The following is a 132,079-nucleotide window of genomic DNA, read 5'->3' on the forward strand; positions in this document are numbered from 1 at the left end:
AGGGGGCTCTGAGCTAAAACTCCTTTGGTTACCTGGCTTCCATAAGCCCCTACTCTGACTGGTGGACCACAGAGAAGTTTTGGATTTTTTGGAATTAACATCCGCTCAGAGGCAGTGCCCAGTAATTCCAAAAGTGACTGATCATTTTCTTTCCCCCCAGAGCAGTCATCCTGGTAAAAGCCCATGGATCACTTTGGGGAAGGCTGGGAGAAAGATTAACAATGTAAATTGTTGCAGTGCAGCATGGCCTTTCCTCAAGGGGACCCAGCCTTCCTGCATTCAAGGAGTTCTGGGTCTGTAAAAGTCTGAGAATTGACTGAAAGACATGGTTCTCTTTTGTGATTGAAGTTGGACTTTTATTCACTTGACCTAGAGCTGTAGTGCGAAAACCAGGAACGAGGCCGCAGGCCTCCAGGAACGTTTTGTGAAGTTAGAACAGGCTGAGACTAAGGATCCATAGTTTCAGGAAGCAGGTTTTATTTGCTATGGCCATAGGGCTCAGCCGAGTAGCCTCTGAAAGTCTGAGCCCTGAACAAAAGGAAACCTTAGCTTTTATAGACTCTTTGACATGTTAAAGACAAGGTAAACAATTGGCTGCTTTAAGTTGAGAATGGCCCAGAGCTGAACCATTGAGGGGCCCCCACCCCAGGAATGTCTTCTCTTGCCTACGTGCATCTTCACCAGTTCCTGAAAGCTAGAGGAGGGGGTTTCTATCCCAGGAAATGTGCCTTATCTCACTTGCCTGCAAGGAGAGGGGGTTTGGGGATTTTCCACAGACAGCACAGCTGAACCAGAAAGCGGGGAAGGCCTGCTTGCTACGGAACGTGCCTGCTTATACAAATCAAGGAAGGATTTAGTAGACTGCCCATCTATTTTATTTTATTTATGTATTTATTTTTATTTTTTATTAATTAAAAAAAATTACAAGAAACAAACATTCCCAACACATACACTCAGCAATTCACAATATCATCACATAGTTGCATATTCATCATCATAATCATTTCCCAGAACATTAGCATCAATTCAGAAAAAGAAATTAAAAGACAACAGAAAAATATAACAAACAGAAAAAAAATTTTTACAGGCCATACCCCTTACTGATCCCTTTCATTGATCACTAGCATTTCAAACTAAATCTATTTTAACATTTGTTCCCCCTATTATTTATTTTTATTCCATATGTTCCTCTCATGTGTCGACAAGGTAGATAAAAGGAGCATCAGACAGAAGGTTTTCACAATCACACAGTCACATTGTGAAAGCTATATCATTATACAATCATCATCAAGAAACGTGGCTACTGGAACACAGCTCTACAGTTTCAGGCTGTTCTCTCCAGCCTCTCCATTACATCTTGGATAACAAGGTGATATCTACCTAATGCATAAGAATAACCTCTCAACTCTGTTTGGAATCTCTCAGCCATTGATACTTTGTCTCATTTCATTCTTCCTCCTTTTGGCTGAGAAGGTTTTCTCAATCCCTTGATGCTAGGTCTCAGCTCATTCTAGAGTTTTTCTCAATCCCTTGATGCTGAATCTCAGCTCATTCTGGGATTTCTGTCCCACACTGCCAGGAAGAATCACACTCCTGGTAGTCATGTCCCACGTAGACATGGGGTGGGTGGTAAGTCTGCTTGCTATGTTGGCTGGAGAGAGAGGCCACATCTGAGCAACAAAAGAGGTTCTCTTGGGGGTGACTCTTAGGCTTAATTTTAAGTAGGCTTGACCTATCCCCTGTGGGGTTAAATTTCATATGAACAACCCCCAAGACTGAGGGCTCAGCCTATAGCTTTGGTTGTCCACACTGCTTGTGAGAATATCAAGAATTCAACTTGGGGAAGTTGAGTTTTCCCCTGTTCTCACCATTCCCCAAAGGGGACTTTGCAAATACTTTTCCACTCACTGATCAAATCACTCTGGGATTCATCAGGGCATCACCTGGACAAACCAACAAAATCTCATGTCCTATACAAAGTTCCATGTACTTAAGGTGTTCAATCAACTATATACATAAGTTATATTAGGAGATGCACTAGTCAAAGTACAGATTTCTACCAAATAAACATTTTTTTGCTTTAGTCTCACACATTAGTTGAACTTTTAAACTATTAACTACGATCTATTTTCAGCACACTGCAGTAATGACATTCTTTTGTTCTTCCTCATGCAAAACCATTTTTTAAATTTGTACATTTAGTCACCATCATTATACACTCTAGGCATTCCTATATTACACCACCTGAATCTTTATTGTCTATCTTTCTTTGTGGTTTCATTTATGCCCCAGCCCTCCTCCCTCTATCATTCTCATATGCAGCTTCATTCAGTGTTTTAACATAATTGTATTACAGTTAGGTAGTATTGTGCTGTCCATTTCTGAGTTTTTATATTCAGTCCTGTTGCACAATCTGTATCCCTTCAGCTCCAATGACCCAATATCTTACCCTATTTCTATCTCCTGATGGTCTCTGTTACCAAGGAAATATTCCAAGTTTATTCACTAATGTCAGTTCATATCAGTGAGACCACACAGTATTTGTCCTTTTGCTTCTGGCTAATCACATTCAGCATAATGTCCTTAAGATCCATTCATGTTGTTAGACACTTCATAACCTTATTCTGTCTTACAGCTGCATAATATTCCATCTTATGTAAATGTCACAGTTTGTTTAGCCAACTGTCTGTTGATGGACATTTTGGCTGTTTCCATCTCTTGGTAATTGTTAATAATGCTGCTATAAACATTGGTGTGTAAATGTCCATTTGTGTCCTTGGCCTCGTGTCCTTTGAGTAGAGACAGCATATAGATGGGTCCTTTTTTTAAATCCATTTTGCTAGACTATGTCTTTTGATTGGAGAGTTTAATCCATTAATATTCAGTGTTATTACTGCATGGGTAGTACTTTCTTCTACTATTTTGCCTTCTGGATTTTATATGTCATATCTAATTTTCCTTCTTTTTACCTTTACTCATAGTCTTCCTTTCTACACTCTTCTCCACACCTCTCTCTTCTGTCTTCGTATCTGTCTGTTGTGTTCCCTTTAGTATTTCTTGCAGAGCTGGTCTCTTGGTTACAAATTCTCTCAGTGATTTTTTTGTCTGAAAATGTTTTAATTTCTCCCTCACTCTTGAAGGACAATTTTGCTGGATATAGAATTCTCGGTTGGCAGTTTTTCTCTTTTAATAATTTAAATATATTATCCCACTGTCTTCTCGCCTCCATGGTTTCTGCTGAGAGATCTGTGCATAGTCTTATTGGGCTTCCCTTGTATGTGATGGATTGCTTTGCTCTTGCTGCTTTCAAGATCCTCTCTTTCCCTTTGACCTCTGACATTCTGATTATTAAATGTCTTGGAGTATGTCTATTTGGATCTGTTCTCTTTGGGGTACGCTGCACTTCTTGGATCTGTAATTTTAAGTCTTTCAGAAGAGTTGGGAAATTTTCAGTGATAATTTCCTCCATTAGTTTTTCTCCTCCTTTTCCCTTCTCTTCTCCTTCTGGGACACCCACAACACATATATTCGTGTGCTTCATATTGTCTTTCAATTCCCTGAGTCCCTGCTCATATTTTTCCATTTTTTTCCTATAGTTTCTGTTTCTTGTCAGATTTCAGATGTTCTGTCCTCCAGTTTTGAAATCCTATGTTCTGTCTCTTGAAATCTACCATTGTAGGTTTCCATTGTTTTTTTCATCTCTTCTACTGTGTCTTTCATTCCCATAAGTTCTGTGATTTGTTTTTTCAGACTTTCAGTTTCTTCTTTTTATTCTTTCCTTGCCACTTTATATCCTCCCTGAATTCACTGATTTGGTTTTTGATGAGGTTTTCCATGTCTGTTAGTACATTCTGAATTAATTGTTTCAGCTCCTGTGTGTCATTTGAATTGTTGGTTTGTTCCTTTGACTGGGCCATATCTTCAATTTTCCTAGTGTGATTTGTTTTTTTTGCTGGCCTCTAGGCATTTAATTACCTTAATTGGTTTATTCTGGAGATTGCTTTCACTTCTTTTATCTAGGGTTTTCTTGTTGGATGAATTTGTTGTCTATCTGTTCTTTGACATTCCGTTCAGCTTTATTTGGACCTTTAGCTTAAGTTTTGTTCAACAGAGGAGAATTTTTCAGTTCTTGTTTTCTTGTTTCTTGCCTTGCTTGTGTGGTGCCTTTCCTCCCCACACACTTAGGAGGGTCTACTTAGATATTATAGACCCCAGCCAGATTTTCCCAGACCAAACTGGCCTCCTATCAGGAAGAAAGAGTCACCTGCATCAGTTTTCCCTGAGGGTGAGACCCAGCAGGTTGAAAGACTTTCCTGTGAAGTCTCTGGACTCTGTTTTTCTTATCCTGCCCAGTATGTGGCGCTTGTCTGACTGCAGGTCCCACCAGCATAAGATGATGCGGTGCCTTAAACTTTGGCAGACTCTCCCTGCTGGGGGCGTGGTGGAGACAAAGGAGAGGTTGTAGGCTGGTTTTAATAGCTTCAAATTACCAAGCCTTGGTGTGTGAATTCCTTGATGGAGGGATTCCACCTGGGTGGGGCTTCACCCCTCCCCTGGGGAAGGCACAGTCTCCAGATAAGCCCCCAAAAGAGCTCACTTCTGCCTATGCCTGGGGAAGTTGCAGCCTGAAAAATCCTGCTGCTGTATCCAGAGGCAGACAAGCTTTTGTAGATACACATCCACAAAAACCTCTGTTTCCTTCTTTTTTTCCCCCCCTTTTCTGTCAGTCCTGCCCCCTTGGTGCAGGGGCAAAAATGAGCAACCTCTGCTTTGATCAGGTTCACCTAAGCTGGGGGCCTATTTTTAGTAGTCAGAATTTGTTAATTAATTCCACAATTGGCATTTGATTGTGCCCAGTCCCTGCTGCTGGTAAAGTCCTATCCTTTCCCCTGTGGGAAGCGGCCTGTTGGGGAGGGGCACTGGTCTCTGCAGCTTTTGGAACTCACGGTTCTGGGGGGTGCTCACAGCCGGTCCAGCTGATCCAGACTGGGGTACGCTGTATGTCTGGTCACTATCGTGGCTCCGGGAGCTTTTCTGTACTGTTTCTGTTTGTTTAGTAGTTGTTCTGGAGGACAAACTAAAATCTGCCCATCTATTTTAATTCTAGATACTCCATGATCTACTAGCCAATTCCATAGGTCTCTGCATTTCGGACTACTTTGATTACTGCTGGGAGACTGTGGTCCATTATGGTAGCCATGCCCACCTTGTCTTTGGCAATGAAGTGCTGCCACTGGGCTTCTGTCATCACAAGAACCAATCATCCCCATTGTGTTTAAGGATCCAACTTTGGTGACAGCAGTTCCCACAATAATATCTCACCTACAGGGAAGAGTGACCACAGAGCTCCTCTGGGATTCAGAGGCTCCATTCACAAATTATCTCTTCATAGTCCTGGTGAATGGAGTGTTCTCTGGACAGTCCTGGGATGGGAGAACAGTTCTTACATAATAAATTCACTCTAGCATTGCAATCTCTCCAATCTCTGTATACTTTCTTCTATGTTATAGCAAGAAAGTTCTGGTATTTCAACTTCATTTAGTATAGGCCACCTTTTGGTCCATGTTTCAGCCAACCATCCCCCCAAATTATATGAGCTCTTCCTAATCCCTCAGTCTACAACATTGAATGCAGAATGCCTGCTGAGTGACTCCAGACCAATAAATTCGGCCTGAGCCAACTATGTTCCTTCCACCATTATCCCACACCTTAATATCCATTCCCACACTAATTCTTCTGATATCTGTCTTTATAAATGAGAAAATCATGCCATTCTCTTGGAATGTGGCACAGATACTCATTGTTTGCATCTTGTACCTCACCTTTGGGCCTCTTGGGACTTCAGTCTAGTTATAGCTCTGGAAGCAGAGGTGGGGGTTGTGGGTGGGTCCTGAGAGGAATTAGCAGTGCCTTACAAAGCAGCTCTTTCAGAGGAGACAATGATGGGTTTATCAGGCAATGAAGGGTTTATCTCTTCAGGCAGGGTTTGAGGGTCTGTTTCCTCAGGGGAGGTCATTACCTGTTTATTCTACTAAGAGAACTCAGCAGAATTTAGTGGTTCAATGGCCCCACTGTCTTCATGATCAGCACACAGGTCCCTACTCCAATTTAAGAGCCCTCTTCTTTCCCAATCAATTCACTCACTTTAATAGCTGATACTCTGTGAGGATGGGAATTCAATTTGCATTGCAATTCAGCTACTTTCATGATGAGACTCTGTATTTAGTTTCCAGAAACCTTGACTCTGGCTACAAGTTGTAAGAGTTTCTTTCAGGGAACACACAGAAAATATCAGGTCATTCATGCAGTGCTTGGGCTGAGAATTTGAAGCACTGAACACATCCTTTTTTAACAGCTTTATCTGGCATTCCTGGGGAAATGCAGCCACCTCATTGTACTTTTTAGCTTGGCAGCAATATTCTAAGTTATCAAATAAAATGTTACTCAGATCCTTACTTCTTATAAGTATATGATTAGGAGTATCCAAAGGTGATGTTTTGTGCATCGCCCTTGCCACATCATGTTATTGTCCATCAGTGCCCTCTTAATACTGGAAGTAGAGGCATTTGTGCCTTTAAATATAATCATAATAAGGAACTAATTTCCCAAATCCCAAAACCACTTCAAAAAACCCATCTTTAAGATTCTGTTCCTCTAAAACCACTCTTGGTACCAAAATCTGTTTCAGTCATGGTTCTCCTGAGAAATGGAATGAATTGGATACATGTATATATACATATATACAAATATATATAACCATATATATAAAGAGATTTCTTTTAAGGCATTGGCTCATGTGATTGTGGGGCCTGGCACATCTAAGGGCCCCTCTGAGGGCTGAAAATTCCTATTAGACTGATGTTGCAGCCTTAAGTCAAAAGTTTCTTCTTTAAACACAGTTCTTTGCTTGAAAGGCCTCCAACTGATTGAGTGAGGCCCCACCCTCCCCATGTTATTGTGGACATTCTCTCTTATTTAATGTCGTCTAAATATTGATGCTATTCTCACCTATAAAACACCGCTGCAGCAACTCCTAGATTAGTGTTTGACCCTACAATTCGACAGCATAATATAGCCAAATTAATGCACAAAATTAAGTCTCCATCTAAGGTGCCATCTCATATCTCTCATTGTGGTTCCTGGAGTGTATCTTGAGAAGGATTTTAAGGCTATGTCTGCATGAAGATGAAAATAGGTCCATGGTTGATTTGTGATATCTGTCGGGGATGTGAGAGTAGAGGGTGACACACTGGCTTTCATTTTGCCATTTTTAGTCCAGTCCAGCTCTCATTTTATAGAGGAGATGTAGAGGCTGGGAGAGGTGATAGCAACTGACCAAGGTTAGCACAGCTGGGTGCAAAATGAGAATTAGAATTCTGTCTCCTGCCTCATGAGTAAGTATACTTTCTACTTTTCTATGTAGCATAGGAATTGGCAAGAAATGATAGCCAATGTTCACAGTGTTTAATGGACAAAAATACCTCATACCAGCCAAGTACCAATGCTGACATCCACATTCCTGTTGACCTTCACTGTTACCACTTATTTATTAAGCAAATAAAGCCTTTGAGCCTGTTTATTAGTCTTCAGGAGGCTTATCTCACTCATGTCTTGGATTTTAGCCCACATTTCTTGAGCACCTTCTATATGTCTGGTACTTCACATGTAACAGTTTTTTTAATCCTCCCAACAACCCTAGAAGGAACCAAGTGTGCATGAAAAAGACAACTAATTTTAAGTGGCTTACCCAAGACCACATACTTAACTCATGAGTGCTTGGTGCCAGGATCTGAACCCAGACCCCAGACACTCCTTCCCCAAGATTGCTGTATTCCTGTAGATTTTTAAGCAGCCTTGTTCGACGTTTTTATTTGTAGAATAGTATTGAGTGTCAAAAATCAAGAGTGGCAAAATATCTTCCCCTAAAGTCCCATTATTGAACAGAAGTTGGATTTTAGATCACAACGAACAGTGACTCCTTCAGTTACATCCACTTCTTTCTAAGGCAAACCTTAGCTCATGGATAGTTCTCAACACCTTCGATCCTGATGTAGAAACACTGTCCACCAAAACTGTGCCAAAGCCCTCTCTACAAAATTGTACCCTTCCTGGGGGTGAGCAGGCAACCACTAGCCCTCATGACAGGTCCCTCTATGGAGATTAGAAAAATGTGTCTCCCCAGTTCATGCATAACTTGATGAGGAATAGCATTCAAGCACCACTCTCAACTTTCTGTTAGGATAATTTTCAAATGTATAACAAAACTGAAAAGAGTTTTATAGTGGAACACTTTAATCCTACCACTTTTATTTTACCATTTATATTTCTTGAAACGTTGTTTGTTTGTTTTTTTTTGGTATACTTTGCAGAGTGGTGGCATCTTTGTGCAAAGAAAAGACAAGACACTTTTTTGCCTAGATGGATGTTGTCCTATACCAGGGTGTACCACTTGGCGAGGGTCACATGGGCTGAATTTCAAGCCATACACTCCCATTGTCAGGCACCCATGTGCAGTGGACAAACTGCATAACTGTCCAACTGACCCTGAGGCATTCTTCCAAAGAAGCAGCAGGGCAATAGAGCATCTACAAAACCCTTGCTTCTTTTCACAAAGTTTGCAATTCAAAACTACTCACTGAATGCACATGGAGCTGGCACATAACACAATGCATAGCACAATGGCATGTGGTGGCACTCAATTTAAGATGGTTAAATGAACGAATGTTTCACCCAACATAAGATGGTTGAATGAATGAATGATTGATTGTTTGACTGAATCTATTTCTTTGTAAGTACAGTTTATATCAACAATGACTAACAATCAGAAAAGCATCCAGACACCAAGCACAGGGAGTGCCCACCAGAAGATATATATTCTTCCTGGAAGCAGTTTTGATGGCACAATTGTTGAAACGACTCAAAATGATCATTACACAAATCCTTTGTTGGCAATTCGTATTGCTTCTCCTGGGTTTCTGCTCACACTCAGTGCTCCACTAGGTACTATCCTGCCCTTTGAGAGGAACTTTGCCAGCATGGAACCACATGGGGGTAAAGTTGCATATTCATAAGGGTTTCATCAGGATCAAAGTCTAAGGCCAAGCGAATCATTGAAGGCCCAGCTCACAAGATGAACAAAACGATGTTTATCAGGGCAGTGACTCTGGTGGTTGCTGATACTCTTTAGGCTGGGCTTAAACAGAGTTAATATTGACAGGTCCAAGGTGATGTGGGCTTGTGCAATCATGCACTTGTCCACATCCTCCCCAACTGACAAGCTTGTGTGTTCACCCCTGCTCTTCAGCTGCCCTCCAATTAATTCCCAAGAAGGAGGGAGGTGGGCAGGGATTCTGGGCAACAGCAGGCAGTGATGTCACCCCAAGCCAAGAACATCAAATACCACTCTGCCTCATCAGCATTTCTTCAGCAGATGCTGCTGAGCCTCAGGAGCACAGAGGTATCTGAAGACATGTGAATCACACTCTCTGAGCCCAAAGGTGTGTCCATTCCGGAGGGGTAACAGATATGAAAGAAGAAAGGCAAATTTTTTGATCTCCTTAGAGCTGATCTTGGCCCTTACAATGCAACCTTACCTCTGCCAGAATGAGCTGCCTGCAGACAAATGTGCGCCTTGCCCCTATTCCATTTGAGAGACTCTTTACCCATGGTTGAATTTTGCAAGGTGTATTCCATGCTGCATTAGAGATTCTTCATGAAGAAAATAGGCTCCATGGGCAAATATATTTGGGAAATATTATTCACTTGCATGGTAATATTTTAAGGAGCCGAGAAGTGCTGCAATAAGTATTTCTCCAGGATTTTCCAAACCCATTTTTGCTCTCTATCACCAACATTACAGGGGATTTCTAGGGGAATGGTATCCTTCAGGACAAACCCCAACCTCTTTGCTTAGGTTAGAACTGCCTCCCTGAACTCTCAGTTGCCCACCAACTCTTCCTTATCTCCCAGGAGCCCCTCCTATTTATTTCTTAAATTAATATTTGGAAAGTAATATTTCTAAAAATTGAAAACAGTAAAGAAGGAAATAAAACCACCTCAAGATTCCACCACAGAGAAAACCTATACTTTTTATTTTAAAATAATATGTGTGTTGATGTGATCCTGTGAAAATGTAAGTCAATTTGCACCTCTGCTTGAACCTCTGTGGGACCCACATTATTAAAAGGAAAACCTAAAGTCCTTACAGCTGTGCAGTGTATGAGCCCCATCCAAGCCAGCATTCCACTGCCTCTTGGCTTTCGTCTTCCACTCCTCTCTCACTCATATATTCTAGCTTCAGACACACTGGCTTCTCTCCTTCCCTTGAACATGTCAGGTATATCCCTGCCCCAGGGACTTTGCATTGGCTCTTCTCTGTGCCTTGCCAGAGTTCACATGACTCGCTCCCTCATTTGCCTTGGATCTCCACCTTCTCAATGAGATTGTTCCTGGCCACATCCTATACCCCCAGCACTCCCTATCCCCTATCCACTACCCCTGTGTTTTTTTTTCCCTCCCCCGCAGGACTCATCATCTTCTTTGATCCCATGCTTTGCTTTGACTTGCCCTGTTTGTTGCCTGCATTATCCTCCCTCCTCCCACTGAGCTCCTGGTGGGTAGAAATTTCTGTCTGTTTTATTCACTACTGCATAGCAAGGGTCCAGTACATGGTTGGCTTTCAGTAAAATAGTTAAATATATGTTCTGTGTGTGCCCACAGAAGAGATCATACTATGCCCACTGTTTTGTATTTTGGTTTTTACTATATATTTTTACCAATGGAAATCTTTCCCCATTAGCCTACTCATATCTTAGGCGTATGTTTTTTAAAGGCTGCTGGATGTTTCACTGGAGGAATGTACCTCCATTTTATGTAATCAATTTCCTAGTGATGGATATTTAGGATTTTTGCACTTCAAACAATACAATTAAGAAAAAAATTGTTTTACATCTATTATTTGTCTGTGAATATTTCCATGGGGTAAATTGACAACAGTGAAATTGTTGAGTCAAAAGGTAGGTGTTTTTTTTTTAACTTAATAGATGTTATCAAATTGTCCTCCAAAGCATTTGCATACATTTATGCTCCCTCATAGAGTGTGTGAGAATGTTTCTTTACTCACATACTTGTCAGCATTGAATATTATCAATCTTGCTTATTTTTGGCAATATGAAATGAGGAAAATGGCATCTCTGGTTATTTGATCTGTGTTTCTTAAACTATAAATGAGGAGGGTTGTTGTGAATTCTGTTTTAAGTCAGCAAGCACGAGCCCACTGAGTAGATACCAAGAGCAAAGCTTACTTGCCCGGGTTGAAAAAATTTGTCGACAAGTTGTTACTGAAATTAAATGGCAGCAGACATGCCCAAGGAATATGACAGGGATTTGATCCCTTTATAAATCTTGTGATCGATGAATGTGTGGAGACGGCAATGAGTGGGGTATGGAAAAATATTAGAATGGTGTTATGTGAGGAAATAATGTGATAATGTTAGAAGTCTTGAAACAAGTATAGACAAAGCCCGTGTTCAGCAGAGAAATCAATTGCTTTCTAAAGGGCCTGATTTTTTTTCCATTAGAGATTTCTTAAAAAAATATTTTTGTGGGGAAATATCTACACACATACAGTCCAGCCATATTATACAATCAATGGCTCACAAAATCATCATAGTTGTATATTCTTCACAATGATCATTTTTAGAACAGTTGCATCACTCCAGAAAAAGAAAAAAAAAGAACTCATATATCCCATACCCCTTTCTCCTTCCTCTCTGTTTTAGTTTGCTAGCTGCTGGAATGCAACACAACAGAGATGGATTGGCTTTTAATAGAAGGGGATTTATTTCATTAGTTCTTCAGAGGAAAGGTAGCTAACTTTCAACTGAAGTTCTTTCTTATGCAGGAAGGCACAGGGCGATCTCTGCTGACCTTTTCTCCAGGCCTCTGGGTTCCAAAAACTTTCTCTTGGGTGATTTCTTTCTGCATCTCCAAAGGCCTGGGCTGAGCTGCGAGGGCTGAGATGAGATATGCTGAGCTTCTTGGGCTATGCTACATTGCACTCTCTCATTTAAGCACCAGCCAATTAGATTTTTTTAAAACCTTTTTTTATTAATTAAAAAAAATTAACAAACATAACATTAAGATATCATTCCATTCTAGATATACAATCAGTAATTCTTAATATTATAACGTAGTTGCATATTCATCATTTCTTAGAACATTTGCATCAATTTAGAAAAAGAAATAAAAAAGACAACAGAAAAAGAAATAAAATGATAATAGAGAGAAAAAAGTTTATACATACCATACCCCTTACCCCTCGCTTTCATTTACCACTAGCATTTCAAACTAAATTTATTTTAACATTTGTTCCCCCCATTATTTATTTTTATTCCATATGTTCTACTCTTCTGTTGATATAGTAGCTAAAAGGAGCATCAGACACAAGGTTTTCACATTCACAGAGTCTCACTGTGAAAGCTATATCATTGTTCAATCATCATCAAGAAACATGGCTACTGGAACACAGCTCTACATTTTCAGGCTGTTCCCTCCAGCCTCTCCACTACATCTTGAACAACAAGGTGATATCTTCTTAATGCATAAAAATAACCTCCAGGATATCCTCTTGACTCTGTTTGGAATCTCTCAGCCATTGACACTTTGTCTCATTTCACTCTTCCCCCTTTGGTCGAGAAGGTTCTCTCAATCCCTTGCTGTTAATTCTCAGCTCAGTCTAGGGTTTTTCTCAGTCGTTGATGCTGAGTCTCAGCTGATTCCAGGATTTCTGTCCCATGTTGCCAGGAAGGTACACACCCCTGGGAGTCATGTCCCACGCAGAGAGGGGGAGGGTGGTGAGACTGCTCATCATGTTGGCTGGAGAGAGAGGCCACATTTGAGCAACAAAAGAGGCTCTCTTGGGGGTGACTCTTAGGCTTAAACTTTAAGTAGACTTGACCTATCATTTGTGGGGTTAAGTTTCATATGAACAAACCCCAAGACTGGGGGCTCAGCCTATAGCTTTGGTTGTCCACACTGCTTGTGAGAATATCAAGAATTCAACTTGGGGAAGTTGAATTTCTCCCCACTCTCACCATTCCCTGAAGGGGGCTTGCAAATACTTTTCCAGTCCCTGATCAAATCACTCTGGGATTCATCGGGGCATCACTCTGGACAAACCAACAAAATCTCATGTCCTACCTGAGATTCCAAGTACTTATGACATTCAATCAAACTACCTACATGAGTTATATTAGGAAATGCTCTAGTCAAAATATAAATTTTGTAACAAATAAACATTTTTTTGCTTTAGTCTCACACATAAGGTGACATTTTAAAGTATTAATTATCATCTATTTTCAGCACCCAGCAATAATGACATTTCTTTGTTCTTCCTTATGCAAAAACATTTTTAAAATTGGTACATTGTACATTTCACTATTATTATACACTGTAGGTATTCCTAGATTATACCGTCTTGATCTTTAACATCTATCTTTCTTTCTGGTTTCATTTATGTCCCCAGCCCTCCTCCCTCTATCATTCTCACATGCAGCTTCATTCAGTGTTTTAACATAATTACATTACAGTTAGGTAGTATTGTGCTGTCCATTTCTGAGTCTTTGTATCTAGTCCTGTTGCACAGTCTGTATCCCTTCAGCTCCAATTACCCAATATCTTACCCTATTTCTATCTCCTGATGGTCTCTGTTACCAACGACATATTCCAAGTTTATTCACTAATGTCAGTTCATATCAGTGAGACCATACAGTATTTGTCCTTTAGTTTTTGGCTAGTCTCACTCAGCATAATGTTCTCAAGGTCCATCCATGTTGTTACATACTTTATAACTTTATTCTGTCTTAAAGCTGCATAATATTCCATCATATGTATATACCAGTTTGTTTAGCCACTCATCTGTTGATGGACATTTTGGTTGTTTCCATCTCTTTGCAATTGTAAATAATGCTGCTATAAACATTGGTGTGCAAATGTCCGTTTGTGTCTTTGCCCTTAAGTCCTCCGAGCAGATACCTAGCAATGGTATTGCTGGGTCATATGGCAATTCTATATTCAGCTTTTTGAGGAACCGCCAAACTGTCTTCCACAGTGGTTGCACCATTTGACATTCCCACCAACAGTGAATAAGTGTGCCTCTTTCTCCACATCCTCTCCAGCACTTGTCATTTTCTGTTTTGTTGATAATGGCCATTCTGGTGGGTGTGAGATGATATCTCATTGTGGTTTTGATTTGCATTTCTCTGATGGCCAGGGACGTTGAGCATTTCTTCATGTGCCTTTTGGCCATTTGTATTTCCTCTTCTGAGAAGTGTCTGTTCAAGTCTTTTTCCCATTTTGTAATTGGATTGGCTGTCTTTTTGTTGTGGAGTTGAACAATCTCTTTACAAATTCTGGATACTAGACCCTTATCTGATATGTCGTTTCCAGATATTGTCTTCCATTGTGTAGACTGTCTTTTTACTTTCTTGATGAAGTTCTTTGATGCCCAAAAGTGTTTAATTTTGAGGAGCTCCCATTTCTTTCTTTCTTTCTTTAGTGCTCTTGCTTTAGGTGTAAGGTCCATAAACCCACCTCCAGTTATAAGATTTATAAGATATCTCCCTACATTTTCCTCTGTTTTATGGTCTTAGACCTAATGTTTAGATCTTTGATCCATTTTGAGTTAACTTTTGTATAGGATAGCACCAGCCAATTAAACAAACATCATTCATTGCAGCAGGCATGCCTCCTAGCCGACTGCAGATGTAATGAGCAACAGATGAGGTTCATGTACCATTAGCTCATGTCCACAACAACAGAACTAGGTAACTTCACCTGGCCAAGTTGACAACCTAACTACCACACTCTCATTTACCCACAGTATTTCAATTTACCCAACTTTTACCCTTTGTCACCCCCTATTATTTATTTATTTTTATCATTATTATTATCATTTTACTCATCTGTCCATATCCTGGATAAAAGGAGCATCAGACACAAGGTTTTCACAATCATACAGTCACATTGTAAAAGCTCTATAGTTATACATTCATATTCAATAAGCAAGGCTACTGGAACACAGTTCAACAGTTTCAGGTACTTCCCTCTAGCCCTTGCAATGCACCATAAATTAAAAAGGGCTGTCTATATAATGCTGAAGAATAACTTCCAGGATAACTTCTTGACTTTAAAATCTCTCAATCACTGATACTTTATTTTGTCTCATTTCTCTCTTGCCCCTTTTGGTCATGAAGTTTGTCTCATTTCCATGATGCCATGTCCCAGGTCATCCCCAGAAGTCAGGTACCACATTACCAGGGAGATTTACACCCCTGGAGTCAGTCCCATGTAGGGGGCAGGGCAGTGAGTTCACCTGCAGAGTTGGCTTAGAGAGACCACATCTGAGCAACAAAAGAGGTTCTCTGGGAGTGACACTTAGGTTTAATTATTAGTAGGCCTAGCTTCTCCTTTGCAGGAATAAGTTTCATAGGGATGAGCTCCAAGATTGAAGGGCTCAGCCTATTGCATTTGTTGTCCCCACCACTTGTGAGAGTATCAGGAATTCCCCAGATGAGGACATTTAATATTTCCTCCTTTCTCCCCATTCCCCCAAGGGGGCTTTGTAAATACTTTTTTATTCTTTGCCCAAATTACTCTGGGTTATATCGGGGCATCACACTAAACTGTTCAAACCAACAAGATCTCATGCCCTATTCGAGATTCCATATAATTATGGTGCTCAACTAAACTGACCATACAAGTTAAATTAGATAATGTGCTCCCCAAAACATAAATTTTGCACCAAATAAACATCTCTCCGAAGAACCTATTTTAATGTGATTTAATAACTGGGTTGTGTACAGCCTTCATATTAAAATTTTTTGTTAAACTTTTTTAATTGTCAAAAATACTTTCTCAAGTGTTCTAAATATAGGAATAGAATATTGACTTTTATTCTAACTGTGTCTACCATAAACTTTTCCTGATGCTTGTAAGTTGAGACTGATTTCAAAGGTTTCTCTGCATTCAAATAGAATAATCTTATTAAATGTGAAAATCTTGGTTTGAGGATGAGAACCTTGGCATGTCTCTATTAGCCATTTGTATTTTTGTTTTTGTAATGTACCTGTTTAAATCCTATGCCCATTGTTTGAATGGATTGATTTTTGTGTCCTTATAAATTTGAATGAGGTACTTAGTGTTAAGGCAATTATCTCTTTGTACGTCTGTTATAAAACGCATCAGTTTGTCTTTTGACTTTGCTTATGCACTTTTTCTAACACACAATTTATATTTTATGAAAACAAACCTATCAGTTTTAGCTTTATGGCTTCTGGGTTTTCTGCCTTTTTTATTTCTTCCTTCAAAGTCAAGAAATAATTCTTGATTTCCATGCTTTCTTGATTTTCCATGCTTTCTTCTCAAACATTTTACATTGTTGTTGTTGTTACTGTTGTTTTTAATGTTTTAATCTTTGATCTACCCCAAAGTCCCTACCACCATTTATTTACCTGGGCCGGGAGGCTCCCACACTGACTGGTAACTGTGTCCCCCACAGGGGGCCGCCTGGCTGAACTGCCTGGCTCGTGTCCTCTTTACCTGCCTTCCCCAAAGCCTCAATTCAGGTGTCCCTACCCCCGCCCCAAGGAAGTCCCTGTCCTGCAGTTGCTGGTGACCTGTTTGTCTCCTCATTGGGAAGGACTGCTGTTTCAGGACGAGCTGCGTGGCTGGGGTGGGGGGAGGGGCCCGGGGGAGAGACCAGTCACCAGACGGAGGGAGGGCCAAGAACCCAGACCAGAGGCGGGAGGAGGGGACTGAGAGTTCGCCGGGTTATCAGGAGGAGTTAATGAATATACCTCAAACCTTTCAGCTCAGGAATGTTGACCCAGAGATCAAGGCCAAGGGGACCCATGTGGGAGGAGGGGCGGGCACAGAAAACAGAAATGGTGGAGGGACAAGGGCTGTCCTCTGGAATCCCAGGTCAAGGGCCTCCACTGGAGAAATTGAAAGGGCATCTGCTCTCTCTGGCAGGAGGGTTAGGCAGGGGATGAGACAATGGACACAGGCTATGGTTTAAAATAGACCGAGAAAGAGGAACGCTGAAGGCAGAGGAGGTAGAGAACAAGGAGCGGGACCTGGTCTTGAGGCTGACTCCTTCCTGCCCACTGTGGGCGGAGAGAGGCCTAGGCACAGAGCCTTGAGGTCACAGAGCCCTACTCCTGTCCTGGAGAGAGTGGACGAGAGAAGGAAATGACTCCAGACAGTACCCGTTGCCCGCACTTACCTTGGACAGCCTCAACGGTGAGAAGCTGCTTCCTCTCCTGGCCTCATACCATCCTCAAGTTACTGTGCAGAGACAACAGCTACAGCTCGGCTTCCTGGTTCACACTCAGCTCTGGCAAACACTAGCTGACACCCCCTGTGCCTCAGTTTCCCTCTCAATAGAGTGGAGATGATGAACAAGCACAGTGCCCCCATATGAGGTGTTAGTTCACAGGGAGAATTTGGGAGGTCAACTTAGCTGAACTCACTTATCCTCAGAGAGAGACTGGCTGGGGTGGCGGTGGGCGGGGGTGCTACATAGGCTGCCCAGGGATTTGAGAGAGGGAACCCCACACTTACCCTGCTTTGCCTTATTATGGGCTAGTTGAAAGGGGTTAGGAAAGCTCAGTTCTTTATGACACAAGGAAGTCATATTGAGCAGCTGCAGGTCTCAGCCAGGGTATTTCCCTCCTCGGGGCTGACAGCACCTCAGGCCTGGCTTCTTCCCTGACCTGACTCATCCCGGGGACTGGCAGGCTGTGAGGCATCAGGAAGGGCTGGCTGGTGAGATCTCCATGGCCTCCCAGAGCAAGGGTCTGTAGCTCCTTGATCCCACCTCACAGAGGTCTTGAGAGCAGCAAATGCTTTATGCAGGTCACATTCCTAGACCTGTGCCTGGAACATGGTGACACTCAGTAGAGTCCTGTGTCATGAGGCTGGCCACTGCCAAGGCCCCAGCCCTGGGACACCTCACATCTGGGCTGGTATCCGTGCGCTATCAGCTCAAAGCCCATTTGTGTATACGACATTGGGCAAATCGATGGGACTCTGAGCACCTGCTTCCTTGTTTGTAAGGTGGCATAAAAGAGCAGGGCTGATAAGCTCATGGCCTCACCCTGCAGCACAGGGATTAAATGGGATAATGGATGGGAAGCATCCCCAGGGTGCTAAAGATTTGAGAAACATTGTCCCTTACATTCACAAGCTGCTTTGTCATCTTTGAAAGAGGTTTTCAATATCTCATTTGAAACTCATACCAACTTTAAGGTGACTTCATTATCCACAGTGAGGACACTGAGACTCAGAGTGGCCAGGTGACTTCTCTAATATCACAGAGCTGGTAAGTGACAGAGGCTGAACTTGCAACTTGACCCTGAAATCTGTTAACAATCTTGGAGTTTGATAATTTTTGCATCGTTAACGGAATTTGTGGAGGTTGGAGGAATGTAGAATGAGGAAACTCAAACAATAGAGACATGTTTGGGAAGCAGTTAAATCTTTATCTATTAGATTGAATCATGGGAAATTGTTTTATTTCCACCAGTTTTAATTTTAAAAATGGCTATTTTATATGATAGTTTCATATGATAATCTTATAGGTAGACACTTATCCCCAAGCCTAACTTAATGGGTAATTACTGATTTTTGTCAATGGAACAAGAACTTCCAGAGAACAAGCACATTTCTGTGAACATTCAGGTAGAGTAGACTCCACCAGTTGGGAGGCCCCACATGGGTTCTTGGCTGTTGTATCTTTTAAGCTGCTCCTAAAGGCCTGCAGCTTTGGCCCAGAAACTGTGGTTACCCTGGAAAGACCATCAGTGGGCCCAGGAGATAAGCAGTCCAGGTTGTCTTGTGGCCCTGTGGGAGCTTAGCCACAGAGAGGGCAGAGTGGAGGTGGTGGAAGTCAGCTGGGCTGCTGCCCTCCTCTCTCTTTGACCCAGAAAGATGATAATGGGCTTCCAGAGCTATCCAGATGCCTTAGCCAACCACCAGGGTGGAGAAGGTATGTATGTATGGTGGTGTCTGGGGGCAGCTAGACCTTGGTGAGTTTGAGGATATGACAAAGTCCAAGATCCTGGACTCTTTGCCTGGGAAGAAGTTACCTGCTACTGGAGGAGATGAGTTTGAGGGTTCCTGGGACAACTTAGGAATGACAAGGTCAGAGCAACGTGTGCCTGCCCAGCCCCATGGGGAAAGGGCTAGAGGAAACCTCTGAGGTGCCATTCACAGGAAAGATCTTGTGAGTTTAGGGGCCAAGCATAGCTCAGATGACAAAGTGGATGAGATTGGGGCCATGGCCTTCTTTTTATTGCAGTGGGTGACACAAATGTTCAATGCCAGAATTGCAGGCAGTAGGTCTCCCATTTGAGAATTGTTAACAAAGAACTGCTACATTGTAATGAGCCAGTATGGCATGGTAGAGAGACTATGATTTTCTATATGTGTTCAGATACCATTTTTCCCACTAAATAGCTGGGGAAATTGGCCCTTAGGACCAAGGGAGGTCCTTAGTTTCGTGGGTTGTCTGTAAACTGGGGATGAGATGAGGTCATGAAAGGAAGCTCCCTGTACATCACAGGGGCCTTCCCAATGTAAATCCGGGCTTTCTGTGGGCTCCGTGCTCTGTGCCTGGGGCTCTTCCAAATCACAAAGGGCAGAAAGAAGTCAGCCTTCGGGCTGGGTCTACTCTTGTTTTCATTAAACCCTGCCCATCCAGAGTCTGGCTTCCATTGCCTGATTATTTTGCTGGAGAGAGAAGATGCCCTTTTAGTTTTCCAATGAAAGTTCCATGCTCAGAATTACAACAGTCAGGCCCCTGTTCCTCTCTGCCATCTGCTCCTTGGGCTCAGACTCTCCTCCCACAGAAACACTTTAACCTTGATCTCTTGGTTACAGTGGCTGATCTAAAGGTTCAGTGTGTACTCATTAACTCTTCAGCTAACCCTGATCTTAACCTCTTCCTTATCTGGATTTGTGATTCTGTTTTCCATCTGTTGGTCCCTCGCTGGCCTTATGAGTTCCAGACCCCCACCACCACCTCCCCTAAGACACTGTTTTCACGTGTCCCTACCAGCTATTTAGGGTTGGCATCTAAATATTTTACTCTTGGGGAGCAATAAGTTATATGTTTCAAATAATGGAGCCTGAGAAGAATTTTCTATAAAAGCATATAAACAGAATCATGTCTCTGGGGATATAATTGGGAGAACCTGGGCTAATGGAGTGGCATTGCTGTGGAGTCAGAAGGACTTGGGTTCAAGTCCTGGCTCTACCACATATCAGTGGCATGATGGTGGGCCAGGTTAGGGCTGGGTACTTCCTGCTAGGTCTGTCTTGCTCCCAGGCAGTGTTGTTAGTGAAGGACTCCAAGCCCGGTTGTCACCCTGGGGACCTGCTCTGCTGTGTTTGCTTTTCTAGTTGTTTGACATTTAGTGTCCTCTCCTCTTGCCACATCCTGCAGGGGATTTGGCCTTGGTATATCTACCTTTGGCTTCCTTTGCCCACAGGGTCAGAGAGTATGAGCAGCCAAAGGATCTTCTTGTCCTGACAAGACTTGCCCAAAGCACATGCCCTCTGAGAAAGCCCCCAGGCAAAATCAGTGTGTCCTTGGGAAAGCATATCTCACCCTGGGTATGCCCGAGGGCATGAATCCCCAGTGCCCAATGCAGGCCCAGGCTCACAGTGTGTGTGGTGGGGAGTTGGTGCAAGATGACATTAGTCTAAGGAGAGAGAGGTGAGGACCGCACAGGCCAGAGGGCTCAGCTCCCCTTCCCCACGCGGAAAGGCCAGGCCCAGGGAGGGGCCACCCAGGAAACTAAGGCTGGGGGCACCCTTTGTGGCCAGACCCCATGTTTCCTGGTTCTCTTGGATATAACCTCTGGTACAGGGAGCTCCAGAGTGGACTGAGGTAGGCCAGTAGGATTAAAGCTTAACTTCTTTTTTTAACCTTTTTAACCATATTAATCTTTTAAACCACTTTTTAATCTGTTTATATTTATTGGTGAATATTTTAATTAGTTTGGTTTGAATTTTTATTTATTTCATGACTATTATTATATTACATGCCATTATGCATTTATATTTTGCTTTATAGTAAACATAAAACAGTCCAGCACAGCATAGTTGTTTTGATTAATATGCAAAGATATACTTGTTTGAAGATTCCCCTTGGGGTCAATCCAACTACATTGATCTAAATAGAGAGGAACACGAGCCATTGCAAAATACATCCCCAATGTTCCAAGGTCTGGGCCTTTCCTTTTGCTGGGCCTTCTCCAAGCAGGTTCTTCCCATGTCCGTCTGTTGTCACTTCACCCTTCAACTCCAAATTCAACTGCTGTCCTTAGGAAGTCACCTCAATGTTTTTGGTTCTCCCAAAGTGCCATGTTGGAATTTTTTCCCCCTTGCTCCTAGTGCAGGTTATTTAGAATGGTCAGTCTTCTAAAAAGGAGGGATATCCCTGAGATCAGGACATTTCTAACTTGGTGACAGTCCCTTTCATGGATCCTAGCCATTGCTGACTGGACCCAGAACAGACCTTTGTGTGGGGGCACCAGGACATCCAGGTGGCTCAAGGGGTTTAAGGTCTACCTCCCACAGCTCTCTGGCCCAGAGTTTGAGGCAGCTCTTGAGTTAGTCCTTGGGTTGGAAATCACTTTGGGTTTCTATTTTTTAGCAACTTATAGCATTGTTTCTTAAGTCTGCCCTCTCCAGGTGCTGCAGTTGCTCGGGTCAGGCAGGCTGAAGGGGACTGTTCCCCATAGTCCATCAGCAGCACCCAGCTTGAGAGCTCCACTGGGCACTGTGGTGGTGATTTCCTCATCCAACACCAGCAGAGTTGGGAGCGCAGATAAACGTGGAATAGAGAAGCCCCTATTCCCTTGCTGAGATACTTCCTCCGAACCTCTGCTCATCATTGGTCAAAAAGGGAAGGATGAAATCCATGCAGACTACAGAATAGGCTTTTTTGAGTATGTTCTGAGGCTATGGGAGGCTCCAGAATTTCTATAGCATGGTGGCTTAAAGGAACCAAGCTGGTGAGTCCTGGCCTAGAGTTTTGTCTGGAGCTGCCTAGTCTGAGGAAGCACTTTTACTTGGAACTTATGTTTATTTGAGGGTGGCTTGGGTATAATAAGTGAAAACTGTTGAGAGGAGATTAAGGCTGTCCAAGTCCTTCTTAGGCACACCTTACTCAGCTGTCTCTTGTGATTTGGTGGTTCTACAAGCATCAAGGTCAGTATACCTGTGATATTACAGAAGGACCTTTCCTGGATCAAGGTGTGAAATGCAGAAGCTTGGGAAGACCCTCCCTGCTGCTGTTCCAGGAGAACATCAGGCTCATGGCAACTCAATGGTGGTGGTGGGGTTGGTGACTTTTGAACCCAACTCTCTCCCTGTTCAGGAAGGGGAGACTCAGTGTTACTCAGCAGAGCGGGCTGAACCCGGTTCCCTTGTGCTGAAGTAGTCCCTCTTCCTTTAAAGTCTTCAACTGGTTGGATTCTCTCATTGAAGAAGACTCTCCCACTCATTTATCACAGATGTAATCAGTCACAGATGCAATCAACTGACTGATGAGTTAAGTCCATGTCCTGTCTTTACAGTAATGGTTAGGCCAGTCAAGTTGACACATGAACCTAACCATCACAGCGAGTGTTTGATAATGTTTTTGGAAGTTTCCATGGGAAGCAGTTCAGGCTGGTTGTGTAGCCTTATCCCTAAGGAAAATGTAATTCACCAGAGGAAGAATTGTGTCTTCACAAGCTCTTTGACCAAATCCACAATTTTTCCTTGAGTTCCCTTTTTCACGTACATGTGGATCTGTTTTGTGGTCACTTCAGCATCCTTGAAGTTGAGGAGAATGATTCTGTGTGGTATAATTCCTTGGCATCCTCTGAAAACTTACCCACTACCTTTAGACTTTGTTGAGGAACAGCCCATTGCCCGTGGTCAGCTGAGCTGGTTGTCTGGTTGATTGAGGGTGTGATGCAGATGCTAGAAGCCTTTGTAGATTTCAGCCTCCAACCTCTGTGTGAGATTGAGTTTCAGGCTCTCAAGGATTTGTGTGTCTCTGGCCCCAGGGAAACCAAGCCCCTAGGAAGGAAATAACCAATGCAGTGAGAATGCTCAGTGGGGGAAGAAGGTGGTGGTGGTGGCTGATGATAGGCCAGCGCATGGTGCAGGCTGAAAGCAAAGTCAGCCAGATTCAGGGTTATCTTTTGTCTGAATGTGTGGCCTTGCTCATGCTTGGGTGTGTCTGTCTCTTGGGGTCCCTGGGGTCCCTCAGCCAGGGAGATGGAAACTAGGGCAGCACAGGACTGCCAGCTGGAGGAGGACCTAAGAGATGCAGATAGCATCTTCCTGCAAGAGGCAGAGGGGGCAACAAACCCGAATTCAGCCACATGGGATCTCCCACTGGTTGCCCACGGTACCAGGGACTGGAACCAGAGATTATTAAACATGGCCTTGTTAAGCAATTTGCTACATATCTTCACTAAAAGGAAAAGAAAAATATCAGAAAGTTATATAGTGCTTTCTACATGTACTATGTACCCTGTTCTTTACCCTTTACAAACATTAAGTCATTTAAAACTTCAAGCATCCTGCCGGGTAGGTACTGTTATCATTCCCAATTTTTAGATGAGGGAAGTAAAGCCCAGAGTGGTTAAGTTCCTTGTGCCAGGTCACAGAGTGTGTAAAGCAGCAGACCCAAATCAAAGCCCGGGCTGTCTGGGTCCAGTGTCGGTGCTCTCGACTCCCCAGCTTACATCTGCCCATGCCCCAGATGGGTAGGGATGAGCACCTCCATTCATCAGGAAAGTCGATGAGGCTCACAAGTAATGTCAGGGACTTTCCCACCTATATTGGGGGCAGGCCAGATCAGGGAGGGATGACTTTGTATCACTGCAGCCCCTGGAGGTTCCCCCCAATCCCATCATGGATGGGGCAGCTGCTCCCCAGAGGGGAAGGTTCTGCCTCAGGACACTCAACCAGAGTCTGGTGGAGCTGTGAGGACAACCCAGATTGTCTGGCTTACTGCCATTCTCTACCCAATTCCACAGACTTCAGCAATTTCCACCTTCTTAGGACAGTTATAGCCTACGCTTTGGGGAACACTTAAAGTCTGATGTTGATTATTCATTGAGTCCTATATTGCAGGCTGGACATGCAAGCTGAAAAAGGACAAAGCCTCATTTGTGAGCCACTTGCAGAATTTTGCTTTAGTCTCTAGATTTGTCTTATTATGCCCCTATGTGCAGAATGTGAAAAGTGAGGCTCAGAATGGATAGGTAACTTGTTCCAGGTCACACACCTAGTCAGTCAGAGCTGGGAGTGAACAGGTCTCTGCTTTTCAGGGCTGTGCCTTGCCTTCAGCTAAGGTGTCTATGTATGTAACTGGTCTCCTCATGAAGAATAGAACTCACTGAATGTGGGTTCAAGTCTTCTTCTAAGCACCCACCAACCGAACTCAGAGCTGAGGGCTACTCAAACTTGGCAATGTATGCATTTTGGCCCAGGTTTTCCCATGCTGTGGGTGGCTATCTTGTGCATTGTAAGATGTTTAGCAGCATCCCTAACTTCTACATGCTGGATTCTAGTGGCAAAGCCCTCTTCCAGATTTTTAATGGCAAAATATTTGCAGACATTGTCTAATGCATCTGGGGTCTAAATCTCCCTGGGGTGGCAAAGCTTTGTATCCACCCCCCCCCCCCAAATTATGTTCTTAAAGTTAATCCATCCCTGGGGTACAACTCATTATAAGTAGGGCCTTTTGATGAGGCTACTTCAGTTAGGATATGGCCCATGTCAGTCAGGGTGGGTCTTAATCCCATTACTGTAATCTTTTAAAAGCAGAATGAAATTCAGACACATAGAATGAAAAGGACACAGGAACGCGATAATGAAAGCCAATGGAACACGGTAGAGAAAGGAGGCCAGCAGATGCTGCCATTTGCCTTTCTATGTGACAGAGGAGCCAAGGATCGCAAAAGCTGGTCTTTGTAGAGAAAGCATCACCTTGATGACACTATAATTAGTACTTTTTCCTGACCTCAAACACTGAGCCAATAAATTCCCATTGTTATCCTGACCTACTTCATGGTATTTGCTTGAGCAGCCCAGGAAACTAAAAAGCACACCCTGTGGGGCACCTGCAGCAGGTGCTCCGAGTAGGCTGACTGACAAGGGGGCCTCTTCTAACTGATGAGAGAGAAGTTTTAATCCATTCAAAGAGGTTTGGGTTAACCAAGATCTCGCTGACTTTCCTGCATTGGAGCCAAAGTTTATTTGTCCAAGTCAGATAAGGATGTCCACTCTTCCCTTGGGAGATTCTGGGTGGGGTCCCAGGATTCTTCAGCGGCATTGGAGCACATAACATCCTCTTTCTATCACCATGTGATCAAACCAAATATCCTGCAGTTCTTCTACTCTCTAGAGCTTAGTGACAGCTTCCTTGGAGCAGCCATGGACCTGAAGCCATTACACACCCATGTGGACTCACACCCCACAGACACCTGTCCTGATACAGGGGGCCCTGTATTAGTCAGACCCCAAGGGCATGTTCAGGCAGAGGTACCTGCCATCAGCTCACCTGTCTATTCAGGCACCTACTTTGTCCCGGGCCTGTGCTTAGCACTGATGGTGGTCAGAGATGAGGGTCTCCCCAGGAGAGTGCCTAGATGGGGGCTAGACATAAGTATACAGTGATATTGAGAAAGCTTTGCTTTTAGCTTCAGACACAATTGAATTTTAACTCTGGGTTTGCCATGACCTTCTGTTTAGTGTCTCTGAGCCTTCTTTTGCCTAAACTACAAAATGGGACTGTTGGAGAATTTAGTGAACTATGCCAACCCTAAAAGCCAGTGGGGTTACATGAAATCAGTGTTGTGGGGTAGACTGTGGTGGGGCCTACAGGGTCAGCGTGGGGCCAACAGAAGGAGATGGAGCTACAAACCCAGATAAGAAAGAGGTTAAGATCAAGGTTAACTGAAGAGTTAATGAATACACATTGGATCTTTCAGATCAGTTGTTGTAACCAAGGGATCAAGGCCAAGAGGGCCCATGTGGGAGGAGGGTCTGGACCCAAACAGCAATTGGGGGATATGGGAGCAGGGGCCTGGCTCTAGCAATTCTGGGTGAGGAGATTTCACTGGAGAAACTAAAAGGGCATTTTCTCCTTCTAGGAGGGTAGTTAGTGAATGGGACACAGGCTATGACTCAGGCAGGTGTTTATTGGTAAGAATTGGTCCTGAGAGTGACCTCTGTGGGTGGAGAGAGACCCAGGCACAGAGCACTAAAGCCACAGAACCTACTCCTGTACCAGAGAGGGTGGGAGAGAGAAGGAAATAATAGACAGCACTCACTTGCCAGCATGTTCCATGGACAGCCCCCTACGATGTGCTGGGAACTTCCTCTCTTGGCCTCAGTCCACCTCCAGTTTACTGTATAGAGCTATGGCTGTGGCTCAGCTTCTGGGATTAACACCTTGCTCTGCCAAGTACTAGCTTACACTCTCTGTGGATCAGTTCCCTTCAATACAGTGGAGATGTTGAACCAGGCACAGTGCCTCTCAGCACCCATACATGGCGTTAATCATGGGGAGATTTAGGGAGGTCGACTTACTCAGCAGATCTTACTTAACCGCAGAATGGCTGGCTGGGGGTGGGGTAGAGGCAACACAGGCTGCCCAGGAATTCAGGGGAAGAGACCCCACACTCACCTCACTTTACTTTTTCACAGACTAGTCTAGAAAGGTATTTAGGAAGGCTCAGTTCCTTATGAAGAATGTGAAGTTGACAGCTGCAGATCTCTGCCAGGAAGCTTCCCTCTTCATGGTTGACAGCACCTCAAGCCTGGCTTCTTTCTTGACCTGGCTCATCCTGTGAATTGGCAGGCTGTGAGGCCATCAGGAAGGGTGAGCTGGTGAGATCCCCATGGTCTTCCCAGAACAAGGGTCTGTTACCTCCTTGGTCCTACCTCACAGAGGTCTTGAGAGAAGCAAATGATTTATACAGATCAGATTTCTATACTGGTGCCTGACACATGGTGACACTCAGTAGAGCCAGCTACCTGTGTCACGGGGCTGGTCACTGCCAAGGTTCCAGCCCTGGGACACCTCATATCTGGGCTGGTATCTATGCCCTATGGGCTTAAAGCCCACTTGTCTACACAAGTTTGGGCAAGCCAGTGGGACTCTCTGAGCATCTGTTTTTTCATTTGTAGAGTGGCATAAAAGAGCAGAGCTGATAAACTCATGGCCTCACACTGCAGAACGGGAATTAGATGGAATAATGGATGGGAAGCATCCCCAGGGTGCCTGGCTTGTAGCAAGATGCTAAAATATGAGAAACATCATCCCTTCCATTCACACACTATTTTGCTATCTTTATACAACTGTTACCAATATCTCATTTGAACTCACATCAACTCCAAGGTGGTTTCATTATCCAACATGAGGGTGTGAGGCTAGAGAGGCCAGGTGACTTCTCCAATGATACACACTGCTAAGTTTCATTGGATTTCAAACCCTATCTTTGAACCTTGAAGACAGACAACATTCCATGTACTTGATGATGGTCCATTAATGAAATCTGTTGAGGTCTGTGGTGTCTGATTTGGGAAAACTTAAGAGGACATGACATTTGCTAGGAAAATAGTTAAACATTTATCTATTAGATTGAATCTTGTGAAATTGCTGCTATTTAACCATATTGTCTTTAAACAGAGATTTTCATATACCTCAAACAATACCTGTAGGTAGACCTTCATCCCCAAGCCGGGCTTAATGGTGGTTATAGCTTTGTGTGGCATGGAGGAAAATGAGTTCTATAGGAGAAACTCATTTATTTGAGATTCAAGGGTAACAGACTCCACCAGGTGGGAGGCCCAGTAAGACTTCCTGGCTGTTGTATTCTTGAGCAGTCCTGGGAGCATGGGCAGGGCTCAATGGGCCCTCCCTTAAAAGGGCTGCTCCTGGAGGCCTGACACCTTGGCCCAGGAGCTGTGGTATCCTGCAAAGACCATGGGAAAGAGTAGGACAGAAGCAGGCCAGGTTGCAATGCAGCCATGTGGAAGTTTAGCTGCATGGAGAGCAGGTAGGAGATGGTAGGAGTCAGCTGGGTTCCCATCTTCCCCTCCCATTGATCCAGAAGGGTGGTAATGGCTTTCTACAACCAGCTGGGCTGCTTCATCAACTACCAGGGTGGACAGAGGTGGGGAATAAGTATGGTGGTGGGCATGGGGGATGCCATGGCCTTGGGTGACTTTCATGACATGACAAGGAACCTTCTCTTTACCTGGGGATTAGATACCTACAGCTGGAAGAGATGGGTTTTGAGGGCTCCTGGTCAGTAATGTGAATGACAAGTCCAGAGGTCATGTGTCCCTCTCTCACCTCATGGAAAGAGGGCTTCAGGAACCCCTAAGGAGCCATTTTCAGGAAAGAGCATATGGGCTCAGGGCCTAAGTATAATTCTTGTGTCAAAGTGGATGATATTGGGTCACAGCCTTGTCCTTAATGCAGTTGGAGTTGCAGAAGTTCAATGCCACTTGTGGGCTCTTGGCCCTGGGAACAACAACAGGTTGGGCAGCCTCATGGTGAGCTCTGTGGGACCTAGCACAGCTGAGGGACTGTCACAATGGGAGCAGGGAGGTGTGGGCAGGGAAGCTCACCAAGATGTTGTATACACCTGGTGCAGGCTAGAGGCTGGGAGTTGGTGTTTGAATTGTGCTGTTCCTCCTCAAGTATTTCCAAATATAAATGGAAAGATGGAAGCATTTGAATAAGCAGGATGAGGAGTATGAAAGTAAAGTGTGGGTTCCAGCCAACATTTTAAAAAAATTCCTATTACCTGTTTCAGTGTCTGGTACTTGACAAGTTGTTATTAAATGTGCATTAATGACTATATGAAAGAACACATTGACCTTGAATCCACCATATCTTAGGATGTAAAGGGAAACTTGAGGGAACAGGAGAAGAAGATGACCAAGTCCACACTCGAGATTAAACATTTTTTATTGTTCATGGAGGGAGGAGGAAAGGCCTGGGAGAGGGGTTCAGAAGTTGGAAAGGCACTTATTTTTTGGTGGGATCCACCACCTTTCCTATGAAGAGAGGAGCCTTGGTGATTTCATCATAGATAATGAAGAGGAAAGGGTGGCTAAACTCTACAGTGGGGGGTACAGACATGGGGATGGCTTCTATAATGGTGGCTGCAGCAGCTTCTGTCCCTGTCTCATCAATAGTCAGCACAGCCTTGTGCATGGCCTGGAAGGAAGAAAGATCAGAGGTGAGTTCTGAGTTTGGGGAGGTCGAGTCAGGCTGTGCCATTCCCACCAGCCCCTTCCTGGTGGCATGTCAGACATGGTGAGTATTATCCTGGGGGATTGGAAGGTATTCAATGTTTTTTGTCCATTTGGTTTTGTCCACAGGGCACCTGGAGGACCTGCTCTTGCAGCATCCCGAAATATATAAACGACTATAACAACATACAAACAGAAACTCATACTGGTGTCTTCATCTGAGAACTTTTAGGAAGAACTCTTAAATTGACAACTGAGACATTAGGGAGGGGGGAAAGAATTTGAATTTCTGTCATAGATATATGGACTCAAATTTCATCTTTCTCACTTATGGGTTTGCTTCTTGTACCCCAGATTTTCTCAACTGGAAAAGTACAACTATGCACTACGGTGGCTGATAGAAAGCCCCTAACACAGTCAGGAGCTCTATAAATGTGCATGTGCGTGTGAGAGTGTGAGTGTGTTGAGGGTGTGGTGTGAGATGTTTGTGTGCATGCATGTTATGTTTGTGTTGTACCCTATGCATGTGTGTGCACTTGAAAACGTGCACCTTTGTGTGTGTGTGTGTTTTTTGTTGTGAACATTTGTGTTGTACTTGTAAGTATGTTTGTCAGTGTGTGCGTGCACATGTGTGCCTGAAGGAGGGCAAAGTTACAAATCGTTAGACTAGAAAGCATTGAGTTCAACTCAGCTGGTCTCAGTGTACTTAGCTGACCCCATCCTGGACTCACTGCTTTGCCCTTCACGGGTGCTTGTCTCCGCCCTGCCCCTCAACCCCACCTCACCCTCTCTCCATCAGGACTACTTTCCCCCTCTCTGTGTCCTCCTGTCCCTTCCACCTTCCCATCAGGCCTTACACCAACATTCCCATTTGGCCTTTCCCAGATTGTCTCTGTCTCTTTGATAGCATCTCTCAACCTCCCTGGGACACAGCTCAACATCAGTATGTGGAGCCTCTGCATCCTGTCTGTACCACTATTCGATTTCAAGCTCTGAGGACTAAGGACTTTGATAGGCACTTACACAAGCCTACTACAAAGCAGGCACCAGCACACAGTCAATAAATCCCTATGATATGGACTGCAGTAATTTTTTATGACATTTTATTTGCCCAATAAGTGAGATCTTCAATGAAGCACTCATTAACTCAGTCTCGCTGGTTTGCCCAACAGCTCCAAATGTCACTGGAACTGGAAAATTCTCTGAGATCATGAGAGTAAGCTACTCTTTGTAAATTCAGGTAAAATGAATCCAAAGAAGGAAAGGCCTGATCAAAGTGAGACAGGTGGTCAGTGATTGGTCTCAGAGAAGATCAAAGAAATCCCCAAAGCCCATAGAGGTCACCTCTTGGTTTAGGCTTTGACCAAATTCCAGTCATCAAGAATTTAATTGTATTGCTCAGGAGGACATAATCGGGATCTCCATTTGTGCTACCTTAGCTCTTTCAAAGCCCTCTCCATCTAATTTGAAAACTCATGAACTTTATGACCCACAGACCACAGGAGGCCAAAGCAACCCCTTTGGTCAGTCTCACCTTAGAGAGCGCCAGGGGTGTATCCGTGATGCCTGAGAGGTCAGCCCCATTGCTGAAGACTTTGGTGATGCCCAGTTTGCCCAAGACGGGTTTCAGATCATAGGTTCCAGAAATGGACAATTTGGGAAAACGTACAATGGCAGAACTGTCATGAGAAAAAGAAAATGATGGCCTTTTAGAGGATATCTAAGACTGTGCTCAGTTCTAATTTCCCATGTTTTAAGAATATTTGCTTTTCTGGTTCTTTCAGAAAAGAACCAGAACCAGATGGCTTACAAGCCAGATGACTCAGCTCCCCTTTCCCACAGGAAAAGTCTGGGCCCAGAGAGGGCCCACCCAAGGAACCAATGCTGGGGACACCCTGACGCGGCCAGACCCCATGCTTCCTGGTTTTCTTGAATACAACCCCTGGTGCAGGGAGCTCTGGAGTGGGCTGAGGTGGTCTAGAAGGATTAAAGCCTGACTTCATATTTTAATCTTGCATTTTTCTACTTATTTTATAGTGTACGTACTAAAATAGTTGAGCAAGATGTGGCCTTATTTATGACTAGACAGAATTGCACTTATCTGGGGTGCAGGATCAAGGATATTTTACACCTAGGGGCCCAGTCAAACCACACTGAACTAGAAAAAGAGGAACATGTAACATTCCTTAAACACATTTTGAACATTCCAATTTATGAGCCTTGCTTGGTGGGGACTTCTCCAAGCAGGCTCTTCCAGTGTCCACCCACTGATATTTTATCCTTTAAGTCCAAGTTCAACTGCTACTGATGCTTAGATGCCACATCTATTCTTCATTCTCCCATAGCACTGTACTGGTTACCCCACCGTTCCCCACAGAACAGGGTGCAGGATATAGAAAAGGGTCAGTGCTTTAATAAGGATGGACATCCCAGAGGACAGGTCCTTTGCCCCACCCCTTCAATCTGTGACAGTCCCTTTCACAAACCTTAGCCAGTGTTGATCGAGTTGTGTGTGGAGGTACCAGGACCTCCATGGTAACTCTGTCCCAAGAAATATGGGGTCCACCCTCCCCAATCATCTAGCCGCCCCTGATGTGGGTCAGAGGCCCAGCCAGCTCTGGGCCACCTCTGGGTAGGGTAGTCACCTTGTGAACCTCTTTTCCAGTGACTTGGAGAGATGCTCCTTGGTGAGTGTGGCCTCCAGGTGCTCCATCTTCCCTGGGTCAGGCAGGATGAAGAAGGCCGTGGCATTGCCCTTGTAGTCCATCAGCAGCAACCAGCTGGAGAGCTCATCACAGTGGTGCAGGTCAAACATGCCCAGGCGGGACATCATGGGCACAGTGACTGTGGTCTCCTCATTCACTCGGAATTCCCCATTCTTGGTTTGCTTAGATTCGAAGGGCTTTTCCCATTTCCCTAGAAATGAGTCAGGTGGATGTCAGCAAGTGGAGGGAGCAAGGTCAGGTAAGTGTGGCTGCTTAAGAGCCCCGACTCCCTCTGATGAGTCCCTTCTTTCTGAACTTCATCTTCATGATAAAATGGAGAAAACTGAAATCCGTGCAGGCTACTGAATAGGGATTTTGTAAGGACAATCTGAAGCAAGAAGAGGTTCCAGAACTTCTATAACTCAGAGGATTAGAGGCACCCAGCTCAGGGCAGAGCTTTTGGCTTTAACTAGGAACTGCTGGGCAGAATAAACATATTTACTTGGAAGCCACATTTATTTGAAGGTGACTTGGGGAATAAATAAAGTTTGAGTACAATCGAAAACTTCCCATGAATGACTTGGCACCTCCTTTCTGAGGTCCTACTCTATAAATTGGTGGCTCAGAAAGCATCAAGGCCAATCATCTGTTCCTACTCAAAAGGCTTTACAATGGACCAAGGCATGAGATGCAGAAGCCTGAGCCGTGACAGGAGAACATTAGGGCCAGGACAAGTCATAGTGGGAGGTTCTTTGGTGACCATTGAAATTATTCCCTCCAAGGATAGGATAGAAGGGAGGGACTCAGACCAGAGAGGGAATGAGATCTGCCCAGACTTACACAGCAGAACAGACCCTCATTGTGCTGACCCAGGCTCAGCATCCTTCATTGAAGTCTCTGCCTTGGAAGCTGAGAAACCCAATGGGAAGGATTCAGCCCCTGCCTTGAACTCCACTTCCCCACCCAGCTGATTTCCATGCTATGATTTATATAGGGTTTCAAGTTAAATCTTGAGATTTAAACTCTCAGAGGTGGGAAGGCAACTCTGATTAGGCATTTATCTACCACCTGCTATGTGCTGAGTGCACTCCTCTGTGCTTATACTTGTCAGGAAACCTGACAGCAAGGGCATTTCATATCCTCATTGCTGACAGAAGCTGGAACCGCAGAGAGTAAAAGTGACTTGCTCAGGTCACACCACTAATGCATGGTAGAGACAGGACTTGAACTCAGGTCTTTCTGACTCCACTCTGCTTGTTCAGGTTCTCCCAAGTATGTGCCCTAAGACACAATTCCCTTCAAACGTTCTGCTAAACATCCTTCTCAGCCTCTATATTTTCTCAAACCTTCTCCTTCTTATCCTGCAGTAGAGATTTGCAATGTAACATTAAAACATAAAGACTCTGAAAAGTCCCAGAGAGGAAGACATGATTTGACTCTGTTTAACCCAAATTCCCTAAACTTATTTGAATAAGGGAAGATTTTTATCTGATGTGTTTGCAAATGCTATCAAAACATCCAGAGATGCTTGGCTACAAACCATACTGCATGGCCAAGAAGTTTGGAAACTGAGTGCTTGCTAATATTTTTTGATATTTCCATGGGACCAGTTCAGGCTGGTTGTGTAACCTTACCTCTAAAGTAAATGTAATTCACCAAAGCCAAAACTGTGTGTCCGTCAAGCTCATTGATCAAATCCACGATCTTTCCTTCGGTTCTCTTCTCCACGTATGTGTTGATCTCTTTCTGGACCACTTCTGTATCTTTGAAGTTGACGGAGAAGGCTTCTGAGTGGTAGAGCTTCTTGACATCATCCAAAAACTTATCCATGACCTTCAAACTCTCATTGAGGAACAGCCCATTGCCCGTGGTCAGCTGGAGCTGGTTGTCTGGCTGGTTGAGGATGTGAAGTAGACGCTGGAAGCCTTCATAGATCTCAGCCTCTGACCTCTGTGTGAGGTTGAACTGCAGGCCCTCGAGGAGCTGGGTGTGGGTATCACCCTTGGCCCCCAGGGAGATCATGGTTAAGGCAATGGCAATGCTCATAGGGGAGAAGAAGATGTTGGAGGTGTTGGACTCATGAGCCACGCTGCGGAACAAGCTGAAAGTGAAGTCAGCCAGGTTTGGGGCGATCTTGTGGCAGGCTAGGAGGTCTTGCTCATGCTTGGATGTGTCTGTCTCCTGAGCAGCATCTCCTTGGGGCCCCTCAGCCAGAGAGCTGGGGGCCAGGCAGCACAGGCTTGCCAGCAGGAGGAGGACCCAAGAGATGCAGGGTGACATCTTCCTGCAAGAGGCAGAGGGGGCAACAATTCAGCCATGTGGGGTCCCCCACTGGCTGCCGAGGGTACCAGGGACTAGAAACAGAGATTATTAAACATATCTTGTTAGCAATTTGCTACATATCTTCACTGAAAGGAAAAGAAAAATATCAGAAAGGTACATAGCACTTTCCACATGCCTAGCCCAGTTCTATGTCTTTTACAATTAGTAAGTCATTTAAACCTTCCAAGCAATCTGTGGGGTAGGTATTGCTATCATTCCCAATTTTCACATGAGGAAAGTGAGGCCCAGAGTGGTTAAGTTCCTTGTGCCAGGTCACAGAGTGAGTAAAGCAGAATACCTGAATCAAAGCCCAGCGTCCTGCTCTTGACACCCCAGCTTATACCTGCCCGTGCCCCAGAGGGGTGGGGGTCAGCACCTCCACTCATCAGGAGAGTCCATCAGGCTCACAGGTGACATCATGGACTTTCCCACATATGCATGGGGCAGGCCAGATCCAGGGAGGGATGACTTTGTGTCACTGCAGCCCCTAGAAGTTCCCCCAATCCCATTATGGATGGGGTAGCTGCTCCCCAGAGGGGAACACTCAGCCAGAGTCTGGTGGAGCCGTGAGGACAACCCAGGCCATCTAGTTCACCATCACACTCTTACCATTATCACAGATTTCAGCAATTTCCACCTTCTTAGGATAGTTACAGCCTATACTTTGGGGAACACTTAAGTCTGATGTTGATTATTCACTGAGCCCTGTAATATTGCAGGCTGGGCATGCAAACTGACAAAGGAGAAGGCCTCATGCTCGAGCCACTCGCAGAATTTCACTTCAGTCTCTAGATGTGTCTTATTATCTCCTGTGAGCAGGACATGTAAAGAGAGGCTCAGAGAGGTTAGGCAACTTGTTCCAGGCCATATAGCTAGTCAGTAGAGCTGGACTGGACAGGCCTCTGTTCTTCAGGGCTGTGCTCTGTCTGTTGCTAAGGTGCCACATGTGTAAGGGACCTGCTCACATGGTCATGGACAGTAAAACTCACTGAATGTGGTTTCATAGCTTCTCCTAAGGACTGGGTCAAGGGAGCCTAGAATATTCAATGTTGGCTCTGTCCCCTTTTGGGGCCTGGCTTTCCTTTGCTCTGGGTGTCTGTCCTGTGCATTGTGAGATGCTTAGTGGCATCCCTGAGCAGTATTCACTGCATGCTTGGAACAACCCTCTACCTTGTGTTGTGAAACCCAAAATGCCTCCATATGTTCACAGCGTCTGCTTCACATCCTCAACTGCATTTGTTCCCTGGGGTCAAAGCTGACCCCTATGGGTCACCTGCTCAGAGCAGGCTGGCTGGCTTGAGGACCTCTCCTTAATTGGCAGAAGAGAAGGATTTAGCTTGACCGAGACCCAACTGAATTTTCTCATTGTGTCTTGTCTCAGTTTGAGAGGGCTGTCCATTCCCTCCTGGGATATGGGACCTGGTGGGGGTCCCCAGGGTCCTGCAGTGGCCGTCAGAAGCACACAGCTCCCTCCTGCCATCACTGTGTGATCAAACGTCCTGTAGTGCTTCCACCCCCTGGAGTTTAGTGACACCTCCTCAGAGCAGCTGGGGACCTAAACCCACTAAATCCCCCTGTGGACTCATTGCCCACAGAAGCCTTTCCTGAGAGAGGGAGCAGCCCCACCATGAGTCTGGGGCCCCAAGAATGAACAGGCCATTCTCCTTTCTGTTGGAGCCCTGAACTGTCCTAGCCCTGAGCCTCCCACTTATGTGCATGGCAGATGCTGTGTCTCCTGGATATCAGGTGTGTATGTGTGTGTGTGTGTGTGTGTGTGTGTGTGTGTGTGGTGGGGTGGGGTAGGGAATGAGTGTGCAAGGATGCCGAAAAAGCATTGCCTTTATTTTCAGACACATCCAGGTCCTAATCCTGGGTCTGTTGCTTACCTCCTCTCATTTTATCTCTCTGAGCCTCATTGTGCCTCATCTGTGAAATGGGATTTTGGGGAGAATTAGGTGAAATAAGTCAAGATGCCAACCCTTAGCTGGAGGGGTCTGAGAGAACAACTCTTTTGTCAACAAGAGTAGTATCAGTTGCTAACTCAAGCCTTCAGGGCCAGGCAGGGGAGGCAAATGTGTTTGAGGTCTGGGGGTGAAATACAGGGAGCTGAAGGCCTCTGGCTGATCCAGTGAGGGCAGCTGTGCCTCGGGATGCTGAAAGTAACGGTGTCTGTGGTCACAGAGCCTGCCCTGCTCCATTGAGCTTCCTGTCCAGATTTGCGCAGGCCTTGGGCTACCCATTTGTAGCCTCATAAGTTCAACCCACTCTCACCACTGATAGAGAAACTGAGGTCAAAGAAGAGGAGACCCTGCCAATGGACACCTAGCTATTGTGCACATAACTAAAATCATCATAAAATGCAAAGAGAAATTTATTCTCGAATTTGGGATATGATCTCGAATTTTCCTGATGGGAAAAGTTGGGAAAAAGAAAAGTCCACACTTGGACGTTTAGAAGTTTCTTCCCTCCAAAACAACAGAATGAATCACTAAACTTATTTCCCTTTACCACCTTTTTTCTGACTTTTGTGCTTCTAATAATCCAAATAGAGCAAACATGTTTATGTTTTCCTTAAAACTAGCCAGTTGTTTCAGCTCCAAGGCCAGTGCTAAAATTAGTTCTGTTTATTTCCATCTCCCTCAGGTGTCTCCCTTACTTCCTGACTGGATTTGGGAGTCCTTAGGAGGTCTGGAAATTCCCCATCCTTGCAGGGCTCAGGGACTGGATGGGACTTGGGCACAGGCAAGGTGGGGACACTAGGTGTGCTGAGTGGTCTGAGGTCAGAGGCCGGGGATCCCTGTGTTTCCACTACTGTACACTTGGCCCTGGGCTGGCATTGCCTTGTCCCTGGGGCCCTGTTTTCCTTCACTGGAGCTAGAGGGCCTGGATGGGCCAAAATGAGGTCTCCTGATTACATTAGATTTTTATTGAAGGTAGATCCGGGGTTTGATTGAGCACAACTGAGACTGAGAATTTTCATGGGAGGGGCATGGGTGAGGTACGCTCCCACTCCAGGAGCTTCTGGCCTTTCAGGGGCACACTGGTGTGGGGCAACTATAGCCAGTGGTGCAGGCAGTGAGTATCTACCTCTAATCTTCCCGGGTGTTACATCCTACACACTAATTTCCTTCTTTCATAGTGAAGGACTGAGGCCCAGAGATGGGCAGGGCCTGGCCAGGCTCACACAGCAAGTTAGGGACAAATCCTGAACCACCCTTTGTTTTCTCACCACTCTGGCCGCCATTTGAGGCAGCTGCGTCTTCAGGTCTTTGACCCACAGAAAATCAGAATTGGGCCCTGGAGGATCTGACATTGGCCTCTAGCATCCCCTTTTTGGTTCATTTGCTTCTGAATCTGTTCCTTACAACCCAAGGAGCCCAAGGCCTCGATTCGATTCTCTCGTTTTTATCAAGGCCAGCCCCCTCTGGGAGGGAGGACACCCCAAAGCCCAGGCTGGGGAAACCTAACTGGAGAAGAGGAACTGGGTGGTGATGTCATCAGAAGTATGTGAGCACAGAGTCCACACTTTAAACCAAACAGTGAGAATCTAATGGTGCTATTGCCAATATCCAGGGCAGGTGTGAGCAGGACTGGGCAGGCAGGAGAGAATGGCGTGTGCTGTCCTTCTGCCTGATCTCACACCATTTCTATCCAGGGGCGTTAAAGGAGTGAGGCGGTGTTACCTCTGAATTTGGTAAACAAACAGTATATTCAACTCTTCATGTTAATTTAAGGTTTATTAGCTCCGAGCCCTATGCTAAACAAACAGAAGCAGCATTGCACTTACTAAACATCCGGTGTTTTATGGGCACTGTCCCATTTAATCTTCCCTCAGAGCTTACCCCATGAAGGGTGAATTATTATTAGCCTATTTTATAGTTGGAGAAATGGAGACACCAGGAGGTTACTAAAAACCACGGAGCTAGGAGCTTAGAAACTGGATATAAGATTAGGCATTCCTGCTCCATTCCTTGCATTCTCTTCGTTCAAAGCTGAAGTGAGGAGTCTTCAAACAGAAAAAAACCTCAGAGATGGCCTGGCTAAATATAAAGGGCCAGCATGGCTTAGCAGCCAAGGGGAGAGGCTTTGAGGCCAGATTGCCTGAGTTCTAATGGCCATTGGCTGTGTGACTTGGACAAGTCACTTACCCTCTCTGAACCTTCCTGGTGATGATCAGCATGGCCTTCCCTCCCAGAGCCAAAACGTGCAGATTGAATATACACAAAGTCTTGAGAAGTGTTTGGTGCATGGTAAGCTCTCAGGAAGCCCAAGTTATGGTTACTGATGCTGTCATGGACCTTTCCAGGTTGCCAAATGGGCCTCCAGCTCCTCTGGCTTTAGTTATCCCTGGAGCCCTCACCTCCAAAAACTGATAATAGAAAAATCAAATCCTTCCAACATTCCAGAGAGTAAGGTGGGATGAGAGGGAAGGAGGGAGGGCAAAGGTTATCTCTATTTTGTATAAGAGGACAGAGATGTTAGCTGCAAAGAAGACTACTGAGCATCCGACAGAGGGCCTTGAGGCCAGCCCAGCATTTGGGGTTTCTGGCCAGAGCCTGAGAAATACCTCTAGAGTAGACCCTGGTAGGCAGAGCTGGGGTCTGGGGCTAGGACCCCTGGCAACATCTCAGCCTTTTCACGTATGGGTGAATTGAAGCTCACAAAAACCGTCCAAGATGGCTACTATGGTTATACCCATTTTACAGATGAGGAAATTGGGGGCACAGAGGGTAACAGCTTGCCCCAAATCATACACCCTCCAGGATTCAAACTCAGGCAGCCTGGCCCCAGCCCCCAGCTCCCTGTCCCCACCGCATGTGGGGGCCCATCCAGGCTGAGGGCCTGCACAGTTCCACTCCGTCTGAACAGGCTGGAGGCCGATGCGGTCCCTACGTGACCCTGGGCTGGTCACTGCCCCTCCCTGGGCCTTACCTTCCTCACCTGTAGAAGGGGAAAAGGGCACGCACCCAAGCATGGAGGGCCTGTGAAGCTTGTAGGACACAGACCACAGGAAAGCCGTGAAGATACAGGTCCAGTGCAAACAGGACCCACCACCCTCACTGTTGCTGCTGCTGTGTCCTGGGGTCTTCTGGGGTCCGGGGACTGTGGAGCCAGATGCCAACCCCCACCTCCCCCCACCCCCAGAATGGAGGGTCTTCTACTTCTTGCCTATGGAATATATAGGCTGTGACTATATACTCAATCAGGAACCCCTGGGCAGGCTCAGAAAGCGGGGACCCTGGGGCTGCTGTGGCTATGACAACAGGAAATAGGGGTTCAGGCTCCATCTTGCCTGAGTCTCCTGGGGCCACCCCCCATCGGCCCCAGACCAGCTGCCTGCCTGGCCACACAGAGCAGGAGGGTCTTGGGAGGCTCTCCCCAGCAAAAGAATACTCACGATTCACGGTCCCAGAGCCGGGCTGGTGACCAAAGCTGAGGAGACAGATCCCCTGCGCTCGTCCGTATTTAAGCAGTGGATGCAGATGGGACGATGGGGGAGGCTGCTAGTGAACATTAACCAAGGTCACCCAGTTATCGGAGGAGCAAACAGGGACTAAGTCCATGATGGGCAGCAGGCCGCCCACCCAGGCTGCCCTTCCGCTCTCGGCATGGCCCTCTGCCCCGAATGCCAAAGGGAGCCGGCTTTTCTGGCTCATAAACCGCCGCGTCTTGCATCTAAGGCTGGGGGTGAGTGTGTGTCGGGGGTGAGTCAGACCTCCGGGCCCAGCCCCACGTGGCCAGCTCTATGCGCCTGCTCAGGAGCCCTCCAGGGCTGCCTCACCCTCCCAAGAGCGAGAGCCCCCATTTGCTGAGTCATTTTGAAGGCTCTGCCTGGGGAGGCTAATGTGGGTTATTATCAGAGGGGGAAACTGAGGCCCAGAAAGGAGAGGCCCCTGATCTAAAATCACCAAACCAGCCTCCGGTGTAAAATCCCTCTTGACTTTGCCAAGGGGATGGTGGGAAATGATGAGGCCGACATGGTCACTTTAGGCTCGTGTGGGTCTCCAAGGGTCCAGGTGGGGACCAGAGTATGAACTTGTAAAGAGAGTCTGGCTTTGGCTGAGGCCATTCTAGGTCAAATCTTGCCTGTATCTGCCACTAAAGAGCTGTGTGGCCTCAGGCAGACGGCTTCACTTCTCTGAACCAGGAGGTGTTTCTCTCTGCCTCATAGTTGTTGGAAGTTTCCCCTCCTAGCATCCTTGTCAGTGCTGCACAAGGTAATTTGTTTAAAATACCTGACCCGCAGTAGGTCCTTTCTCTTGTTTCCTCTGTTCAGCGCTGCTTCCGGGCTGCTGTCACAGAAGGAGGCTCAGCTCCCAGCCGGCGGGTGCAACACATCCACTGCTTGCCCTGTCCTCAGGAAAGTGGTCCAGGCCACAGGTGCAGGCCGTCGCCTTGGGGACTCTGATGGTGGTTGGGGGTGGTGTGCTAGGGCAGAGGTCAGTAGGCTCCAGCCCTGCCCAGCTCCTCTTGATTGTGATCCCTTTAAAATCCTAAGTAAATTCACATACCCCCTGTGCCACCTCCATCCCAATCCGTGGCTCCCTCTGGCTCAGAGACAAAATCAAAGTCCCTACAGTGGCCCACAAACCCCCTGCTGGGTCCTCTTTTCATGGACTCCAGTGATTATTCTGCTCCAGTTTCACTGACCTTTTCTCCCTGGAATCTAGTGGGCCTACTCCAGTCTCAGGGAGGCTAGCTGTTCCTGCTGCCAGAAACACTGTTCCCTCACTCCATTCAGGCCTCTCCCCAAGCTCCCCCCAACCAGAGAGGCTTTCCGTGGCCTTGCCCTAAATGAACCAGCATCAACCCTCCCACCCCCTTTGTCCCTTCTTTCTTCTGCTGCCTCTCTGATGACCACACTGTATGCCTCACGTAGGACCTTCTGTTTGCTTTGCCCACTCATACCCCAGGGTCTGGTGCCTGCTTGGCACCTGGGCTATACTCAGAAGGTATTTGCTGAGTGTGTGAGTAAATGAGTTTAGCCCCTTCTCTCATGGACCCAGTCCCAGTTTTGCTTCTACTTTGGGGCTCTGCCAGATGAGTGACCTGCTGGTTCCTTTACACCCAGGTTCAGAACAGGGACTCGGGGGCTAGGTGTGTCTCGCTAGTGGTGAAATCTTCAGGAAAATTCTTTAACCTTCCTGTGCCTCAGTTTCTCTGTCTGTAAAGTGGGTTCCTATCCCATTTTGGTGTTGTGAGGACTAAATGCAGCAACCCAAGATTAGTCCAGAGTTGGGTGTGCACAGCTCAGCCTGCCATCCCTCCTCTGCATTAGTGGGTCTCCCTGAGGTCCTGGCCACAGCCCTTGCTGACCATGATTAGGGAAGGCCTTGGGGTGGGTGAGGAAAGGGTATGTTCTAGGAGCTTCCTCTAGGCAGTTGGTCCCTGGGGCAAGGCATTCTTTCATTTACTCACAGGAAGCCTGTGGGCTGAGTTTGTATACTGCCTTTCTAATAGGAGTGGGAAACAGAGGCTCAGAAAGGCGAGGTTCCCCTCTCTGCCCCACTCCCCCTTTAGGCCCACAGCTCCATCCTCTGCCTTTAAGGCCCCTGCTTTTTCTCCTGAGCTGACAAGTGGGCATTTTCTCCAGGACTCTACATCTGCTCACAGTCTAGACAGCTGGGCCTGTCCTCCATGCTCCTGGGCAAGTTCCTTTCCCTCCCTGGGCCTCAGTTCCCTATCTGTACAAAAGCCCCACAGCCCAGCTGCCCCTCTTATCTCTCACCCAGGGTGAGCAATGCTCTCTGGAAGGAAGCCCACCTTCCCGCATTCCCCAACTCTGTCTCCTTGGCCAGTGGCCTGGGCACCTGCCCCTCTACCTTGAGTTCTGGGTGCTGCAGGGCTGCCGTGGCCGCCACGCCTGCTGGGCAGGCCAACTCCTCCACTTCCTCCTCCTCCAACAATGCTCCTGGGCTCCTGGGCTGCTGCGGGGAGGCTGTGGGCACCCTGAGTGCTGTGCAATCTCTGCCTCCCCAGGAGGACTGAGGCTCCTGGCAGTGGCAACAGATCTGGAGGGGTGGGGGCACTGGGGCAGGAAGTGGCCTTACACAAAGCCGCTAGCTTGTCAGGCAGATGCCATGCCATGCCTTTCCAGCCCAGGTAGCTCTGTGTGTCACCAGCTGTCCTGCCCTGTCCCAGGGCTGTGTGGCCCAGAACTAGTCATCAGTTCCCCTGGCCTCTGTGAGAGGGATGGCACCCAGCTCATGATTAATGGAGATGGCAGGCGTGACCCTACTTGCCTAGGCTTGGGCATATGGAATCTCTGCTGGTGCCCAGGGCCAGCTGCAGAAGGAAGAGGATGAGCCATCTCTGAAATGCCCAAAGGGGGCCCTTGGAGGCTGGGAGAAGGTATGTCCCAGATCCTGGCTGGATGCAGGAGGGATCCAGCAGATCTCTCTGCTGGGCAGACCTCTCAGGCCAGTCCTGGGGTGCAGGTCCTCCCTGAGACTTTTGGGTCAAGGACTCCATGTCCCACCCTTCCTTATCTGTCTATCTTTAAACTCCCACACTTTCCTCTTGGCATCTTCCTATCACCTTTGATGCTGCAGAGAACTACTCTGGGCATACTCCTGAGAGAAGGGGTGGGGTGTCTGGGAAAATGAGCAAGGACAGAATGCCTAGGGGGCACCCAGTGGCCATTCTTGAGGGCACTGTGCCCACGAACCACAGACCATGGTGGGGAAAATTGTATCCACTTGGTTACTTCTGGAATTGTCTATTAGCCTCTGGGCTGTTCCCTGGAGTGAATGCATATCTTGGCTGGTTGTAAATAAGGGGCATCTGGGGAGATCTTACCTCTCCATAGGGCCCAAGAATGGGAGTCCGGCATGTGGGATGGGGAGAGGCATGAGAGCTGAGGCTGGGGTCTGCAACAAGTTGTGGGTGAGGTGTGGGGTATGCTGGAGAAGGGCCCTGGGCCAAGTTGATCAAAGACCAGAGGTCCCCTGGCTGGATTTCAGGGCTGCTGAACCCCTTGGTAAGAGAGTGTAGGAACCAGCCTGTGCTGCCCTCCTCCCCCCTACACACACACCAGACATCCCCACTCTCAGACTTTCCCCTCCCTGCTCCAGCACTGCTCCCTTCTCTTGGGGGGCATTATAAATCAGTGATTAAATCACGGGCTCAGAGGCTAAGCTATCTGGTCCAAACCTTAACTCTACTCTTTTTGTGTGATTGTAGACAAGCCACTTAACGTCTCTATGCCTCAGTTTCTTTATCTGTAAAATAGGGATAAGAATAGTGCCTTCCACCAAGATTGTGAAGAGTAAATGAGACAATGCATCAAGTGCTTAGGGCAGCCTCAGGCACATGCCAGACTGCAAGGCAATGCCCACCCACCTCCATCATCTTTGGGGAGCTGGGCTGGAAAACCTTTTAGATAGGTCCTGGGTTCTAGGCTTGGTGAGTAGCACTATTCTCAGATTCAGGTCTCTGCTTATCTGAAAATGCCTCCAATCCCCTCTCCTGAGGGCCTGCCCTCATTTTGCTTCTTGGAGGTACAAGGTCAGAAGCATCTTTCAGAGCACCTGTGAGATGCCAAAGCAATCAGAGGCAGGCAGACTTGGATCCAGGGGAAGGCTTCACTTTACATCTCTAAACCTCGGTCTCCTCATCTATAAAGTGGGATGATAATCCCTTTCTCACATGACCGTTGTGAGGTTTAAATGAGGGTGTTTAATGCAGGGCCTGCTTGTTAACACAAACAGCACTTGTGTTTGTCTTCTCATAAATTGTTTTAATTAACAGGATTAACCTGATGTTTCAAGATTTTATCTTCTGGAGGTGAATTGAGTTTGCACAATTATTTCACTTACTCTGGGCATACTTGTGAATCCACCAATTTGCCACGCCCTGCTGGAGCCTTCTTCCCTGTGTGTGCAACCTCTGGCTCTGCTTCCTGCATGTGATTCTTGCTCTCTCCAGCTCTGTGTGGATTGTTCACAGTGCCTTGTTTTCATTCCTTGTCCTAATCAGATAGAGAAGGAAATAAAGCATATCTATGCATTGGTGAGTGACAACACAGCTGATAGAAGGACTAAAACATGCATTTATAGTTCTGCCACCTGCTTATTAAAATTAATAAAACTAACGTGTGTCATAACAAAGCTTTTCTACACTTCTTTCAAACTTTTCTTTGAGTGTCACTATGAACTTGCAGCCTGTCCTATTGAACTATAATTATTTCCTATTCGATGTTCAAATGGCCGCATATTGTCCAATAGGCACTCCTGTCAGTGCTCTCTCTTTTCTCCTTGCAGCAATCCCTGCAGATGTTCTGGAAAGCACCCACTTGCTTGGCAGCAATGACACCAAGTTCTAGGCACGTCCTCATTTTTCCTGCCTCATGACGTGGGTGCCCCTGTCTGAGGCTCCCTGCTGGAATGGGAGAGAAAAGCGAGCAGGGCAGGCCAGCGGGCTGGGACTGTGGGTGCACCCATGCCCGGGGCCAAGGGAGATGCAGCAGGACTTTGGGACTTGCTTATCAGAAATGCAACTTTGTGTGGGTGGCTCAGATAACAGAGAACCATGGGGCCCTTTAGAACTTGCCTAACATAGACCTTGGGTTGAAATGGGTCGATTCACCTTGTTCACGTTGTCCATATTGACTTTAAGCATCTGTGTTTGCTAGGTCTTCCGGAGTCTCTCGCTGCTTTCATTTTATGACACAGATTCCCAAACTGACTTCTATCCCAGCTGATGCTTCTCAAGCACGTGCTCAGTACGAGGCTCTGTTCCAAATGCTGTGTGATTATCAACTCACACAATCCCATGCCATGAGTTCCATAATTGTCATTCGATGAGGAAACTGAGGCACAGAGAGTCACCACGGTGTTGACGATGCAGCCAGTCTGCCTCCTTCTCTTCCTCCCTGCCCTCCTTCCTCCATCTATAGTCAGCTTACGAGGCTGTCTTCTTTAGTTTTCCTTTCTATTAATGTATCTGTTCATTTATTCATTCACTCACTAAATATCACCTCTGGGGCGCCAGGCTCAAAGTTTGCAAAGGAGAAGTGACACTCTGATGGGGGCTAAGGATCCTGGAGGCCCTTGCAGATGGCCAGTTGAGGGAGGACGAGGCAGACGGATGGAGAGGAGAGGCAGGTTCAAGAGCTAAAGGGAATAGGTGGCAGACTGGACTAACTGATGCTGGGGTTGAGTGCCAGGAAGGAGCTGGGCTCCCTGGATTGTCTGGAACCCAGTTCTCTGGACTCCAATTAGTTCCATTTCTTCTAACTCCCTCTACCTCCCTCATAGGGTCTCCACCACCTCTCATGCCAGCAAAGAGCAAACACGTTTAGGGTGGGTCCACAGTGCCCTGCAGATGGTGAAATGTCCTTGCTCAATGGAACAATCTCAGCATCTCTCCTACTGGCTTCTCAGCTCAGGGACTCAGCTGCCCTTCTCCCTCTTAACAGCAGTTCCTCATCCTCCTGTATACTTGTCAGGAAGCCTGAAGACACACCAGTGGAGGGGGCTCCTTCTCCAGCCTCCCTCCTGCTTCTGAACCTGGATGATCCCACCTTTCCCAGGTCTGAGGGCCATACCCTGCATTGCTGGAGACTGGCCATCACTCAACATCCCTGTGGAGGGGGCGTCCAAACCCCTGGCCTCTTGCTTCCTGTCCATCTCATTTCCAGAGGCCTCCTTCACTCCTCTCCACTCCCATATGCTCCAGTCCCTCTCTTGCTGCTCCTTCCCTGTCTGCCCTTGCCTCTAATGGATATGCCAGTGGTAGACAGAGGAAAACGGTCTGGTGACCTGCTCTAACCTGGTGTTATCATCCCTTCAGCTTCTCTCCTGTCAATACAGAATAGTGGCCCCCCAAAGATGTCCACATGCTCATCTCTAGCACCTGTGAACATGTGACCTCTCATGGCAAAGGGACTTTGCAGATATTATTACATTTAAGATCATGAGATGGAAAGATTATCCTGGATTATCCAGGTGGTCCAATGTGATCCCAAGTGTCCTTATAAGAGGAAGGTGGGAGGGTCAGAGTGAGGGGAGGAGATGTGATGGTGGGAGCAGAGGGTGGAGTGATGCCACCAGACCCAAGGCAAGCGGCTGCTTCTAGAAGTTGGAAAAGTCAAGGAAATAGAGTCTTCCCAGATTCTCCAGAAAGCACATAGCTCTGCTGGCCTATTTTGGATTTCTGACCTCCAGAACTGTAAATAAATAATTTTCCATTGTTTTAAACCCCTAAATTTGTGGTAGTTCATTACAGTAGCAATGAGGAATGAATACAATCTTCAACTCCCTGCCTTGTTTCTTTCTGGTGCACACCCAGCAAAGCCCAAACTCTCAGTCAGTGTAGCTGCTCTCTGTGCCTACCATCCCCAGTGCTGGGGCTTTCTGATGAGAAAACCAGCTTGAGCCCTGTACTGGTTCCCTATTGGTGTCTGTGTGAAGGTCAAGCTCCTTAGCATGGCATTCAAGGTTTCCCATGGTCCATGGGCCAAATCCCTCCTACCATTTGTCTTCATATGGCCAGCAAGCTAAGACTCCATTTTACATTTTTAAATGGTTGGAAAAAAAAAAAAGAAGCGAAATATTTTGTGATATATGAACACAATATGCAATTTAATTACATTGTCAAAAATAGTTTTATTGGTGCCCAGCTATGCTTCTTGACTTACATACTGCCTATGGCTGCTTTGGGGCTACAAGGACAGAGTTGAATAGTTGTGACAGACCATGTGTTGTGCAGAGCCTATACTAATTACCATCTGGCTCTTTACAGAAAAACTTCGCTGACCACTGCCTGAGTCCATGGCCACACCCCACCACCTCCACTTCTCTGTGGCACCATGGCACAGGCTGGATTCTGTTACAGGAGAGAAAAACCTTTCTCTTCCTTTCCCACACAGCTGGCTCCAGTCTGTCCTTCCATGTCTATCCAGGACGAACTAATTGATAAGCCTTCTTGAGCCCTGATCCCCCAACTTGGGTGGGCTGGGCTTCCACACACTTTGCACGCAACCCCTTTAGAACCTTTACATAATCGCTAACAATTATTGAGCATGTAGTATGTGCCAGACACCATTCCGGGCCTTCTACCCAGAGAAACTCTTCTCATCCCCACATGAGCCTATGAGGTTGGCACTTTTGTTATCTCCATTTTCACAGATGAAGAAACTGAAGCTCAAAGAAGATAAGCAAGTGGTCCTACTTCCCAGAGTTGGAGCATGGGACCAGGCTGGGCAACCACAGGGCAGGGCACATAACCATGAAGCTCAGCTCCAGCACTAGTTGGCCGGTTGCTTGGGGGCAGGTCCCCTGCACTTTCCATTTTGCACTTAGCACAGAACAGGTGCTCAAATGATGCTTGAGGACCTGAGTTAGAATGAAGGAAGAAGAGTAGAAATGGAGCTTTATCGGATGGCTATCGGATCTTGCCAGGATGAAAGTGTTAAAACCTTTAGAATGCTGAAGTTTATAAGGGTCATGCAAATCCTGATAAATAGATATGTATTGTGTATCACTCAGTTGTTTTGTCCATTTAGGGTGAAGTGATAGTTTGAGAGATGTTCCATTTGCTAGAAAGCTCGAGGGGAGAGAGGGGCACAGATTGTTTGAGACCTCGTAGCCTCGACCTAGAGTTGGTTTTCCTGATCCCCAACCCTGGGATCCCACTACCACCTAGAGCTGCTCCCTCATTCTGTCTCCTCTGTCTGCCCCCACAAGAAAAAAGGAATATTCAACGGAGAACAGTAGAGTGAGTGGTATGGCTGCTAGATGATGAAATCCCAGCAAGGGAAGGGGATTGCATCAGGCCCCTATGTGTCCCCTCCTTCTCTGCTTCCTGTGGCTCAACCAGGGGATTGCAGGGACCTCTCAGCTAGGCCTCTCTGCCCAGGAGCTGACACTGACGTCTCCCTCCCTGGCTTGCCCCCAACAACTCACATCCTAATTTCAGCCAAAGCATCCCATTTTCCAATTGGTGATCTGTTAGCCAGTGTATGTACAAAACTCTAATCTTCCCAACAGTCTTCAAGGAAGGTTGATTATATCTATCTTGTAGGTGAGAAAATAAATAAGCTGACTCTATAAAACCTCTCTCACGTCCTCTGGCTTCTCCAATCTCCATCATCACCGCCTTCATTTCTGGGAGGATATTTCTCCCCCCACTGTTACTTTTTACTTATTTATTCTTACTGCGGTGCTGTTTACATGCAACAGAATCATAAATCTTAAACATGAGCTCAATCTAGTTTCACATGGAGTACATCGTGTGATGCCATCTAGACCAAGACTGACGGTGTGTCTATCAAATCTGGAAGTTTCCTCAGGCCCTTTCCTAGCCATTCCCCACCAAAGGTCATTTCTATTCTGACTTCTGTCTCCATAGGTTAATTTTGCTCTTCTAGAAGAACCTCATGGTACTAGAATTATATACCATATACTTTTTGAGTTTGGCTTCTTTCCTTGCCATAATGTTTTTGAGATTCATCCACATTGTTGTATATTTCAGCAATTCATTCATATTTATTGCTGAGCACTCTTCCATTGTATGGATTCACTGCAAATTAATCCATCTAGTCATCTCTTGGTGGATATCTGGGTTGTTTTCAATTTTGATTGTTAATAAAGCTTCTAGGAGCCTTCATGTATAATTCTTTGTATGAATGCATTTTTGTTTCTCTTACGTGAAATGGCTAGCTGTAGGGTTGTTGTATGCTAAACCTTACAAGAAATTGCTCTCACTCTTTTCACTATTAGCCCTTCCCCTGCTGTCTATGAAGGTTTTAGGGAACAGAGTGGAGAAACAGTGGGACAGACTGAGTTCAAATCCCAGCTCTGCCACTTATTGCCAAGAACCTGGAGCCTGCTACATCTACTTTTTCTGTGGCAAGGGGATGATAACCCTTACATCATGGGATTCAAATCAGGGTTAAGTGAAAAAATGATCATGAAATGCCTTGCTCAATAAACATTATTTCTCTTTTCCTTCACTTAGAAGTGAAGTGGCTGTTTATTTTTAATGGCTGGCAAATGAAATTAATTCACTGAAATGGCTGGGGACAAAAAATAAGATTAGCCCTGGAATGTAGTGAGAGATCAATGGTTTCCATTGTGCTGAAATAGGTTCTCTGTATCCTGTATTCAACTTTCCACATTGCAGAACATTAGGAAAGCAGGGTAAACACCAGTTAAATCAATACAGCTTTCTGTGGTAAAGGTCTGTGCAGAGCAAACAGTGAGGACATGCGTTTTCTGGGGCTTCCTTTGCTTTTTCCCTTCACTTCTGTTCTCCACTGGGGCTAATTGGAAGCAGTGTGAAAGACCCTGGTAGGTGATTCAGGCTCAGTTTGAAAGTAATGTGGCTAGGATCAAGGAGTAGAAGATAGTTCTTGGGACATGCCCTCTTTTCCTTGGCTGGAGCACTCAGGCTCAACAGGGAGGATGGCACCATTCAGGGGTTAGAGGCAAATGCTTTACAGACACAGATGTGTTACTATTCTCATATAAGACTTTTGAGGTTCACCTTCCTTGTATGAAGAGCTCTGGGAAAATGATGGTCCCAATACCACCTGGAGATGGTATGGCCTATTGGATATATCATGGGACTTAGGGACAGTCTGAGCTGAACTTAGTTCACTGGGAACAATTACTTAACCCACACAGTTTTAATTTTCTTATCTGTAAATGCAGATTACAGTCCCAAGGTCTTGGGCTGGTTGTTAGGACAACATAAATAAATTACGTAAAGGACCAACACATAGTGGAAGCTCAATATATATTGGTTTCCTTTCTCTTTCTCTTTGCCTCTTACCTCTTGGTCTTTTGTGTTGGTTTGAACATTCAGGGGTAAGAGAACAAAGCATTTCACAATATAGGCAAGAATCTATAAGCAGAAACTACAGTGCATGCATAAGAAGGCTCTGGAAGGAAGTCAACTAGTGATTATCCTGGAATGCAGAATTTCCAGCTGGAGCAATTTTACTTCCTTCTTTATATACTTGGTGTTGTTTATGTTTCAAAGAAGAATGGTTTGCTTTTATAAGAAAGCACACCTTTAGTTTATTATAACACAACAACCAAACAGAAGTATGCTGTACTTTATAAACATGTGAGTGTTTCTTTCAGTCTTTTGAAAAAGTGAGTTCACCCCTACTTCTCTTTTATGTCTCTGGCTTGTTTCGAAATGTCCTAACCTTAAGCAAGCAGCCTGATGGGATGGAAAAGGCTTCCACATTGAAGTCCGACAGGGCAGGGCTCAAATACTAGCTCAGTTATTTACTAGCTGTGGGGCCTTAGCAGTACTATTTAATCTTTCTGTGAGTTGAGCAATAAATAGGAGTATATTTAGAAGAGCTGAATGAGATGATGAGGTGAGATCCAAGCCTGTAAATGCTCTTTCATGAAGGTAGATTCCTCCTCCTTGAGTCATAATCCCGACCATATGCTAACTCGAAGTCTCTATGAGTACTGCCTCCAGCAACCCTTACAACTATCTCATGGGGTTGGCACTGCATACTCTGTACTTGAGCTATCAAAACTCCGAATTTAAGTGATTTGTCCGGTTTTGTCCTGGAAAACCTGCAGTGTTCCTTTCTTTCCATCACAGTCTGTTTTCATGACATTCATGGCCATGTCTTTGACTCTGGTGCCTGGAGAGGCTATGAGGTCTGTGTTTGCCATCCAGTTGTCTTCTTCATGTTTCGCCATGTGTATATCTTCCCATGGTAGATTGGAGACCTCCCTGGGGATGGGAACCCCCATGGCATGGGTTTCATATATTGTCCTATTAGTCATTAAGATGGAAAGACCCTGAGAAATTCAATATGTGGATATCTAAAACACCTCTTCCAGATGCAAAAGTGACATCCACAAAGACCCCTGTTCAGACCCTAGGTCTGAATATTTAATTGTGTTCATCATCAGGTTACCTGGGGCAGAATGAAGCTGCTCCTCTGGACCAAAGGTGGCCTGACTCACTTGGGTGACAAAGGCTTTGGATCAGCCTAGTGGGGTCCAAAGACTTGATCATGCCCCTTACTAGTACATAATGTATTCCAATATATACACCTTCACTTATTACAAAACTGCATACATGTGTTATTGTATTGAGGCATTAAAAAGACATTTTAAAAGGAGGAGATAAAACTATGAATACAGATTTGTAATTTTTTTGTGTTCTCCAATGGATCCACTTCAGTAACCTAGTCTGGAGAACCCTGGATTAGGCAGAGAAAGCCACCTGGTACTGCAGAAGTCTTAAGCTGGGGCATCCAAGAGTAGGTGAACATCATCAGAAACTCATATGGGTATTAGAGAAACAAGGCAAATTGTTTGATGAGCTCCATTTACCAAGCAAACAAACAAATAAAATGCATAGATACAAAAAAATGCTTAAAGCCAGAGTGTGAGGTTGGTCAAATCAATGGGAAAATAGAATTGAAAGACCGAATTATTTTCCAGAACTGTGGGTTGCTCAGGGTCCCTCTCAGCCTGACTGTAAGGCTCTCTGGTGATGGTGCACTGGACATCGCCCAGAGTTCAGACACTGAGCTCAGAGCCTGACCTGCAAGAACAGCTCTGATATTTGCCCTTATCCGGTTCTCCGCCCTGAGCAGCCCCCGGCTATCCTCACGGCTGGTCCCACAGTGCATTGAGGTTCCCTCCCCTAAAAGGACTTTCCTTTTCACCCTGTCTAAACTAGTGGCCCCAGGAGACCATAACACATGTCCCTTGACCTGTTCTGTTTTTCTTCATAACATATTACTACTTGACATTGCATTTTATATCTATTTGCTAGTTGGTTCATGCCTGTCTCCCCCATGGAACTATGCATCTACGGTATGAACTTTATTTATTTTGACCATTATTTTGTATCCCAAGGTTCTGGACCAGGAACTGGTACATAGTAGGGCTTAAAAACTATTAATTGCGTGAATATGTGAGTGGCATAAAACTCTAAAAGTCCAATGAAAACAGGCATAATTTGTTTTTAGCACCATAGTCTCCATCTAAAGCTGAATTGAATAATTTGGACACAATCTGCATGAATTTTAAAGACAGTTACAAAAACTTAGATACTCATTCCCACTAGAGTGTATTCACCACGAAAGAAAGGATTAGGCCTGATTTCTTCAACCCTGAATCCCCAAGTCAAGATAACTAAAACTAGCTTTTGCAACAGTGTCTACATTTTAGAGGCTAGCACAATCACATCGGGGGAACTTTTTCCATCTCATGGCTTCACCTTCTGGAATATGTGCTTCCAAGATGCAGGGGAAGAGAGAGCTGGAGGAGCTACACTGGCCCTTACCTGCCTTGACCTGAAAGCCACACACTTCTCTCTGCTCACCAGTCACTGGCCACATGTCACATGATACTCATTTAGTTTCAAGCAAAGCTGGGGAAAAAAAACAGAGCATGTGGACATTTGTGAGGGCTAGTTATCTCTGCCAGCCAGCCCCCGGTTCAGTGCCTGACCTCTATATAGCAGACATTTCATTACTATTTGGTGAATGACTTTATATTCTCTAGACTCTATGCATAAACTCTTCTGAAATTGTTACGTGTTATTTATCAAATAGGTGATTCTTGTAGGATTTGTAATTCTACTGAACTCAGGACAGTTACACAACAGGTCTCCAGGTGCTATCCTCTGAATCCCTGTAAGTCTGAACATAGGAATACATCAACAAAAATGCTCTTCATATTTTCCCCCTGAAAACCTAAGTTCAATGTATCAAAACATCTTATGACAGTAGGAAGTAACTGCATGTCTGTGAGCCATTGTGGGTCTAACAGGATGGGTGTCTCAGAGCCCTGGGACCGCAAAATCTTTAGCCTTCATCCCACAACCTAAAACTTTCCAGATTTTGCTCCAACCTCTTTCTTCTTTCTCTGCCATTTGGGATTATAAAGGGCCCTAGCGGGAAGCCAATGTATGATCTCGGTCTAATCACACCATGTAATAAATCATATTAGTAAATCTTAGCATATCTTTCCTGATGAATTTTGCTAAGGAGGCCAGGAATACCATCTTGATTTCATGGCTCATGTGCACATTCAAAATCTTTCTTTCCCTTTCATTTCATTGGTTGATTCCACCCTGAAATGGACTGTAAGATCTGTTTCACATACTGTGTATGTGTACACACACACACACGTGTGCATGCACACATGCACAAATGTACACAAGGTTAGCACCTGGCACCCTAAGTGCCTATGAAATCATGTCTACTCTGCTTTGTAACTAGGGGAATGAACCAGCATCTCGGGAGGGGTTTTAGGGAGGTGGTGATGGAAGGAAAAGAACAATGATGGTGACATACTGTTCTCCTCAACTCCCTATATCTGGTTTTGATGCCAACCAGTTTAGCAAGTGGCAAAAGCCAAAGCCAGAATTCTCCTGCTTCCTAGTCCCAGTCAACAATTGCCTTTATATCCTCCGGGCCTGCGGTAATTATAAGAATGCACATATCAAGTGCTCGAACTGAGCAATGTTTACCCGACTGGCCATTTTGAACGAACCCCTTGCTCAATCTGACTCTAACAAAGAAACTACCAGTGGTCACATTTAAGGCCTGGGTCTCTTTTTCTAGGGGAGTGTTCCAGAAGCCAGATAGTACCACACAGATGGCTGACTAGAAACAGATGGTTGACTAGAAACCACCAGAAGAGGGAGACGTACGCTCCAATACCTGGTTCTCTTTATCTCCTGGGCTTATGGGAGGCAACACCTCCCAGCCTACTTGCAGGTGGGTGAGCCTGTTCTTACCAAAGAAACACAAGCAAAAACGATGCATATCACTTCTGACTGATGCAGTAAAATGCCTCTGAGTGATTCTTTAGTCTGACTTTTTTCCTCGCTATGATCAATGTGGAGGTCTTGGGCTGAACAATGAAGCCATAAGTGCTGGCAGCTTGGCTTACTGTATTGTGGATGGACATGGCCTACAGAGCTCCTCTGACTATCAGTGGTAGACCTGCATGAGAGAGAAATTTTGTCCGTAAGCCGCGAAGATTTCAAGAGGTGTTACTGAAGCATTTCCAGATATATCCTAATGAGAGAAGAATGATACTTTGTTTAGGCCCCCTAATGTTGCAGCTTATTTCTTCTTGTGACTCTAGAATTTCTGTTATAAAAATTATCATTTTAGTTAAATTAAGAAATCTCTTCTTCATTGGAAGTGACTAGAGTTGTTACTTTGGTTTTCAGCAAACCTATAAAAGAGATAATTATTCCATATGCCTGACATAAGACTAGGCCCTAAGTCTTAGGAGTCCGTTCATGGACACATGAATTCAACATTTCCATTTCTAGACAAAACTTCTCAAACGATTGTACTTTCAGATAGGAGATTCTGCTTTCCTGCATGCTGCCTTCCTTGGTAATTCAGTTTTTTCTTAAACTCTCAGGCACATCATACTTCAGGTTATGCGGCCCCATGAAAATTGTGTAGAATATATTTTTAACAATTCCCCAAGTTATGCTGATTCCAATGCATCAGGATCATAAATGAATGTTTGGGAACAACTAATCTTGCAATGTGACCAGCCAAAATCAAGTGAGGGCTAGTTCACATTTCAGATTAGTGACCCCTGATTCATACACCAGTGTTTACCTTACATCTTCTTCACTGACAACTATTCCATCCTTCTGTCTCCCCTATGTCTGTGAATGATGCCTCTGATATCTAAGAGCTCACACCCCTGCACATCTTAAGTTGATTCTTAAGTAACTCTGTCAGATGCATAGCTGATACTTCCCCATTAGTTTCCTCAATTACTTAACAAGTATCAAGTTAGGTGCTGAGACATTAACTTGTAAATTGGCTGCCCAACAGTCTGAAGGGTCAAGCTGCCTGGTATAGTCTGGGCTGGGATGGCAGTGGCCAGGTAGTCAGATCTTAGATGTGCATAGAAAATATATCATGACTAGAACTTGGTTACATTAACTGATAGTAACAAAGACAGATTTGTAATCATAAATCAGCAGAATCTGTCTTAAACACAACTGAGAGATTTGAGGAGTATTGCAATTCTTAGATGCCACCAGATGGAGACCCTGCTCAAAGGTGACATTGATTAGGTACATCTGGAAGTAAACATGAATAATAGCACTTGACTCCAAGGCCTTCCCTGAGAAATGGCTGTAACTGCAAGGTCCCAAGTTGCTGGGTGACCGTCTCTCCTTTCTTTCCTGGCAGTATTCCAGATTATTGACACATTATCCTTGGAAACTATTCATCCCCCAAGAGGCATTAATGGCTCTCTTCTCTGAGGTAATCCATAGCGGACATCTTTTTGGCATCATCTCATCCCAGAATCTAACGGCAACCACTCTGTGCTCCCTCATATAGAGATGACCATGCCAGTCTTTGAAGTCTCAGGATAATCTCATTCTACATTGTTATGTGTAATTTGAGTTCAGGGACAAGATGGGATACAAAACCACTGTATATTACCAACATTAGCTCCCACCTCTCAAGGTAACTTGGGTTTCTGTTATCTGAGATTTCACTCAGAGGTCCCAGAGTGCTCGCCATGGGATTAGATTAGCTCCTGAATTAGCTGAGCAGGTTCACTTTCCCCTTGGGAACCTCCAGTTTATGAAGGAACAATTGTCATGAGAGGCCAGAGATTGAATTATGTAAGACTTTTCAGCCATATCTTTTGTGCTCCAACTTGCGGCTCTGTCCTGGGCTTCCACACTGCCCCCACACCCCACCCCACCCCCGTCACACCTCAGAGAGAACAGAAAGCCTCTTTTTCTCACATGACAAATTATGTTGTCAGTGCATAGGGGGAAAGGGTAACTTCTGGAACCTGTCATTCACTGTGTGTATCCTAGTGCACATGACGCAGGGTCTGGTGGAAATAACCTATGTTTGTTGACAGAGAGGAAAGATCAAGTAGCAGAGAAAACACTAGTGGTACAGGAGTGAGAGCAGAGAATTTCTGGAGCATCATCCTTAATTGGATGAAGGAGGTGGTTCTCCTATACAAATAGAGGGGTTGACCTTGACTGGGAGAGTGGATCCTCCTGGTACAGAAGAGGAGGTTAGAGTATAGAAGCAGATTTGTGGGAATATAGAAGAATGTTAAGCTGGAAGTTGGTGAGCTGGAAGTTGTAGCAGTTCTTTTCAGATTGCTTCAGTTTTCTCAGTGCTGCAAGAAATAAAGTCATCAGCTTAAAATAAGAGTGGGGGAGGTATTGGGAATCAGAGGAGAAAGCATCTAGGAGAAAAAGAGAGAAAGGATAAGGGAAATATGGTTCTAAAAAAATTAGGGTCCCCTTGTGACTATAGTGCCTATAAAATGAAAGTATGATTAACACTATGTTTTTTTTTCTCCCATCTCTCTGCATTGGTATAAACATGAAGTAGGTGGAGAATAGGATTTAGTCAGGGTATAATTGTGCCAGCATGACAAAAGTAGAGGGGAACACGGTTTTTGAGGAATTATGATAATTATTCACATAGTTGGTGATAATGACAAGATGAAGGGTATGCCATGGACTGAGTGTCTTTGGTGGAGTGGAGGCCAAAACATTGGAGGAGAGAGGGGAGTCCAGTGACTGTAAAGCTCTATTTACATGGATATTGAAATTTCCAAAAATTAAGAAACAAAAAGTGTTAAGGAGAGTGACAATGAACTCGTAACTAAAACATCCATAAGAAAGGTAAACAAATAAGATATTCATAGTTATGTTATGAAGGAAACTAATAAGGAGTCGAGAGAAAACATAAAGGTGTATGCTTGAATCCATTTTAGGCGGCCAGGGAAATCATCTATGAAAAAGTGACGTTGATATCTACAGGATAGAAAGTGAGGATGACAACATGCTGGGCAAAGGAAATGATGGCGAGTGCAAAGTCCCTGAGGCAGGAGTGAGCTTGTTCGAGGATCTTCAGGAAGATTAGCGTGGCTGGAAAATAATAGCAAGTGGGAAAACAGTGGGAGATGTTTGCTAGAAAAAGAAGAAAAGAGCAGAATAAATTGTGCATTACAAATCCCAACATGGATTTCTTTAATTCACTGAAAAAAATCTACAAAGCTTTGAACCTCCTTTTTTTGGTAGGTGCTGCGAAGTACCTTAACTTGTCTCTCGTTTTACAGGAGATATCTGGACATGGCCCACATCACTGTACCCCCTTTCAGTGGCGCGGCTGGCCCCTGAATGTTATGGGGTTTTTCTCCTGCCCTCTAGTGTGCAAATATGTTACTAAGGATTCAAAGTGTGTGCTCATTTCTGCCCCTTAGATGCAATCAGCATAATGCCACCCATGTGTGGACCAGTGTGACGCTTTGTGGGGCTCCAAGGAGAATAAGATCATTGCGGAGAGCAGGACTGTGGGGGCTGTGAAGGAATGCTGCGAACATTTGGAGAATGTTTTGCTACAGATTCAATAATTGAAAATGCTACAGTCAATGAGTTCGGTTAAATGCTACAAACATAACATGGAGTTAACCAGACAACTGCACCCAATTCTTCAACAGTTATATATAAATTGTACTTCATGTGTAATACAAGTGCATCTGTACTGTAGATAACAAAGAGGGTTTCTAAGTCCTACACAATTTTTAAAATATCCGTACAAACTTGAGACACCTGTACGCCCCTCAGATCCAAAACGTCCAGAAAAAAACAACTCATCATCTTTCTTCCAGCCTCAGCCTCTTACTGTGTTTGAAATCCCAATGAAGGGCTCTTCCATCACTCCTTTGGCACAAGTCAGAAACCTGATGTCATACTAGGCTCCTAGCTCTCCTCACTGATAGGCTATCAAGCGTTCTTGATACATTCTAAATGCAAATATCTCCCCAGTCCTCCTCCTCCTTCCTCTTCTTGTTATTTCAGTGTCCCGTCAAGTCTCATTTGAATAGTTATAAAGGCCTTGGAACAGGGATAAAGGCAGAAAGTCTTCTTAGATAGACTTGAGTTCCAATGTGAGCTCAAAATACAAATGAACTTGGTGATTGTGCCTCTATATGCCTCTATTTTCCCATGGGGGAAAAATGAGAATTATAGTAATCCTTTAATCTTAGGGTCATTTTGAAGATTAACTAGGAGACCATGTAGATAAAATACTTAGCAGAGTGTGTGGCGATACATCTAACTATTGTTATTATGATAGTCTCCTTGGTCTATTTAGTTTCCCTCTTCAACCCATTGCCCATGCTGTGGCCAGAGTACTCTTTGAATGGTGCTCATTTATCAGCACCATCTTTAAATCTTCAATGACTTATCTTCAACAAATGAATAAAAATCAAAATTATCAGCATAAGCGACTTTGGTAACAGGACTTCTCAGTCTTACCTTTCTACCATAATAGCAACAAAAAAATCTATAAAAGCTAGAAAAAAACAATGAAAACAATAAGCAATTAACAGCAACCACTGCAGGGCCACCTAAGATATGGGAAGCATGAGGGGAGTTCATAGCCACCTCAGATTTCTCCTGACAATATTTTCCAAATTGTAGTACAGGAAGATAATGATGGTTCCTCTGGATAGAAAATGCACAAGTTTGGATTAAAGATTGCCAATATGGATGGGATTTGGATATCAAGATCCCAAGAAGTCAACAAAAAAAGAGCCCCATGAATCTCTTTAAAATTTTCCTCAACTACTAAGCTGTGCATGAATAATGTGGAAATTCTGGGAGATCTGGGGTAGATGTCAGAGGTTGCACAGTGCTGGGAGATGGGGGTTAGAATTCTGTCCAAGCCAGATTGGAGTAACTTTGGTCTCTTCAGGTGAGATCCAGGAAGATACACTCTAGGAGTAAGGATACACCATAGGAGAAAGACTTTGCCCCAAGATTGAGGACAAAACTGAAACAGGCCTGCCTAAAAACAAGCTTCAAGAGCTTCAAGATGATCTGTTCAGTAATTTAAATGCCTATTAGGACACTCTTAGTCCTAAGATTTTCTTTAGAGAAATAGAGCTTGATAAAAACCCTCTAAAAATTAATATCCACAATGTCCAGCATTCACTAAAAATTGCTACACGTGCAAAGAATTGGAAGAAAATGAACAATAATTCAGAAATAAAGCTGCCAATAAGGCAAGCCAAAAATTATTAAAGTGGTTTGATTAACGGAAAATAAACTCAAAATAACTCTGATTAAAATGTTAAAGGAAAAAGAGCAAAAGGTGAGCAAAATGAATGAACAGATGGATAGGTTCTATCTATAATTTGAATATATATAAAATTTGAATATAATTTGAACCATTAAAAATAAAATAAGGTGGGCCGCGGTGGCTCAGCGGGCAAAGTGCTTGCCTGCTATGCCGGAGGACCTCGGTTCGATTCCCGGCCCCAGCCCATGTAACAAAAACGGAGAAACAGAATACAATAAAACAAGAAAATGTTTAAAAGATGTTTCCCTTTCTTCCTTCCTTCCTTCCTTCTATCCTTCCTTCCTTCTCTCTGTCTTTCCTTTAAAAAAAAAAAATAAAATAAAATAAAATAAAATAAAATAAGCCTTATACAACTGAAAATTATAATATATGGAACATTCTGATTCTAGGATGCTGATATAAGCTCTTAATAAAGCCGAACTCCAATAGATAACTGTCTCCAGAATAATGGAAATAATAATTCCTCTTGCAGATGATTCTCCTGAGCACTTCCAGTTGAGAGAAGAAGGAACATAAAATGAAAAGCAGAATGAATAAGAAGTCCCTGCTACAGAATCGGGAGTTCACAGGAAACAACAGATGAAAAAAACATGCCCTTTAAGACACCAGTGAGTCAGTAAGCGTGCTTCCGGCTCTCAATACCCACAGCTCTGGGCATAGTTGTCCCCGACATGCTTATTGTGAGCTGATAGCCACCATCCGTCTTGAGGCAGAGCAAAATATGAGAGGGAATCAGTGAAGGGCTCGCAGTCTCTTATCTCTGCCTGCACTGTTGGAGGTCCTAACTTCCCAAGGACTGAGCACCTTGACAGAAATATAATTAGGTACCCTGGGGGAAGGATTAGCTAGGTTGTGCAAAGGAGCACAGACAGGCACCCAGGGTTTGGAAAAGAAGGTGGATCTCCTAGGCTGAGTCAAGGGGGTGGTAGGGAGACTGAGAGGCTTCCAGACCTCCTTGGAGGGGGAACAAAAAGGAACTTTTAATAAGGAGTTATCTTGTACAGAGGGTCACATATCTCTACAAATGTATATGAATTATGGCTTCTGTGCTGGTTTGAAACTGTTACGTACCCCAGAAAAACCATCTTCTTTTAATCCAATCTTGTGGATGCAGATCTGTTTTGGGTGGGACCTTTTGATTAGGCTGTTTCCATGGAGATGTGACTGGCCCATTCAAGGTGGGTCTTAATCACCATACTGGAGTCCTTTAAAAATGCTGACAGAGCAGAAAGATGAAGCCAAGTAAAAGACACCTGATGTCCCCACAGATGCTGAGAGAGCCATTTTGAAATTTACCCAGGAAGGTAGGGGCCAGCAGACAGCACCATGTGGCTTCCCATGTGAAAGAGAAACCCCGGACATGATCAACCTTTCTTGAGTGAAGGTAGCCTCATGTTGCTGCCTTAATTTGGACATTTTCTTGACCTTAGGACTGTAATGTAATAAATCCCCTTTGTAAAAGCCAATCTATTCCTGGCATATTGCATTCCAGTAGCATTAGCAAACTGAAACAGCCTCTGTGTTGGAGGATTGGAGGTTTGCTTTTTTTTTTGGGGGGGGGGGGAGATTGGAAGTTTTGATTCAAGGAAAGTAAAAACCCAATTTTAGGACTTCCATGTAAGGCTGCCTTTCATGAGAGCAATTGCTAAAGTTATACCCCTCTCCCCTCAGCTTTGCTTGTGGATCCATGCTTAAAGAATCTTATTTTCATATCTGGCCCTGAGTGGAATAAATCATTTTGAGAAAATAATCATTGTATGCAGATGGCCTGTGCAGTACATCTCTGGGAAAGCTAAGAGAAAAATTTATAATATTAGACTCAATAAAAATGTTCAAATGTTCAGTGAGATGGTCAGTTAAGAAATTAGTGTACCAATGTCAGTAGTTGTATATATAGTATAAAAGACAGCCAGCAATTTTAGAAAAGATCTTATTTACAAGAACAACATAAAATATAAAACACCCAAGAATGATATTAAGAAATGTGCAGGAGCTATAGGAGAAAAAAAAAGGAAAAAATACTTGGTTAGGGCCACGTAAAGATGGGAGTAAGAGAAGAGATTCTTCTTGTTCTATGTGAACACTATAATTTACTGATGTATATTTTCACTAAATTGATCCATGCATTCAGTGTAATCTCTATTGACATTAAAATAGGACTTTTCTTGGACTTTGCTTTAGTTTCTTTGCCGCTGAAATAAACATCAAACAATGAGTGGGCTTAACAACAGGAATTTATTGCCCCATGGTTTCAGAGACTAGAAGACTTGCTTTCTCCTGAGTTTTGTCTCTTCTGGCGATCTCCCATGTTCTTTGGCCTTTCCGTCATACGGCAATGCACATGGCAGTGTTCTCCCCTAGTTTTTCCAGGTTCATTTGACTTTCAGCTTCTGGAAGTCTGCAAGTTCTGGCTGCTTCCTGAGACTTGTCTCCATGTCCAATTCCCACTGCTTACAAGGACTTCAGCCATATTGGATCAAGGCCCACCTCATCAGTCTGGGCACACCTCAACCAATAGCATCTTCAGAAATCTTATCTACAAGTAGCTTCACTCCCACAGGACCAGGGGTTAGGAGCTGAATATACATTTTGTTGGGGACATGATTTGATTCCCAACACATTTTGACAAAAGAATACTGAAATGCATCTGGAAGAAAATTTTCATGGCATTCAGAACCACTACTTCCAGGGCCTGTGTCTTCACTACCCTCAGCATGTTAATCTGTTACAGCTTGAGACAGACCAGATTCCTCCATTTGATTATTTCTTCATTCTCTAATGAGTTTCCACCAGTTTCTTTTTCTCGATCTTTTCTTTCTGAGACCATTTCTCTTGATGTCATAAAAGACCCTTGTTCTTGTTTATTCTCTTTGTACAGTGCTGCTGGGAACAGCTACTTTCTTTGTCTTTATCCTGAGATGCAGATGATGCATCTGTTTCTTCTACTGTAACTGAAGACGTTTCACTGGAAGTTGTTTGACTGGCTTTCTTTCTGACTTCACCTTCTTTGTCAAATATGAGTCTTTTTACCCATGCCCCTCAGCTTCCACAGCATCTTCATCTGGATGTTTGATTTTGTGCAGGGCTCACTGCAGAAATTTCTGATCCAAATGTTAGGGGGTCACTGTGATTTCTGTCTCCATTCTGCTGTAAGCTTGACTTTTTGCTGTCTGTATTCTCAAGTAAACCATTTGTTGTCATTAGGACTGACAAAGAAAAATTTAGTGATAAGATTTCCCAAATCCTAATTAAGATCCAGTTGGTTTTGCAAAATAATTCAATCTTGTCATCCAGACGTATAAGCCTGTATACTCAGATCTTACCGATTAATTCACATGACTACCGGTGAAGCTCATGCCAAAATCTGGATAGGCAAAGCTAATTGTAAAGATCCCTTCAATGAGTTTTCAAAGTGAAGAACTACTGACAACTGAAGCATTTGGGCTAGTTAAGTAACTTCATAAGGTCATGCCTGAAAATTTTCCCCAAATTATTGATGGGAGAAAAATCCAGCAATGTACTCATGCTCAGTGAGCCCATATGAGACTATTATAACAGACTTGGAAAAAAACATGAAATTATTCTCAGGTCTTGAGTATATTAACCATGAAATCTGTACCCTATTTAATTCTGCTTTTGTTAACAGTCTTTCAAAAGAACTAAGCCCCACGCTAAATGTAAACAATTAAAATGAGCTGGCATGGAATTGAATGATTTAGTAAACTCTATAGATCAATTAGGTTACACCTTTAAAAAGGCTGGGGGATAAAAAAGAAAAGAGATCAATCTGAGCAATGATAGCACAAATACAATTAGCACACACCATGAGTTTCTGATTACAGCAGCTAAATAATCCCCCCGTAAACCATTTTAGGCACCAGGGTTTAAGACACAGGTACTTGTAATACTGCGCGCAATTTGGATATTGGAAGACAGAAAATTACTCTAAAATAGCCTAATGCTCTTTGTTTTCCAAGAAAGCAAAGTGACTGCTAGAGCTGCTCCAGGGATACAGTGGCGGTTTTTCTAGTTGTTCGCATCATCTATTTAGGCAAAATAGATCTGGTCATTGAAAATGAGCATTTGTTATTTAGGCAAAATAGATCTGGTCACTGGAAATGAGCATTTGCAGCCTCTAATACATACTAGGGCCAGGTCTCTGTGTTTGCAAGGCACTCATCCATTTTTGTGGTCCCCTCTATCCCGATTCACTTTCTCAGAAGGGATTTCCTTGAATTATTCCAAGCACAGGTACCTTTCCTATGAAAGGGGGAAATTCATTTAGAACTCTCAGAACCACATTCACTAGACCAGGATAAGGGATAATATCTCCTACATATTCTTGTCCTTTCAGTAAAAGAAATAACATTTGAACTCCACCCTCTTGTAGAAATGATTCCATCCATTTATTGTCCACATCCTTTACTGATATGGGCTGCGCTTTTCTGCCCCACTTACCCCTGACCCTAGGGCCTCCTCCTAGACCTTGACAGAATCCAAAACATTCTAAATCCTACCCCACCCCCAAAACCAAATGTCAATTAAGAGGATTTTTTGGCCTTGCAGGATATTGTAGGTTGTAAACAACCTTCACATGGCTTGTTTAAAGCTAAACACATTGAACCCCTTATGTGGGTTGAAATTATTCAAAATTCCTTCAAGGAAATAATGCACAGCTTGCTGATGCTCCAGCTCTGAGCCACCCTAATTACAAATTGTGCTTTTTCCTCCTTAACCATGAACAAGAGGGGAACACCTTAGGGTTTCTTGCACAAAAGCAGAGACCTACATGGGCCTCTAGGATATTGTCGCCAGCAATGGGGTACCCGAGCCAAGAGACTCCTCCTTTGTGTGAGGTCCATTGCTGCATTGGCAAAAGTTTAGAATCAATTGCAGAATTAATTACGGGATCTCCCTTAAGGATTTATGTCCCTCATTCTGTTGAAGCCCTCTCTACCAAACAGATTGACTTCTTATAAAATTCTCTTACTTTCCCCTCCCAATGTCTTTTCTGTTCAAAATCACAACTTTAATCCTGCTGCTCTACTTCCTACTATTTCTGAGGAAACTCCACAGAACTAGTAGGAGTTTCCTGCTAGTTTCATGTAGGAGAACTGCATGGCTTTAACTGACCAAGTGCTAACACACTGAATAAATTTACAAGAAACCCCAATTGATAATTCAGATGATAATTCAGTTGATAAATCAGTTCCTGTCTTAAAAATAACTCAGGAGTTCCGGGTCAAGATGGCGGCTTAACAATGTGCACATTTTAGTTCGTCCTCCAGAACAACTACTAAATAACCAGAAACAGTACAGAACAGCTCCTGGGGCCACGTCAGTGACCAGACACACAGCGTAACTCAGTCTGGACCAGCTGGACTGGCTGCGGGCACCCCTCAGAACTGTGAGTTCGAAAAGCTGCAGCGGCCAGTGCTCCTCCCCCACAGGCCGCTTCCCAGAGGGGAAAGGAAAGGACTTTACCAGCAGCAGGGACTGGGCACAATCAAACGCCAATTGTGGAACTAATTAACAAATTCTGACTACTAAAAATAGGCCCCCAGCTTAGGTGAACCTGATCAAAGCAGAGGTTGCTCATTTTTGCCCCAGTGTCAAGGGGGCAGGACTGACAGAAAAAGGGGGGGAAAAAAAGAAGGAAACAGAGGTTTTTGTGGCTGCGTATCTACAAAGGCTTGACTGCCTCTGGATACAGTGGCAGGACTTTTCAGGCTGTAGCTGCCCCAGGCATAGGCAGAAGTGAGCTCTTTTGGGGGCTTATCTGGAGCCTGTGCCTTCCCCAGGGGAGGGGTGAAGCCCCACCCAGGTGGAATCCCTCCATCAAGGAATTCAGACACCAGGGCTTGGTAATTTGAAGCCATTAAAACCAGCCTACAACCTCTCCTCTGTCTCCACCACGCCCCCAGCAGGGAGAGTCTGCCAAAGTTTAAGGTACCGCATCATCTTAAGCTGGTGGGACCTGCATTCAGACAAGCGCCACATACTGGGCAGGATAAGAAAAACAGAGTCCAGAGACTTCACAGGAAAATCTTTCAACTTGCTGGGTCTCACCCTCAGGGAAAACTGACACAGGTGATTTTTTCCTCCTGATAGGAGGCCAGTTTGGTCTGGGAAAATCTGGCTGGGGTCTATAATATCTAAGTAGACCCTCCTAAGTGTGTGGGGGGAAAGGCACCACACAAGCAGGGCAAGAAACAAGAAAACAAGAACTGAAAAATTCTCCTCTGTTAAACAAAACTTAAGCTAAAGGTCCAGATAAAGCTGAACGGAATGTCAAAGAACAGATAGACAACAAATTCATCCAGCAAGAAAACCCTAGATAAAAGAAGTGAAAGCAATCTCCAGAATAAACTAATTAAGGTAATTAAATGCCTAGACGCCAGCAAAAATAACAAATCACACTAGGAAAATTGAAGATATGGCCCAGTCAAAGGAACAAACCAACAATTCAAATGACATACAGGAGCTGAAACAATTAATTCAGAATGTACTCACAGACATGGAAAAACCTCATCAAAACCCAAATCAATGAATTGAGGGAGGATATAAAGAAGGCAAGGAAAGAACAAAAAGAAGAAACTGAAAGTCTGAAAAAACAAATCACAGAACTTATGGGAATGAAAGACACAGTAGAAGAGATGAAAAAAACAATGGAAACCTACAGTGGTAGATTTCGAGAGACAGAACATAGGATTTCTGAACTGGAGGACAGAACATCTGAAATCCAACAAGAAACAGAAACTATAGGGAAAAAAAATGGAAAAATATGAGCAGGGACTCAGGGAATTGAAAGACAATATGAAGTGCACGAATATACGTGTTGTGGGTGTCCCAGAAGGAGAAGAGAAGGGAAAAGAAGGAGAAAAATTAACGGAGGAAATTAACTGAAAATTTCCCAACTCTTATGAAAGACTTAAAATTATGGATCCAAGAAGTGCAGCATACCCCAAAGAGAACAGATCCAAATAGACATACTCCAAGACATTTAATAATCAGAATGTCAGAGGTCAAAGAAAAAGAGAGGATCTTGAAAGCAGCAAGAGAAAAGCAATCCATCACATACAAGGGAAGCCTAATAAGACTATGTGCAGATCTCTCAGCAGAAACCATGGAGGCAAGAAGACAGTGGGATAATATATTTAAATTATTAAAAGAGAAAAACTGGGTGGGCCACGGTGGTTCAGCAGGTAAGAATGCTTGCCTGTCATGCCCGAGGACCCGGGTTCGATTCCCGGTGCCTGCCCATGTAAAAGAAAAAAAGAGAAAAACTGCCAACCAAGAACTCTATATCCAGCAAAATTGTCCTTCAAAAATGAGGGAAAAATTAAAACATTTTCAGACAAAAAATCACTGAGAGAATTTGTGACCAAGAGACCAGCTCTGCAAGAAATACTAAAGGGAACACAACAGACAGATACGAAGACAGAAGAGAGAGGTATGGAGAAGAGTGTAGAAAGGAAGACTATGAGTAAAGGTAAAAAGAAGGAAAATTAGATATGACATATAAAATCCAGAAGGCAAAATAGTAAAAGAAAGTACTACCCATGCAGTAATAACACTGAATGTTAATGGATTAAACTCTCCAATCAAAAGACATAGTTTGGCAGAATGGATTAAAAAACAGGACCCATCTATATGCTGTCTCTACTCAAAGGACACGAGGCCAAGGACACAAATGGACATTTACACACCAATGTTTATAGCAGCATTATTAACAATTACCAAGAGATGGAAACAGCCAAAATGTCCATCAACAGAGAGTTGGCTAAACACTCTGTGACATTTATATAAGATGGAATATTATGCAGCTGTAAGACAGAATAAAGTTATGAAGTGTCTAACAACATAAATGGACCTTAAGGACATTATTCTGAGTGTGATTAGCCAGAAACAAAAAGGCAAATACTGTATGGTCTCACTGATATGAACTGGCATTAGTGAATAAACTTGGAATATTTCCTTGGTAACAGAGACCATCAGGAGATAGAAATAGGGTAAGATATTGGGTCATTGGAGCTGAAGAGATCCAGATTGTGCAACAGGACTGAATATAAAAACTCAGAAATGGACAGCACAATATTACCTAACTCTAATACAAATTATGTTAAAACACTAAATGAAGCTGCATATGAGAATGATAGAGGGAGGAGGGCTGGGGCACAAATGAAATCACAAAGAAAAATAGATGATAAAGATTGAGATGGTATAATCTAGGAATGCCTAGAGTGTGTAATGATGGTGACTAAATGTACAAATTTAAAAAATGTTTTTGCATGAGGAAGAACAAAAGAATGTCATTACTGCAGTGTGCTGAAAATAGATGGTACTTAATAGTTTAAAAGTTCAACTAATGTGTGAGACTAAAGCAAAAAATGTTTATTTGGTACAAGTCTATACTTTGACTAGAGCATCTCTTAATATAACTTATGTGGATAGTTGATTGAACACCTTAAGTACATGGAACTTTGTATAGGACATGAGATTTTGTTGGTTTGTCCAGGTGACGCCCTGATGAATCCCAGAGTGATTTGATCAGTGAGTGGAAAAGTATTTGCAAAGTCCCCTTCGGGGAATCGTGAGAACGGGGGAAAACTCAACTTCCCCAAGTTGAATTCTTGATATTCTCACAAGCAGTGTGGACAACCAAAGCTATAGGCTGAGCCCCCAGTCTTGAGGTTTGTTCATATGAAACTTAACCCCACAGGGGATAGGTCAAGCCTACTTAAAATTAAGCCTAAGAGTCACCCCCAAGAGAACCTCTTTTGTTGCTCAGATGTGGCCTCTCTCTCCAGTCAACACAGCAAGCAGACTCACCACCCTTCCGCTGTCTACGTGGGACATGACTACCAGGGGTGTGGATCTTCCTGGCAGCATGGGACAGAAATCCCAGAATGAGCTGAGATTCAGCATCAAGGGATTGAGAAAAACTCTAGAATGAGCTGAGACCTAGGATCAAGGGATTGAGAAAACCTTCTGGACCAAAAGGGGGAAGAGTGAAATGAGACAAAGTGTCAATGACTGAGAGATTCCAAACAGAGTTGAGAGGTTATCCTGGAGGTTATTCTTATGCATTAGGTAGATATCACCTTGTTATCTAAGATGTAGTGGAGAAGCTGGAGGGAATTGTCTGAAAATGTAGAGCTGTGTTCCAGTAGCCATGTTTCTTGATGATGATTGTATAATGATATAGCTTTCACAATGTGACTGTGTGATTGTGAAAACCTTCTGTCTGATGCTCCTTTTATCTATCTTGTCAACAGATGAGAAGAACATATGGAATAAAAATAAATAATAGGGGGAACAAATGTTAAAATAGATTTAGTTTGAAATGCTAGTGATCAATGAAAGGGATTAGTAAGGGGTATGACTTGTATTATTTTTTTTTCTGTTTGTTATATTTTTCTGTTGTCTTTTTATTTCTTTTCCTGAATTGATGCTAATGTTCTGGGAAATGATCATGATGATGAATATGCAACTATGTGATGATATTGTGAATTGCTGAGTGTATGTGTTGGGAATGTTTGTGTTTCTTGAAATTTTTTTTTTTTAATTAATAAAAAAAATTTTAAAAATACAAAAAAAATAACTCAGGAATCCATCCTGTTGGATATGCTGTTACCTCTAACCATGAGATAATAGAATCAGTGCAGCAAGCTAAGCTTTTTTGCAGCAAGAATCAGTGCAGCAAGCTGAGTTTTTTGCAGCAAGAATCAGTGCAGCAAGCTGAGCTTTTTTTGCCTTCACAAGAACCTGCATACTTGCAGAAGGAAAAGCAGCAAATATATACACTGGAGTTGTTCATGATTTGGAGAAGTTCTGAAAAAAAAGAGGTTTTTTTAACTTCCAATAGGGAAATTTTTTTTTTAGGTGCATGGTCCAGGAATCAAAGCTTTTTTCTTTGTTTGTTTGTTTTAGGTGCATGGTCTGGAATTGAACCCAGGTCTCTGCCATGGAAGGTGAGCATTCTACCACTGAACTACTCGTGCACCCTAATAGGGAAAAAATTTTTTAAAAACAATTTATGTTACAGAACTGCTGGATGCTATAGTGTTACCAAAGGCTTTTAGCTATAATTCAAATTTCTGGGCATACTTGGACAAAAACAGAGGAAAGCACTAGCAACCAATCACATGGTAAATACAGCTGCTAAAAGTGTAGCTATAAATTCTAATTCTATTCCTGTTTCTAAAATGACTTTTGAACCAAATAACTTTATTAGAAGCATAAAAAATTGCTCCTTCATGCTCAACAAAATATTCATCCTCCGCAGATAAAAAATTGGGAAAATGTCAGCTGCTTTTATAAGCTTGGAATTAAATCATGGTTTAGCCCTATGGTAAAGCAAGTCTTCCTTAATTGCCACGAGGAAACAGTTTTAGAAATTACTCAAGATATGTCTTACTGGGATACTGGCAAAATGGTAAGTTGAAGAGTGCAATATTTATGGAAACTATTCCCTAAAATAGCTATGAAAATTTATCAGAATTGTTTAATTTGTCCTCAGCATAACCCAGAAAAACCTTTCCATAATTCTCACTAGACATAATACCCACTAGACATTTAAAAATTGACAATTGGATTTTATTCAATTACCCCCACTCTAAGTTGTAAATATGTTTTAATAATGATTTACATGTACTACCATTTAGCTGAAGACTTTCCTTGTAGACAAATCGCTGCAGCTACCATTGCAGAAAGTATTAGAAAAAATAGTTCCAGAAATTGGGGAATTCCTGTGCAGTTTCACAGTGATGGAGGAACCCCCTTTACAAGGTACATTCTGAAAACAACATGCAAAAATAGCCAATTTTGCAATATTTTCATTGTGCCTATCACCCTTAATACTCAAACTTAATAGAAAGAATGAATGGGATAATTAAAACTCAATTAACTAAATTTATGAATTCTCTCAATCTGCCATGGCCAAAAGCCTTACCTATAGTCTTATTAAATCTAAGATCCAGTCCTTGGGAAAATGTTAAGTTATCCCCATTTGAAATTATAACAGGGGGACCTTTAAAAATAAACCCTAAAATATATAAGCCCTACCCATAAAAGGAAATATGCTAATGTATTGCCAAGAATAAATCAAAACTTTAAAAAAATAGATAAATGAAACCTTGATAGAACAATCCTTTTTGTCCCTGGGAGATGACATTCAAAACCACAAAGTCTGGCAACTTTGTATATTGGAAATGATACCACCATAAAAAATGCACTCCAGTCTCACTGGAAAGGACCTTATCATGTACTTTTAACTAACCCATGTGTGTGTTAGTTAAATTAGAAAATTTTAGGCTAAATTAGAAAATATTACTTCTTAGATTCATATTTCTCATTTAAAGAAATCTCTCAGCCTTACCTGGAAATCCATTCCCACTGGGGAGTTTAAGTTCAAAGTTACTGAAAATCAGAAGTAGATGGCATCTGATGTAGACAGCTGTGATGGTTTGAAGCTGTGTGTGTCCCAGAAAAGAATGTGCTCTTTTAATCCATTTCTGCGGTGTAGACCTATTGTCGGTGGGACCTTTTGATTAGGTTATTTCAGTTGAAGAGTGCCCCAGAATGGGTCTTAAGCCTCTTATTGGAGTCCTTTTTTGTGGAGAAGACACACAGAAAAGTAGAGAAGGTAAGAGACCCAGGAGCAAAGAGAATCCCAGAGAAGCTAAGGGAACCAGAGAAGCTGAGATACAAGGATACACACAGAAGCTCAGAGAGGAAAACCACTGAAGCCAGAAGCTAGGAGCAGTGGAACGCAAGAGAGAAGAGAGATGGACCAGCAGATGTGTCATATGCTTTCCCATGTGACAAAGTTGTCCCAGATGCCACTAGCCTCTCTTCAGAGTCCAGGTATCATCTTGATAGTGCCTTGATTTGGACATTTGCATGACCTAAGCACTATAAGCTTTTAAGTTAATAGATCCTGATTGTAAAAGTCAACCCATTTCTGGTATATTGCATTTTGTCAGTGCTAGCAAACCAAAACAACAGCTAACCCGAGACTTGGGACCAAGACAGTATAACTGATACTTAGTTGTGATCTTAAGTAACCTAGAAGTAGACAGCATGTGATGTAGACAGCTAACCCACAAAACAAGACCAGACCTGATTTTCATCAGGTGGAATGAATTCAATAATGCCTCTTTCATCTTCATTAGTATCTTATTAGCTCTTTTATTCACATTTTTTCCTCCCTCACCCTTCCTTTGAATTCCATCTCTGACCCTCCTGTAATGAAGTCTATCCTTTTCTAAGCTCCTCCTTCTCACTCTTACCCTCTGGGCTAGTTTGAATCTGTTATATACCCCAGAAAAGCCTATGTCATCCTGTGGGTGCAGACCTATTGTGGGTGGGACCTTTTGCTTAGATTGTTTCCATGGAGATGTGACCCAGCTCATTCAAGGTGGGATTAATCCCCTTGCTGTAGTCCTTTATGAGAGAATAGAAGGCAGAGACATTTTGTGAGAAAACTAAACACTTTGGAGAATCTAAGAGAGAAACACCTAGAGACATTTTGGAGAGAAAGACCAGCAGATGTCGCCATGTACCTTCCTTTATGACAGAGGAACCATGGATGCAAGCAGCCTTTCCTGAAAGAAGGTATCTTCCTCTTGATGTCTTAATTTCAACATTTTCATGACTTTAGAACTATAAGGCTGTAACCTAATAAATCCCCTTTGTAAAAGTCAGCCCATATCTGGTATATTGTATTCAACCCATATCTGATATATTTAGCAAAACATATATTTTTTGCTAAAAAAAGGGACTCTTTTTTGCAAAAAAGGGACTCTCTTCCTAGTCCCTTGACACTCATCACCCTTTTCTGCAGCCATACAAATAGCTGCTGACTCAGTCAAACTATCAAATTGCTTGGTCTGAGATAACTTAGACTTCATGGAAGGGCCATAGTTATTAGCCATACTCATAAGTATTCAAATCCAGATAAATCGTAAAGACTACAAAGAGAAAATTCAAATATTACATCAACTAGGGTGCCTGGAAGTTTGAGACTTAGTTAGCTAAATCATAGATCTTAAGGAGACTAGATTTATAGTATATTTCAAACCTTCATAATCCTTTCTCTTATTATAACCACTACAATATCTCTCATTTCCAGAATAACAGCTGTAACTACCTCCAGAGTCATGCTAATGTGCTAAGCCTTTGATCTTGAAGCTTGCACTTATGAAACTTATTTCTGTAAAGCTAAACTTATTCTGTAATGTAAAACTAAGCATAATCATAACTAACGCCTAAGAGTCACCCCTCTGAAAACCTCCTTGTTGATGAAACGTGGCTCCTCTTTAAGCCAAACTCTGCAAATCAATTCAGAACCTTCCCCCTTTATATGGGACATAACTTCTAGGGATGAACCTCCCTGGTGCCAAGGGATTTAATACCAAATGTTGATCGGTGATGCTTTCAAAGAAAGCTCTTGATCAAAAGGGGGAAAATGGGAAAAGAAAGCAAAACAAAATAGAGTTACTATAGCTAAGAGATTTAAATTGGAGTTGGGAGGTCATTCCAAGACCATAAATAAATACCTTTGCTGCCTTGAATCTCAGTTTGTTATTTCTCCATTGACAAGGAGCTCTGGCTTCAGAACCTCCCCTGGCCTCCTTGTCCAGCCTCACTTCTGCAACTGTACAGAATTACTTAGTGTGATGTTACTGAATAGTTGCGTGTACCTAGGTTCAGCATGTAGAGAGAAGGTCGAGGGCCTTGACTCCCGGGGAAGATTCTCTTTCACACTTTGGTTTCAATCCTTCTTCTACCCAGAGGGTTTTCTTTTGCCTGCCTCTAAACTCCCATAATATTGCACATCAATGCCGTTCGTGCTCTGGCTTCTGTTCTAGTTTTCTGTTCCTCGTGCTGTGTCATAGTCTTCACAGGGAAGGCACCTGGAACTTAGTTCAAATTTTCCCCGAACGGACTGGGTGACCTAGGACAAGACAACTTCCTCTTCAAGCCTAAGTGCCTGTTAAAGAAGGAGAAAGAAGAATGGACATTAGATACCATAATGTAGACCACAGAGCACTGTTCCATAATGGTTACACAAGGCACTGATTCTATGGGATACTGTCTCAGTTTCCTGGGGCTGCCTAACAAAGCACCACAAACTGAGTAGCTTAAAACAACAAAAATTTATTGCCTTACATTTCTGGAGGTTGGAAGTCCAAAGTCAAGATGTTAGAAGAGCCATGCTCCCTCTGAAGTCTGCTTCGAGTACTGCCTGGTATAAGCAGGAGCTCAATGAATAGTTTTGAATGAATGAATGAAAACAATGCCTTAAAAACTCAACACGTGTTCTCTGAGTTAAATTTAATTGAGTCCCTGGAGTCAAGTTCAAATGTACATTCCATCGGTGATTTAATGTGGCCTCTCCCCAACTATGTACAATTCAATAACCATGAATTCTCAACTAGGCAAAGTTTCAGAGAAGAGAATTAGTCTGGTGCCCAGCTGTAAAGTGTAAAGGTAAGTCAATCAATACAGGTAAAACAAGTGGAACAGTGCCTACTGTTGAAACAGAGACCCAGAAGGGGGGAAGGGGGAAGGTAAAGGAGAGATTGAGAGATTATTCTGTCTAATGACTCCCCATTTCCCACTTCTTCACAAAGGCTTGTATGGCGTGCAGTTTAATTCCTTGAAAGAGCCCTGTGTCTGTAGAGTAAATCTGTGTGGACCAGCTAGAGGGTTTTCTGCTCTCTTGTCCCAGGTGACTACCAGAAAAATCCCTTGGCAGAGTTAAGAGTAAGAAGAGCCATTCTAAAAAAGTATTTTCAAAGTCCCCTTGGAGGAATGGTGACAAAGGGGGAAAATTCAACTTCCCCAAGTGGAGAATTCTTGATAGTCTCACAAGCAGTGGGGACAAATAAACCAATAAGCTGAGCCCCCAATCTTGGGGTTTGTTCATATGAAACTTAACCCCGCAAAGGATAGGCTAAGCCTACTTAAAATTAGGCCTAAGAGTCACCCCCAAAAGAACCTCTTTGGTTGCTCAGCTGTGACCTCTCTCTCCAGCCAACATGAAAAGCAAACTCATTGCCTTCCCCATCTCTACGTGGAACATGACTCCCAGGGGTGTGGCTCTTCCTGGCAACATGGCACAGAAATACTAGAATAGCTGGGACTCAGCACCAAGGGATTGAGAAAACCTTCTCAACCGAAAGGGGGAAGACAGAAATGAGACAAAATAAAATGTCAGTGGCTGAGAGATTCCAAACAGAGTTGAGAGGTTATCCTGGAGGTTATTCTTATGCATTAAATAGATATCACCTTTTTAGTTAAGGCGTAACAGAGAGGCTAGAGGGAACTGCCTGAAAATGTAGAGCTGTGTTCCAGTAGCCATGTTTCTTGAAGATTATTGTATAATGATAGCGCTTTCGCAATATGACTGTGTGATTGTGAAAACCTTGTGTCTGATGCTTCTCTTATCTACCTTATGGACAGATGAGTAAAACATACGGATTAAAAATAAGTAAATAATAGGGGGAACAAATGTTAAAATAAATTTAGTAGATTGAAATACTAGTGACCAATGAAAGGGAGGGGTAAGGGGTATGGTATATATGAATTTTTTTCTGTTTTCTTTTTATTTCTTTTTCTGAAATGATGCAAATATTCTAAGAAATGGTCATGATGATGATATACAACTATGTGATGAAGAAAAGAATGTTCATATTGTTTGTTGATTGTTTTTATTAACAAAAATTTAAAAAAAAAGAAGAGCCATTCTCTTCTCCACGTCCCCCAAGGTGTCTATGTGCCCCTCTGTGCATCTGCTCCATTTGCTTTTGAGCAATAACTCTGGAGATTGAATAATGTATGCCAACAAAAGACACGTTCTTATCTTTAATTCCCATTTCTGTGGGTATGAACCCACTTATAAATAAAGTCTTTGGAAGATATTATTAGTAGTTAAAGTGTGGGCAGAGTGGGCCTTAATTTGTATTGCTGGAGGCTTTATAAGAGGAAAATCAGACACAGTTGGAGAAACCAGAAGCCACAAAAACCACAGGAGGAGCCCAAGAACATTGCCATGTGATGGAACCCCAAGGATCGCAGCTAGTCAGCACCAGAATGCTACAGACTTTGAGAGAAAGCATGCCTTTGCCGATGCCTTGATTTGGGACTTCTGGCCTCTGAAAGAGTGAATCAATACTTTTTGATGTTTTAAGTAAACCCATTGTGTGGTATTTTGTCATAGTAACCCTGGCAAATAATGACAGATGTTTTCCACTTATTCATTTCACATGTGGCCTTTAAAGACTGGCCCATGACCTTTTGGCCTTTAAAGACTTTTGGCTCTAGTTCTCAGCTCTCTAACAGCACTCACAGTTCCCCAATTTCAAATTGTCAGGAACAGCCTCAATTAGCCCAGCTCATCTTTTGATCCAGGATGTAGAGCTCAGGAGTGGTCAGCCAAGGGATGGGTTACCCTGGAAACAGGTTCCATCTCTGGCCCCATCAGATCTGTTCAAGGGTCTTCAGGGCTGACCGATTCCCTGAGTTGGGGGACCTGAGCAGTCTCCTCAACCCTGTTGCTTAGGTTCTTGAGGAGACCAGTGAGGGAGGACTTAAAAGGACCTGAAAGGAATTGGCCACTCAGTGCCATGATTTTGTCATTTTGTCTTCTCAGCCTAGAATTCCCAAGTGCCATCCTCAGACACTACCACTTCCTTCTATGAGGTGCTGCATAACAAACCACCCCGGAAGTTAGTGGATTAAAATAATAGGCATTTATTATTTTAGGCTTATGAATCTGCCACTGAACAGGTGGATGCTGACCAGGTCTTTTGGCCCGGGCCAGGGTCAGGTGCTCTTGGCTGAATTTCCTCAGTGTCTCTGGTTAGCTAGCAGATCAGTGGAGAGATACTGACCTGAGAAGGTCTTGCTCATAGTTTGGCAACAGGTTGTATGCCAACCATGGTGATGGGGGGCAACTGAGCCATGGGCCTCTCATCCTTCAGAAGGCTCACCTGAGTTTGTCCCCATAGCAGTTGCAAAGGTCCGGAGGTAGCTCTATTTCATAGCTCTTTCCTCTGAGTCCTCTTTTTATTTTTCATTGTGGTAACATATAATACAAATGTTATTTTCAAATAATCAGTGGTATTAATTACATTTATAATGTTGTTCTATCATTACCACAATCCATTATCAAGACTTTTCTTCATGAACCCAAACAGAAACTTTGTAACTATTAAACAAAAATTCCTTCTTCCCTCATCTCCCTGTATTCTGAAACTTTATGTCTCTATGAATTTGCTTATTCTAGATATTTTGTATAAGTGGAATCATACGATATTTGTCCTTTTGTGTTTGGCTTCTTTCATGCAGCATGATGCTATCATTCACATCGTTGCATGTTATCAGAACTTCATTCCTTTTATGGCTGAATAATATTCCACTGTATGTACATACTGCACTTTGCTTATCCATTCATCCATTGATGGACACTCAGGTTATTTATACCTTTGGGCTTTTGTGAATAATGACGCTATGAACATTGATGTACAAATTCTCTTAACCCAATTTGCTGCTCTATCGTGATGCCCAGGCCAGCCTTCACGGGCCTTTCAGTTTGATGGGGATTTCTTTTTTTTCTGACCCCCTCAAGAGTGTTGGCCACATGCACCCTTCCCTCGGTTGCCAGACTTAGCAAATAAAAATACAGGATGCCCAGTTCAAGTGAATTTTAGATGAATAGCCAATTTTTTAGTGTAAGTATGCCCCAGATATTGCATGGGACGTATTTATACTAAAAGATTATTTGTTGTTTATTTAAAATTCACATTGAACTGGGTAACCTGAACTTGCAACCCTAACCTTCTACAAACCCTCCTTAGCCCAGCCTCAAAGGAGGGGACAGGAAGGTGATGAGCTTCTAAGATGCATCAGTGACTCTTTGTAACCAGCAGGGGACAGTGTGTGTGGGATCGACATCTTTTTCTCTCATTGCTTCTCCCCATGCAGGTGATGTGTAATAAAATAGGCTGAGGGTTCCTGTATTTGAGGGATCACAATTACTCTGGGAGACATTTTCTTCCTCAAATATGAAGCTGATGAAAGCATCACTACAGACTTATCTGATTTCATATTGCCTCACTAATTTTACTTTATTTGGTGCTGAAGCCAATGGACTTCTCGGTATTCAACACTTTGTAGCCTTTAATGGGTATTTCAGATTGATGGCCCACAGATTGAATTTGAGATCTGAATTTGGGAACTTTGACCATGGGTGCAGACCCTGTGAATTAAAATGTCAGTGTGAAGGGTGCATTCTCATCTTTGGCTTTCTCTCACACAGGTAAAGGCCCAGATAGCTCATTCACTTTCTAACCTCTCCATAGAACTACAGGCACAAGCCAGTCCAGGCCAGAGCCCTCTGAGCAGGCTCGACTACGCCTTCCTCTAATTTTGAGGGAAGGACATTCTTTTTACATGGGCAGCCAGGGCAGGAACTCCCCTCACCCCCCACCCTCCACTCCACATAGGGCATGAGGCAAACACATTCCCTTTGGTCTAGCCTCTGGCCACATCCCTACTCCATACTCCCTGACTCCCATCTGATGCTGGCGTTCTGTCTTGGACCATCCTTAGTGGTAAGATCTAAGATTGGGCTTAAGCTTTAGGGAAAGATAATCTTTCTTGGGGTCTTAGGCATAAGCCAGAGTATCCAGCTCAGCTGACCAAAGCCATAACAAGAATACAGGGAACCTTGGATTCCTAGTCGCCTGTGCACCTTGTTCAAACATCACCATCATGAAATTCTTGAGAGATGGGGTTGTGAATTAGAGTAAGACACGGGTGTTTCCAGATCTCTGCCCTGTTAAAATCATCACAGCACTCTGATTTCTAACACATCAGTGTTAGGATAGAAAACATATCAATGTTTATATATATATATATACATGCACATCATATTCCACAAGGCTGAAAGGTCTAGAAAAGAAGCAACAATATTTTTTCATCATCTCACATAATGGAGTTGCCAATGGAGATTGCAGATGAGTGCTGGTGGTTATCACAGCGGGTACGGGCTGTATAGCTTGGAGTTCTGTTTGCTCTACTAAGAATACATCTGACTTGTGACCATGGCAGAGAAAGCTGGTATCAGAGAAACCCTTCCTCAAGAAAACTACGAAAGCTGAAAAAATATAAAATATGGCTAGTTGAAGATACTGGAGAGCAATGGAGAGCGTGAAGCAATCACTTAAGGATGGAAGGAAGACACTGGAGAGAAGAGAAATGCACTGAGGCAAGGCTTATATTTGCTGCCACTTTTCCACTTTGGGACTTCTGCTGATTTTCACAGTGGAACACAGAAAGTGGACAAGAGCAGAACCTAGGACCTATAACAGTGTCATTGGATTGGGGAAACAAAATTGGATTTCAGTGCTTACAAGCTGTTAGGACTTGAGGGCCCAGAGAAAAGGGAATCACAAAAAGTGAGTTCAATATTTGTATGAAATTTTCCTTCAAGGAATTTTCTGACTCCTGCATGCTGAATGTATGGGATGAAGCATTGAGTATCCAAGCAAAAGTTACCTGCTAAAATATCAGAGATTTTGGAAGGCTCCTACAGTACTGACGAGACAAAAAGTAGGGTTTGGACATTCCAGAGGTGAAATGCCCTGGTAAATAGCATAGGCCTTCCATTGAGAACTCCTAAATCCTACATTATTGGGGTCAATTAGACCTCAAAAAGACTTAAACTCACCCTTGATGTATAAGGTAATCTTTCTGCACTCTGCCTACCTGCAGAAAATAAAATTTCCTATTAAGATAATATTATCCAAAGTCGCATAATTTTTATGCATGTTGTTTGGCATTCAATAAAAAATTAGCAGGCGTCCCAGAAAACAGGAAAAATGACCAAAATCAGAGAGAACAAATATAGATTCAATAAACATAAAGTCAGTAAATGTACTGGAGTTATCAAATAGACTTTAAATATTCATTATCATTATGTATAATAAAATAGATGAAAAGATAAGAATGAAACAAAGAAATAGAATATGTAAAAATGATCAAATGAAAATCCTAGCATGAATAAGTAAAATTACTGAGATTAAGAATTCAACTGAGAGTGGAAGTGGAAGACAGGCACAGAGGGAAAAACAAACAGAAAATATGAAAAAGAGCCTCAGAGACTTATGGAACATGATGAAAACATCAAATATGTGTGTAATTGCCATCCCAGAAAAGGATGAGCAAATGGAATATGAGCAATTTTTAAAGGGATAGTGTCTGAGAATTTTCCAAATCAGATGTTCTAAATCTCATATTCAAGAAGTTATATGAGCCCCAAAGCAGGATTAATACATGAAACCCTGCACACTGCGGCATCATTTAAAAATAGCTGGAAACCAAACACAACAGGAAAAATTTTAAAAGTCAAAAGTGGAAAAAAAGATTAATTACCTTCCAAGGACAATAATAGAAGTTACAGATGACTGACTTTTTGACCCAAATCGTGACATTCAAGACATAATGATATGACATCTTTACTATGTTGAAAGAAGACATCTGCCCCTCTAAAATCCAGTGAAAATATCCTTCCAGAATTAAAGCAGAATAAAGAAGTTTTCAGATATGTCTGTCTGGGTTTGATCAGGAAAACAGAACTACTGCAAGTATTTTTTGTAAAAAGGGGGTTTAAATAAGGTAGAGCATGAACAAGAATATATTTGTCTATAAATCACAGATTTTAATTTCTTAGTGTAAACTAGTATTTTCCTTCTACTTGATATAAATATATCTGAAAATTAGATGTATATTTCTTTTTGTCTATGTAAGTAGTGAAAAGTTGAAACAGGGAATAGTGAGAAAAACAGCTAATTTTGGAAAAAGCTAAGAAGCGTCCCAAGAACTGAAACAGTGACTACATCTAATAACCTTGCAGAGAGAGTGCCACAGTGTGCTTCCATCATCAAAAACAGAAATGATTGCATAGACTTGGACCCCTGTCTCCTTGCACATGGGGTCAGTTAGGAGAAACATCTGAGAAAGAATAACATGGAGAAAAGATGGTTCCTTGCTGCCCTCTGTAGTAGATGGAGTAAGTCAGACTTCTGAGAGTCACAGAGTCTCAGCCAGGCTAGAGCTGGTTACATTGCTCCCTTGAGACAAAAAGCAAGGGTTCCCAATTGGGAATATGATGAAAATAGTCATTTTGCCATGTGGACTAAGAAAGGCAATTGGTTACAGGTGGAATTCCTGAAAACTGCCCTTCTGTTGGCTCTAATTTGGTATTTCATACCAGCATTCTACTTAGCTCAGTGTTACTAGCTGAGGTCTGGGTTCATGGGCAAGTGAAAGATAGAAGCTTCAACTTTTGAGCTTTCAACTCTATTCTTGACTGGGATGAAGGAGTAAAAATTTTATGACAATTTTCATGGGCTCTGTGAGACATGCAGAATCTTGAGGTAGGCATGATAGATACTGGTGGTTCCAATAGTTTTGCAGCAGGGTCCTGTGAGTTCGTGAAGACTTTATCTTGGCAGGAGTTTTGTCCCAGCTTAAATGCAACATTTAGAACCTACTTACCTGCATTCCAGGACAAAACAAGCACAACTGTGGCTCCATGACATTCAAAGACAGTTCAATACCTGCCACAGAGATCATCACAAGTACTTTGAAAAAGAATTTTTTTTTATTTTTAACTTTTTTTTTTTTTTTTTTACCTAAAAGAAAACAAAAATAATTTGTTTTACCTTGAAAATGATCAGGTTTTTCTGGTTAATTAAAAGATTGCGTTGGACTGAAGACACATCCAGAATCCCCAGTTGGGAAAGAATCTTACCTAATTCACAGATCATTAAAAGAGACAGCTTAGGGAGGCAGGCAAGGAGTGTACTGAAGTTTCACTAACGATGATGTTTTTTATAGAGAGACCCCCTCAGAGTTCTTACCCAGTGTGCTTCTCGAATTTTAGTCCTGATCCCCGAGATATCAGCCCATCCTCAGTGGCATAGTATCATAACTAATGTCCTTGAAGAACAGCCCTGGCCATTCAGGTGTTCCTTTTAATGTCCAGGTGAAGTCCCTGAAGCTTGTCCATCCACATATTTGAGTTTCAAAGATGTGCTATCTACAGAGTTTCATTGGGAGGTGAGTACATCTGACCCTCTCTCAGTGACCAGTTAGTAATTTTGATATTCCCTAGAGCCAAGCTCTGCTCTGTGGGAATAAATGACAGAATTGATGGCTTGGGGAGTCAAAAAGGTGGGCAGGAAGGAACAAATTTCTTTGAGCATTTACTGTATGTAAGGCTAAGAACTTAACGCTAAACGCTTATGACCTCACTTGATTTTCACAACAATTCTGTAAAGTGGGTTTTATACTTTCCATTTTGCAAAAGAAACTGAGTATGGTGGACTGAAACTGCGTGTACCCCAGAAAAACACATCCTTAAATTTAAGCCACTCCTGTGAGTGTGGATCCACTGTCAGTAGGAACTTTTGATGAGGTTACTTCAGTTTAAGGTGTGACCCACCCCATTCAGGATGGGCCTTAATCCTCTTACTGGGTCTTTCATAAATGGAATGAATACAGAGAAAGAATGCCACAAGCAAGAAGTTAATATGAATGAAACCTGGAAGAGAACAGAGAGATCCACAGATGCCATCATGTGCCTTGCCACGTGGCAGAAGAGCCCAAGATTGCCAGCAGCCAGGGTTTGGGAAGAAAGCGTTGCCTGACGATACTTTGATTTGAATTTTCCCAGACGCTAAGCAAAAGCAAATAAATTCTCTTTATTTAAATTGAATCCATTTCATGGTATTGCTTTGAGCGGCCTAGGAACAAAAGCAGATTTTGGTACCAGAAATAGGGGGCTGATATTGCAAATACCAAAAAATGTGGAAACAGCTTCGATATTGGGTCATGGATAGAGGCTGGAAGAATTGTGAGATACTTGATAGAAGAGGCCTAGATTGCTTTGAAGAGCTTGTTGGTGGAAGTACGGACACTAAAGGAAGTTCTGATGAGGCCTTAGAGAGTAATGATGAATGTGTTATCAGAACTAGAGGAAAAGCAACCCTTGTTTTAAGGTGGCAAAATTGAGTTCTGATATTGAGTGGGAGGCAGAATTGAAAGCAATGAGCTTGGATATTTAGCTGTGGAGATTTACAAGCTACCTGTGGAAAGTGCAGCCTGGTTTCTCCTTGTCACTTATGGCAAAATGTGAGAGGAAAGGGAGAAGCTGAGAATTGAAATTTTGGGTACAAAAAACCCAGATATTGACAACTGGAAAATCTTGAGCTTCCAGAAAGTGAGTCCCCAGAGAATAGTGTTCCATGTGAGAGTTTAACCGAACATGGATCCAGTTAACTATTTCAGTGCAAGTCAGTATTGAAGGTGCAGTTTCCAGAAATGATCTCTGGAAAGTCCTACTGTTTGGTTTGGACCCCTATACACTGCATACTAAACTGACAAGGTTTTGTGAGGTCTATTTGAACAGAACCACTGCCAGTCTGGACTAAAAGGGCCAGAAAAGGGAGAGGTTGAAGGGAAAATCAGTCTGAGTGTAGGACCATGGAAGCTGAGATCGGGACTGAAGACAACTTTTGTAGCCAAGAGAGCAGACCCACCCATGTGTGTGGAAATAGTGGGTCTGCCCCCATCACTTGAAAATGGCAGGCCGTTCATCCTGATATTCGCGAAGAATGCTGCCACCCCAGTCTTCAGGGAGGTTGGTGCCTATGCCCCAGAGATTGCAGTGTCTTGACAGTTGCCTTGATTTGGACATTTTGCCAGATTCTAAATATAAGAAAATAAATTCCCATTGTTTATGTTGAACCCATTTTATGGTTTTGTTTTGAGGAGCCTACGAATGAAAACACTGAGTCACAGAAAGGCCCAAAGTTAAGCAATAGCTCCAAGGTTGCCCAGCTAATGAGAGGCTGTAAAAAGTGATTGAAGACCAGGAAATCTGCTTCAAACAGCTTTGGGAAGCTGTTTGAATAGAAATAGCTGGGGAATTGAAATGGCTGGAGAGGATCTATTCCAACCTAAGCTGAGTATCTGCCCAGCTTGGAATAGAGTGGGGTCCCTGGCACTAAGCTCTCATACCAGGCTTTGTGCGTCTTTATACCAGGTTCTTTACCAGACTGTTTTCTTCCCTATCTCTGAGTCTTTGCACTCAATTTCCAGCATGGGTCATAACTTTCCCCTCAATACATTAAGTTAGTAAAGGTGTTTTGCTATGCCACTGTACCAGGTAATGAAAATAAATAGATGAACAGGCATATCCCTGACCTCACTAGGGGCTTCTTAAATCATCAAATTCCCACCCATGCTTCTAGGTCTTCCTCAATGAGACCTTCCACAAATGTTCCTACCCATGCAGTTCCTTCCTTCTCTTTCCTCTCTGACCCAGGGGGTCAGGTCCTTGCAGAATAGCAGTCAATGAGGTATGGGTGGGTGGCCTTTAGTTGTGCTCATGAAGAAGTGTGGGATAGAGGTTAGAAGCATGGGTAATAGAGCCAAACAGCCTGGGCTCAAATCCAAGCTCTGCCACACATCGGCAGATGGAGATACAGTAGTGCCTGTCTGTCATGATTGTCAGGAATATTTTATTTGTTGATATATGTCAACTGCTTATGCTAGTGTCCAGCACATAGTAAGTGTTGAGTAAATATCAGGCGTGTTTCATGCCCTCAAGTTCAGTGTGCATCATTAGACATAGAAGAGCGAGGCATTGTGGGTTGTTCAATGCTTGCATCATTCTATGCCTGGACCAGAACATGGGCCATTGACTACCTTGGCCTGAGAGAAGTGCCACTTTTTTGGAAGAGATAAGAGAAGGGTGATTTCCTTCTGCACTAGTTTGCCTTCCTCAGGCCTGGGCTTAAATTCCAGCCTTATCATTTATTATGGGTTTAATGTGTCCCCCCAAAAGATATGTTGAAGTCCTAACCCATAATGCCTCAGAAAGTGACTTATTTGGAAACCAGGTCATTGCAGATGGAATTAGTGAAGATGATGTCATACTGGAGTAGTATACTTTATGACCGGTGTCCTTATATTATAAGGGAGGAAGAGACAGAGACACAGACAGGAGAATGGCACATGACAATAGAGGCAATGATTGGAGGACTGCACCTGAAAGCCAAGGATGCTGGGAATCACCACAAGCTGGAAGAGGCAAGGAAGGATTCTCCCCTGGAGACTTCAGAGTTAACATGACTCTGCTGACGCCTTGATGTCAGACTTCTGGCTTCTAGAATTATGAAATAATACATTTCTATTGTTTCTAACCACATAGTTTGTGGTGGTCCTTGCTATGGCAGCCCTAGGAAACTAGGGCACCACTGACCATTCCACTTTGCCATCGTACAGAAGATCCAGCTGCCTCTTTATGTGCCTCAGAGGGACTTACATGGGCATGTTCTTGTCTACAAAGAAGTCATCATCGATGATCTAATATATTGTATACTTGACTTGCCTGCTTTTTTTGCTGTCTGATTTCCCCCACTAGAATGTAAGCCCAGTGAGGGCAGGGCTTATTGTTATCTGTGTTGTCCACTGCTTTATTCCCAGTGCTTGCACATAGTAAGTGTTCAATAAATATGTGTTGGCATAGTGAATGTACGTGCCCAACAGTCATACGTGCAGCCCATTGTAACAGCCACGACACACTTTAATATCAGTTTTTGTTCAAGGTTCATGTCCCCTGCAAATAAGTGACATGAGGGTGGGACCTGTTTCTATCAGGATCCCCATGACACCCCCAGAATATTCTAGACTGCCTGACCCAATGTATGATGTTTGATTCAAGAAATTTTTCTTTAATTTCTCTGACTTGAATGCCTCTAGGAAAGTAAGTCACTTTTTTCCCCACAAGATCCAAGTTGACTGTTGGGTCTGTGGCAGATCATCAAGCATTTGAATATAGCTATTACTCTATTTTCAGTTCAAACAAACCGAACAATATTGAATGTGGCAGGTTGCCCACAATATGAGGTCAACCTTCTGGGGTTTCTACTTCTCTACAAAAGCAATAGGCAGGACAGGGTGAGTAGGGTATGTGAGGGTCAAAGGGAGCTGGTAGGACATGGGAATATGTATGCTAGTGGTTTGGTAAAGGAGGGATTTGGGATGGGCAAGAAAGAGCCCAGAATGCCATACCTTTCTGACTGCCCCTTTCCCTGGTTTCACCCCTCTCAGGTTAATCCATGCCCACTTGTCAGATGATTTTCCCAATCTCCACTTTGTCCACATCCCATCTTCTCACAAGCCTACAATTATTGTCCACTGCCTATAGGACAAAGTCCTCGTGCCTGCCCCTCCCTCAAAAGCCACCAACATTTTACCTCCAAATAACTCTCCAGCATTAGCTCCCACTATGTCCTACATGAAATTTCTCTGCCACAAAACTGGTTGTCTTTTATCTTATCAGAATATATCATTTCCTTTGTTTGACCAGTGGCCTTGGCTCGTGATGTATCTCCCCTGCCCTCCCCTAGACTATTTTCGCCTCTTTCTCTATATTTAAGGTTTACCTGGTTTCAAAATCCAACTCAAGTCACACCTCCCTGGGGGCACCGGGGGCTGGTTCAACCAATGTGGTGCCTTCTGGGATGGCAACTTCCTAGGCATGTACCATCAACAGCACCTCTAGGTCTTGCACAGGTCTCGTCCTGGTGACTGGGTATTGTTCTATACACAGCTTGTGCATACAGCTAGGTTGGCATCTCTTTGTGTTTCTCTTCTAGTTTCAGAGGGATGCCTCATTAAGACTGGAGAGGCATACTTGTGGGAGTAGGACCTCTGACCTCTGAAGAATGTCCATCTCAATTGAATAGTGCCCTCAAGCTTCACCTACTTGTCATATTTTTGCCTTACATCTGACTTGTTTTCCCTCTCACTGCCTTGATCTCAGGTCTGCCCCTCTGCTCCAATGCTCTGTTCTTGATGCTTATATTTGACCTTTCTAGCACTGGTCCATCCTCAGCACCCTTTTCTCTTCATGGAGCGTGGTGTGGAATCCTGACCCAGTTGCAACCTCTTCCCATTGCCACCTGACATCTGGGCAATGGTGTCTCAGGATGACTTCACTTCACTGTGCAGCTGAGATGGGCCACTGTGAAGGGAGACAGTTGCTGATAACTCCTTATATCCTTTGTCCTTTTACTGTGACTCTTACCCAAAGGACACCAGGGAAGTATTAGCAGGGGTGATAGTGGTGGTGGCCTTTCAGGGGACTGTAACATGAGGACTGTTTTCATTTTCAACTTTCTGACCACAGTTTGACACAAGATGTGAGGATATTACAGAGTGAATGACTGGAAGCTCTTGTTGGAACTGATCTTCTTGCTTAAGCATTGCTCCTCAGTGTTCACAAAACTCATTGCCAACTTTATTGGACTCTTTGCTCACTTGGTGACTGGTCCTACAACAGTCCCATGATGCAGGCAGGTGCTGACTTTCCTGTTTGGTCTGGAGAGAAACAAGACACCCTCTGGCCTCCCAGAACAGTCACCCTGCAGCTGGGTTGACGACTCTTCCCAGGAAAAGTAAGCTCTGGGTGGTCACATCCCAAATGAGCAAGAGAAAAGGTCTGTTGAAATGGGCATGTGGAGCCGAAGTTGTATTCAGAGGCTGGGGCTGGGAGAGGAGGCCAGAGGCAGCCCCTGCCTCGGTCCCCTTCTCACTCATGTCTACCACCGCCTTGTGTGATACCTAAGAGAGTAGAGGGGTAGAGAGAGCATCAGTTCTGGGGGGGAAAATACCTTTTTTTTTTGCTGCACTATGAAGTTGGAGGCCAAAAGTCTTATCCTATTCAGGCCCCACATACCCTGCCTTCTTAGGAAGCAGCTCAAGCCTTTCATTTTTTCATTTCACTTCCTCTTTCTCATACTCCATTATGTCATGAGGGTTTACTCTGCCAGTGCTGTTTGCTCTTTAACAAGAAGACAAATAGGCCTGCACAGGGCTGAGAGCTGCCTGACTGCAAACCAGGTTGCAAAAACCCAACAGTGACTTTTCTGTGCGTTTCTTGAGTGCCTGGGAGTGCACAGCACAGGCTTGGGGGTCATTTTCTACTACACACCACACTTAACACCTCTAGGCCTCCGTTTTACAATTTCATCATCTTTAAAATTGGCTCAGTTGTCCTAAATCAGTGGTTTTTAAACAGTATTGTAAAGCTTAATACTTCATGTGCTACCTTTGTTGAGTGTCACAGAGTCCAAAAGTTTAAGCATTAGTTCCCCTACTCATGCCAGATAAACCCTCACACCCAGCGGGAAAGACTCTCTATCTGGTTAGTTTCCCTAACAGCTGGACCAGGTTATCAACCTAATGGATTTAATTTCCCTTCCAGCCCATGAAATTATTCGAAAAAGCCAATCACATCCTTTCGCAGGAATCTGGGAGAGGCCACCTTCCAGCTCATGAAATTATTCGAACAAGCCAATCACATCCTCTTGCAGGAAGCTGGGAGCAGCCCACCTTCTCGTTACTGTAAAGCCTGCCTCTCACAGCCCTGCAGGTTCACTCTGCTTCTGAGTGCAAACCCTACGTGGCCAAATGGCATGCAGTGTCCCCCCTTCCAGGGCCGTCAGTATACTTGACTAACAAACTCCTGGTGATTTCACTTGTCTAATGTCAGGTTTCATGTGTTTGGCCATTCCTGGAATCTTAGGGTAAGAATCCTTCCCACACCAATGGTGTGAGGAGGAAATGGGCAAAACAAACTGGGCTTGGTGGAACCCTAGGAGTTCCCTAGAGGTGCCTTAGTGGAAAAAAATCAGAGTAGCAGGTTGCCCATTCCACATGACTTAAAATCCCTCAGGAGGGAGGAGAACTCAGGCCACCCCACTGACACTGGCTTTGATTATGGGGCTTGTTTTGGCCAATATTATCTGAGCAGCTGTGACATAGGCCATGTTTGGGAAGAAGTATTAAGAACCATTGCACACATTCTTTTACTTTCTTCCCATTGCGAAGAGAATGATCTGTCCCAAATAGGGGCTTCTTCTTTAACTTACAACCTAGAAGAAAGAATATATGTGAAGCAGATCTGTAGCCAGATGGAGTGACACGCTTCTGACAGGCAATATGAACAGGAATCAAAAGTTTGTTTTGGTAAGGCACTGAGATTTGGGGGGTTGTTTGTTACTGCAGAAAAGCTAGCTAATACATCTTCTCTTCATGCCCTTCTACTCTCTATGGCTATGAAAAAAGGCAGATAGCCTTTCACCATATTCCCTAGGAGAAAGTATAAGGAATTGAAACAAAGCATTTTCCACACCTGGGGCAAATCTGGCTCCATAGATGACCCTGCGTGAGTCTCTACTCTATTCAGAACATTGCATGTCTGCTTTTCAGACTATAAGGTCTAGAAGAAGGGGAGGTAAAAAGAGATCTGCCCATGAGATATTTGCTTGGGTAATAGTAAAAATGAACTTTAAAGGTGTGGTATTAAAGAACCAAAATCAGAAAAATAGAGAAGAGTTTGACTTTTAAACCCAATGAGTGTTAAAACAAAAAAAACTTTCCCCTTCCCCTTTACCTCCCTCATAGTCCCACCCCACACACATTTACCACCTTACCCTGGAGATGGTTTTGTTGAGATTTCCAACAATTCCTGAAAAATCAGCTTCTAAATTGAATATGTTGGTAAGACCAATTTGGGAAAGTATTTCTTCCAGGTTATATGTTCCAGAAATTGAAAACCGTGGCAAATGCAAATCCAACAGACTGGAGAAGTAAGCAGAGAAATGATGCTGATTTAATATACCTACTCTTCTTGCCCTGTCTGCTGGCAGCCCATGTTTCAGAGAGTAGTGTCCCCACCCAGTGTGGACCAGTCTTCCCACAGGGTTACCAGGTAAGGAATATCCCACAACCTAGAACCACATTTCCTTTAAACCTCAGAGTACCTTGTGTCTGGATCTGAAAAAACTTACACATCCATATGTCTATCATCTTCACTCATGTGTATAGAGGGTCTTCAGGTTCCAAACACTGGGTTAAGTTTTTATAAGGTCTAACTGATCAAATCCACATAGTAACATGTGAGGTAAATATCTTAATATTCCCCCATCTTTGTATGTGATTCTATCATCAAGTTCTGTCGGCTCAACCGCTGAACTATATCCTGTATCCATCTACTGGCATCCCCCTAATACAAGCCACTATAATCTCTCCCCTGTTTAATCTTTAGTTCCCTTAAAAAATGACTTAGTAATGGCCATCCATGGGGCTGTTGTGAGGATCAAAAGCAAAATCATGTATATGATAGAAATCAGTATGCTGACTCTCACCCCAGCTACTGTTATGCCTTTCCATCAGGGTTGCCACATTCCCTGGGTTGAGTTTAGAAGCTTCTTTTCATCCAGATTAAATCTCTTCTTTTCTCCCTGGGCATATTCTTTCTCCTTAGTTATTGAATTACAACTGCTAGAGTACCTACAAGCTCATTAGTTGATCACCAACTTGGAAACCTCTGCCTCCTGGCTTTTAGGACCCAGTTTAATGAATTCAGATTTTAGTATCTCATTCAGATTACAGAATCATTGCCAGTTTAACTCCTGAGGAAATATGAGGCCTCTGATGCCTAATTGAAGTGGGATTCATTCGGGAGCCAGGAGTTTAACAATGAAGGGGAGGAGAAATGAAATGAAAAGACACCTTATCCTACTTTACAACTTTTTCCTTCAGCAGGACTTGAAGACCATACCCCAAGCCAGTGGGGAAGGTTCGAATAGAGTCTAGCAGAGGAGGGTTTGTTAGAAAGCTTAACATATTAGGTGTTCAACAAGTATAAACGAATAAATGAATGGAGTACAAGGAGGGATGACACACCTAGGCAAGCTAACCTTCCTCACAACTAAATGGAAAGAAACCTGGCCAACTCTGAAATGTTTATGTCTGAAGCCAATTAAAATGCCTATGATATTTTAGCTGTTGTTGCCAAGAGAAACAGTAATAGGGAGCATCTGGAATTTAGGAGAGTATCTTGGGCTGTCTTTATTTATTAAAGGCAAAGGAGAAGACATCAAGTTAAACTCTTCCTGAGAGAAAATCCAGGGGTCTGGAAAATTCTATATTGTGGGATGGAAGAAAGGGTAAGTTCACCCCAAGGGAGCTGAGACTATGAGCTGGTCATCAGCAACTAGCTAGAGCTATGTAAGTTAATGGACAACAGGTACCATTCCTTAAATCCCAGCCTTTCCTCTTCCTTTGACCTCTATACCTTTTATCTGGTGCCTTGTTCCCTGCCAAGATACAAAACACTCTTTCTCAATCCCTGGTACTTCAGTGTGGATGGGGCACCGAGACTAGAATTCTGCGGGTATGAACAGTGCCTGGTGCCCATCAGGTTGTGCTGGGTTAAAGTTGGCTATCAAAGGGTGGAGTTCATTTATTTATTTTTTTTATTTTATTACATGGGCAGGCACCGGGAATCAAACCCGGGTCCTCTGGTATGGCAGGCAAGCACTCTTACCTGCTGAGCCACCGTGGCCTGCCCAAAGGGTGGAGTTTATATTCCCCTGCCCTTGAATATGGGTGAGTTCTGGGATTGCTTTGACCAATAGAATTTGGCAGAAGTGCCCCAGTGTTGATTTTCAGGTTCAGGCCTTGAAAATGTGGCAGCTTTCCATTTTCTGCCTTTTAGATCATCTCTCTTGGGGCCATGAGCTCCCATGTAAGAAGAGTTATTCTGAGGCTTCTGTGCCATGGGAAAGCCCAAGTTAGCCTTTCAGAGATGCTGAACGGAGAGAGATGCTGCTCTCCTGTCTGTTACAGCTATCCCAGCTAAGATACCAAGCATAAGGGCAAGGAAGCCTCCAATGACTCCAGCCCCAGACACCATCTGATGGCAACCACATGAGAGAAGCCAAGTGAAAACCACCCAGGTGAGACCAGTCAGTGTACAGAACTGAGAGAGATACTCAATGATTGGTTTAAGCCATTCTGTTTTGCGATGGTTTGTTATACAGTAATAGGTAACCAAAATTCAGGGCCAGATTTTATTCCAGAGTAACCCACAAAGGAAAATTCACCTAAAGAAGAGCTTAGACAGTGAAGGGGTCTTGGGAAATTAGACAAGCTGAAACTGCTATGACAAAACCAACAGGCAAACAGCAAATGAGATGGCAGGGGATGATAGAGATTGCATAAAATTGGCATTTTGATTTTTACAATGTACTTCTTGGTACTTAATTTCTTAAAAAGTGTTTTAACTTAATAAGAGGCACGTTTTTTTCTCTCTCTCTCTTTTTTTCTTGTTAAAAAAGAGGCACCTTTTAAAAAATACATTGTTCTATGGGGTTATGTTTATTCTCAAGAATTGCCCTTGACCTGATTTGTTGGCCACACTGAATTATCTTCTGGGATTAAATTATTACTAAGAGGAGGAGGGGAACAAGAGAAAAGGAAATTGGGCCCAGAAAGACAGCCAGGAAGAGTTAATAATGATTCATATCCAGAGAGCACTTGTCATGCAACAGGTACCAGGCTAAGTTCTCTATGAGTACTAACTCAATTAATCCTATCAGAAATCCAGTGAGGTATGTATTACTCTTTTTATAGTTGAGGAAATCCGAGGCCCAAAGTGGTGAGAAAGTTTCCCTAAATCACATAGTTAGCAAAAGGGAGAACTGTGACTCAAACTTAGAGTTGTGCAAGACCTCTCAGGTCCTTGAACACAGTCTGTCATAGTCCTTTTGCTCTGACACTTACCTGGGCAGGAGCAATTGGCCCCATTTTCTCAGAGTCTCGGGCTGCAGAGCAGCCTCTACCTGCTTCATTTTTCCTGGATCCGGAAGGATCAGCAGGGTCAGGGCATTTCCGCTGTATTCTATCTGGAGGACAGTGCAAGCCACCTCTGGGTCATAGAGGAACCTATGCATTTCCTTTTGGTGCATCATGGGGACCCGGACAGAGGTCTTCTCGTCCACAAAGAAGCTCTCCTGCTTCTGGGTCTGGTAACTATTAAAAGGATGCTTCCACTTTGCTGAGAACACAGAATCCATAAAACAATGAGAACATAATCTGAGAGAGTGCCTCTGGGTAGACATACACAAAACCACATTGGTTTTTGTGACTCCCATTTGGGTATAAGTATGAGACAAAGAAATGACACTGTTACAGGAATCAGGAGGCCAAATTTAGGCCTGACTCAGTCACTAAAGCAAGTCACTAGAGTTTGAGCTCTATTGACTTCTGATTTTGTTCCATTTCTTAGCCTTCAAGAGGGCAAATATTTGTCAGCTACTAAGCACCTTCCATGTGTGAGACATGATCTTTTCAAATCTTCATAACACTTAAAATGGAATAAGTATTATCATCCCCATGTTAGAGATGAGGAAAGCGAGTCTCTGAATTTGTGTCAACATTCTAATCTGTAGAACCTTTAAAAGGTGACATTGGAATTGGCCTCTGAATCTGACTGCACAGTGCAGATTCTTTGCAATCCCTGGGTTGACTCTTCATTTCCAAGCTGCTTGTAGACAACAATCTTCTACCTACATGAGGCTGCATTCCAGAGAAGCTCAAGAACCACCCCTCCAAATCTCTAAAATCCAAACTGGAAAGAATAAGGTTAATAAAATCTCATATATAATGCAAAAACCCATTATGACAGAATTGTAGATGTAGACCCAGTTGGTCATGTCACTTCAAAATGTACTATCTTATCTCTTATTACTTATAAATTCCATGTACATCCTGACTTGACCTCCTGAAAGCACTGGTCTTGGTGACAGGGGAAGGGTCTGGGTCATCCTGCCACTCATACACATACCCAGTAAATGACCAGGTATTGTTGATTCTACCTCCAAAGCCACAACTTTCATCAAAGCTACCATCATACTTACTTTGGACCATTTTGAGAAACTCCTAACTTGTCTCTTCTTTCCTATTATTATTCACTTCCAAACCATAGCAGCCAGACTGATCTTTCTCAACAGATCTTATCATATAACTCTAGTGCTTAAAATTTTTTGCAATTATGGGAACCCTAGATATGGTCCAGGATTCCCAACATGGCTTCTACTTACCTCTTCAGTGCAGCTTTTGGCACTCCCCCTGAACATTCCCCTATTGAATTCAAAGACACAAGAAAACTGAATTTGTTTCAGTTCTTTAAAAATGAAATATCGTCTCTACCCTGGGCCTCTGCACATGCTGTTTTTTTTTTTTTCAACTTGAATCCTCTTTTCCCAGTGTATCCAACAGCCTCTTCACCTGACTAAATCTTACTTATTCATTATGCCTCCTCTTAGATGTATCTTCTTCCAAGAAGACTACCCTCATTTCCCAAGTTGGATAGATGTTACTTTTGAGAGCTCCATGGAACCCCATACCTATGAAAGCAAAGCAGTCATTATCCTACTGAGTTGGATTTACCTCTTTGTTTATTTATAACCCCCATAGGGCTGTGAAATACACAAAGGTGGGAAGCTCTATCTTATTTGTAGATTTTCTGAAGAGGCTAGCAAAGTCCTTGAAATGTAGTCAATTCTTAATATGTGTTCTTGAAAGAATGAATTAATACTATTCTTAGAAGTTTCAAACATGAGAACAAAGTTTAGCATGAAATCATTCATTTGGCAGACATTTAAAATATGTTTGGTCATGTATTAGCTTCTGTAGAATCAAAAGCAATTAAACTCAGGCCCTTGAGACTTCTGGTTAGTATTATAGACTGAATTAAAGTAGAAAACCCTTTTCCTTCCTTAAATACTTAGTAATCCTGGATAAAATAATGGAAAAATAAATAAGCAAATAGCCCAGCTCAAAAACAAGAAACCAAGGTTCCAGAAACAAAGAAGGGATATATATCTCTCAGTGGGAGCTAAAGTTATCTGACTCACAGAATTTCAGAATCAGACATAGGCTGTAGGGATTATAATGTCTTCTCAGGATCAGTAAATGAAACTGAGGCCCACATTTGGAACTGAGTTCTCTGTAAATAGCCAGGAGCTCAAAAGGCAATCTCTTACCTATCTGGAAAGCCTAGACTAAAATTTCTGCCCAGCTGCCCAGAGATAAAGCAGGAAAGGTCACTGCTCCAAGTAAGAAAGAACATTGTATAAAAATGAAAGAATTGCCCATAGAAATAAGTCTATGTTCTCATTACCCACACAAGGCAGGAATATTACTCCTCATCTAAGATATCAATATAAAACCAGTGAAAGCAATGGGACTAGGCCAGAGGCTAATATGAAATTGCTTCATAGAGACACTTCCAGAACCCAGGCCTTAAGAAATTCACACAGAAAATAATTTTTACTCAAGATAATCTCAAAGACAAAATTTCAATCCTCTTGAGAGGCAATCAGCAAATTCAATAAAACAATGAATTCATTATTTGAGATTTTCAGATATAGAATAACCTGAAAGGAACTTTTCAAAAATGTGTTTTTAAAAAGAATGAATAGGGTGGGCCACAGTGGCTCAGCAGGCAGAGTTCTTGCCTGCCATGCTAGAGACCTGGGTTTGGTTCCTGTTACCTGCCCATGCAAAAAAAAAAGAATGAAGAAAATCTGTAAGAAAAGAACAGGTCATTTTATTAAAATATAAATTCATAAAATGAAAATATTGCCTGTGAAATTGAAAACTCAGTGGATGGGTTAAACAACAGACATAGTTTAAGAAAGAATTAGTAAATTGAAAGTTAGAAGTAAAGAAATCACCCAGAAGGCAGCACAAAGAGATAAACAGGTAAGAAGTATGAAGAATTCAAAAGGTGAAATTATAGAATCCACCCTATTTCTAATCGAGCTCCAAAAGGAGAGAAAAGAGAAACAGGAGAGGTGCAATAGAATGGAGGAGAATTTTACAAAATTAAAAAGAGATATGAGTCTTCAGAGTGAAAGAGTTGATATGATTCCAAAGAGAATAAATAGAAATAAAACACATCTGGAGCATCATGATAACCCTGCAGATCATGAAAGACTATGAGAATGTCTTAAGAGCAACCAGAAAGAAGAGATAGGTTAACAACAAAGAAACAACCATTAAACTAAAAGCAGAACTCTCATAATAAATACCACAGAGGCCAGAAGACAATGGAAAAATATTCAAAATACTGAGAAAAATACATGGAAACTTATAATTCTATACTTAGTTAGACTATTGTTCAAATTTGAAAAGAGAATGAAACATATTCTCAGACAATGAGAATTTGCTACTCATAGACTTTTGCTACCTCTCACTATGAGCAATGATAAACTCCAGGTGAGCTAGAGACCTAAAGTAAAAAAAGCAAAGCTTTAATAAGAAGACATTTTAAGAACAACTTACTTAGAATGAAATATAGATTAATATACTTATGACTTTGTAGTAAGAAAGAACATTTTATAAAAATTACAATCCATCAAGGAAAGGACTGATAAACTAGACAAAGTAAAGGATAGTAAAACTATCTTCTTTATTACAAAAGATTCCATGAACAAGTTAAATAATAAGTGACTTCCTATGAGAAGATAGTTGCTACATAACTTACAAAGGATTAATATTAATATCCAGAATATTTTAAAGTAAAGCAATTCACAGAGGAGGCGCACAATGATTAATAAACAAATGAACCTAAATTTAACTTCACTAAAAAATTGTGAAAGATCACAATCAGATAACAGTTCACACACATGGCCATTGATTTGGCAAACATGGAAAGATCTGACATTAGCAAGTATGGCAAAGATGTGGAGTAATGAAATTTCTTATATTATATTGGCAGGAGTACAATATGGTAAAGGCTAGCAGCACTGAAGGTGTGTATACCCCCAACCCAGCAGTGCTCTTTCTAGGAGCTCTAGCACAAGTACATGAGGAGGTATGCACTAGGCTGTCCATGGCTGTAACAGTGAATAACTAGGACCATATAAAATATCCATCTAAAGGGTGCAAGGGTAATTCAATGGTAGAATTCTTGTCTGCCATGTGGTAGACCCAGGTCTGATTCCTGGCCCATGCACTTTCCAAACAAACAAACAAGCAAACAAATGAAAAACCAAGCAAGCAAAAATTAAGCAAATGGTGCTACAATAAGGGGATATTCACATGGAAAAAGGATGAACTGTGACCCCTGCCATATAGCATACAAAAATATCCATCTAAATGATGAACATTGATTCTATATATCAACATGAATAAACCTTAAAAGCGTAATTTTTTTAAAGGTAAATAAGTTGGGATCCTTGGAGAAACAGTAGACTCTAGGATTAGGGCAGGAAATATATGAGACAAGCCTGGAGCATCTTGTAGTACCAGAAAGTAAGGAAGTACTCTCCCCCTAAAAAAAGAAAAAAACCCCACAAAGATCGGGTTGTTAAAGGGACACAGGAACCAACTGAAAGAGCCCCTAATGGTCAAAGCTGGAAGAATTTGAGCAACAAAATAAAGTAGTATTGGATTTTAACCCAGAGTATAAAGCAAATATCCATGAGTCCGTACAGATATGAATACATGATTGAATAATTAAATAAATGGCTGATTGGGGATAAATCTGTGCAGAAGCACTGTAGATAATTTATGCAAATACTCCATGCTCAAGGAGGTGGAGCGTAGCTCCCCATGCCTTAAGTGTGGGCCGCTATAGTAGCTTCATTCCAGACACTACAGTACAGCAGAGGGAAGAAGAGTAACTTGACAGTAGCGAAACTTGCCAAGGACTACCTCAGCCAGATAAAGGTCAACATGCCACAAAATATAATAAGATTGTACTTTACCTCTGCGGTTTCCTCCTAAAACCTGTAACCCCAGTCTAATCATGAGAAATGCATCAGACAAATCCTGATTGAGGGACATTCTAGAAAATCCCTGACCAGCCAGCCTCAAAACCGTCAAGGTCATCAAAACAAGGAAAACCTGAAAAACTGTCACAGACAAGAGGATTCTAAGGAGACACGAAAAGCAAATGTGATTTGGGATCCTGGATGGGCTTCTGGGTCAGAAAAAGAACATGGGATAAAAACTGAGGAAATCTGGATAAACTCTAGGTTTGAGTTTTTTTTTTTTAAGTGGAAGAGCTCAGTTTCCCAGGAAGAAATAGATACATATGCAAGGAATCCAGGAAATAACCAATGTTACAAAAAGTAAACAGAAAGAATGATAAAATCGTGAAGTGTTCAAAGCAACAACCAAAATAAATGATTTATATCAGTAAAGATGTGATAATGACGATAAAAAATAAATGCATAATAATATATACAGTATGATACTGTTTGTGTAAAATTTAAAAACACATCCACATTGTCACACAGGAATGTTGATGGGTGGACATGTGGACAAGAGGAAAGCACACCAGCCCTAGGACCATGGTTGCCTCTGAGAAGGGATGAGAGGAGAGAAATGGGACCAGGGAAGCATTAAACAGGATTTGATCCGTATCTGTAATACTATATCTTAAAAAATAAAAATCTGAAGTACATGATAAATTGTTAATAGTTGTTCATTCTTCATATGTATGATTTTAATATTGTTCTCTATGTATTTCTGTATGTTTGAAATATACCATAATATATAAAAAAAGAATTTTCCAAAAATAGTAAATAGAAAAGTGAGATAGTATTTAAAAAAGTCAGAATGGGAAAGGGATAGACGAATCATGGCAAGAGAAATTGAACATTAAGTCAAGAAATTGTAGTGAATGATTATTATTTAAATATATGGAGGTAACTACCAGGAAAAAAACAGCTAAAAGGGTTCCAGGTAGTTGCCTTTTGAGAATAGGGCTAGGATGGTGGCAGGAGGTGGTGCAGGAGATAGTTTTTTCTCTTTTATGGGCTTTTTAACCTTATACCAATATCTGGTGAAAAAAATTAAATAATTTAAACAAAAATAGAAAAGAATGCAAGAAACTCTTTCATCATAGAACTTGGAGTCCAGTTTCCTGAGACTTGGAGAACCTGTTGGCTGTGTCTCTGGGGTAAGAGCATTTACTTATAGGGAGGAGGCAATAATTTGATCCAAGTAAGCCCTCACCTTTGAAAAAGATGTAATTCAGGTGAACCATGAGCGTGTCTTGGCTGAACTCTGGAAGGCAGTCCGTGATTAGCCCATACGTTTGCTTCCTTACATAGTCATTAATCTGCCTCCCAGTTGTAATGGAATCCGTGAAGTTGGCAGAAAAAGCAAAAGCACCATACAACTCCTTGATGCGGTCCAAAAACTGCTGCTGAGGCTTCAGTTGCTTGTCCAGGAACAGGGAGTTTCCTATTTTCAGTTCAAGTTTGGGGCTGGGCAGGTCAAGGGTATGGATTAGGCTCTGGTAGCCCCCGTGGATGTCGGCTTCTGGGGTCTCAGTGAGGTTGAAGCCCAGGCCCTCCAGGATCTGAGACAGGGTGTCCGCTTGAGCCCCAAGAGACAGCAGGGCAAGGGTGGAAGAGATACTCACGGGCGAGAAGAAGATATTTCCTGGGGACTTTGCTGCCAGCTGCTTATACAAACGCAGAGCAAACTTGGTCATGGTTGGCGTGATTTTGTGGTAGGCTGGGGCTGCCTCTGGCAGCTGATTCCTGGGGGTTTGGGGCACCCGCAGACTCTTATCTCCATGGGCAGGGAAGGGCTGACAATGGACAGAAGCCAGCATCCCTGCTCCAAGCATCCACAGCCAAGCTGGCCCCATTGTCTGAAAACAAGGTGGTGAGCAGGTCATTCACCTACATAAATGACTTGATTTATGAATTATTGCTTGCACAATAACCCTCCATTCAAACTGAGTCCCCCAAGAGGCTCTGCAGAGAACAGGCGGTGAAGGAGTAGCCAAGAGCCAGACAATTTTCCCCAAGGCCTCAATCAGAGCAGTCTTTTTTATCTGTTTGACAGCCACACGATTTTGTTGACTAAAGGACTATGAGTTACAAAAACTCTTCTGTAGGGCAGGCAACCATGGCTCAGTGGCAGAGTTCTCCCCTGCCATGCCGAAGACGTGAGTTCATTTCCCGGACCCTGCCCATGCAAAAAAAAAAAAAACGAAAAAACCAAAAAACACTTCTGTGGTCTATTCTCTCCTGCCCTTCTCCCCCTGTTTCTCCCTTTCTTCCTCTTTCATCTTTTTCTTCTTCCTTCCTTCCTTCCTTCCTTCCTTCCTTCCTTCCTTCCTTCCTTCCTTCCTTCCTTCCTTCCTCCCTCCCTCCCTCCCTTTCCTTTTTTCTTCCTCTTTTTAGTCATTCTGTCAATTGTTCAGTAAGTTTCAAGCACCTACCTGGTTCAGGAAACTGCATTTGATACCCATTTTCCAGTAGGGGAAGGAAATAATCTTAATTCCGGACCTCAGGATCTTAGGATATTGTTGGGGTGACACTCCATAGCTAAATAAGCAAATTTATACATAACTATAAATTGAGAAAAATTCTATGGAGTAAATGCACAGGACTCAGTAGCAACGAATGATATGTCTTCCTTGCGGTAGGTGTGGCCATGTAGCTATATACGTGCCAATCAGCAAAGAGAGAGGGTGTGTGCACTACTAGGTGAGGCCCTAAAAGGAAGAGGAGCCCCCCCCCCCCCCCCCCGGGTCTGCCCTTAGACCCGAGGACCTAAGCAGCCATCAGGACCAGGAGGATGAAAAAGCAGCAGGGCAGAGGGAGCCAGGAGGAAACATGAGCACGAGATCCGCTTCGGTCTCAATCAAGCCTGCTCTTTCCAGTATTGCTTGATTGCTCATTACACACAGTAGTTGAAACTTATTTCCCAATTGATGCAGGAGTTAGGGGAGATATCCCTTGTGTGTTTTTTAAGTTATAAAATGTATAGGAAAAGACTTCTGCTCACCTCCAGGGAGTCAAAGTGGAGCAGCAGCAGCAGCAGCAGCAGCAGCAGGAGGGCCCCTTGTTTCAGGACAGGGGCTGCAGCTCCAGCCCTTGTTGCATTGCAGTGTAGGTCACCCTGTCTCTGCTGGCTCTGCCATGTCCAGTGCCCTCCTTTCCCTCTTGGCCTCACCCCCCCCCCCGCCACTACCACGTGCTCACAGGCCACCTGGAACTGTCCTGGTGGTGCTGTCCTCAGTGAAGGTCAGGATCGACCTCTTGCTCCCTTCAAAGCTGGCTCTTCCCTTATCCCATTTCCACAGTAGTTGCTACTGTGGAACAACTAATCCTTGTTACTCTTTCCTGATAAAGGCTGGGTTGTAACCATCACCTTTAGTATTTTTTGCCCAAACCAGTGACTCCTGAACCAATTAAAAACCTCATACAATGTGGGAGAGATCATATTTTTGCAAATGGTTTATAGCTCCTCGTGCCCTAAAAACTGTCACGCTACAAAGGCAAGCTGTCAGGAAGGGACAAATGCGGCCTCTTTATCTGTTATGTTGAAATACGTTTGCTGGTCAAAGTATTGTTGGTCATTTCCCAAGGCCACATACTGTCTGCCTCCACACAAACCAGTGTCAGCTACTTGCTTAATGATTCCCTATATGCGTTAGGTTTTCCTTTGAAGAAGGATTTGGAAGATGCAGAACAATTTGAAAATTGGTCTGCCCTTGGGTGAAATAAGAAATAAGCCTGTTATGAAACCTTTCTGGTTTGTTTTTCTTATCCAATTGAACTGACTACCATTTTCTACCCTACTGCACCCCAAAGATTTCCAGACTTATAGAAGGATCTATTTCCCAAAGCAGGAATCTGGGTTTGAATCAAGGCTCTGCCAGTAATTCACTGTGCAACAGAACCTCTCTGAATCTGGGGCCACTTGCAAAATGCAAATATGACACATACCTATCTTGTGGGGTTGCTTAGGATTACTTGACGTACAAAATATAAAGCACCTGGTAGAAGTATAGAATGTTTGTTTTCATCTCCTTTCACCAGGACTGAGTTTAATTATGTCAAATTCATTGTCTTCTTCCTTTTTCAGAAAGATCCCAGAGGAAAATCAAGAGCTTCCTTCAAGTGTTTACTGTGTGTTTGGGATATTAGATATATGGTATAACTGGTTTCCAATCAGAGGTGTCTGCCGTTGCCCCAGGGTGGGGGTAGGTGGGGATTTTGTATCATCTCAAGGACGGAAGAGGGAGTGCTAATGGCATCTAGTGGGTGAGGTCAGGGACTCAAAGTCTTTGAAATGTTCAAAATAGTCACACACAATGAAGAATGATTCTTCCCAAATGCTCATACTGTTTTTGTTGAGAAATGCTGCTTTATGTCATTTAATTGAGTCCTTCTGGGAAGCTTCAGAAGGCAAAATTATTATCCTTGATGTATATATGGAACAACAGAGGCTCAAAGTCTGGTGAGTATCAGGGGCAAGATGCTAATTGCAGACCTCGGCTCTTAAGTGTTACCTTTTTCATATAATAGTGTTTCTAGTAAATCTGCTACAACATCATCATTTTGCTTTGTGTCGTGTTGTTCTGTTTTCTAACTGCTCAGAAGAGCTGGGGTTCCTGTCTCAACATTCTTGAAGGCCAAGTTTTCCATAAAAGGCTATTTGAAACCTGAAATTCCTCCTTCATGACTTGGAGGCAGGACACACATGCATTCTTCCTTCAGGGGCTCGCATCTCTATCCCTGGACCCAAAGCCAGAGAGAGAAAGAGACAGACAGAGACAGAAACAGAGAGAAACAGAGACAGAGAGCAGCAGGAACAGAGGAAGAGCCGCCACCTCTGCCTTCTCTTTGGGCACAAGGGAAGTCCAGTACTCACAGCAAGGACCTGGGGACGCCGAGCCATCAGCTGCACTGCGTGGCCTCCTACCCAGGGAACAGTGGGGTCTGAACCCGGCAGTTGCCTGGTCAATATTTGTCAGGCCAATTCCTGGAACAGGTATGGAGGCAACGCGCAAACAGGAAGGGATCTTTTTTTTTTCAAGTAATTCTCGTCTGACCTAGAAAACAAATGAATGTATCGTGATTGCCAAACAAGATCAGACTAAGGATACTCTGATAGTGATGGCGATGGCAGGGGTGGGGGATGGTGGCGATGCGATAACTGCTGGTCCATATATCAGGGGCTTTGTATGCCCCAAGCAGTGTTCTTTATTGATCATTCTCCTAATAACGATACAGGAGGAACATGATTTTAGCTATTTTACAGATGGTAAACTGAAGCTGTGTGTGGTCCAACAATTTGCTCAGTAGGTGGGTGATGGGACTATAACCAGAAGATGGGTCTGACTCCTCAGCCCAAATCCTCACCACTATGCCATGGTATTCCAGTATTTTATTGATACTCGAAATAAATACAACCCATGTGCAGAGAAAAAATAGTCTAGAAAGAATTCAACAAATTCAATGACACCTTCCCTCTTGCTATATTGAAAGCTCCATCAAGTGGCTTCATTGATTCTTGTTGACTCATGCATCCTAAACATCTAGAACAGAGCCTGGAACCAAATGAATATTGTTTATCTGAATGAACCCCTCAGTGATGGAATTAATGTGACTTTTATGTTCTTCTTGGACAGAATTTCTAGTAAAGTTGCTATGACTATGTTGTTTTGCATTGTGTTGTATTGTTTTGTTTTCCTAACTACCAAGAATACTTGCATTCTAATTTTTTTGTGTTCTCCTAATTCCTTGCAAAGAGCATGCATTTTATTTACAATCGGAGAAAACCATGAAACATTACTTCTAAAAAGTAGAATGATTAAATCACACAGGTAGAGCAAAATAAAATCTTGTTCAGGCACAGTGGTTCCAAACAAGGGGCATTTTTTAAAACCTCAGGCACCTGGCAGGAGAATGAAGCTGATTCTCCATGAGGTGGGGCAGGCGTGCCTCTAAGGCCACATTTGTGAAAGTGTCCCTGATCCAAATCATGCAGCTATTCAAGGACCAGCATTTGGCAACAACCCATAAGGTTTGGTCCCAACTGACCCTGAACATCTCAGCTTTGGGCTGCTTCTGCAGGGAGCATTCCAACTTCTGTTATATTTTCAACCTGAAGCTGCTTTTTCCCTCCTTAGGTCTTCCTTTCTATTGGAAAGTTCTTTATTATACCAAACTTCAATGTTTCCTTCTCATAGTTTCCATGCAACAACCTTAGCTTTGGGACCATGCAGATTAAATCTGCTCTTTCTTGTCCAGAAGAGTCCTTGGAGGATGTTAAAGGCTACTCTCCTGGGACAGTCTTCCCCCAAGCTCCTCCAGGATAAACATTCTCATGCCCTTCTATAATTTTCTAGCATCCTTGATCTCCTTGGCCTCCACAAAAGCTCACCTCAATGAATGGGCTTATGGCTACGAGCATTCTCTGGAGAGATAACCCATCTATTTATCAGCATTTCAAAGGGGTCCACGACCTCCAAAAGGCCAGGAGGCTGTGACCCCCAAGTGCAGTTTTTCAGAAGCTCATGCAAAGGCCTCTCGCTGTGGGGAAGGCTGCCTGATACAGGGAAGTGTGGAAGAGCTTAGAGGCAAGCCCCACCTAGAGGGAGTCAAATCCTCCAGGGACCAACTGCCAGTCCCTAAGTCCCATCAGCTTTAGTTTCCTCACCTTAAAATGTGCAAAATAAAACTGATTGCAAGTTATAGACACATAATAAATGTTACCTTCCAGTTTTATGTCTTCAAAACTGTATTTTGTAAAATTTGTTCATTGTTTCAGGTCTGGGTTCTTTTAACAATATTTGTTCGTTCATCTTGATTTCTACACAGATCCCACTTATGTATAATCTGAGACTTTGCAAATATTTGGAATTAGGTCCATATATTCAAGTCCCGACTCACTTGTGTTCTTGGCACTGAGATTTTTCTCATTACTTTTTCTGACTCATAGTTCCACCACAAATTAGATGCCTAGGAAGTGGGTATATGACATACATGGAATTTTAAGTCAGTGGGGAAAGTTTATGTTATTCAACAAATGGTGCTGGAACAATTGAGAAAACAAAGAGATTTAAGTCCATACCTTGCACCAAAATCCACATGAGCAAGCAAAGGTTTCCAGGTAGATTAAAAATCTGAATGTCATAAAATAAAACTATCATGATCTTAATAGAAAATGTAGAATGTTTATATAATTTCAGGATGCTGAAAGCTTTTAAAAATATGACCTGTAACCAATAAATTGCAAAGAAAAACAATGACATATGTGATTGCGGAATATATAGCACTAGAAATAATCCCCAGCAAGATGAAGAAGAAAGTGAAATTCACACTCCTCAGCAACTCCTCTCATGCTCCTTTCCCTTTTCTTTGACTCACTCTATCTGCTCCCCACCCGCTTAGCACTCTACTCCCTTATTCTGAGTATTCAGTGTAGAACACTCTAAGACCAAGCTGGAGATTCAACTTAAACTGAAATGCTTATGTCTTATTGTTGGCATAGTTTTGTTTTTGTTTACTTGGTGACCAGAATCTCTACTATCAGCCAGCTAAGGTCATCCAACCCTGTTATCCAATCAATACATGGAGGATTGCAATAGCTAGCCACCAAAATGACCCCCAACACTCCCCCACCTGGTACTCACACCTCTTCCACACTAGGTAGGGCCAACCTTGGTAACCAACAGGATATTGCAGAAATGACGGTAAGTAACTTCTGAGGCCAAGTCATAAGAGACACTCCGGCTTTTGCCTTATTCTCTTGCATCACTTGCCCTGGGAGAATCCAGCCACCAGGTCATGAGGATGCGACAGCAACCTATGGGGAGGTCCAAATGGTAGGAAACTGAGGCCTTTTGACAACAACCAGCACTCCCTTGCCAGGCATGTGAGTAAAGACCTTGGAAATGGATCCTCCAGCTGCAGTCAAGCCTTCAGATGATCACAGCCCTGGCCAACATTATGACTGAAATTTCTTGAGAGACCCTGAGACAGACAACCAAGGAAGCAACTTTCAAATTCCTGGCACATAGGAACTTTTACTGTTTTAAGCTGGTAAATTTGGGGGTAAATTTTTTATAGAGGAATAGATAAATAATACAAGAATTCTTTAACTTAGGTCTTTATGAAGCTTTTTCTATCATACATAGAGACTCTAACACACTCTCTGAAATAACTATTAGTTTTATATGCAGAGGTATATATGTTATTTCTAAACACCTGATTTCTCTTCCCTGGTTAAATGGAGATGATCCTTAATCAAGCTTATGGAGTGGCTCATTCTAGGGCAGGCTGAATCCCCTTATTTGAGCTCATCTCATTCCACTTCCATTATGATAACTGCTTCTTGCCTTCAGACCTTTTATTAAGTCCTTAAGTTATATACTCATTCAAAGGCCGTGATAACTGGGAGAGATTTTTGTCTACAGGTCAGCTGGTAAAGATTGAGCGCAGTGAGGGGGCTGAATTTAAGCAGTTCTACTTGTGTTGCTCATCCTCCTCCTGGAACCAGTGGAATGATCTGGGCCGGACACCCAAGAAAGCAAAGAGATTCAAGGCCAATTGTGGCTCAAGAAACTCACAAGGAGAGGTGTTTCTCACCCCAGGAGAAAGCTCTTATTTATTAAGCATATGCCATTGGAAAAAAAGGTTTTGTACTTTTTTTTCAAGATTCCATCCTCACTCCAATCTCCTTCTCTAAAGAAAAATTTACATTTTTTTTCTTTAAAATCTTTCCTGTTGTATCGCTTCTCAGCCTTTTGGCTAAGATCAAATGTAAAACCTTTCCTGTTTATTAAGAAGTTTGACCTGTCTACCACTCCACCCCAGGCATCCACCCCTGTTCCTTAAAAGAAAACTAAGAAAAAGCCTTCTGAATTCCATTCTATGATAGTATATTTCCAAAGATGACCAAAATATTTGTCATTCCACGTGGTCTTTGCAATGTGACCTTAACTTTCTTCATCGAGATTTGGGGTCCATTTTGCCCCAAATTTAGCCATGACACGTGTTTTAATGAGCAGAATGAAGAGGAAGATATGCTGTGTAACTTCCAAGGTCTGTAGCTTCTGTTTTCATGCATTTGAAACACTCCCTCTTGGAATCCTGTCACCATATTAGAAGTCTGACTGACTATCCTGTAGTCATAAGTGCTGTGACGAAGTCCAAGCTATCCATGTGAAGAGAGAGAAAGAGAGAGGGAGAGAGGCCATGAGGTGCCACACATGTGGGTAAAGATTTCCTAGGATTTCTATCCTAGCCCACCCAACTGTTGGCTGAAAATGGCCAAATGAATGACCCAGCAGACAGAATGTAAAGGAACCACCCTGATGAATGCTGCCCTGATTGCTGACCCAAAACTGTGAGGCAGTGAAATTACTTTTTTGAGCCACTAAAATTTGAGATCGCATATTAAGGCAGCAGTAGATAACCCAAATAGAAATTAGTACCCCCAAATAAGATGCTGTCAAGAAAAAAACATGAGGTGGACAGAGGTTTGAAAGAATCTAAAAAGGAAGACAGGAAAGTAGTGAGGAAATTATTATTGGAGACTGGAGAAAAAGCAATTCCTGTTATATAGTGGTGGGATTTTGGCAGTACTATCTTCTGTGGTAATATGGACTCCTTAGATGTGTGCTGGAGAGGGGAAGTCTGTAGACCTATGGGCTGGGCAATGACAGCATCTGTTACTTCCCCCAACATTTAATATGCTATGCTGATCTAGAACAGTGCTGAAAACTTTCTGGGTGTTTTGCAAAGCCACATTTACAGTTTGAGTAAGTGAGAGAATTGAAGTATATGGACAGGGTTCCTTTTAAACTTAAGAAGAATCGGTCTTTGGATTGACTTGTACATAAATACTTGACCCTTTATAGTAATTTATCACATGCTAGGGGAGAAGAAATATCTCTCTATTCCATACATTTTGGATTTGATTCCAGAACTGTGGTGGGAACTCAAGGTGACTGGTCCAGTGCAGGTACTCAGACCTGGCAGCCACTGTCATTACATTATTGTTACAAATGCTGTCTCTTCACATGGATTCCACTGTGCTCTCTTTAGTGGGAAATAAAAAAGATAAAGTTATAGATAATGAGACCAGAGTCCCATACAACCTCAGATCCACCCAAGGAATGAGGTCATCCTTATAACTATTTGTCATGGATGTGGTAGTTCGAAAAAGGATTGAGTAACCACTTATTTGGGGGTACTTGGTATCCTTCATTGGAGCGAAAATCTATAACCCTGATAGACACACACCCCTTGCCTGTGCATCTACTCTCAGAGTCAAAGTTTTGACAATGTGCCCTTCTAGTGAACATAAACTCATCTCACATCTAACTCCACCTCGAAATCATGCCAGTTCATTATCACATTCAAGGTAAAGCCTACAGAGACCTCCTGTGAATGCACACCGCACAGTGGCACTATAGCATGTGAGATGACATGGCTCACCAGGTGCACTTGGACAGACTCACTTTGCTAAGTCCACAGAAATGGCCTGGGTGTCAATTGCTTCTCTCTTTTTCCAGTATCTTTTCTACATGTGTCCAATAGTCTTCTTGTCTTATATATTACTATCCTCCTTTTAGTACCTGGACACTAGATCCTTGACATCCTCTATGGGTGCCCTTTGCCATGTAAGACACGAAAACTTCAACATCTTCTATGAATACCTGTTAGCATGTGGGGCATTAGCACCTTAACACCTTCCATGAACACCCTTGCTGTATGGGACACTAGGCCTCAATATGTTCTGTTGGCACTCTTTAGAATATAGGGCACAAGCCTCACATCCTCTATGAGCATCCTTTAGCAAATGCAACACTAGACCCTCAACATATCTATGTATGCCCTTTAGCATGTGGGGCACTAGGTCTTCCCTCTCTACTTTTGCCATGGATCTGCCTGGATCTGAAACACATACAAACATGGATCTTCAGAACTTCCCCCATCTGGTTATCCTGCTAAAGTCTGCTTCCACATTTTCTGAAAGCCCACCTTCCTTTCCTTCTTCCAGGGAAACTCCATTACCAAGCCACTTTTTAAAGCTATTCTTGTGGACTGTTTCTAGGGCTCTCTTTTTTTTGGAGTTCAGTTAGGTAGTAAGTGCTGCTGCAAATGTCAGGCTCTTTCTTAGGCATTTGAACACACTTGCGAAATGAATGGAAGTTCAAAAGCTGAAGTGGTTTCTCTGACAATGAACAGGATTATTGTAGAGATTCATTGTCTTCAAAAGAGACCCCTTGGGTCTTAAACTCCACCACAGTAGGACTGCTGGTGGATTTGTTCAGGCTCACTCTCTCTCAGCCAGCCCCTGACTCCTACATCTAATGGAGATTCTCCTAGGTGGCTCTGGATTGGCCATGCCATTACATGTCCCTCATTGCATACCTTTGGCCTCCTCTCACTTTCTTAACCTTGCATCTCAGTATTGAGCCTTGGTCTCTTGGAATAGTTTTGTTTCACCCTCTGGCCTGGTCTGCTTTGGGCTGCTGCCCTGAACACCAGGCAAGGTCCAGATTCCTCTTGTCACTTTTGGGTCAGCCTGCTTGGTCACTGTCTTCATTGGCTTTGGTTATAGCCTTGGGGTCTAGACTCCTACATGATCACCCCGTCCCTCTATAAAGTGACTTGCTAACATCAGACCCTTTGATCCTACATACCCAAGGCAAGCCATGGCTTGCCAAGTAGTACCCAAGTCCAAGCCTCCTCTACACACACATACACATACACACACACACCACTCTTTACATGACTACCCTCCTTTTCCCAATCTCTTCATTATGATGAGACCCTCCTGCTGCCCACCAGCTTCCTGACCAGGTTGCTGAGGGAGTTATTATTGCTTCTGTTTTAGAGATGAAGTAGCTGTTTCTGATGCAACTGGCCAGGAAACAAGACAATTCAGTGTGCCAAATGAAATGGCCTCCTACAGCCCTCCTCATATCTCTCAAAATCACTTCTCTGCAGATGCCAATCCTGTCAGACATATTCATCAAATGTCTCTAGCAGCCCCCACCCCACCTCCCATCTTAATCCACCCTGTTCCTGAACAGAAGACCCAAATCCATTCTCAGAACACACTACTGAATCTTGCATCTCTTTATTCACCAGGACATTAGCAATTTAGCCCCACTCAGCACAGCCTGGTCCCAATACTATTCAGCTATGGGATTGCCAACTTTGTCCACAGAGAGCTCTTGTTGAGTTGTGTGTCCTCTACAAACAGGAAGGAAGGTCCATTACATTTCATGATCAATGGGGATGCTGTCCATAGGAGATGGAAGCCCTCAGGCATGGCTGTGGACTCCATCCTGCCTTTTTGTTTACCTCCATCATGGCTTTACACACAGCCTGGGGAGAGACAGTCTGTTGGCATGGCTATGGGTGTGGACACTCACCCAGCTGGCTCAACATTGCTGTGGGTAGGGAAGTTGCTTCCCTCCACGGCTGATGGCTGGGTTAGGAGGAAAGCTAAGTCTGGCTCTTGAAATTCTCTTGCCCTTAACTAGACCTCTCTGCAGAGGATGCTGTCATTTCTCCATTCAGATCTGTCATTGAAACCCAAACACCACTGAGAGAGTTAATCCCATTTTCCATTGATGCGAAGGTCAGTAATCACTGAGTTCAGACTCTCTAAGGGCAGGACAGAGAGCTCAATGGGGTTGGGTGTTCAAAAGAGAGAAAGGTACATAGATGGAGAAAAATTCCAGGTGGTCTGAAGGCTTTAAAAAATGCTCAGAGCTACTAAGAGATGATGTTGATGTTTTCAAACAGTTTTGAGAACGAAATGGTGAAAAGAAAGATAAGGAGGGAACAGGCTAGCTTTTCTTGTCCCCACTCAAGTAAGGACAGTTTTTCCTCTGGGTGAGAGTGTTGTGCCAGACTCTCTGTGCCTGCCCTTCTCATCTGCAGGAGGCTGTGCTGAGGAATGCAGCAGCATTGCTCATTTGTCAGGTGACAGGCCAGTGTCTCTGAAACCCAACTTACACCAGGCATAGGGCTGGCCCTCAGGACACATTTGCTGAGTTGATTCTGTCTGAATTGAGTACAACCAGGAGAGTTTACAGCCATGGGCCAAAACAGCCTCCTGGGGTTCCGTAAGTATGATATGCATTTGTTTTTAATTCTCACTTATCACAGGATAAATTTTAAAAGCTGAGTCATAAAAAATATTTTTTCAACGAATTTAGAAGACACAGTAATTTTTAAGTATAACATTTTCACTACTGAAGTATATTTTTCTCCTCCTAATTCTACTCCCCAGTATTATCTGCTATTATTTCTTCTGGGATCTGTTCATAAACAATATGCAAGTAGAGTTTGTTGAGAACCATGATTTCATTTTCCCTTTTAATGTTCTCTTAAGCCCCTTGTTCTAATTTGGTTATATAACTTTAACGTCTCTTGGTAAAAGAGTTGCAAATTTATTGATTACACATTCTTCTTTAATCTTTATATTTGCTACAAATTTTCTCTGCAATGAACATGCTTCTATGTACATTATTTTGAATTTGTCCCACTGCTTTATTGGAATAATTTCTGTGAATTGAAATTGCTGGGGCAAAGAATAAGCAAAATTTACATTTTAGGGCATTCACGGTGGCTCAGCAGGCAAGAATGCTTGCCTGCCATGCTAGAGGACCCGCGTTTGATTCCTGGTGCCTGAGCATGTTAAAAAAAAAAAAGATTAAAAATTTACATTTTAAGTGAAAATTCAGAATTCTCCCTTAAATATAGAACAGTCCTCATTGGTCCTCTTTCACAATGTTTGTGGATGAGAATTTCTTGTTCCCTACAATTGTACAAATGTTATGTATCAGTATTTTAATCTTTGACAATATAATATTACAAAGAATGTCAAGCTTGGTCATCACCACATCATTAATAGCCTATTGTATTTCACCTCCCTCTTTATTCTCATTTTTCTTGAAGTGTTTTCATTTCTCTTGAAGTCATAGTTACTTTGTTGCTGATTTTTAAGGGCTCACTTATGATGAATGTTAGTCTTAATTTTCATGCATTGAACATGAAATGCCATGTTTTTTTCCCATGTTTTATTTTTGGTTGTACAGAAGTTATGTATTCGTATATAATCATTTTGTAGTACATGGCATTTGAGTTTTGTATTCTTAGAAACATTTACATTAGTCACATACATATGTTTTATTGTATTTTTGTCATTTATTTATGCATGAGTCATTAACCTGGTTCTAAAGTATTAAATTTTCAGTTAAAAAAAATATGCTGGGATCATGAGCTTCAATTTTGAATTTCCAAACAATCCGCTTGCTCCAATGCAGCTTATTATTCATTCACAGGCTCTCTCTCTATCAAAAAGAAGACAAGGGTCAGATGGGGAGGAGCCAGGCCTGAGCCCTATCAACCCTGCATCCATAAGCAGGGGTTTAAATTAGGCCGTGACCCTAACCACAGTGGACAATCCTAAGAGCGTGGAGTCATCTTGTTTGAACTAGATGGACTTTTCACAGGAAAGGAAAGCTCTAGTCCCAGGGATGAGCTTTCAAGTAGAAAGGAGAGGTCCCCTAGGAGACCCAGAAACACTCTTGCTAATGTCAGTGTTATGCCCTCCACCTTACATTTCTTTTCATCCAGGGACCGAAGCATTGTAGCCTGTGTCAATGTGGTGCTGCACACCTAAACGGATGAAGACCCATTCAGCTGGGCTCCTCTATTAGCATATCCACTCTGTCCCGGTCAAGAACACTGTGGGGAGGCACAACTGTGGGAAAGAATGGAAGATCCTCAACCATGGTGGATGCTCGCTGGGCAGGCATTTGTTCTGCTACAAGGCATGCAGCAGGCATTACTTGGAGATTTCATCCCATAATACATACTTATTGTTTGAAACTCCTTCCACCAACGCCAAGATGAATCAGCCATTGGAAATCACACTTCACTATGTAAGTTATTCACATTTGATTTTATCTTGGTGGCTATCAGACTTAAGCTGGACCAAGCAAATTTTCTCTTCAAGAATAGGTAACTGAAAATAAAAGATGCTAGACTCCATCTGGAGTGGTTGCTTCAATGGAAGAGAGCCGTGTCTGTCCACAGTTGTCTCAGATTGAAATTCACCTTCTTAGAATCCTTCCCTGATCCATATCTAAATTTAGATTCCTTACTCTACCACTGAATTCTCTATTATTTAGCCCTCCTCATTTTCTCCATAGCCTTCACACTGTAATTTTAAATTATGTCTTTTCTAGTTGACTTTCTACCTCTTCCTCCAGACTGGTAACCCCATGATGGCAGAGACATTTTTGCTAACCACTATATTCCCAGAACCAAGCAGTGTTTAGCATATAATAAACAGATGCTCAGAAAAATATCTGGTGGTTGAGTGAATCATGTGTAAAATTGGTGAAGGCTGGTTTGAGCAAGAGATGTTAGGAGCAGAGATGTGTGACACAGGGGAGAAAAGGGTCCTGAAGGCATTAATGTCTCTGTTTCCACTTAGCTGTGTTAATTCTTTTGGGCTCCATGAAATAGCCAATAAATGTATCCAATAAATTCCTTCTTGACCCCTTGAGCTTGTATGATGTAAATTTCTGATATATATAACCAAAAGAACTGTAATTAAGACTGTTTAAGGGGCTTGGTGTTGGTAATGAAACCTAGAACAACATTTTTCTTCGTTGGTTTCTTTCATTTTTTTACATATATAGTGGCAAATGACCAGATGCTCATTTCCTAAATAAGACTTTTGCATAGAGGAAGTGAGGAGTGCTGATGAAAAATCAAAAGGAGTGAGTCTTGAGGCTTGGGCATGAATCCAGAATATTTCAGAGAAAAGCATATCTCATGTCACTTGGTGCTGGAGTTTAGCTCATCAATAAGCCATCCGTTTCAGAGTGGAATTGAATTTTCCTTCATCTAGACCCGTTTCCGGCTTAGAGCATTTTATCACTACATTAAATTTTAGCACCAGCTCCCTCGGTCTGATATAAATTATTAGTTCTGATTTCCTTATCATGTCCACCTGCTTTGTAGAGCACATATAACACATGAAGTTGCCCTTCCATGTGAGTCTGGTATTAGAAGTTGTCTCTCAATTGCCTTGGGAAACCAGGGAGGAAAAAGTCAGAATTACCTGGTGGAAAAGGCATTGCTACCCACCTGTTTGGGGGACTTCAGAGGTGAGAGGCATGGTTGCAGGTGCAGGAAGGAAAGCGCAGCTGCAGTGATACTTGACCTAAGTGAACAGAATATTTAAAATTCTAGTTCATTGCAAAGGAAATGAAGGCAAATGCAGAATTGTCAAAAATACTCACCATAGAACTGCTTTAAGTCTGTTTTTCCCCAAAGGGTTGCCAAAATACTTGCCTCTGGAGCTAAAAACCCCAAGAAAGGATTTTTTTTTTTTCTTTCTAAGTGCATGGTTCGGGAATCAAACCCAGTCTCTCGCATGGAAGGAGAGCATTTTACCACTGACCCACCTACGTACCCTCCCAAGAAAGGGATTTTGTTGTCACATAACTTTAGAAGCACTGCTATGTTCTCTCTTTGAAAATTTCCACTGCATTTTAGTATATTAAGTGTTGTAGGAAGTCCTGTGGAAAATAAACCTTTGAAATTGTTTAATTTATTCAAGGAGGGAAGCTTGTCGTTAGAAAAGCACTACCATACACACATACAGGTTGTGAAACTCTACATTGAATAATGAGTTCCCAGTGGGGTCCAAAAGAAAATTCAATGTATACACAAGGTTGTTTTTTTTTTTACATGGGCAGGCGCCGGGACACGAACCCGGGTCCTCTGGCATGGCAGGCAAGCATTCTTGCCTGCTGAGCCACTGTGGCCTGCCCACACAAGGTTGTTTTTTAAAAAATGTATCTTTTGCCTGGGGTGAAGGCCATCTAGTCTGGTCTGGAAATTATCTACAAGCATTTTCAGGTCCTTCCTTCTGGTTCTACAGCCAAGTTCACAATTTACTTTTCCATCTTTACTTCTTTCCCTCTAAAGAGTGATTTGTGGACAAAGCCTTTGGAAAATTTTCAGATGGAATCATGTGGGAAAGTGTCATGGAGCATCCAGAGGAATGATTCCTTCAAAATCATTTGTGGAGCATCTTCTATGTTCCTGAAAACCAGGTTTGAAACTGTGGGTTCAAATATGGTTAAAATGTGGCCCCAGCAGCCTGAGCAAGGGAATGTCTCCAGAGCTGTAGCCCATCCTTGGGAGTCCTGTGCTGGAAAGCTCCACATATGGAAAATTTCCTTATTTTATCATGCAAAGGACAATCAAGCCTCACATTATAGTAGGAACCCCGTTTACGCCATGACAAGATATCCATTTATTTACCATTCAATACTTAAAATCTCTCAAGCATCTAAAGTGTGCCAGGTACTGTATAAAGTACTTAGGATATAGTAGTGAAGAAAGAAGAATAAGTGTCTTCCCTCATGGAGGGAATATTTCTAGGAGACTACAGAGAGGAAAACAACTCACCAACAGGCAGGTCGATAATCACAACCTACGAAAAGTATAATGAAGGACATAAAGAAGGAACTAAACACTAGCACGAAACCATCAGTTTAGATGGGAAAGAACACTATTTAAGGAAATAAAGAAGGTCACTGAGACTGAGGCATCAGGAATGAGAGGGAAAACAGTGGGGGTGATGCTGGAGAGATCTACAGGGACAAAACTTTGCATGTCTGTGTGGGATCGGGTGGCATTCTGACTGCAAAGGGAGGTTACTGGAGGGCTTTAAACAGAGGAACAATATGGCTTGATTTTTGTTTTAAGAAGATTGCCCCTTTGTTGTGAAAAAGAAAGAAGAAGGAGATTGACCTGGATGGAAGGAGGCAAGAATAGAAACAAAACTGTACCTGAATACACAACCATGTGATGATATTATGATCCATTGATTGTACACCATGTATGAAATGTTTGTATGTTAAGAATGTTAGTATGTTGTTTTACCAATAAAAATATTTTAAAAAAACACTATATCTGAGATCAGTTAGAAATCTGGAGCAAGTCATCTAGGCAAGAGATAGTGGTGGTCTGATCTAGGAACACATTAGAAGAGACGGAGAGATGTGAGCACACTTAAGATGCACTTTGTTGGTAGAACCCATAAGATTTGCTGTGGGATTGGATGTGAGGCTGAGGGAGAGGTTTTATCTGGAGCAGGTGGATGGATGGCATTGGAATTTTCTGAGACATGGAGCATGACAGGAGAGTCACAGCTTTGGGAAGGTACAAAGATTAGGGTATGATGCTTTGGGGGCTGTGAAATATCCAAAAAGAGATGTCAATTGGCAGGTGTATATAAGTGTCTGGAGCTCCAAAGAGGTGGTCCAGGCTAGGGGAGAGCCAGAGAGCAGATGATTTTGATGCTTGAGCCCGAGTAAGAGGAAAAATATTATTTAATAGTCAGAAGAGGAGAAACCGGCAAAGGAGACAATAAAAGGCATGAGCTAAGGAAAGGAAAAGCAGGAGGAAAGTTTTTGAGCAGGAAGGGGAAAGGGACCTGCCCTGTTATGGGTTGAATTGTATCCTCCAGAAAGACATGTTGCAGTCCTAACACCTGACCTCAAGATGTGAACTTATCTGAAATAACATCATGGCAGATGCAGTCAGTTAGGATGAGGTCATCCTGGAGTAGGGTGGGCCCCGAGTCCAATATGACTGGTGTCCTTATAAGAAGGGGAGACAAGACACAGAGACAGAAACCCAAATAGGAGAATACCAGTGGCGATAGAAACAGAGATTGGAGTGATGCGTCAAAGAGCCAAGGAACTCCAGGGATCGCCAGGAATCACTGCACGCCGAAAGAGGTGAGGAAGGATTATCCTCTAGAGCCCTCAGAGGGAGCATGGCCCCACTGACACCTTGATTTCAGACTTTAAAGCTGTAGAATGTGAAAGAATACATTTCTGTTGTTTTAAACAACCCAGTTTGTGGTGCTTTGTTGCAGAAATCCCAGGAAACTGACATGCCTTGAGGGGGAGAAAGAACATAGGTACATTCTCCAAGCGAGAGTGACAGCAGGGGAGAGAGAGGATAGGTGTGTGCAGGTGTGCACAAGGGTGTGTGCATGGCTAGCAGCTTTTCCAGTTAATAAATAGGTCAGAGTAGTATACCCAAATAAGGAACACGCTGCTTCCGAAATCCAAAGAAACCAACCTGAGTGTTGTAGGAGGGGCTGGATGCCACAGCTTGTCCTTCATCTTAGAAAGGATATCTCAAGTGCCTGACATCACCTAGATCTGTGCATGCCCACTTATGTTGAATAAACTGTCTCTCAGCCACCCAGGTATTCCAAGCTCTCTGCCATATGGGAGACTTTTGAATCCTTTTATGTGCTCTTCGCTTGGCCTGAGATGTACTCGCCCACCCACCCTCCTCCCCTTTGCCTAGTAATCCCTAATCATACTTTCTGAATAAGCTTAGCTTTTCTTACTTCTGGGAGGGTTTCCCCGCTCTCCCATGTTCCAATGATGGGTCTTTCTGTGGTTTCATCACCATCTCCCCCACCTCCTCTCTCATAGCTATTATCGTACTTGTCAGAATTGCCTCTTTCATCTGCTAAGAGAACTGGATGGGCATGGGGGATGCGGTGGTTTGAAGCTGTACGGATCCCAGAAAGGCGTGCTCTTAAAACTAGTCCATTCATGTAGGTGTGAACCCATTGTAAGTAAGAATTTTTGTTGTCTACTTCAGTTAGTGTGTGACCCATCTCATTCAGAATGGGTCTTAATCTTCTTACTGGATCCTTTATAAGAGAATGAAATCCAGACAAAGAGAAAGCCATGGGAGCAAGAAGCTTTCCTTGAGGATTCTCATTTTTGACTCCCTCTCTGACCAAGTATCCCTCTCCTGAAAATCCTGCCTTTCCCCTGTCCCTTGTCCACCTCAACTACCTGCCTCATGGCTTATACATCCTGCCTCCAGCCCAGGCACCTCTGACCCACTCTCCACTCTGAAATGCAAATCTGATGTGCCACTTTCCCAACCTCAAAGTCTTCAATAGGCCCTTTTCTCCCAGAATCTTCATGATGTTCCTCTTTTGACCTGACCACCTCATATCTCACCACTTACTCCTTGGAACTCTGTACTTGAGCTACATTGAACAATTGTTGGTAGGCACAGGAGCCAAGCTCTTCCTTCTCAGGCTAGCAACAGCTTCTCTTCACTCTGCAGAATTCAGCTCTGACACTTCCTTCAGAAAGTTTTTCCTGGCAGCCACTCTTTTCCCCTTTTACCTCAGCTGGGTAGAAGCTCCAGTGAGCTCCCATTATACCCTTTACTCACCTGTTATCACCTGGGTTATAAATTGCTTAGTTCATTTCTCCCTTTGTCTGTGAAATCTCTATTGGAGCAATGTGTCTATGTGTCCATGATTACTTACTTTGTGCTGGCAGATGGTAGCACACAAATGTCCAGTAAATGAACAAATAAGAACACTAATGTCCCTCGAGGGACACTATCTTCTTTACCACATGTCCTCCACAGAGAGCTGACATTCTCTTTGTCATATGAGGTTGTTCACTTGGGGAATTCCTCTTGGCTTAAGGAGCAAAGGCTGAGCTAGAAGAGGGAGGAGTTGAACTTTCCAGTCCTGCCTTTGCCTAAAACTCTTTGTGTCATTGGACAATTATCACCCAAGTCCCACAAGGTAGCGGGTAGAATTATTGTCACCCTTTTAGAGACAAAGACATTAGGTCCAGAGAGATTCAGTAACTCAGAGGCAATGCCCTTAAACCAGATTAACCCAGCCGACATCTTTGATAATAATGCCTGGACTAAATGAGCAATGAGCAAACTTCGATTTTAAAATTTTCAAAATTCTTTAAATGCTTCCTTCTCTCTTCAGTAATCATGTTGTCAACCAAGAACTGAGACACTGGCACCCTTTCTTATGGAACCCTTTATTTTTTTGCTTTTTTTTTTTTTTAAGTTCCCTGACACAAAGAGGTTTTACTTGTGGTTTCAACTGATATGCCCTGAAGGGGTTAAGTTTAAAGCCAAGACTCTGAGCACATTTTATATGCAACCTGGGCTGGTGGAGGGAGGGTATATTGGAACTCAAGATCAGTCATACAATAGGAGCCAATAAAGAAGACCCCATGCTGGACAATTCTGAGCTTGGAGTGGGAAGGAGGATGTGGTCACATGGCGAGGGCATGCTTTGGGGGTTAAGGGACAGGATAGGAGGCAAATTCTGCATGAATGGCAGCCTTTTCTTCTAAACTCCCAGCTGAAAAGTAAGCTATAAAGGAAAATCTTTGTTTTCAAATTTCCCTGATATTGTTAACAGAATAAAAATATCAATGAATAACATTCACTGGGCTCCTATGATTTACAAGGCATCGTTGGTTCTAAGCACTTTTGGTGTATTTGCTCCCACGATAACCCAATGGAAAGAGGCTACTATTATTGCCAGTTTTAGAGGAGGAAACTGAAAGGCAAAGATGAAGGAACATACTGAAGTTTCATGATTAGGAGGTAACAGAGCTGAGTCTCCCATCTTGGTTTGAAGCTGTAACTGGAGACCATTCTGGAACCCTCCTTCCTGAGCTTGGTCCCACTTGTCCTTGTCTCCACACTGTGTAACCGCCTGTCATGTGTGGGAGGGCCCTCAAGTCACATTCTACCTGTGTCTTGGCACAAGGGTAGCAGCAGTTCCCCGGGAACAGGACATAAGTTAGGATGACAGCTCTTAGAAGGGCTTTCTCGGGGCAGGTGCCCAATTGAATGCTTTTATTTTTTTTTTGAACTTTGTGTTGTACAGTTTCATGTTTTGTTTTATTTTTATTCTGGGAACATATACAACCTAAGGTTTCCCATTTTTTATTCCTATCAGTAACTTTAGTTTTTTCCTCCTGAAATTTAGCAAAGGGTGGTGTTCTAGTTTGCTAGCAGCCAGAATGCAATATACCAGAAAATGGAACGGCTTTTAAAAAGGGGAATTTAATAAGTTGCTAGTTTACAGTTTTAAGGTCAAGAAAATGCCCCAATTAAAGCAGGGCTATAAAAATGTCCAAATTAAGGCACCAAGAAGAGGTTACCGTCACTTAAGAAAGGCCAATGGGTTCGGCATTTCTCTCTCAACTGGGCAGGCACCGACGAACATGGCGACATCTGCTGGCTTTCTCTCCTGGCTTCTTGCTTCATGAAGCCGCTCCGGGGGCATTCTCCTTCAGCTCCTAAGGTGGCTGGTAGACTCTGTGGTTCTTTAGCCTCATGGCTCTGCTCGTCTCTGCTGTGGCTTTTTTGTGGCTCTAAAAAGGGACTCTCTCCAAATGTTTCTCTTTTAAAGGATTGATGGGTGGAATCACAACCCCATGGAAGCTATCTGATCAAACGTTACCACCCACAGTTGGGTGGGTCGCATCTCCATGGAAACAATCGAAATGCTCCCAGCCACTAATATAGAATGAGGATTAAAGGACATGGCTTTTCTGGGGTCCACCACAGATTCAAACCAGCACAGGTGGTATTGAATCATCACGCTTGCAATATCTGCCCAGATTGTAAGCTCCATGAGGGTAGGATTAGCTCAGCACAGAGTCCAGTCCACAGTATGTGTGAAGTTCAGTTAAGACCCACAGACAATTCTGTGGTGGACTGATGGGCAGGAGACAAGGCAAACCTAAGGCCTGTCAGGGAACTGCAGATGTCTCCAAACTCAACACCCTCCTAGAAAATCAGTCTTCCCAGAGCCCATCACATTCTCCATGACGTAATTTAAAATACTTCAGCCCAGCCTTGAATGAAGCAGTAATTATTTTTTTGTCACATTATAGGGCCCTTTGGTTAACAACTGAGGAAGCCTGATCAGCATAGATGCTTAGAGGATGGGGTCCCAAAGTTAGCGTCCCAAAAATTCCAAACAGAAGTTGGGCCCCAGTGGTGGCAGTATAAGCGTTGGCTACCTTGATCTAGAATCAACACCAAAGGCTTGGCTAATAAGCTTAATGGATGCTTGTTATTTTTTTAAAGTTATTTGCTACTGATGAAATAGGTAGGAATGATGGCTGGTATTCAAGGTGCATGGATTAGCTGGAAACATTGTACAGGCACACTATACTTGTAGAGATAGCTTATGGAATGGTGTCTTAGACCTGGGATTCTGAGCCTGTTTTTTGTTTGTTCAGATGCTTTTTGGAGGTTTCGTCACCTGGTTCTGATTAGTAGATGAACCTACCTTTCGAATAATGTCACTTCTACCTTGAATGAATCTTTCACTGTGAGAGGCAGGCATCTGCAAGAGCATATCTCCAAGGCACACCTGTTGTATGGCTGTTCCTGTGCCCGCTGGCTAATGATGTCTGAAAGGGCACCAGCGTGTCTCTGAGGCTCATCTTCTCTGAAGCATGCCACTTGGGAGTGAGGTTACGGGGGAGGAAGCTGACAGCTCTCCCCTCCCCTGACTGCTGGAGGCTCCTGGTAGCTACCAGAGAGAACTAGTAATTGTGAACAATTGTCTCCTGTAGTTCTCACCTGCAATTTCCTTCTTGCAATCCTAAAACATCCGGTCTACTCTTTGAACGCCAAGGTGCATGAAACCATGACTGACAAATGTGTTCCTTAGAGTGAAGTTTGATCTGTTGATCCCTTGTGGTTTTTATGGAGTGCCTGAGGGTGGAGCATTGCGTATAAAACACAGCACAGCACAGGACAAGCAACCTAAGGAACAGTCAAAGTCAGAGGCCCAATATCTGGGCTTTGGTCCTGCTTCTCTTTTTGCCCGGGGTGTTCCTGTGGTCTCGGTTACTTGTTTTCCTTCTTTGAGTTTCTGCTTTCCTATGTGCAGGGGCAGAGGGCATATTAGTTTCTCTTGAAGCTTCTGCCAGCTCTAATTACTTTCTTTCTATGTAAAAGAGTTTGTGAACACCAGTGTGAGTCCCTTGGCACATCCAGGGTATTGTTGGGGCACCGGTGCCCCCAGAGAAACAGTGGACTGGGAAGGAGGTCTCCACTGGAAGCTGCAAGGGATGCTCTGGGTGATGAAAAGAGAAGTGGGAAGGAGCCACAACATCAGATTTGGCAGAGCCCAGGAGAGGGAAGGTGGAGAGCACGAACTCAAGGGTATGGGCAGCCCTGGCACCCCGAGGCCCTTGGGCAGCATGTGGGTCTCCAGATTCAGGGTCAGAGAGCCACAGATCAGCAGGAAGAAGGCTGAGTTCCCAGAGGGATGTGTGTGTGTGAGGCAATGTCAGAGTCAGGAAGCCAGGACCCCTGCAGAAGCCCAGATAGAAAACCATTCCAAAGCCCAAAGAGAGTTCTTTCCAACCCGTAAATGAGGCCTGTCATTTTCCTGCTTGAGAAACTCAACTGGCATTCTAGTGTTCTCCAAAACTTCCTGACTCCTATCCGAGGCCAGCAAGGCCCGATATGATCTGACCCCTGGTGACCCCTCTTGCCGTGCTTCTTCTATTTCTTCTGTGACTTATGGGCCGCCTGCTTATCATTCCCAACTCACAGCCTCTGCACTTGCAGTGAGGCGCCTGGCCCTTCCTTGCTCTCTTTCATCCTTTCTGATTCTGCCAAAGCATTTATCTTAATTTGTAATAACCACATTTATTGGTAGGTTTAGTTTTATTCTTGTGATGGTCGTGGTGAGATTTGTTTCCCCATCTAGAATGTAAGCATTCTCGATTAGATCAGTGACCATGTCTCTCTTGTTCACTCTGGCATCCCCATTTCCTAGCATATATTAGGTGTTCAGTAAGTGTGTTGAATAAATGATTGAATTAACTCATCCAGCCCTCTACATGTCAGTAATGTCAGTCTAGACACTGTAAATTAGCAGATAAGCCATTCCCAAATTATTACCCTGGAGCTACATGGGGACATTGTTGCCTGCTTCTTATGTGAGCTACCGAATTCACATTTTAGGTTTATTAAATTTATTATTGTGATTTTGCAATAAAGGTGCCTGTCCTATGAGTTACCATTCCTAGGAGCTCCAAGGAATGAAAATACTCTAAAACAGTGATATTCCATGAAATCAATTGCCTGGGAGAATACGTGGGGAAAAGCCCTGGCTGGGGCCTGCATCAGATTTTGTCTCATGGGCTTTGGATTGTGGGTAGGATCTTTTGTTGACTGTGATGATCATGAACAGGTGGAGCCTCAGAACAAGAAGAGGCATGTCCTAATGCCACACTGAAAGCATCAGGCAATGTGTTTTGCCATTTCCTGTGCATTGTCAACATGCAATCAGTCAACTGGTCATATCTTCCATGATTAGATGGGGTTACAACTTTCGCTATGAAGACAATGTTCTGGGTGCCTTCATCCATCATCAGTAGCACAAAGGGCATATTGAAGCAAATGACAGTGTGAGAGGGGCCCTCTTTCAACTGGACCCTGAGCTTGGTTTCTGAGGCAGCTGCAGCCTCCGTGCCCAGCTCGCTGACCTCCAGCACAGCCTTGTGGGTGGCCTGCCAAGAGCACAAGAAGCATCAGCGACCCCTGCAGAGGCATCTTTACTTAGCTGAGTTTTGGCGTTTTGCCTGGGAATAGTGACACACCACTGGCAGGCTTTGGGATTACTCTACCTGTTACCTGGTTTGGGATTTACTTAATAAATTACAGCAGCTATTGTTACTGGTCAATTGGTCTTTATGCATAGAGTTGAATGGCTACAAGTATAGACTAGAAAGACCTGCAATTTGTGCCAATTCTGCCACTTATTGTTGGAAAATTTGCTTAGATGCTATGGACATCAGTTTCCAAATCAGTAGAAGGATGATGTTAATTGTACAAATTCCACAGGGTTATTTGGTGAATAAAAAGAGACCATAAACGTAAATGTTTAGGACTTGCTAGCAATAGTAATTGCTTCTATTGTTGCACAGGAGACATAGTTTAGGTATCACTATTAGATTCATTCTTCATCTTCTAGATTTTTAAACTGAAGTTTCTGTACCCCTAGGCTTCGGGGAGGGGGATTGTGAACTCCCTGACAGTGTAGACATTATTGTTCATGGGTGCACACAAGCATTTCCCTTGGGAAAAGATCCAAGGGAATCTTGTTGGCATTCCTTCCCTGGAGACTGATGTGATTATCCTTTTCAGTGGCCCCAGGACCACTTCAGTCTGTTATAATCTGCTTTTGAAAGGGTCAAGGGTCAGAAGCCTAATGTGGACAAGGGCCAGGTAGGTAACCCCAATGAGATGAAGAGGCCCCTTGGAAGAACTTGCGGAATAAGAGGCGGGCATGGGGGCAGAGTGGCTGGTACATTCCAACTAAAAGGTGAGTACACTGCTCAGCCCTGGCCAGCCACTGCTGTGTAGGGGTTTGAGCTCACTGTTGCCAGGTGGGAATTGGGCTGTTTGATTTTTTTCCAGAATATCAGTATTCTGGATCTTTGGGTCCAATATCCTAATTTTTAAAGGTTGGCTCTTTTTGTTTGTTTGTTTTAAATTGCATAGGCCACAATGCATCTATGGGGCACAAATGGTCCATGGCTGTCATTTATTGGAGGACCTAACCTACAAGGAGGAAGTAAGGTTGAATGCTAGGTGGGCCTCTGCTGGTTTGCTTGCATTGAGGGCAACCGCCCTGCTGACAAGGAGAGATGTATATTCAAAGAACTGTAGTTGGGCCCTGGGGACATTTATTTGGAGAAAGATAAAAGGTAGGAGATGAATGATGGCCATATAGCCACAGGTCTAGCAGCCATGAGATCAGCCCTAATCTGGCCACAGAAGAAAGACCTCACCACTCTGGGCCTCCCTTCCCTTATCAATTGAATAAGAATGCTCAATTAGCCAATCCTTACAAGCCCTTCTAAACTCAGACCTCTTAGCAAGTATTCTCATCAACTGACTCACTATGGAAACTTTCAGAGAGTGTGTCTTTGTAATTCCAGAAAACTCTGGAGTGTCATCAAAGGCATCTCACATGCCCATCTTCGGGAGGATGGCTTCCAGGCCATAAGAGGCAGAGATGGAAAATGTTGGAATGAGCACCTCTATCCACCTGTGGAGAAGGAAAAAGGAAAAAGTGAGGTTGTAAGCCAGTGATTTCTCCAACCCTGTCTCCAGATGGCGTTTCAGAACATGCTTTCTTCATCCAGGCATGGCAGACTATTGCTGAAGAAGTCAACATTTCTCAGCCAAATAAGCCAGATTGCTTTGGAAATTAGGCTCGCAGCTCAGCAAGTCAGGTGTAAGTTGATGAACACACCCCTAAATGAAGTAGGGTGCAGAACCAAGAGGGAGGCCCAGAGACTTAGCCTATGGTAAAGTTCAGTGGAGACATGGGCAATGGTGGAAACTTGTTGACTACATCCAATCTAGAGTGCCTTGGTAAAAAAATTAAGTGTAGCTTTCACACAAGATGGCGCAGGAAAGGGCTGCAAATAACTCAAACCAGTTTTGCAGGCAGGGAAGGAGTGCACCTCAGATGTAAGCCTAGAATTGGGACCAAACAGATAGAAACAAATTTGAATAAATAATGGCCAGGGCCATTGAAATATAAAGCGTAATCAAAAGCGGGACATCCCACTGAAAATTTGAATTAGTTAGATTATCCGGATAGGCTGTAACCTCTGGAGTATCCAATTAGTGGAGAAACAAAGGAGTGTCTGCAAGCTAGGCACAAGTATAATCGTTTTGGCATTCTATTGTGTGGTGTGCCAGCCACCATTATTTGGTTAGGCTCCTGTTCTTGCAAGAACGTGAATAAATGCTTTTCTTCTCCACAATCGGATAAGTGTTTATTCTCCTTCAGGTACGACACTCTTTCTAGCACCTCCGATCAGCTCCTCTGAGACAAACCCTGCTAAGCCCCTAGAGCAGCAAAGTCCAATAAAACTGTCTGCACTGATGGAAATATTCTCTATCTGTGCTCTCCAATATGGCAGCCACAGCTGCATGTGGCTATTGCGCACTGGAAGTATGGCTGGTGTGAATAAGTTAGTAAATTTTAAATTTTATTAGATTTTCATTAATTTACATTTAAATAACACCTGTAGCTAATGGCTACTCTATTGGACAACACAGTCCTATGTATGATAAAAATTTCTTTTCTGCCACAGTTTCCTGGAACAACCCACATTTATTTAGCATTTCCATGTACCGGACATTGTCCCCAACATATTTATTAACATTATCTCTATTTTAAAGATGGTAGAACTTAATTTTTGTGTTTTGTCCAAGGTCAGGTACTTAGGCACAGAAATTACAGCATGAAATATTGAATGGACACTTTCCGTCTCCATCTGGCCCTATGTTTTTTGATATCTAACACCCCTGACGTCTCTCTCCCCGCTGTTGCTGTGCCCGGCCCGGCCTTGGCACCCCACCTTCCCCTACTCTATGCTCCCGCGCTGCTTCCTCTTCCTCTGCCCAGACCTGGCTGCAGTTTGGAAAGAAAGGAAGCCTCTGTGCCCCAGCAACATTCTTTGATTGATTTTGCATCTTCACCAAATCTATTTCCTGTACTGAAAATGCCCTTCTCCTGCTATCCCGGAGACCCGGTTTCATTTCCCAGTGCCTGCCCATGTTAAAATAAATAAATAAATAAAATGCCCAGTTTTAGCAAATAATTATGAAACACGCAAAGAAACAAGAAAGTGGCCCACACAAGGGGGAAAAATCAATCAATCTAAACTGTTCCTGAAGAATCTCAGATCTTGAATTACTGAACAAAGACTTAAAATCAGCTATTTGAAACACATTCAAGGAACTAAAGAAAACCAGGTCTAATGGAAGGAAAGTATGAAAACAATGTCCTACAAAATGAATAATTTCAATTAGGCAATAGAAATCATAAAAAGGACTCAAATAAAAATTCCGCATGGCTTTATGATGATATTGTGAGCCGTTGATTGTATACCATGTATGGAATGTTGTATGTTGCTTTATCAATAAAAATATTTAAAAAAAAGGAATAATACTAGGTGCTGTAACAAATAAACCCAGTATTTTCAATGGCTTTACCCAGTAGAAATTTATTAACATTCCAATGAAAGTGCTCCAGATTGGTTAGGGACTGAGGCTCCTTCCATCTTGTTAATTCCACCATCCCCTGGGGCCTCAAAGTCCTTTGTCTCCAGCCCACAGAAGCAGAAGAGAGCCTAGGGAAGCCCCTCCGGCTTCTTAAAAGCCTCAGCTCAGTAAGTGCCACACATTACTGCCACTCACAGTCCGCTGCTGAGTCCTACTCACAAGACCTCATTTCCATGCCCAAAAGTCCTGTGGTTTGTGAGATTTTAACGTTAAGGGACTGGGTCAAGGCACGCGGAATCTCTCTGTACTCTCTTTTGCAAGCTTTCTGGAATGTAAAATTATTGCAAAATTTTAAAAGAATGTTTATTAAATTAAAAAAAAGGAATAGAGAGAGAGTGGGAGAAAAAGAAAGAAAGAGAGAGGATAGGAAGACAGAAAGAGAGAAAGAAAGAAAGAAAGAAAAAAAGAAAGAAAGAGAGAGAGAGAGAGAGAGGGAGGGAGGGAGGGAGGGAGGGAGAGAGAGAGAGAGAAAGAGAGAGAGAGAGAGAGAGAGAGAGAGAGAGAGAGAGAGAGAGAGAGAGAGAGAGAGAAAGAGAGAAAGAAAGAAAGAAAGAAAGAGAGAGAGAGAGAGAGAGAGAGAGAGAGAGAGAGAGAGAGAGAGAGAGAGAAGGAAGGAAGGAAGGAAGGAAGGAAGGAAGGAAGGAAGGAAGGAAGGAAGGAAGGAAAGAAAGAAAGAAAGAAAGAAAGAAAGAAAGAAAGAAAGAAAGAAAGAAAGAGAGGAAAAAGGGGGGAAGGAGAAAGACAGGACAGTCAGGCAGGCACATAGCTCAGGACACATTCCAAGCTTGGCCTGAGACTCCAGGGACCAGGAGGGGTGAGCTCACAGACAAAACAAACGCAGACAGGGTTCTGCCCATGCCACAGAATCACATTGTGGCACTGTCCCTCTGTTTTCCATTCTCTTTCTCACTTCCTGATCTCCTCAAGGAGAAAGTCTCACTCGGCTTGGTGCTAACAAGTCTTCCCCAACGTTGTATCCTTGCCACCTTTCCTTTTTAGCCAATGTAGAGCCTCCTCAGCTCTGAGCCTTTGGTAGGCAATAGCCTTGGAGGAATTTAATCACCAAAATGGTTTTATTGTGTGTATTTTTACAGGTACTCTCTGTGGCAAGTGATATTGGTTTAGCTATGTATGATTATGACATTGATTTTTCTATTAAATAGATTTGGTTTTTTTCTATGTGAATTGATTTAAAGAAAAGTATTGAGGAAATAATAGTACAAAAGAGATAAGGATTCAGCCAAGATCATGAAGGTGGTTTGGGAATGAGTGAAATCTTGGAGTTGCGTGCTAACAGAAAGCACACTTCCCGGAGAGGAGGAGGGACCTGGCTGCCTCCATCTTGCACTCACATTGTAAAACCTGAGCACCCATGCGGAGTGCTCTCCTGGCTGGGGTCTGAACAGGACACTAAGGGACGTGGAGGAAGCTGGCCACAGGGCCCTGAGTCCAGCTTGAGCAGGGACCCCATCTGCCCTGTTCACCCCGGTTTCCCCATGGACCTGGCTCACTGCCTGGAACATAGTAGAAAGGCGATAAATATGTGTCAGATATATGATTGCATAAAAGAATGGATGTCCAGATCACACTTGGGATTCAGCTTTATCATTTCCCATATGAGTGTCAGCGTATTGTCGGAGACAGAAGGGCTTCTAGGATCACCTAGGGCAGCCCCCTCACTGCACCAACGGGAAACCAAGGCCTGTCAGAGGAAGGTATTTGCCCAAGACACGCAGTCAGCATCTGGCAAGCGCAGTGCTGGGAACCAAGACTTCCCACCGGTGAATTTCTGTGCCAGCACACCAGCCTGTCCCTTCTTCCCGCTGGTGATTATCCATGCCAGCACACCAGCCTGTCCCTTCCCGCTGGTGATTATCCATGCCAGCACACCAGCCTGTCCCTTCTTCCCGCTGGTGATTATCCATGCCAGCACACCAGCCTGTCCCTTCCCGCTGGTGATTATCCATGCCAGCACACCAGCCTGTCCCTTCTGGTGCCCACATGAATGACTCAGCCTGGGCAGGCGGTGCTGTGGGTTCAGCTGGGGTGGGCACACACTCAGTCCTGCATCCTGCATGTGCTCGAAGAACCTGAAAAGCCATCTGCTCAGATGCCAGAGGGGAGGTAAGGCTGGGTCACACTAAAGGTGCCTTTCTAGCCTGGGATTCTGATGTTGGACACTTAGCATTCTCGTTTGGGGGTGACCCCTCTCCTGGCCATCAAGTACACCTGTACATGAACAGTTTCTGGGCCACAGAGCTCCAAGAGGACAAGTGTTCATAGACACGGTGGGGAGTTGAACCATAAATTCTCTTCTCCCAGCAGTGAGTGCCATCTTCTTAACGAGACCGACCTTGAGCACATCCCCCCACAACAAAATGCCACCACCCTACCCCGCTGGCACTCTGTCCACCTTACCTGCTTGACTTAACATTTGTTTTTATTTATTACAGCCCCATTCTGCTAGCCTGAACCTCCCACGGGGGCAAAGATCTCTGTGTATTTTGTTGACTAATAATGTATCTCAATTCCAAGAACATTTCTTGGTACAAAGTGGAACTCAGTAAATAACTGTTGGCTAGCTGGCTGGCTGGCTAAATGAAAACCAAAAGTGACTTGCTTTTACTCCTATCTCTGAGACTTTCCAGCTATGTGGCTGTAGGGAAGGTATGTGGTCTTCCTGAGCCTCAGATTCTCATCAGTAGGCTGCAATGGGACATACCTTGAAAGGTTGGGGGGTAAGTGGGTTGATGAAAGCATTTTGTGTGGTTCCAGGCTCATGATAGGCATCTAATAAGTGTGGGTTACAACAAAGTCAAAATCCATATGTTAATTCATTCATGTGGTCAGTCAGTCCACAAACATATGGTCTGGGGAGGCTTTTAGAGGGAGTAGGTGTTGGCCTTTCCTAGAAGGATGAGTACCACTTTGAGCGGAAGAAGTAAGAGGGGGAGAGCATGGGCAGAAGGGAAGCATCTCCATGTGGTAGAATGGCATGAGCAAATGAAGTGGGAATGCAGGGAGCTTATTCCACATACCACTTGAAGAGGAGGGCCCAGAGGGGAGGCAGGCTCACCAGACTAAGGCAAATGGTCTTCCTTCCTAGAAAGGAAGGGGGCTGGCAGTGTCCGGAACAAGGGTGAATGCTGAGGCAGTCTTTCTGTTCATCAACCACACACTGAATTCTCTGTGGCGTACACTGCCCTGGGCACTGGGGACCCAGGTGCACCTGATTTGGAGTCAGGAGAACACATGCAACACCTGCAAAGCTCAGTTAAAGACCAGCATCCCCTCTGGGGCCCACGAGGCCCCAGTCTACCCCACCAGCCTCCCTCCTGCCTCCTGCTCCCCACCCCTGACCTAATTTTTTCCTCTGGCAGCACTAGATCCTCATCCATGCCACCTAGTTACCTCAGGGCCTTGGCTTGTGCTATTCTATATGCTTGGTAGAGTCTCCCTCTGCTCCCCTCCTGACTTCTTCTCCTCTATTTTTTTTTTCAAACTAGAATGTATTTCTGTAGTGAAGAATGAAAATGTGGCAGTGAAAGTCAGAAATCACATAGAAAAAACTATTTAAGACGTGCAAGCCATTTTCACAGTGAAGTTAGTTAAAAGGAAGGTGAATAAAGCATGAAAGCATGTGCTCAATTGGTATTTGAAAGACCAACCAGTATAAAATACGGTATAAAATTGTCAACTATGTGGGGGTTAAGCACAGCTTTGTGTAGTTTTATTTAACAGTTACAGTTCAAAAACAACAGAGCACCCCAACATTCAGAGAAAGGAAGCCTTCCCTTAGCCCCCAGACTGGGTCGGATCCTCCTGTCGCAGACTTTCAAAGTACCCTGCGTCGTTCTTTATTGTCCTCCTTGCTGGTGCTTGTGCTCATTCATTTGTGTGCACTGCCATTTCCCCACTGGGTATTAACTCCCTGAAGGCGGGGGCCAGGTCTGTTTGCATCAGCACCCAACCCAGGGACAGATGCCCTGTAAGTCTTTGTTGAACCATTCACTACAGCTTGCATAGTGATTGTTTTAATTTGCCAGAATGCAATATACCAAAAACGGAATGCTGTTAAAAGGGGGAATTTATTTAGTTCCAAAGCCATGAAAATGTCCAAATTAAGGCAAGGTTATAAAAAATGTCTAATTAAGGCATCCAGGGAAAGATACCTTGGCTCAAGAAGGCTGAAGACGTTCAAGGTTTCTCTCTCAGCTGGAAAGGCACGTGGCAACATCTGCTAGCTTTCTCATCAGGCTTCTTCAACTGCTTTTCCCAGGGGCGTTTTCCTTCTTCATCTCCAAAGGTCTCTGGCTGTGTGTGCTCTGTTATTTTCTGAAGCTTTTTCCAAAATGGTTCTCTCTTAAAGGACTCCAGTAAGCAACCCCACCTTGAATGGGTGGAGACACATCTCCATGGAAACGATCTAATCAATGGTTACCACGTATAATTGGGTGGGTCACATCTCTACGGAAACAATTTTAAAAATCCCACCCAGCAATACTGAATGAGAATTAAAGGACATGGCTATTCTTGGGTACATAATAGCTTCAAACCAGCACAGGGGTGAGGGAAAATTCAGACTCCATGAGGCATCTCAATGCAAGAAGTTAAGTGCTTTATGGACAACAGCTCAGAAAATGCTGGAAAAGTAGAGAAAGCTTCAATGCAGAACTGGGCATTAAACGATGAATAGGAGCTGTGCAGACAGGAAGAGGGCATTCCAATCAGAGGATACCCCATAGACAAAGTGTGGAATGCAGCTTTGTAGAAAGCAACTGGCCATCATCTCACAGGTTGAATGAGGGGTGCTGGATCATCATAATGGCGACTCAAATGTCTAGTATGTGCCAGGCACAGAGTCTACACAAGCTCCCACAGCTCTTGGAACTTCTCAGGTCCAGGATAGAATTATAACCATCTTAAATGAACGAGGAGTAAAGTGACAGGCCCAAAACACCCAGCTGTTAAGTGGCTTACTCGGCTGTGCCACGTCCCCCACTGTTAGATGTTGTAGAACTGAGACGACTGCTGAGGGTTTCCAGGACCCCTGGTGTCTTCTTAGGCACACACTTTGCAGACTGTGCAGGGGAAATGGTGATTTCCCCAAAGTACCTCTGCCAGGATTTCTAGCTTTTTGTCCTGGCTCTCTGCCCCTGGACTTAGGAGCTTGCTCAGGCCTGTCTGCCCCTCTGTGCAGGGTCTCAGCCTTCTTTCTCCCCCAGCCCCACCATCTCAGAGAGGAGCCGCTTAGCCCCAGGCTCCCTGCTGTTGGCACTTTCCGTAGTAAACCAGCACCATCCCTCTCCAGTCTGTCTTCCCCAGGCTGGGCTCTGGGCACTCCCAGGCAGAGGATGAATGTACGTGCACCGAAGCAGATCCGGCTCCCAGAGCATATATTCCCAGCTTTCTTACCTTGGGGAGGAGCTGCAAATGAAGAGTTGGGTCCCCCAGCTCAGTGTGGACCCCACCCCACCCACCCCAAACCAGAAGACAGGGCAAGGCAAGTGCTGCCTCTGGCTCACCATGAGGCCAGAGGAAAGTCTCTTCTCTCTGAGCCTGTGTCCATTCTCATGGACCACAGGGCAGCTGTGACCTGAGTGCAAAGGGCATAGGAAGCTCTAACCGCCTAGAAGCTTATCAGGGATGACAGTTGGTGTCATCTCAGGTTTCTTACCGCCAAGCCAATCAGAGTCTCCTCTTCCCCAACACAAGCAACATTGGGGATTTACTGTGGGAGGCAAAAACCTGGCTTCTTGAAATGAGAAGCTCCAAGCTTATAACCTAAGGAACCCCTGTGAGCACTTGGTGCTGCCTAGTGGTCGTGGACAGATCTGCAGGGCCTC

At 43.4% G+C, this 132,079-nt stretch overlaps 2 protein-coding genes, 2 long non-coding RNA genes and 2 pseudogenes across 9 annotated transcripts; 2 read left to right on the forward strand and 4 right to left on the reverse strand.

Annotated features, from left to right (window-relative positions):
* Nucleotides 1–10,329: 10,329 nt before the first annotated feature.
* Nucleotides 10,330–11,515, forward strand: LOC143651421 (small nuclear ribonucleoprotein G pseudogene; annotated as a pseudogene).
* Nucleotides 11,516–18,130: 6,615 nt separating this feature from the next.
* On the forward strand, nt 18,131–97,881 carry LOC143652160 (uncharacterized). Of its 3 annotated transcripts, XR_013160451.1 has the most exons (5): nt 53,980–54,087; nt 59,951–60,086; nt 69,412–69,452; nt 73,923–73,974; nt 97,725–97,881. It is a non-coding gene; the product is annotated as an uncharacterized LOC143652160 (long non-coding RNA). The 3 variants fall into 3 exon arrangements; XR_013160450.1 differs by lacking the exons at nt 53,980–54,087; nt 73,923–73,974 and adding an exon at nt 18,131–18,382; XR_013160449.1 differs by lacking the exon at nt 73,923–73,974.
* Nucleotides 29,039–39,886, reverse strand: SERPINA1 (serpin family A member 1). Its single transcript, XM_077123448.1, has 5 exons — nt 39,769–39,886; nt 33,683–34,332; nt 31,989–32,259; nt 30,878–31,022; nt 29,039–29,308 (listed from the first exon to the last, which is right to left on the reverse strand). The coding sequence occupies exons 2-5, from the start codon at nt 34,326–34,328 to the stop codon at nt 29,117–29,119; spliced, it is 1,254 nt and encodes a 417-aa protein (XP_076979563.1). The 5' UTR covers nt 34,329–34,332; nt 39,769–39,886; the 3' UTR covers nt 29,039–29,116.
* LOC143652161 (uncharacterized) lies at nt 52,646–58,102 on the reverse strand. Of its 2 annotated transcripts, none has more exons than XR_013160453.1 (3): nt 58,018–58,102; nt 54,263–54,390; nt 52,646–52,733 (listed from the first exon to the last, which is right to left on the reverse strand). It is a non-coding gene; the product is annotated as an uncharacterized LOC143652161 (long non-coding RNA). The 2 variants fall into 2 exon arrangements; XR_013160452.1 differs by having other exon boundaries at nt 54,263–54,315; nt 58,018–58,080.
* LOC143652676 (serine/threonine-protein phosphatase 4 regulatory subunit 2 pseudogene) lies at nt 60,154–62,679 on the reverse strand (annotated as a pseudogene).
* SERPINA11 (serpin family A member 11) lies at nt 86,842–102,208 on the reverse strand. Of its 3 annotated transcripts, none has more exons than XM_077123446.1 (5): nt 102,109–102,208; nt 98,446–99,091; nt 92,197–92,470; nt 89,061–89,208; nt 86,842–87,186 (listed from the first exon to the last, which is right to left on the reverse strand). In XM_077123446.1, the coding sequence occupies exons 1-5, from the start codon at nt 102,133–102,135 to the stop codon at nt 86,983–86,985; spliced, it is 1,299 nt and encodes a 432-aa protein (XP_076979561.1). In that variant the 5' UTR covers nt 102,136–102,208; the 3' UTR covers nt 86,842–86,982. The 3 variants fall into 3 exon arrangements, with proteins under 3 accessions (XP_076979561.1, XP_076979562.1, XP_076979560.1); XM_077123447.1 differs by lacking the exon at nt 102,109–102,208 and adding an exon at nt 100,237–100,403; XM_077123445.1 differs by lacking the exon at nt 102,109–102,208 and adding an exon at nt 99,668–99,862.
* Between the last annotated feature and the right edge of the window lie 29,871 nt (nt 102,209–132,079).

This window comes from Tamandua tetradactyla, chromosome 12, assembly GCF_023851605.1.
Source record: "Tamandua tetradactyla isolate mTamTet1 chromosome 12, mTamTet1.pri, whole genome shotgun sequence".
NCBI lineage: Eukaryota > Metazoa > Chordata > Mammalia > Pilosa > Myrmecophagidae > Tamandua > Tamandua tetradactyla.

Excerpts from the sequence above, each read along its gene's own strand:
- SERPINA11 (XM_077123445.1), bottom strand. The coding sequence starts at position 99,697 with ATGGGTATCAAATGCAGTTTCCTGAACCAG. Across the intron at positions 99,092-99,667 it reads AATGCAGTTTCCTGAACCAG|ACAATGGGGCCAGCTTGGCT; the intron begins GTAGGTGCTTGA and ends CCTTGTTTTCAG. Across the intron at positions 87,187-89,060 it reads TCAACAAAACCATCTCCAGG|GTATCACACAAGGCGGTGGT; the intron begins GTAAGGTGGTAA and ends CTACTCTCTTAG.
- SERPINA1 (XM_077123448.1), bottom strand. The coding sequence starts at position 34,328 with ATGTCACCCTGCATCTCTTGGGTCCTCCTCCTGCTGGCAAGCCTGTGC. Across the intron at positions 31,023-31,988 it reads CTGGAAAAGAGGTTCACAAG|TTCTGCCATTGTACGTTTTC; the intron begins GTGACTACCCTA and ends TTCTCATGACAG. Across the intron at positions 29,309-30,877 it reads CACCCCTGGCGCTCTCTAAG|GCCATGCACAAGGCTGTGCT; the intron begins GTGAGACTGACC and ends TCTTCCTTCCAG.